Genomic DNA, 143019 nt, shown 5'->3' with positions numbered 1-143019 from the left:
TTTAAAATAAGTGTTATCATTATCTGGAGCTATTACCAGACCAGCTATGGCTGTAGCCTAGGTAGCCAATGCTATGGAAGAATGGACGAAGGCTCTGTAGGATAGCATGCCGAATGCTACCAGAGAACAGCTGTCTCCTCTCAGGCAGATGCAATAACCAGCTATGTATGTGAGGGAAGCGGTCACTGATGCAGGTATCTTGGCTTCTAGGGTATCTGCAACTTCAGTTGCAGCTCGAAGAACCCTTTGGCTAAAGACCTGGAAGGAAGATACAGGGTCCAATAAGGCCCTGGAGTCTTTGCCTTTTGTTGGGAAGCTACCGTTTGGACCGGAGCTGGATGACATACTGTCTTCTCTGGCGACATCTAAATCTGCGTGGTTGCCATCTATGACTACCCCTAAGTATAGGCAGCCGTCAGCTCTGTCCTTTCGCCCACAGGGTAGGGCAAAGGGACAGTCTTCCTCTAGATGGGATAATTCCCACAGGAAACCGCAGACCAGGAAATCCTGGTCAACCAGACTTCCTGCTTCCAAGCTGGACGATAAGCCTGATGGGTTTGGCCTCCCCCTGGAAGGTACCATTGTGGGAATCTGACTTCTACAGTTTTCTCATGCCTGGCATCAGACGACTACGGATGTCTGGGTTCGAGAGGTGGTCTCTCGTGGTTACGCCTTCACGTTCCTCAGGCATCCTCCTCAGAGGTTTGTTTGTACAACCCTTTTGGTAGACCCGGTCAGATCTTTGGCTTTCCAGGAGGCTATTGGGGCCCTCCTTAGGTCAGGAGTCATAATCCCCGTTCTTGTGACGCAACAAGGAAGGGGTTATCATTAAAATGTGTTTTTGATTCAGAAACCAAATGGGTCTTATCGCCCTTTCCTGAATCTGAAGTGTCTCAATAGATTCATCCATGTGCCCAAATTCCATATGGAAACCCTATGGTCAATTATGCTGGCAAAGGAGTCTGGAGATTTCATGGACTCCCTGGACATACAGGATGCTTATCTGCATGTTCCTATTGCATGATCTCACCAAGGATTTCTGAGAATGGTAGTAGATCAGCAACATTACCAATTTCAGGCTCTACCCTTCGGGCTGGCCAAAGCCCCTCGGGCATTTACCAAGATAATGGCAGTCATGACTGCTCATCTCAGACGACAAGGAGTCAGGATATTGCCATATTTGGACGACCTCCTGATATTGGCACAATCTCAGGAGATGTTACAATGTCATCTCCAGATGACCATTGTCTGCCTACAAGAGCATGGCTGGATAATAAATTGGAGAAAGTTTTCTCTTTCTTCAACTCAGCAAATGGTGCACTTTAGGGGTGTTGCTGGACTCTCTGGGACAGAGGATTCTTCTGCCAGAGGACAAGATTGCAGCACTTCAATCTTGTGTGCACACTCTACTTTGCAAGCAGGAAGTATTAGTTCACTTGGCAATGCAGGTGCTGGTCTCCATGGTGTCCACATTCGACATGGTGGCATATGCCCATTTTCACTTCAGGTCCCAGCCTGCAATGGATTCGGTCTCATTGGGATGGTCTGTATCATCAGATAAAGTTTCAGATGATCCGCATCTCGCCAGAGGTTCGCTCTCCCTCACTTGGTGGCTGCAGATGACTCATTTAGAAAAGAGTCACCCGTTATGGGTCCCAGGTTGGGAATATGGGGAGCGGTGTCAGGTCATCACACCTTTTCAGGGAAGGTGGGCGGATCAGGAAAGTCACCTACAGATATATGTTTTGGAGCTTCGTGCAGTGCACAGAGTGCTCTTTCTGTCACAGGACATACTTCAGGGCTGGCCTGTCCAGATTCAGTCCGACAACACGACTGTGGTGGCCTATATCAATCATCAAGGAGGCACACGAAGTCCGGCAGCCATGAGGGAAGTGGCAAACATTCTGCAGTGTGCAGAATGCCATCTTCCAGCAATCTCTGCAATATTCATCCCAACTGGGAAGCAGACTTCCTAAGTTGTCAGGACATACACGCTGGAGAATGAGCTCTTTATCCGGATGTCTTTCAACTCCTGGCAGACAGGTGGGGACTACCAGACGTAGACCTCATGGCGTCACGTCACAACCACAAGGTCCCCAGGTATGGGTCCAGAACAAGGGACACCCTCAGCCGCCTTTGTGGATGCTCTGGCCGTGAGATGGGACTTCAGGTTGGCATACCTGTTTCCTCCAATCTCCCTCCTGCCAAGGTTCGTCAGAAAGTTCAAGCAGGAGGGCGGCAGGATAATACTAATTGCTCCTGCCTGGCCCAGGAGACATTGGTTCACCGATCTGACATGTCAATCCATAGAGTCTACTTCTACTGCCTCTACAAACGGATTTACTAGTGCAGGGTCCCTGCTTATTAGGGCCGTAACTAGGGTGGTGCGACCTGTGCCATGGCACAAGGCATGGGTTGCTGTTTGGGGCTGTCAATTTTCCGGTTTACTATAATTCTCATTTGTAGCTTCCTCTTCTTTTATCCCCAGCATCTCCTGGCCTCCCCTTCTCTTCCTTGACCCTTCCGCATGAGGCCATGGCCCTTTTTCAGGTGCACTATCTTATGTCCTTATTTCAAAAATATGGGGGCGCCAATGCTCTCTCTGGCACAGGGCACCAAGAAGTGTAGCTACAGCTCTGCTGACTATATCCGGATTTATCTCGGCTGGCTTTGAGGGCATGGCTCTTGAGTCTTCCGTCTTAAAGGCCAAAAGTTTCTCTATTTCTGTGATCCAGACGATGCTGAGGGCAAGGAAGCCTGCTTCGGCCCGCATCTATCACAGGATTTGGCATTCATTTTTTCTTTGGTGTTCCCACAGAAAATATGACCCTAAAGTTCTCAGGGTCTCGCGAGTTCTTGCTTTTCTTCAGGCGGGATTAGACTTAGGTCTTCGCCTGGCTACCCTGAGAGTTCAGGTTTCTGCATTGCCAATATGGTTCCACTGCTGGATGTTGGAAAATCTTTGCAGGGGCTACTCCATCTGCAACCTCCATTTGTTCCACCGGGGGATTTATCTTTGGTTCTCAGGGCACTGCAAGCTTCTCCTTTTGAGCCCTTGAATAAGGTGGACCTTAGATGCTTGACAGCGAAGACACTTTTTTTTCCTCCTAGCTATTTCCTCAGCTTGCAGAGTTTCGGATTTGGCAGCACTGTCATGTCGCTCCCCATATTTGATTTTCATAAAAATAGGGCTGTTCTTCGTACTAGAGCGGGTTACCTTCCTAAGGTGATATCCTGTTTTCATATTAATGAAGAAATTATAGTCCCGGCCTTTCAGTCTTCAGAACATCTAAGGGTGAAGCTTCCCTGGATGTGGTTTGTGCCCTACGTATCTACGTGGATTGTACCAGCTCCATCAGGAAATCAGATGCGCTCTTTGTGTTATACAAACAAGGTTGGCCAGCTAAAAAACAGACTTTGGCTCGCTGGTTGCGTTTGACTATTTCTCAGGTCTATAAACAGACTGATCTCCCTGTCCCGAACAAGGTGACTGCACATTCTACTCTTTCTGTGGGACCATCGTGGGCGGTTAGACATGGCGCCTCGGCTGAACAGCTTTGCAAGGCAACCACTTGGTCTTCCGTCCATACCTTTATCAAATTTTATGCATTTGATACTTTTGCCTCCCAGGATTCTTCCTTTGAGTGGCAGATTCTCCTCTCTGCTCAGGAGCATCCCCATCCTTAAGGGAACTGCTTTAGGACGTCCCCAAGGTAGATCCTATGGCCCATGATGAAGAAAATTAGCGTTAAAACTCTTTTTCTTTGAGGTCCATAGGGTCCACAGGGCACCCACCCTGACGCACCTGGCCTCAGTATGGATCTGTTCTTTGCTTTTTTGTATCACTGATTCCCTCTTCGTATTTTGAGTGTTTCTTGGGTACATTGTACTTCCTTCCCCACTCTCCGTCTCTTGCCGTTAGGCTTGTTTACAAACGGAATGGCTGGGGGTGGGGTATATAGGGAGGAGGACCAGTGCATGCTGGGAGCTTCAAAGCTGTAAGCTGTTTGGTGCAATGGATCACTCCAACTACATACCCCAAGGTAGATCCTGTGGACCTCGAAGAAAGTGTTAACTGAGGTATGTTATAACATAAATCAATTTTTTTCTTACACTTCAACTGTTCAGTCTTGGTGAATCTTTTCCCACTGCAGCCTTTGGTTTCCGTTCTTAGCTGACAATAGTGGAATTCCTCTGCTGTACCTTTATTATTATTTATTACCAGTTATTAATATAGCGCGCACACATCCCGCAACACTTAACAGAGAGTATTTGGCCATTCATATCAGTCCCTGCCCCAGTGGAGCTTACATCCAATATTCCCTATCACATGTGCACACACATACACACTAGGGTGAATTTGTGTGGGGAGCCAATTAACCTACCAGTATATTTTTGGAGTGTGGGAGGAAACCCACGCAAGCACAGGGAGAATATACAAACTCCGCACAGGTAGGGACGTGGTGGGAATCGAACCCATGACCTCAGTGCTGTGAGGCAGTAATGCTAACCATTACACCGTCTGTGCTGCCCTACTACTGCTCTTCTTCTTCAAGGTTTGGTCTGCTGTACTTTCAGGTATACTATTCTGCAAACCATTGTTAAATGAGTTAGTCATCTTAATGTCAGCTTGAACTGATTTGGTCATTCCCCTGGCATCCATACTGGGGGGACACTGGCAGTTACGTTTGGTTAAGGGGCTGGCTGAGGAGTTCGGGCACTAAAAAGTGTTAGGCTCTGCTCCATTAATCCCTCCCATCTCCACTGAACCTCTGTTTTTTTTATTTTTAGTGCCTAGGAGTAGGACACGATTTTTTAGGTTTTCATTTGTTTGTCTGCACCTCAGACCCTGTTTACAAGGCTCAGTGCGCCCCCCAGAGGGGGACCGTTAGATAAGCGGAACTGCGCTCTTACCCCTCTGAGTGTCCGAAACTCTCCCTCTTCAGCAGCACACTGCAGGACCTGGGTCAGGTAAGCAGCCACAGCCTGCCTCTGCAACAGTGCTGGGCTGTGACCCCCAATAGTCGCATTCCTGGTACACAGCACCACTGAACGGTAATATTGTGACCAGGGGAGGGGAAGCTGGTGCCGCAGCTTGTTAGCGGGGCTCCTGGAGAGAGGCTTTTATATTTATTGCAGAGGGCAAGGCGTAGTAGTCTATGTGGAGATTAGGACCATATGTTTTAAGTTGTTAACCCTACTTTGAAAAATATATATACAGATATATGTAGCGTGTTCAATTGGCACTCTATTGCTGATAATACTGGGGATTAGGGGGATTAAAAACTGCACTATTGTTCCTTAACCCTCCTCCTACAACAGGGTTATCTAGCTCTGTTTAGTTACCAATTCTGTAAGTGCAGACACTTATTACTGATATTTTAGTTTTTTACTGACCAAGGCGACCATGACAAAGCAAACTTCCAGATGTGGGTCAAAATTTACAAAGGGTCACCCGAACCCAAGTCCCCTTTGTGCAGTCTGTGAGATGGAGGCTATGGACCGGTTGGTGGGATGTTAAATGGGTGAGTCTGTGATCCCGGAGTAGGGTAGGCCCATGGCGCAGTCCATCACATCTCTTTCAAGCCAAGTATATAATCTGAGTGATATATCTCTCCATTGTGCCCAGTCAAGCCCTCCGCTCCTCTCTGTACCTTCCGCTGAGCCGCCTTTGGCCTGTAACATTGAGAAATTTCTATCCAAAATGTTGGCATCTATGAATACGCTTTTAGAATCTTACAGCTCTTCAACTACTGGAAAGAGGACTTTGGCTGTTGTCCCTGGGGATTCAGATTCCGCAGGTTCCTCGCAATAAGAGGGTGAGCTTGCTGACTCAGAGTGGGAGGATGCACCTGCCAGTCCTGTAGGCCCAGGATTATTTAAGGCAGTTCGCCAGACCTTAAATATACAGGAGGCTGTTCTGCCTGACTCTAGTTATTCTGCTTCATTTAAACGCAAGAAGAAGCACCTTTCTGGCCTTTATCTAATTTTTCTGATATCCTGAAAGAGGCTTGGCTTAAGCCAGATGAGGTTTCAGGTACACAGACGGTTCAAGCAAATTTATCCCTTTGCGGACGAGGACACCAATGTTTGGGAAGTCCCTTCCAGGGTTGATACTGCCATAGCTCGATTGACCAAAGCTATGCTCATTCCTACGGTGCAGTCAGTTACATTGATCACTCAGACAGGAAAAGAGAGGCCCTGCTTGAATCTGTTTGCTTTCACAGGTGCTTCTCTTCATCCTGTTTTGGCTATTGCTTGGGTCAACAAGGCAATAGAATCCTGGTCAGAGCAATTGGTATCTGATTTACAGACGAAGAGTGAAGTTTCTGATCTCATTGCCTATGTTAATCAGATCCGGATGGCTCTCTATATTGGAGATGCTTCTCTAGACGTGGCTTCTAAGCAGGGGCGGATTGGCCATAATATTTAGCGGGAAGATTCCCGGTGGGCCGCCACCTGTGGGGCCACTAGGGCTGCTATAAGTCCTGGAAGTGGGGCTGACTGTGCGCAATTTGCTTGTACCGCGGTGTGGAGCGTGGCCGCTGCTGTCAGTGAAGTCGGAAGAACAAGCAGGATTACACTGACTCAGCAGGACTGGCTCTCTCCACTACAGGGTGAGGGGGGTCTTCTGTCCTGATATATCCGTCCTGCGGCCACTGTGTGCCTGGGTGTGAGGCTCTCCTGTCCTTTAGTGATCACTGGTACATCAGACAGACTGTTTCTGGCTGGAACACAGAGACAGAGCAGCCCACTGTGAAAATGCTCCACCCCTCATCCGGTTACTAATGGGTTAGGTCTAGACTGTACAGGGCTGATCGCCCTGTGACGTCACACCCACTTGACTCGGCCTGAAAGGGGGAGGGGCGGGGATGGTAACGGGGGACCAAAAGTGTCCCCTCGCGGGCTCGCTGCGCTCGCCACAAATATATATTCCCCCTCTAAGCCCGAGTGGATGGTAACGCAGGAGCGGTCCAGCCTCCTGCAGCGGTCACGTGGTGTCTACGTCACAGAGATCCTTTCTCCAACTTGGAAATAGCAGCAACCGTTACTAATGGTACAGCCCGGGGAGTCTACTGATTACTTTCAGTTTCACTTTCCAGTCTCCAACTTAACATGCACGTTGGCCGGGAGCAGGCAGACAGGGACAGAGCAAGCAGCAGCCCCAACATGTCATCCAGCACTGAGAGGTGTACACTGCCCAGGACCAGCACATGGTGGAGGAAGAGGAGGATTGCGTCTGAGCAGGATGAGAAGGTGAATGAGGTAAGCCATTGTTACATGTCTAACTTCTCTGTTGTGGAACTACAAGTCCCAGCACATTTTGAAAAGCTCCTTCCAGGGCATGGCTGGACTTGTAGTTCCATTGCAGGAGGCACACAGGCTGCCTAAGCTTAGTTTTCTAAATCAGGGGAAGGCAATGTGTGGGGGATGCGGCCAATATCCCGACAGGATGCTGGCACTTAGAAATCTGGTGCCGGAATCCTGACACCTGTCAGAATTCCGGTGGCAGCATCCCGCCTGCCAGCATCCTGACTGTATTTACTGGGGTTAATAGGCAAGTTAGGGTTAGGCACTAGGGGGAGTTTTGGTTTTGGGGTGTAGGAAGGGAGAGGTTAGGTATAGGCACTGGGGGGGGGAGGGTTATGGGGAGGGTTAGGATACTGACCAACAAGTGTCGGTATCCTAACTCTGTCGGGATGCGGGCAGTGGCATTCTGACCACCAGGATCCCATGCGCTGGCAATACCCAATCCATGTGTGGCACTCAGCTGCTGTGAAACTGCACGTCTCAGCATGACTTTCCATAGATTTAGGTTGTTCTAGTAGCAAAATGTTTTCATGGCATGCTGGGAAGTGTAGTACCACTGCAGTTGGTATGCCAAACATTGCCTCCACCTGTACTATATCATAAACCCCATGATTTATACCCTGCTGCAGTCTGTGTGGTCTGTTTTGGTTGGTGTAAATTAGGGATGATGTAAGTCCTGTAATAGTGTGGTGCAGGTTTACTGCATTGGTGGGATCCAAATATGTCCCAGATTTTATTTTTGAAATATAGCAAAAAAGGTAGCCTCCAAACGTACCATTTTGTCCGTACAGTACCGTCTCTTACCTGTCTGTACTGGCAAAATGAGCTGTAGCGACATGTACCAGAAATATCACCGCTCCCCCCCACCATACTCAGCTTCCAGTCCTCTAGCATCTTATGGTACACCTTTTTCCTTTAAACATTGACTTGATAGCCACTACATGTTGATGCCATTGTTCCTTTTTTGTTTGTTTCCCTACACAAACAGGCGGCTTCCAGGCAATGTGATCTCCTGCATGAATAGTGAAAACCAGCTCAAGACGCTGCTTGTCCAGGAAGGATCAATTTCTTCAGAGGTTCCTCGTTGCAGAGAAAACATATAGGTAAGGAAATAGTCATTCACATGCTCGCTTTGTTTATTCACTGCAGAGAGGTACTGGGGGCATGCCCATTTGCTCCCGGAGCGGTGGGCATTTCCCCAGCATGACGAAAACAAGGGGGAAAATGGCTCACAAGCATGGCATTTCATATAATGCCACGCCCCTTGACACAAGACCACACCCTGTTTTTTCGGCGCGCGCATATGGGGCCACTTTCAATTCCCAATTCGCCCCTGCTTCTAAGCAGTCAGGTGTAATCCGCCTTAGCTGTTGCTTCCAGACAATCTATTTGGCTTAGATCTTGGGACGCTGATTCTGAGTCAAAACTTTATGGAGGAGGTCCCCTTTTGAGGAAGAATTTCTTTTCAGTCCAGAGTGTAACAAAATTATCACTCGAAACAGGAGGAAAGGGTCTTTTTCTTCCGATCTCAACTCTCAAGGCTAAAACCTCAGGTTCGGTCCTTTTGGTGTTCTGGTAGTGGAAGATCTGTCTTTCAGAGGCATATCAGGTTTCTGCAGGGGTACCTTTCAGGGTCGTGGCTCCACAACTTCCCACCAGCCCGCAGACAAGCAGTTTGCATGACAGAGGGCCCTATTCAGCTTCCAGAGTCTTTTCAAAGGTCATGGCCCACTGTTTCCTTGTTGCGGTGCAAAAGAGTCACGATAATTCCTTATACAGATGACCTCCTTAAAGGCTCCTTCAGAGGGCGAGTTGCGTCAGCACCTACAGGTGGTGGTAGACACTCTGGAGTCTCACAGATGGATTTTAAATGACCCCAAATCAATCTAAATCCATCTCAGGGGATGCACTTCTTAGGACTCTTATTCAGTGTTACTCGGTCAGAAGGACTTTCTCACAGCACAGAAGATTCAGGATTTCTAGTCACTGGTGAGGTTGCTCCTACAGTTGCCTCTGGTTTCTGTGGTACAGTGCATGCAACTCTTGGGGAAGAAGGTGGCTTCCTTCATAGTGGTTTAATTTTCCAGGTTTCATGCCCTGGCCCTACAGTGGCCAATTTTATTCCGTTGGTCCAGGACCAGATCTCGTCTGGACAGACAGCTTTTCCAACTGTCTCTGCAGATGCGTCAGTTCCTTCTATGGTGGCTCCATACTCCAAATCTTTCCAAGGGCTCCCCGTTCTTGATTTTGGTCTGGGCATTGATTACAACGGATGCCAGTCTGACAGGTTGGGGAGCTGTCATTCTGGGCCTAAATCTGCAGGGTCTCTGATCCAAGGCTGAATCCACCCTATCTATCAACATCCTAGAGTTGAGGGTGGTTCAGAGCACCCTGCTCAAGGCTCAACAGAGTTACAAGGCAGACCAGTATAGATACCTCGGACATCGTCACTAATGGTTGCCTACATAAAAAACATGGTGGGACCCACAATCATCAGGCTCTGACTGAGGTGTCACACATTCTTCATTGGACAGAGCATTGGGTTCTTGCCATTTTGGGAATCTACATTCCAGGGGTGGACAATTGGGAAGTGGACTTCCTCAGTCGTCACACCGTACATTTTGAGGAATGGGAACAGAACCAGCAGGTGTTTCAGCTGATTGTGACACTGTGGGGAATGCCGCAGCTTGTTTGAGAGAGCCTCAAGTTTTTCGTGTGAATGCCATGACAGCGCCTTTGTTGGTTCGGTTTGGGTACATGTTTCCACTACTTTCCATGCTGGTCAAAGTGCTTTAGCATGTCCGATGGGAGGGCCTTCCGGTCATTATAAAAGCTCTAGACTGGTCTTGTTGAATGTCTCTACCCAATTTACTGCATCTGGCTTTGACAGCATGGTTTTTGAGTTCCATATCTTGAGGGCTTGTAGGTTTTCCAGGTTGGTTATCCAGATAATGAGCAGCGCTCATGAGCTGGTGACTTCCAGGACTTATCATCTTGTCTGGAAGCTTTAGATCTCCTGGTACAAGCATCACGGTCTCTCGGCAGCTACCTTTAAACTACAATATCTTTGGCCCTTCCTTCAGGAAGGTTTTTCTAAGGGGCTTCGCCTTTCTTACCTCAAGGGTCAGCTATCCGCCCTGTCACTTTTTCAGAGACGTGTATCTGTCATTCTGGAGCTCCAGACCTTCCTGCAGAGGGTCCTTCATATCCAGCCTTTGTACATACCTTTGGTTCCTCCATGGTTTATATTATATACTGTTATACCACGTTATGATAACATATACATTAATATATCTAAGTTGTAGAGCCAACTCACCTGGAGGTACCCCAGAATCTTCCAAATAGCTCTATAGGAACCAGTACACCCTCTTAATGCCCTAATGCTGGTCCCATCCATGCCTCTCCGAACATAACAATGGCATGACAGTATGCAAATGTATATATATTGTATAATTAGCCCTGCTACCATACCATTTGGACCACCTATCCCCCCCTCATTAAAAATGTTAGATTCTTGTTAAAATTATTGTAACTTATTTATTTTTATTATTTATTAACAGTTTCTTATATAGTGCAGCATATTCCGTTGCGCTTCACAATTGTAAACATTAATAGAACAAAACTGGGTAATAACAGACAGATATATAGGTAGGAAGGCCCTGCTCGCAAGCTTACAATCTATAGGGAAATAGACATTGATAAACAAGGATAGGTGCTATATATTGCATTTTGGTCCGGCCAGAATGCACAGTTTCTTGGTGCGCTGCATGATCCATTCACACTGGAATGTCGGCCAAATGTCATGATGATGTGAGAAAAAGTCTATGTGTGAGGTTGTGTGTGGACTGTGAAAGGGGATGTAATTAGATATGGAAGCTATGAAGGTTATGTGGGCAGTTCTGGGATCTGATAAGCTTGCCTGGAGAGGTGAGTTTTCAGGGATCGCTTGAAGGATTGGAGACTAGAGGAAAGTCGTATTGTGCGTGGTAAGGCATTCCCTAGAGTGGGTGCAGCCCGAAGAAAGTCATGTAACCGTGAGTGGGAGCAAGTAATGCATGGGGATGAGAGATGCAGATCTTGTGCTGAGCAGAGAGGTCGGGTAGGGAGATATTTTGAGATGAGTGAAGAGATGTATGTTGGTGTGGTTTGGTTAATAGCCTTATGTGTAAGTAAGAGTATTTTGTATTGAATACGGTAGAAAACCGGCAACCAAAGGAGGGACTGACAGAGCAGGGCAGCAGACGATGAACGTTTGGCAAGGAAGATAAGCCTCGCAGCTGCATTCATAATTGATTGTAATGGCAATAGTCTGTTTTTGGGAAAACCCGTAAGGAGGCTATTGCAATAGTCAATGCGGAAAATAATAAGTGTATGGATTAGAGTTTTTGCAGTGTCTTGTGTGAGATATGGTTGAATTTTGGATATGTTTTTTAGATGTATGTAACATGATTTTGAGACTGATTTAATGTGGGGAACAAAGGACAGTTCAGAGTCAAGGATTGCAGCGAGCTTGTGTGGCAGGGTGGATAGTGGAGTTGCCAACAGTGATAGAGAGATCAGGTTAGTAACTGTTATTGGCTGGCGGAAATATAATTAATTCTGTTTTAGAAATATTAAGTTTCAGGTGGCAAGATGAAATCCAAGATGAAATTGCAGAAAGACATTCAGTGACACAGACCAGTACAGATGGTGATAAATCTGGGGAGGATAGGTAGATTTGAGTATCATCCGCATACAGATGGTACTGAAATCCAAAAGAGCTGATTAGTTTGCCAAGAGAGGAGGTATAGATTGAGAATAACAGAGGACCTAAGACAGAGCCCTTCGGTACTCCAACTGGTAGAGGTAGCGAAGAGAAGGCAGAATCAGAAAAACGAACAGTAAAAATTGAAACCCAGATGAAGCTTATTGATCTTTATATAGATATTTTCTTGACTCTGATTATTTTATTTATATTTGTTAAATGTTGTAATTTAATAAAATATAACTTTAAATGTCACATTTGCAGTTGTGTGTTTTTCTCTAAACTGTTTTTTACCAGCTATTGGTGATTGTGTGCTTTTAATGTTATGGCTGAACGGTGTAAATGTCTAGTAACAACACTGCCTTGCTTCAAGTGAATATTTAAATACAAATGACTGTTTGTGCCTTTTTAAATACTGTTGTAATACTACTGCATGCTGAAATTATGGACCCATAATTGGGCTGAAATGTGCAGTAAATGTGGCCACCAAGCCTGCTTCCGCTCTCCCATTATGTTTTATTGGTTCGGGGAGTTGTTTTCTCTGTTGTCCTGCAGAACGGACCATCTAAATTCCGCTGAGTATGGGCACCTCTTGTGCTCCTAAATCCCTGTTCGTTCAGTTCAGTGCACTTTAGAAGAAAAAAAACGTGTCCTGATGCAGAGATTTGAGTAGGGAGCTGCTGAGACTGTGTGCTGTAAAAGCAGTGTTAAACGTGTAGGTGAGTTGTATATTTTACTTGTTGATGTTACTTTCTGAGACAGGGTCCCATAGAGCAAGACTCTCAGCACATTGCTCCCTTTTGCTGATAATTGTGCCTGACGATTGCCACAAACCAACGACCCAAAAATGAGTTGGGATTACTAACATGTTGGATTTTGCCGATCATCAAAGAACGGGAATCGGCCAATTGATGTATGAACCCCAGAGTACTAGGAAACTAGTTTTCTACCCCAGAAATTATCAATATTTTTGTTGTACATGTGTTTTTTTTCTATTGACTTTCACTATTAGATAAAATAGACTTTAGTGATTTATAATCACAGCTATAGAACATATTTAGTGATAAGAGAATTGGGGTGATGATCCTTTTCCTATAGTATGTTCTATAACTACTGCTATTCATATTAATAGGCAGACCTTGTGATCACTGCTTAGAATAACTTTAGTGCCTGCATGATGTTTATAGAAAATAAAACAATGCATAATATGTTTCCCTTCAGATGCATTGAAATTAATTATGCATTAAAATAATTATATTCAAAGTAGACCTGCTTCCAGACTGCAAAATGTTTATCAACTCCTAATCAGATTGAAGTACATAGAGAAGAATAATTGAGCTTAATGAAAACATCTGTGTGCAGTATACAGCGTAGATTGTCACTAGCGGCAGTTACAGGCACTTCTTTCACAGATCATTCTCACCAAGGTTGAAACGAAGTGGACTTCTCCCTTATTGCTGGTGTGGAGCACTGAATTCACTAGTAATTTACCTGCCAACTGCATACTTAAAAACTTTTGTTTGCTTCTTGGCTATCTAGAAGCAAGCACTGGGTTCAAACAGATAATGAATAATACTGGAGAAATGTCTAGCTGATCTTATGTGACAGATGGTCTATTGCTTTGTAGACACACACCCTGTCCATTCAAAACATAATTGAATATGAAATATGATGCTTCTGTGTAAATGCTGAATTTGCCCTTTTTATGTACATTGTATGTTACACCCAAAATGTTACTGAATTAGCATTTGTATGGGGTTCGATGAATACTGTTCTACTGATTTCCTAGTTTCTGAGCAAAAGATGGGAAGAACCGACCAGTTATAAACTATGCTCAAACTGTTCCATAAACCTTGCTATAATCTGTCTCAGGAGAAGGAAATATTCTGCAGAAAAGTATATCTGTGTTGTGTTGTGACTGGTGAGGTGATAGTCAATGGTTCCAGCACAATTGGTCTAGATTAATAACCTTTACTTCCTCACCTACAAAAAATTGACTGACGTGCTTCCTCCCAACAGACAGCCTGCCTCAGGTACACTCCTCCCCTCTCTCCACCTCCTCTAAGATGCTGGGTGGCCATCTTCAGCATTGCCTGCCTCAGCACAGCACCAGGAGAAAAGCTTGGGCTACGGTCTCCCTATATACCTCGCACCTAGCGGTCAGGTTATCCTTCCTGCTGCTAAGGCTGTATTGTTGAGCAGTATTTGCCCACCATTTCTGTGCATTGCTTGGTACTGTGTGCATGTGAGTGAATGTAGTACTTTCTTCTTGAGTGCCTGTATGTGCCCAGCTGTTTGTATGTTGGTTACTTTAGGAACACCTTAAATCAGTCAATGCTTATACTCTGCACACTGTGTATGTATATGTGCACGTGTATGCGTGTGTGTGTGTATGTATATATATATATATATATATATATAAGTAGCAATTGGACCGGCACTCCGTGTAGAAAGTACAGCAGCCGGGGTGCAAACTCACGCACTATCTTCTAGCGTTGTTGTGAAGTCCGTGGAGTGCTGCTTCTAATACTATTATATATATATATATATATATATATATATATACACACACGCATACCAGCGCATCCTCAGGTTTGCAGTGAAACACAATCACTTCCAGTTTCAGGCTTTGCCATTTAGACTGTCCACGGCTCCTCATGTGTTCGCGAAGGTCATGGCAGTGCACCTTCAACACAGGGGCATCTGCATCTTGTCCTATCTGGACAACCTCCTTCTCCTTGCCCAGTCTCCAGATGTAATGTGAGACCACATCCAACTGACGGTGGATCTTCTGCAGTCACAGGGGTGGATCATAATTGGTGGAAATCCACCTCGACACCTTGGCAGAAAATGCTACATTTAGGGGATCTACTGGATTCCAGGGCTTAGTGGGTCTTCCTTCCTGCAGTCCAAGAATCACATTCCTAAGCTACCGTCAGTTGTCAATCCAGTCCTGCATGCAGATCCTGAGTTCTTTGATCTCCACATTCGACATGATTGATTTCGTCCAGTTCCACTCCTGTCCTCTTCAGCTATTCATTCGAGCATGGATGGAACAAGTCTCATCTACACCTCAAGGTGCCGACGCTCATTCTCCCTCGGGATGTTTATCTCTCTCCCCTGTGGTGGCTCCATCGGTCTCACCTGGACACGGACCATCCGTTTTGGATTGAGGACTGGGCCCTACTCTCCACTGATGCAAGTCTTTGAGGGTTTCAGGGTCGATGGACTTCTCAGGAGAGTCGACTGTCCATCAACATCCTGGAGCTCCAAGTGGTGTACAGAGCACTTTGCTAGGCACAGTCTCTCCTCCAAGGTAGTCTGGTCAAGGTACAGTCGGACAACGCGACCGCCGCCTACGTAAACCACCATTTAGGCTCTCATAGTCGCAGCGCCATGAAGGAGGGTCAGCCACATTGTCCAATGGGCAGAGCGTCATTTTCCGTCCCTATCAGCAGTCTTCATCCCTGTAGGCCAGAATTGGGAAGCGGACTTCCTAAACCGCCAGGACATTCACCAAGGTGAGTGGGTTTAAAAAGATGTCTTCCAGCTCCTTGTTCCACTGTTGGGGCCTACCGGACATAGATATGATGGCATCTTGTCACAACCACCAGTTGCCAAGATACTGCTCCCACATCAGGGATCCTTACCCTCTCCTGGTAGATGCTCTGCTGGTTCCGTGGGTGTTTCTGCTCATGTATGTCTTTTCTACAGTCTTGATTATCTGTGGGTTCAAGCTAGAGGGAGCATGGTGATCCTCATGGTGTCAGATTAGCCATGGTTGGCATGGTACGCAGATCTTCTGGGCCTCTCCATTGACATCCCATTGCATCTTCCTCTGCAGCCGGATGTTCTGTCTCAGGGCCCGTGTTTCCATCTGGATTTGGCCCTCCTCACTTGACAGGGTGGCACTTGAGACATCCATCCTGAGAGCAAAGGGGTTTTCTGGAAGAAACATTGATATAATTTTTAATCCCCAGAAGGCCTTTCCGGTTATAATTTTTCACTGCCTTTGGCGGACATACTGTGGTGTTTGGCCAGAGGCAGATTGCACTCTTACCTCATGTTCGGATGTTTTTTCAGGGAGTTCTCCATGTCCAGCTGCCATTTGTTCCTCCGGTGGCTCCCTGGAACCTATATATAGTTCTCTGGGCTCACCAGACGGCTCCCTTTTGAAACCTTGGATACTGGGGACTTGCGTTGGCTTATGTGCTTGCCATTGCTTTTGCCCGGAGAGAGTCCGTCTTGAGCGCCTTATCATGTCACTCCTCATTTCTGGTTTTCCACTCGGATCGAGCTGTTCTGTGGACTCGCTTGGGTTACCTTCCCAAGGTGGTGTCTCATTTTCACATTAACCAGGAAATTGTGGACCCGTCATTCAGTGTTCCAGTTTCTTCGCCGGAAGAGGCCTCTTTGGATGTCGTGAGAGCTCTCTGGATTTATGTGGACAGGACCAGAGATTTTCACCGGATGGGTTCTCTGTTTATCCTGTGTGATTTTCACAAGCAGGGCTGGCTGGCTAGTAAGCAAACCTTGGCCAGGTGGCTTGGTTGAAATATCCGCCAGGCCTACTCTTGATCTTCCTGCCCCTGCTGTGGTGACTGCCCATTCCACCCAGTCAGGGCTTCTGTGGAATAGCTTTGTAAGGCTACGATTGGTTCTTCACCTACACTTTTATTCGCTTCTATGCATTTGGCACCTACGCATCTTCGGACGCAGCCTTCGGGTGAAGGGCTCTCAGTGCAGCCCAGGAGCGTTCCCTCCCATAGGGGAACAGCTTTGGGACGTCCAATATTCATCCTTTTCTTAGACCCCATAATGGGCACAGGGCACCCACCCTGATGGACCTGGGTGACGGGCTACCGGTTCTGATCACCTTCCCTATGTGTGTGATTCTGAGTGTCTGACGATCTTACTTCTCCTCACTCCTTGCAGTGGCTTGCTAACTTAACTGGCTGCGGGTTGGCGGGGGGGGGGGGGGGAGAATCTGTATGTAATGCCGGTGGCATCAAATACAGACAGCGGCAGCCCGGCGGGTCAAAATTCCTTTAAGTGAAGGTAAGTGCCCTAACCCTCCCCTCTTCCCCCCCAACCCTCCCTCAGGGGTGCCAAATCCTAACCCCCCCTCCCTGCACCCTAAACCTAACCCCCCCTCCCCGCACCCTAAGCCTAACCCTCCCTGGGTGTGCCTAAGCCTTAGCCCCCTACCCTAACCCTCCCAGGGGGGGTGCCTAGCCCTTGTCCCTAAACCTAAATTCCCCCCCCATGGCTAGACGCTAAGACACCCGGCATACCTTCGTGCGGTATGCCAGTGGTCGGGATTCCGTAGTGGGGCTAATGATAGGCGTCGGGATTTCGATGCCTATCTTTAGTCCCATGTCGAGATGTAAGTGTCAGGATACTGCCCTCCGGTATCCTGAGTGCATCCCGTGGGGGGGCAGAGTATAGAGGAGCCTTGCCTGCTGGGACATAAATTTGAACTGTTTGGTGCCCAGACTATACCTATTGTCATCCCTGTGCCCCTATGGAGTCGAAGAAAAGGATTTAACAGGTAAGAACATAAATCAAGTTTTATAAGGCGCCACAAAGTGTCCACAGTGCCATACAGGGAAAACAGATTATTTTCACAGTAAAATAGTATCAGAGCATAAGTACAAGTACAGTACATAGCAATAGTCCATAGCATAAGTAAAACATATTAAAATAACACCACAGACTCGGTAGGACAGAAAACAGGGGCAAGGGTAGGGCAACACATGCTAGCAGGACCATACAATGGTGAGTCATGGGTGGGAATCGATTCAGTACTCAGTGATCATCTACCCAACATATGGACAAGCAAACTGAGGTCCTGATTCAGCAAGGATCGCAATTCTGCTTATACGCACGCACCGCAGTTGCTAATATCAGCGGTGCCATTTAAATGTGTGCATTCACATTGCGCACGCAGCCTGACATAAGGACGCCCACTTCCCCTTACTCACATTTGTATACTAGGGCAACATAGCGAAACAATCGGTAACATCGGACCCAGACGCACAGTTAAGGCAGGTCAGACCTCACTCAGAAATTGCTTACTTTAGCGCACGCTATGAGACCTCAGATGGTGTCTGGTATTACAGTGGCTAATTTATGCACGCCCACGCAACGGCGCTAAAACACACTGGCACGCCTGCGTTGCCTGACCACCCCCCTCGTCACCACCCACATACGCCACTTCCTGTCAATCACTCTGCACTGTCTGCGTAGCCTCTGCAAATGCAGTTCCCATCGCAATTGCACACTGCATATGTATGCGCAATTCAAATTAATCGACTGATAGCGTGCGTATTAGCAACTGCGTTCCTTGCTGAATCAGGCCCTGACTCAGAGTTACTGAAAGGGAGAAGTCGTCAAGGGAACTGAGCACAGGTAACATGGAGTGGTAAATGGGAGGAGGGACTTGTTGTAAGAGCTTACATACTAAGGGGAAGGGATGAACTGGGAGGGTGTATGTCCTGTATAAAGAAGCTGTTTGCCTTGGTCTCACAGCATTGTTTTTATCATCATAAATCTCTGCTTCAGTAACTCCAGGTTTTGCAAAAAGAAATGTAGCTTGTTTTTAAATTGGTTGTAGTTTATGAAACAAATAGGCGTATGTGTAGGCTTTTACTAACATTGTCCAATTGCGCAAATCTTTATTAAAACTATTCCAATAGATTAGGGGTGAGCGGGTTCGGATTTCTGAAATCCGAACCCCCCCGAGCCCCCCCGATCCGAGTCCGATCCGAGTCAGGCTCGACTTTTCCCGCCTGACTCGGATCTGACATCGAGGCAAAACGTCATCATCCCGCCTTCCGAGTCTCGCGGGTTTTGGATCCTATATAAGGTACCCGCGTCGGCGCCATTTTCTCACTCGGCTGTGGACAGTGAAGAGGGAGGGTGGGAGTTAGTGCTGTGTAGTGTAGTGTAGTGTAGTGCTGCTGTTGTCCACTACTTCAAAGTCCATAGGGGCTGGCTGTGTTGTGCTGTGCTGCTGTTGTTAATAGGGGCTGTGTCCACTACTTCAAAGTCCATAGGGGCTGGCTGGACTGTGTTGTGCAGTCAGTTCTCCATAGGGGCTGTGTCCACTCCAAAGTCCTGTGCAGTGTCCCAGTCCTAAAGGGGTGCTGTAGTGTTGTCCAGGGGGTGCTCTGTCCATCAGGGGTGCTCCCCCCAAGTGCTAAAAAAATAATATATTTTCTGTGTTTGTGAATTGTGTGCGCAGTAGCCGCACGTGCATCAACAAAGTAGTGCCAAGCGTGCGCCTGTGTCATAAGTAAAGGGCCGGCTGGCTTGACCGTTAAAGGGTGCTGTAACCCCCGAAAGTACACTCCAGTCCAAACCAAAAAAAAATTATTTTCTGTGTTTGTGAATTGTGTGCGCAGTAGCCGCACGTGCATCAACAAAGTAGTGCCAAGCGTGCGCCTGTGTCATAAGTAAAGGGCCGGCTGGCTTGACCGTTAAGGGTGCTGTAACCCCCGAAAGTACACTCCAGTCCAAACCAAAAAAAAAATTATTTTCTGTGTTTGTGAATTGTGTGCGCAGTAGCCGCACGTGCATCAACAAAGTAGTGCCAAGCGTGCGCCTGTGTCATAAGTAAAGGGCCGGCTGGCTTGATCGTTAAGGGTGCTGTAACCCCCGAAAGTACACTCCAGTCCAAACCAAAAAAAAAATTATTTTCTGTGTTTGTGAATTGTGTGCGCAGTAGCCGCACGTGCATCAACAAAGTAGTGCCAAGCGTGCGCCTGTGTCATAAGTAAAGGGCCGGCTGGCTTGACCGTTAAGGGTGCTGTAACCCCCGAAAGTACACTCCAGTCCAAACCAAAAAAAAAATTATTTTCTGTGTTTGTGAATTGTGTGCGCAGTAGCCGCACGTGCATCAACAAAGTAGTGCCAAGCGTGCGCCTGTGTCATAAGTAAAGGGCCGGCTGGCTTGACCGTTAAGGGTGCTGTAACCCCCGAAAGTACACTCCAGTCCAAACCTAAAAAAAAATTATTTTCTGTGTTTGTGAATTGTGTGCGCAGTAGCCGCACGTGCATCAACAAAGTAGTGCCAAGCGTGCGCCTGTGTCATAAGTAAAGGGCCGGCTGGCTTGACCGTTAAGGGTGCTGTAACCCCTGAAAGTACACTCCAGTCCAAACCTAAAAAAAAATTATTTTCTGTGTTTGTGAATTGTGTGCGCAGTAGCCGCACGTGCATCAACAAAGTAGTGCCAAGCGTGCGCCTGTGTCATAAGTAAAGGGCCGGCTGGCTTGACCGTTAAGGGTGCTGTAACCCCCGAAAGTACACTCCAGTCCAAACCAAAAAAAAAATTATTTTCTGTGTTTGTGAATTGTGTGCGCAGTAGCCGCACGTGCATCAACAAAGTAGTGCCAAGCGTGCGCCTGTGTCATAAGTAAAGGGCCGGCTGGCTTGACCGTTAAGGGTGCTGTAACCCCCGAAAGTACACTCCAGTCCAAACCAAAAAAAAAATTATTTTCTGTGTTTGTGAATTGTGTGCGCAGTAGCCGCACGTGCATCAACAAAGTAGTGCCAAGCGTGCGCCTGTGTCATAAGTAAAGGGCCGGCTGGCTTGACCGTAAAGGGTGCTGTAACCCCTGAAAGTACACTCCAGTCCAAACCTAAAAAAAAATTATTTTCTGTGTTTGTGAATTGTGTGCGCAGTAGCCGCACGTGCATCAACAAAGTAGTGCCAAGCGTGCGCCTGTGTCATAAGTAAAGGGCCGGCTGGCTTGACCGTTAAGGGTGCTGTAACCCCCGAAAGTACACTCCAGTCCAAACCAAAAAAAAAATTATTTTCTGTGTTTGTGAATTGTGTGCGCAGTAGCCGCACGTGCATCAACAAAGTAGTGCCAAGCGTGCGCCTGTGTCATAAGTAAAGGGCCGGCTGGCTTGACCGTTAAGGGTGCTGTAACCCCCGAAAGTACACTCCAGTCCAAACCAAAAAAAAAATTATTTTCTGTGTTTGTGAATTGTGTGCGCAGTAGCCGCACGTGCATCAACAAAGTAGTGCCAAGCGTGCGCCTGTGTCATAAGTAAAGGGCCGGCTGGCTTGACCGTTAAAGGGTGCTGTAACCCCCGAAAGTACACTCCAGTCCAAACCAAAAAAAAAATATTTTCTGTGTTTGTGAATTGTGTGCGCAGTAGCCGCACGTGCATCAACAAAGTAGTGCCAAGAGTGCGCCTGTGTCATAAGTAAAGGGCCAGCTGGCTTGACCGTTAAAGGGTGCTGTAACCCACAAAGTACACTCCAGTCCAAACCAAAAAAAAAATTATTTTCTGTGTTTAGCCGCACGTATATATCAAATCGATATAACATAAATGGAGGACCAAACTTTCTCCGATAAAAATAAAATAGAGAAAGATCAAGAACCACTTCCTCCTAGTGCTGAAGCTGCTGCCACTAGTCATGACATAGACGATAACATGCCATCAACGTCGTCTGCCAAGGCCGATGCCCAATGTCATAGTAGAGGGCACATACAATCCCAAATGGCAAAGTTCAGGAAAATGACCTTGAAAAAGACATTTAAATCAGCTGAAGAGAAACGTAAACTTGCCAATATGCCATTTACGACACGGAGTGGCAAGGAACGGCTAAGGTCGATCCCTAGTATGTTCATGACTAGTGGTTCAGCTTCACATGACGATGGAAGCACTCCTCCCACTAAAAAAATCAAAAGAGTTAAGCTGGCAAAAGCACAGCGAAGAACTGTGCTTTCTAAGAAGATATCACAAATCCCCAAGGAGAGTCCAAGTGTGGTGGTGGTTGCGATGCCTGACCTTCCCAGCACTGGACGGGAAGAGGTGGCTCTTTCCACCATTTGCACGCCCCCTGCAAGTGCTGAAAGGAGCACCCACAGTCCACTTGCTGATATGCAAATTGAAGATGTCACTGTTGAAGTACAACAGGATGAGGATACTGGTGTAGCTGGCGCTGAGGAGGAAGTTGGCGAGGAGGATTCTGATGGTGATGTGGTTTGTTTAAATCAGGCTCCGGGGGAGACAGTTGTTGTCCGTGGGATGAAAAAGCCCATCACGGTCATGCCTGGGCAGAAGACCAAACATTCCACCTCTTTGGTCTGGCAATATTTCTATCCAAATCCGGACAACAACTGTCTTGCCATATGTACCATATGTAAAGGTGAAATAAGTAGGGGTAGGGACGTCAACCACCTAGGAACATCCTCCCTTATACGGCACCTGCAGCGCGTTCATAAAAAGTTACTGTCAAGTTCAGAAACTTTGGCTCAGACCGTAAGCAGTCCAGGGACACCTAAATCCCGTTGTCCTGTTGTATCCAAGCGCCTGCAAACCACACCGTCAACTCCCTCCTCGTCAATTTCCTCCTTAGTCAGGATCGGAAGTAGTCCTGCAGGCCATATCACTGGCATGACTGACTCTCCTATCCGGGATTCCTCCGGAGGATCCTGCATTGCTACGCCTACTGCTGCCGCTGCTGCTGTTGCTGCTGCTGCTGGGAGTCGTTCATCATCCCAGAGAGGAAGTAGGAACACCACTACTTTTACTAAACAATTGACCCACCAACAGTCCTTAGCGAGGAGGATGAAGTACGACAGCAGTCATCCTGAAGCAAAACGTATAACTGAGGCCTTGACTGCTATGTTGGTGTTAGACGTGCGTCCGGTATCCGCCATTAGTGCAGTGGGATTTAGACAATTGATGGAGGTAGTGTGTCCCCGGTTCCAAATCCCGTCTAGATTCCACTTCACTAGGCAGGCGATACCGAGACTGTACAGAAACGTCAGAAAAAGTGTCCTCAGTGTCCTGAAAAATGCCGTTGTACACAATGTCCACTTAACCACGGACATGTGGACAAGTGGAACAGGGCAGACTAAGGACTATATGACTGTGACAGCCCACTGGGTAGATGTATCACCTTACGCAGCAACAGCAGCAGCGTCACCAGTAGCAGCATCTCAGAAACGCCAGCTCGTTACAAGGCAGGCTACGCTGTGTATCACCGGTTTCAGTAAGAGGCACACCGCCGACAACCTCTTAGAGAAACTGAGGGAAATCATCGCCCAGTGGCTTACCCCACTTAGACTCTCCTGGGGATTTGTGATATCTGACAACGCCACCAATATTGTGCGGGCATTACATCTGGGCAAATTCCAGCACGTCCCATGTTTTGCTCACACAATAAACTTGGTGGTGCAGAATTTTCTGAAAAGCGACAGGGGCGTGCAGGAGACGCTTTGGGTGGCCCGAAAAATTTCTGGCCACTTTCGCCATTCAGCGACTGCGTGCCGAAGACTGGAGCGCCAGCAAACACTCTTGAACCTGCCCCGCCATCACCTGAAGCAAGAGGTTGTGACGCGGTGGAACTCAACCCTCTATATGCTTCAGAGGATGGAGGAGCAGCAAAAGGCCATACAAGCCTATACATCCACCTATGACATAGGCAAAGGAGGGGGTATGCACCTGACTCAAGCGCAGTGGAGAATGATTTCCGTGTTGTGCAAGGTTCTTCAGCCCTTCGAACTTGCCACACGTGAAGTCAGTTCAGACACTGCCAGCTTGAGTCAGGTCATTCCCCTCATCAGGCTTTTGCAGAAGCAGCTGGAGAAAGTGAAGGAGGAGCTAAGACGGAGCGATTCCGCTCGGCATGTGGGACTTGTGGATGAAGCCCTTCATTCGCTTTGCCAGGATTCCAGGGTGGTCAATCTGTTGAAATCAGACCACTACATTTTGGCCACCGTGCTCGATCCTAGGTTTAAAGCCTATGTGGTGTCTCTCTTTCCGGCCGACACAAGCCTGCAGAGGTGCAAAGACCTGCTGGTGAACACACTGTCAGCTGAAGCGGAACGTGACACGTCAACGGCTCCTTCTTCATTTTCTCCCGCAACTGGGGCTGCCAGGAAAAAACTTAGGTATCCTAAGCAACCCGCTGGCGGTGATGCAGGGCAGGCAGGACCAAGTTTGGACATCTGGTCCGGACTGAAGGACCTGGCAACAATTTCTGACATGTCTACTGTCACTGCATATGATACTGTCACCATTGACAGAATGGTGGAGGATTACATCGGTGACAGCATCCAAGTAGGCATGTCAGACAGTCCATACCTGTACTGGCAGGAAAAAGAGGCAATTTGGAGGCCCCTGTACAAACTGGCTCTATTTTACCTGAGTTGCCCCCCCTCCAGTGTGTACTCCGAAAGAGTGTTTAGTGCAGCCGGGAACCTTGTCAGCGAAAGGCGTAGGAGGTTGCTTCCACAGAATGTGGAGAAGATGATGTTCATCAAAATGAATTATCAGCTCTTCCAGGGAGACCAGCCTCCAGAACGTACAGAGGGACCTGTGGTGGTGGATTCAAGTGGGGACGAGTTAATACTTTGTGAGGATGAGGATGTACACACTGAAGAGGGTGAGGAATCGGTGGATGAGGAGGATGAGGATGACATCTTGCCTCCGTAGAGCCAGTTTGTGCAGGGACACATTAATTGCCAGCTTGTTTTGTGGGGGCCCAAAGGAACCAATCATTTCAGCCACAGTTGTGTGGCAGACCCTGGCGCTGAAATGATTGATTTGTTAAAGTGTGCATGTCCTGTTTATACAACATAAGGGTGGGTGGGAGGGCCCAAGGACAATTCCATCTTGCACCTCTTTTTTTCTTTGCATTATGTACAGTTTGGGGCCTAGTTTTTCTAACTGCCATCCTGTCTGCCACTGCAGTGTCACTCCTAGATGGGTCACGTGTTTGTGCCGCCCACTCGTGTCGCTTAGCATAGTCATCCAGCTACCTCGGTGCAACCTTTTGGACATAAAAACACTATTGTGAGGTGTTCAGAATAGACTGGAAATGAGTGGAAATTAAGGTTATTGAGGTTAATAATAGCATAGGAGCAGAAAAACCTACAAATTCTGTGATTTTAGCTGTTTTTATGCTTTTTTTCAAAAAAATACAGATCCAAAACACAAAACCCAGAACCCAAAACACGGAAGGGTGGTTTTGGCAAAACCAATCCAGATCCAAAACACGAAGAAAGATCCAGATCCAAAACCAAAACACAAAACACGAAAAGTGGCCGGTGCACACCCCTACAATAGATCCAATATCTGGTTGCTGTGGTTTCAGATTTGTAAATTTAAGTAATGTTGCTAAGTAAACTTCATTATGGCCAATCAATAAGATAAAACCCAGTACTTTACGTGGGTTGTTATGGGTCTCATAGGCAAACGCAGGGGGGTTTCCGACTGCCTGGAAACCCCACCCCCGAGCCCACACTGACCACAATAGAAATAGTAATATAATAGATTGTTACTAGTGCTGCATGTTCTTCTCAGTATCACAAATGAAATAATTAGCACCACCTGTGGATCTTTTAACATGTATCAGCCAGTAATAAATAACCTGTGCACCAAATAGAAGATCTGGAAAACATGCACTGTTAGAGATGCACTGCTATAGAGCCCAATATGTACATATACAGTATGTCCAGGGCAGTGCTAGGTTCTTCTGCTGCTCCTCCAGGCTCCCGGACTTGCTCTAATAGTCTGGAATGGTGCTCACTGCCCACATCTAAAATAAATACATTCAGCTCAGGCAGGATGGCCTACTGGTGCATCTAATGGCTTACTCTGATCACTGGTCCTGTATATGCTGGAATTAATACACACAATACACTATGTATGACGCTTATTAAAGCTGGTTAAGTACTAATTCTGCCCTCTTCATTGACAGGTCACACTCGCTCTATTTGGAAACCACCCTCTGGAAATCCTGCATTTGCCACTGGGTCTCTGAGCGTGTATGTGCCTAAACTCAAACAAAGTGTAAAAAGATTTATTTTACTTTTCTTTGAGGCACAGGCTAATAATTGTTCATACCATTACCATACATAATAATCCTGGGCAAATATACAGAAATAGTCTGACAGTGATTTCCTGTGTATCCTTACATGTCTAAGTGGGGTTGAATCTGCTATAGACACTGTCACACTGAGTAATGTTGGGTCTACTCTATACTGTATAAGTAATTATCTCCAGGGAAAATACTTGTCTGTCAATCTACATATTTGGGATTTAAATTATCTAGACCAGAGGTTCCCAAACTTTTTTGAATCACGGCGCCCTAGAGTATTAGCTTTATTTTCACGGCACCCCTTACCCAAACATTTGTTATTGAGAGATTCAGAAAAAAATTTAGAAAAGTGAAGTAAATTGTGCTTACCTGGCATACTTAGGCTCAGTTATGTGGAGCTTCTGTTTGTACACATATTTACATTACATTGACCATAAATAATTTGATTTGGTGCAGGACCACCAACCTGAGGCACCCTTGCTAGTGTCCTGAGGCACTCCAGGGTGCCATGTTGCACAGTTTGGGAACCACGGATCTAGACAAACATCAGCTGCTAAGAAAACACAGGGCCTGCTAGTGATTGCATGATATATATAATCACTAGCAGGCCCCGAAGGTGCTAAATCACCATCCATGTTGGAGTTGGATGCACTTATGCAAAGTATCATAGTCCTCTCTCTTGACTCTGATCCTTGCTGCCTTTTCTTGTTCTTACTGTGTATTAAACCTTGTAAAATATAGTATTTTTTGCCTTGGCTAAGAGTGGCCAATGGGCCTGATTCAGCAGAAGTTTTGGATATTCACGCAGATTCCTGGTTATTGGGAATATGTGCATGCGCAGGACCTGTTCTATCTGATTGACAGGCAGAGGTGTTTGCTGGGAGGTGTTAGGGTGGGGAGGGCCTGCGTTCCCGGAAAAGGGGAAGTGTCATCCCCGTTTTCTGCGTCCATGGACGGAAACTTCCTGGCCTTGTAAGCCGGCTGGGCTACATAAGCTGAGGCTTATTCAGCTGGCCGATGTCACACATCGCGACCGATAAAATAGCTTTTTTTCCGGAAATTGGTAGTGTCTCTGTACGCCATCCTGATCATCACGGGATGCAGTGTATTCAGATCCCTCCCTGCTGTGTTTGCATACATCCGGGAGCTGAGAACTCCAGCTACCTCCCTCCTAAACCTGCAGGACACCGCAGCCCATTGTCCCCAGTCTCCACACTGCCTCCGGCTCACCTATTGAAGTTCCTCCTTCCATCCAGGCTTCATCCAGACACCACGGCGCCGGTAAGGAATGAGACAGGTGAGGTGAGAGGATACGGGGGATGACACTGGCAGGGAGTGGGGGGCTCACAGTTGTGAATGGGGGACTGTGGTTACAGACAGTAGCAGAATCGGTTAGGAGGGGGGGTATAGATGCCGGCGGCAAAATGATAAGCCCTGTACACACTGGACGATATGTGTATGGCGGGGTTCTGGCATCGTTAAGTGCATCCACACTTGCCAATGCCGGCAACAACATTGCATTCGGCAGCATGGCATTGTTAACGATATCCCCAGATTGGACTGCATATACAGACGACTGGGTATATCAATTATTATTTTTTTATAAACTCTTTTTATTGAGCAAATCACATAAGAACAGTACATTCCAAAAAAACAAAAATAAAATACAGCACATAACATACTTTTATAATTGGAACTGTACTATTTCAGAACAATAATATAATATAATGGTAGATTTTCTCAGTATAATAAAAGAAAGAATATAGAAGCAAGAAAAGTATCTTGCTGCAACGGTGTGGCTATCCGTTTAAAAATAGAAGAGAAACAAAAAAGAATAAAGAGATAAAAGGAAAAGAAAAAACTATAAGAAAGACAAAGGAGAATAAGAAGAGAGAAGGATGGGTGGACTCTATATAGGATCACTCTCTTTTAGATATAGTAGAGACAAAAAACATAAAAGGAAAATTTAATTGTTGAATGGAGAGGAAATATTTTGGTATGTCAGCCAAGGGGACCATGTTTTATCAAAAGTTTTGGATGTATTACGTAATAAAGCGGTCATGTATTCCATCTTGTATATATACCAGAAACGTGATAATATTGCCTGCATTGGAGACTGGGTATATCATTAATGACCTGCGGGAGCATGCATCGTTCGTCGGTAAGTGCATACACACTGGACGATTTGAACGCTATATTGTTCAACGGTATCGTTATCGTTCATAAAAATCATCCAGTGTGTACAAGGCTTTAGACACATGCGCGGTTTGAGGAAGTCCTTATGGAAATCTAAGTTGCAGGGGAAAAGTATCACAATTCTGAAAAGACTCCACAAAAAGAGCAACTTTTCAGTAGTGATACTTTAGGCAATGAGGCATGATGAATGCCTCCGAAAGGTTGATTAAACTGGCAGCAAGTATAAAACCTAATTATCACTAGTGATAATTATGTACTGATGAATAGATTCATTAGAGGCATATGTATCAAAGCTTGGAGATAAAGTACCAACCAAACAGATCCTAACTGTCATTTTACAGACTGTGTTTGAAAAATTACAGTTCAAAGCTGATTGGTTGGTACTTCGGGCCTGATTCAGACCTGCTCGCAATCTGCATACGGACGCTGGATGCGTATCCAAATTTGTCAAAGTGACGCCACGGGAAGCGAACGCTCGCCAAGGCATAAGCATGCCCACCATGTCTTAGTAAGCAGCCACTTTGTGTACGCCCAATCGCACAGGCAGAGCCGCCCACCAGCACATGTCATCTCCAGGAAGTGTATTAAAACATTGGTACATTGAGCACCATTGCTTTACCCTACCGCAAGCATTGCGAGGAAATCAGTGTTATAAAAAAAAAAAAGGCAAGTGACGTGTACTATGACGCTGCCTGTTAAATATGCACGCCTCTAAAATGGCGTTGAAACACTCAGGCACGCCTGCGTTCGCATCTCCAACCCCCCGCTATTAGTGTCCTGCCCCTGTTACCACCCACAAACGGCCTCTCCTGTCACTAATTACCCTGGGCTGCCTTTGCTGGGCGAGTGAGAGGGTTGCAATCGCAGTGTGTAGTTCACGCACCCACAGAATGAAGCATGCGCGTACGCAGAACATCGGGCCGCTTGCGAACGCACAGCGAGAGCAAGCGGCTCTGAATCAGGCCCTTTGTCTCTCCACTTTATCTTTCTCCAAGGTTTGAAGCATCTCCCCCTATATCTGTAGGACTTTGTTAGTAGACAGAAGCTATTAGGCATTTTCTACGAATATAGTTTCTTGTTTTGCTTTCCATGTTTTTTTTTCTACAGGGCCTTTATTTAAAAAATGTTTACACTGACGTGCAGTAAAAATGTATATTTGCTTCATTATATTCTTGTTTAATCTATTATGTGATGCCTCCTCTTATTATTGTATGAGGAGGAGTTTTGCATTACTCTGACCTAGCTAATGAAGACCTCTGCGTTGTTTGCTTTCCAAATATTACTGGCAATAATTTGGATTCCTTAGCTTGGAGGAGGGTATAGCAATACCAATATAACCAGAGAGTGCAAGCACAGTGCAAGGCTATGCAGAACCTTGTTGTGGTTCCAGCAAAGTCTTCCTGGACTGAGGTGAGTGCTGAGTTGCTGCTGTGTGTGTCTATAGGTTATATATGTCCCTATTGAGTGGAATACATTCTTTGGGTGTAAATTGTTAATAAGCACACATGTTGTAGGTCCGTATCTGCAGATGAATGAAATGCTTAGTGGTAGTGGGTGTAGTACACTACATACATATGCTGTAAGTTTGTCTACTTTAAGGCTGTTTATTACTTGTCACTTGTAAACATAATGTAGACTTTATGCAAACAGACAACTTATTTCTTTATTAACATGTACTTCTATAACACCAACATTTTCCACTGCGCTTTACAATTGTGAACAAAAAAGAAATGAAATGAGACTGAGTAATAACACATACCTGCTGCAAGCTTACAATTTATTCCATGACTTTACAGTGCAACTACACCAATGAGTGTATCCAACATGGACAGGCATCCTATAACTTTATATATGTAATACATATTCATACTATGACAGGAAGTAGTAAATCTATGTACATTAAAATATGTACATAGTTGCCTGTAAACATTTTTCCTTTATTGATTAAGTTGTACCTGTATTGTGAGTGACTCATGGGAGAACATTGACACACAGTGTGGCATCTCTTTACCTTAAGACTCTACTGCTTATAGCCTGCATTGGGAGAGGGGGCAGTGGGGTGTGGTGTGGCAGTGTTCTGGCTTGAACGTGTCATCGTGGCCTCGCTCCCCACTATACAATTCTGAAATAGGCAGTGCCCCGGGATGTTGCAACATTTACCAGGGCCCAGGTACTGTGGTGTCCTGGCAAACTCCAGGAGCTGTCACCACGCCACCCTTTAAAGAAAAAAATATTTTGTAGCGCTGCAAAGGGACACATTTGTCCCCCTCACCAGCTGGACTTAGACCCTGCCTGGCCCCTTCAACACACCCAGGCTAATTAGTACCTGCTTCCCCAATCCTCACAGTGCCCTTGATGGGGCCACCATGACACAATTCATAGTAAAATGCGTCATCAAGCCAAGTGAAGTGGGCAGCTGCAGGAAGCAGCCGGGATTCTTGACTACTCTACCGGGTGTCGTGAAGATCCATCTGCATTTCAGGAGCCACCAAGACATTCCAGGAGAGTAGACAAGTAAGATTTTGGCCTCTTAAGTTTATCATGTATATAATCAGGGCTATTTTTCTGGAAAAATAGTGTCAGGAACTGTGGGTGAAGCTACTAGGGGTGGAGCTATAGAAAAAAAACAATTATTTATAGACATCATCTAAAATATATATACATACAGGGCTTAAAGTGGTCCTGGGTAGGTGGTGGAACTCATCTCCCCTGCCACCTACTACCCCCCACCCACACACACTAGGCAGTACTACTCTGAGACGCCAGAACAATGTGACTACTGTTCTTTACACACAGACAGACAAATACACACACAGACATTGTTGTATTTAGGAAACTTTACAGTGAATGGTCTGGGGGCCACCTAGGTACTCAGAAGCTTTGGGGGCTATGACAGTGTAAAATACTTTTTAGATGCTTTTTTAGCACTCCTTGCTCCTGTTCACGGCACGGAGGGGCAGGCCATGGGTGTAGGAGGAACATGGAGCCGGAAACTGAGGATGGGATGACGGCCGCCGCCAGACAGAGTGGCTGTCTGTAGGGCTTCTATGCAGGGACGTGGTGGAGGGGGAACTAGTTCTAGAGGTGACGGAACCCAGTTCCACCCCGTTCCTGCCCACTTTAACCCCTGCATATATATATCTATATATATATATATATCTATATATATATATATATATATATATATATATATATATATATATATATATATAGTATTTAGAAAAGAAGGCACTAAAAAGGGACTTTCAAATTAAACTTATCTAATAGAAAATACATTATAGGGCCAGGACATTATGTCATAGTTAATGAGAGGTTCAGGAACCAGCTTGTTCCTGCTGAAAAATAGCACTGTATATAATGTACTGTAAATTTCATAGAGTAAATATATTTTAATATTTAAAAAAAAAAAAGTTTTGTGAGAACATGAAAAAAACAATTTAATTGCTTTTGCAAAATGATAAATGCTATAAAAAATAAGGTTAAACAAGAATATTCCAAACTATAAGCAGTGTTTCTTACCTCTGTATTAAAGTGTAGCTTCATTATATGGATTGGTCTGTCAACATTTAGTGTAATGCGCATGAAGTTGTGTTAGGGTAGATACACAAGGTATTTTCCGCCTGTGGTACATTCTGATCAAGTTGCAGTGATCTCAGTTTAAACAGATGGTGAAATACAAATCAGTGTTCTTTATAGTTAAGAGAACTGTTGGTTAATTCATTAAATATTCCAAATGGAAGAATAAAGTACATAGTGGTGAGTAGTTACTGTACAATCAATGGAAAAAAATCCATGCAACCATAGCAGAGGTTATCGATGCAAAAGCTGAGTTCAGCTGGTTTTTAAGTGATTAAATGAGCTAATAAACACAGTAATTTTCTTCAATGGGAAATTGTATGGCCAGGATACACACTTATTGCAGTATTGCCAATACACAGTATCTCTGTTTTTGATATATTCTGAACTTGTTAGGGTTGGCCACCTACCATTAATAACCAACAACTATTTGCCTCCAATGGTCAATGGTTTTGATATCATTAGTGGAGATTAGATGGTTCACTGCATTGATGGCAGTTTCACCCCCAGTGCCAGGGCCATGATGTTTAGCTCTGCATTCTGTCCTAATCCATGAAGTCCCATCCCTGATTTGTTCGCCACCCGCTGAGTTTCATCTTTAGCAACTGCACTGATGACCATAAATGGTTTAAGCTAATGATGGTTTTCCGTCAATGATTTCCTGCCATCTATGTAAACCACTGATGACCTCGATGGTAGACCGTCGATGGCCATCCCTAGAACTTTTAAAACAAAATCAAAACACCCGTGTGCCATGTTTCCGAAAAAATCACGGCTAAAAACAACCATGTGCTAGTTCTACACAGTGCTGCCATATGGAATAAATGCTGAAAAATAGCACTGTATATAATGTACTGTAAATTTCATAGAGTAAATATATTTTAATATTTAAAAAAAAAAAAGTTTTGTGAGAACATGAAAAAAACAATTGAATTGCTTTTGCAAAATGATAAATGCTATAAAAAATAAGGTTAAACAAGAATATTCCAAACTATAAGCAGTGTTTCTTACCTCTGTATTAAAGTGTAGCTTCATTATATGGATTGGTCTGTCAACATTTAGTGTAATGCGCATGAAGTTGTGTTAGGGTAGATACACAAGGTATTTTCCGCCTGTGGTACATTCTGATCAAGTTGCAGTGATCTCAGTTTAAACAGATGGTGAAATACAAATCAGTGTTCTTTATAGTTAAGAGAACTGTTGGTTAATTCATTAAATATTCCAAATGGAAGAATAAAGTACATAGTGGTGAGTAGTTACTGTACAATCAATGGAAAAAAATCCATGCAACCATAGCAGAGGTTATCGATGCAAAAGCTGAGTTCAGCTGGTTTTTAAGTGATTAAATGAGCTAATAAACACAGTAATTTTCTTCAATGGGAAATTGTATGGCCAGGATACACACTTATTGCAGTATTGCCAATACACAGTATCTCTGTTTTTGATATATTCTGAACTTGTTAGGGTTGGCCACCTACCATTAATAACCAACAACTATTTGCCTCCAATGGTCAATGGTTTTGATATCATTAGTGGAGATTAGATGGTTCACTGCATTGATGGCAGTTTCACCCCCAGTGCCAGGGCCATGATGTTTAGCTCTGCATTCTGTCCTAATCCATGAAGTCCCATCCCTGATTTGTTCGCCACCCGCTGAGTTTCATCTTTAGCAACTGCACTGATGACCATAAATGGTTTAAGCTAATGATGGTTTTCCGTCAATGATTTCCTGCCATCTATGTAAACCACTGATGACCTCGATGGTAGACCGTCGATGGTCATCCCTAGAACTTTTAAAACAAAATCAAAACACCCGTGTGCCATGTTTCCGAAAAAATCACGGCTAAAAACAACCATGTGCTAGTTCTACACAGTGCTGCCATATGGAATAAATGTTGAATAATGCTGCAGTGCTTGCATAGCCCTAGGTACTGAACATTTTGCAGATGAGAGAATACAGATTGACATGCCCAGGAAATAGATCTCATAGACTTTATGGTATTTAGAATAACATTTTGTATACTTGTCACATAATAAATATTAGGACCAGAAATAGATTATATTTGATACACAAAAAAAATATATGTATTAAATATGATTCCTTTAGTGGAATATTTACCATCCTCAGCCAGATAGAGCATTACCATGTTTCCATCAACACAAAGTATTTGAGTATTATTTGGTGATCTAACTATTAAATTACATTGATTATGCATTCTGGTGGAGGAAGACTTGTCAAATGAATATCTGTATAGATGGAAGTACAGACATCCTACTAACTAAAGATGTGATACACTATAGGACAAAGTCTGCTTTTATAAAAGTTTTCTGAAACAAAAACTATTAGTATTTTACAGAATCTGAAACCTGGATTGGTTACATCACTGGACAGCGAACATCCTAAGAGCAAAACTTTCTGATGGCAAAGCAAAGGTAAGACAGTGTTTTCTCATAGGGCAAGAATACATATTAGTTTTGAGGTGACACTGTATGTAGGTCCTCAAACATATAGGTGTCAAAATCAAGCACTGGTGACGCTGGGACTCATTAAATACATAGTACACATTGTGGAAGAAGATTAGAGAACACATCTTGCTCTACTGCTGTTAAAAGTTAGGACAAAGTATTTGTCTTTCAAGTAGCATCGTTTTTAATGTCTGTGTGTACTAATACAGTAGCTGTAACTTTTGTTTTGGCAATGTGTTTCTCCTAGTTTGTGTCTTGTTTACACTGGTTAGGATCGACAGTCGAAGATGGATGGATTTGGATGGCTCATGGGTGTACAGCACAAATCCTGTCAGGAGGCAGCCAGACATACATCCTAAATACAGGACTTTACCTGGAGGAATCCTTGAAAGGCACAGAGCAGTTGCTGACGTATCCAGGAGACCAGCAGATGACAGAGGGAAATATGTCACAATCCCTGGCAGGTAAATCCTGACTTCTGATACAGATTATGGGTTATGGTAATTGTAATGAAATTATGTATATATGCTGTCACAGAATAAATATTAGGACCAGAAATGCCCAAATACAAAGAATACAATTTGAAAGTAATGTATAGAAAAGTGCATTATAATGGACTTACAGACAAGGGTAAATCATGACCTGAAATTTCTGTTCTCTCCTTTGTCTTCTAAACATCACCTGTGTTCTCTTGCTCTTGGGGCCCAATTTATCAATATTATTTTTACAAAAAAAATATGAAAAATTGTATTTTTTACTCAGTTTTTACATTATTTTCGTATCACATAAATGTATTTAAGGGCAATTGGAGTAGTTTTCCAATTGCATGCGCGCGGCATCCATCAGTTATTCAGTGCTGGGAGAGAGCTGGGGGCAGCCCAGCTACTGATGTAGTGCTGGGCTGCCCCCAGCCTGACGTTAAATGGAAGGCGTGTCGTACAAACACGCCCCCAATTAGCGTCATTTAGGGGGGGTGGTCTATGTTAAATAGGTCACGCACCCTTTTCGAAGCCGTGCGCGAGAGTAGGGCGTAGGGGTCCATCGCCGCACAGGGTGCGGCTAGGTCTGGAGCCGGCCCTGTACAGATGGGATTTTATCAGAGCTTTCCCCAGGTATCCCAATTTATACTCTGCTCTGACAGGCAGAGCAGAGCCGGGAACCGGCTCTGTGATCTGCTTTATGGTCTAAATATACCACAAGCTGATCATTTTTTTTTTTTTTTAAAAAGCGTACATACATTTATCTGCATCCTTGGACTGGTATTCGGTGCTCCGGTGAGGTCCTCTGGGGCTCCGGTCAACTGGTCTCCGGCCTCCTGCACTGTGACCACAGTCAGCTGCACTATACGGTTTGAAGCTCTATTTCAGTTTGAAGTATAGAGCAGCTGACCACGGTCACAGTGCAGGAGACCAGCTGACCGGAGCCCCAGAGGACTTCACTGGAGCACCGATCACTGGGCAGCAGGGCTGTAGCTAGGGTAGTGTGACCTGTGCCATACCACAGGGCAGGGAGCGCTGTTTGTGCCTGTCAATTTTCTGTTTATTATCATTCTCACTAGTAGCTTCCTCTTATTTTATCCCCAGCATCTCCTGGCCTCCTTCTCTTCCCTGGCCCTTCCCCCGGCCCTTACCCATGATGCCATGGCCCTTTTTCGGGTGCTTTATTTCCCTATTTTAAAAACACCAATGCTCTTTCTGGCATAGGACACCAAAAAGTCTAGTTACGCCTCTGCTGGGCAGGTAAGTGTAAGCTGCACAGGAGGGGGGAAAAGGGTGGTTGGTAAGCCGGTTGGGCATGCGCGGACATCTTCTCACTGTATTTTTTGAGAAAAATACAGTGAGAGGTGTGTGGAGGGAATGTGCGGGGAGAGAACTTTATTGCAAGCTCTGTCCCTGCAATGCACTACAATCGCATTTGGAATGCAGATTGTAGTAAATAGGGCCACAATGAGGAAATCAGTTCAGTAGCATGAGCAGCTAAATCAGAAGCAGAGGATAGAAGAAATAGATAGGAGAGGATAAAATGTTTGACATGGTACAGGCCAGATTCCAAACACAGTATAGATAAGTTAGGGGACTTGAATATTGTGTGGAAAGTAGAATAAATGGGTTTATTTAGTGTAAGACAGGATAGAAGTGGCATGGGGAAGATATTACACTACAGTGAGTTAGAAGAACACACTACTGATCTTAATTCATTAATACAACACACCATACTTCTCACATGAAACTCATTAGAACTTTGTATACTTTCTTGGATTACTCTACAGTTCCTTATGTGCTAAATTCTTCAAATTACAGAAAGCTGCACCCACAGAGCAATGTTTTTTATATGAGGTGGTTAGTTGGTCAGCAGATGCCATTAATGTAATTAAAGCATTATTTTCTGTACACGTTTGTTTACTGGTATTTATTTTCCTCCCAATAGCAAGCTCACAGGTTTCTTAAGATGTGCACGTTACATACCATTGTTCAGGTCTTTACCCAATTTGGACACACACATGCTGGGCCAATTGGGACAGATTCAGCTTTTCCCAGTGGTCTGGGTGACTAGGGTGGAGGGAGAGAGATCATACTCCTGCTGATCAGTGGTAGCAGCCTCCCTCAGTAGTGGTGCTGGGCTGTGGAGGTTCAGCGCCGCAGCGGTATTGCACAGACAAGTTCTGTTTATTGGGAGGGAGGCTGATCGCCCCCCTGCTGCCCTTCTCCTCCTCCCTACGTTGTACCCACACACACAGTCCCCGTTTTAGGGGTCTGCCTATTCGTTTGGGCTAATCTCTTGATGGATTTTGATGGGTTTTTCAATACTCTATATTGCATTGGTCGAGAGAAGCCTAGGTGTATGAACCATTCGTCTGTGATAAAAGGGAGCTGAGTAGTCACGATTTTAGTGAAAGTCACATAAAAAAAATGTTGCACCAAGGTGCTGAAGCAGCGAGACAGCATCTGAAACTAAGCTAATCAGAGATAGCAAAGTGTCCTGTTGCTTAGCAGCAGCCTAAAGAGGGGAGTGAGTCAGGGACTGAGCAGGGTCACATCTTAGGCAGACAGGGAGTGAGAGACTCCCTCCAACGAACCCATAATGATGCCCTGATGCAGACACAGAAGCCAATTCGATGGTGGCAAACAGCATACCGCAGCCATCAAATGGTAACCACACTACCATCAGAACAAAAAGATTGATGGTTAGTAACCATCAGATTCCGATGCACAGCCATACTCTGAACCTGCAGGCGGACTTCGGCCACAACTCCTCCACTGTAAAGTGGTCCCTTAGCAAAGTGCCCTATTGCTTAGCAGCAGCCTAGAGAGGGGAGGGAGTCATGGACTGAGCAGGGTCATGTCTGAGGCAGGCAGAGTGAGACAGCCTCGAACAAACCCTTGCAGATGCAGTAACTAGGAAGGAGTTTTATTAAATTCCTGATAGCTATGCATAGGGGGCATTTAATGTGAGTTGGCAGCGTGCATAGGGTGCCATTTAATGTGAGTTGGCAGTGTGCATAGGGTGGCATTTAATGTGAGTTGGCAGCGTGCATAGGGTGGCATTTAATGTGAGTTGGCAGCGTGCATAGGGTGACATTTAATGTGAGTTGACAGCGTGCATAGGGTGGCATTTAATGTGAGTTGGCAGCGTGCATAGGGTGGCATTTAATGTGAGTTGGCAGCATGCATAGGGTGGCATTTAATGTGAGTTGGCAATGTACATAGGGTAGCATCTAATGTGAGTTGGCAGTGTGCATAGGGTGGCATTTAATGTGAGTTGGCAGCGTGCATAGGGTGGCATTTAATGTGAGTTGGCAATATGCACAGGGTGGTATTTAATGTGAGTTGGCAGCCTGCATAGAGTGGCATTTAATGTGAGTTGGCAGGGTGCATAGGGTGGCATTTAATGTGAGTTGGCAGCATGCATAGTGTGGCATATAATGTGAGTTGGCAGCGTGCATAGGGCGGCATTTAATGTGAGGTTGCAACGTGCATAGGGCGGCATTTCATGTGAGTTGTCAGCGTACATAGGGCAGCATTTCATGTGAGTTGGCAACGTGCTTAGGGTGGCACACCTGGGTAGGAGTGTTAAAAAGAAAAAAAAAAGTTTCTAAAATGTATTTTACAATATCAAAGTCACTAAATCTTCTGTGAGCCTAGGAGACCTGCAGCCTCCCAGCCATTCCCTTCATATTTCCATCTCACTTTGACAATCACATTTGTGAGGCCAATTTAATTAGCTTAACAAAACAAAATAAGAAAACACGGTGGCATGGGGGCAAGACCATGACTTTTCCAGGGGCCCCCCAGACCTCTGGTTATGGCACTAATAGTTCCACATGTTGTTTGTCCTGGCCATGAAAGTCACAGGTATGGCAGTCATCTGGAGCACATCATGCTGGTGTAGTATTTACAGTGTCAGACTGTTGCATGAAGGGCCCCCTGGGGTAATGGAATGATAGGGGCCCATACTTAGGAGTGTGGCCAGTCTCCAGAGGGGGTGAGCCAGCCTCCACAAAAGCTTAGCTAACCATTAGAGAGTGCATGGGTCTGGGTCCCTATAAAAAAATAAATATATATATATATATATATATATATATATATAGTAAATACTACTACTGCCCAGATTAATAACAGCAATGCATTGTAGAAAATACATTATACTGCACAGGACTATAGTGTAACATATGTATAATGTATAATTCAAGTGCACAGTCTGAATCCTGATCCCTAGAGGAGGGGGTGGGCCCACTGGGGTTCCCCCGTGTACCCATGTGGGCCAGTCCGACCCCGAGTATATAAGGAAAGCAATCAGTGTATTGCAGTTAGAAGTACTTGTTACAACAACATAATCACAAAGTCCACATGCTGCAAAGTGTGTGAGGGGCGATTGCAATAGCAGTAATGATACTACACAAGTTTATGCAATAAAGGGTATAATAATTACCAGGTGACGTTGCAAGACAGTGAAGTAGTAACATGCATAAAGTACAGTGCTTGAGAACATTTTACATTTAGGTTAGAGAGTATTTCAGTCCAGTCCAAATTAGGGGTGTGCACCGGCCACTTTTCGTGTTTTGTGTTTTGGTTTTGAATCTGGATCTTTCTTCGTGTTTTGGATCTGGATTGGTTTTACCAAAACCACCCTTCCGTGTTTTGGGTTCTGGGTTTTGTGTTTTGGATCTGTATTTTTTTGAAAAAAAGCATAAAAACAGCTAAAATCACAGAATTTGTAGGTTTTTCTGCTCCTATGCTATTATTAACCTCAATAACCTTAATTTCCACTCATTTCCAGTCTATTCTGAACACCTCACACCTCACAATAGTGTTTTTATGTCCAAAAGGTTGCACCGAGGTAGCTGGATGACTATGCTAAGCGACACGAGTGGGTGGCACAAACACGTGACCCATCTAGGCGTGAAACTGCAGTGGCAGACAGGATGGCAGTTTGAAAAACTAGGCCCCAAACTGTACATAATGCAAAGAAAAAAAAGAGGTGCAAGATGGAATTGTCCTTGGGCCCTCCCACCCACCCTTATGTTGTATAAACAGGACATGCACACTTTAACAAACCAATCATTTCAGCGCCAGGGTCTGCCACACAACTGTGGCTGAAATGATTGGTTCGTTTGGGCCCCCACAAAACAAGCTGGCAATTAATCTGTCCCTGCACAAACTGGCTCTACGGAGGCAAGATGTCATCCTCATCCTCCTCATCCACCGATTCCTCACCCTCTTCAGTGTGTACATCCTCATCCTCACAGAGTATTAATTCGTCCCTGCTGGAACCACAGGTCCCTCTGTATGTTCAGGAGGCTGGTCTCCCTGGAAGAGTTGATAATTCATTTTATGAACATCATCTTCTCCACATTTTGTGGAAGCAACCTCCTACGCCTTTCGCTGACAAGGTTCCCGGCTGCACTAAACACTCTTTCGGAGTACACACTGGAGGGGGGGCAACTCAGGTAAAATAGAGCCAGTTTGTACAGGGACCTCCAAATTGCTTCTTTTTCCTGCCAGTACAGGTACGGACTGTCTGACATGCCTACTTGGATGCTGTCACCGATGTAATCCTTTAACAGACAGACGCACGCTTGTCGCTGCTGCTTTAGGATGCAAGTGCGGCTACAGCCCACACAATTCACAAAGACAGAAAAAAGAAGAAGAATATTTTTATTGTTTGTGTAGCACACTTTGAGGGTGTCACCACCCTTTAACAGACAGACGCACGCTTGTCGCTGCTGCTTTAAGGATGCAGGTGCGGCTACAGCCCACACAATTCACAAAGACAGAAAAAAGAAGAATATTTTTATTGTTTGTGTAGCACACTTTGAGGGTGTCACCACCCTTTAACAGACAGACGCACGCTTGTCGCTGCTGCTTTGAGGATGCAAGTGCGGCTACATCGCACACAAGTCACAAACACATTAAAAAAATAGTTTTTTATTTTTTGGAGCACTTTGAGAGTTACACCACCCTTTAACAGACAGACGCACGCTTGTCGCTGCTGCTTTAAGGATGCAGGTGCGGCTACAGCCCACACATTTCACAAAGACCGAAAAAAAAGAACAATATTTTAATTGTTTGTGTAGCACACTTTGAGGGTGTCACCACCCTTTAACAGACAGATGCACGCTTGTCGCTGCTGCTTTAAGGATGCAGGTGCGGCTACAGCCCACACAATTCACAAAGACAGAAAAAAGAAGAAGAATATTTTTATTGTTTGTGTAGCACACTTTGAGGGTGTCACCACCCTTTAACAGTCAGACGCACGCTTGTCGCTGCTGCTTTGAGGATGCAAGTGCGGCTACATCGCACACAAGTCACAAACACCTTAAAAAAAATGTTTTCTTTTTTGGAGCACTTTGAGGGTTACACCACCCTTTAACAGACAGACGCACGCTTGTCGCTGCTGCTTTGAGGATGCAAGTGCGGCTACAGCCCACACAATTCACAAAGACAGAAAAAAAAAGAACAATATTTTAATTGTTTGTGTAGCACACTTTGAGGGTGTCACCACCCTTTAACAGACAGACGCACGCTTGTCGCTGCTGCTTTAAGGATGCAGGTGCGGCTACAGCCCACACATTTCACAAAGACAGAAAAAAAAAAGAACAATATTTTAATTGTTTGTGTAGCACACTTTGAGGGTGTCACCACCCTTTAACAGACAGATGCACGCTTGTCGCTGCTGCTTTGAGGATGCAAGTGCGGCTACATCGCACACAAGTCACAAACACATTAAAAAAAATTTTTTTTTTTTTGGAGCACTTTGAGAGTTACAACACCCTTTAACAGACAGACGCACGCTTGTCGCTGCTGCTTTGAGGATGCAAGTGCGGCTACAGCCCACACAATTCACAAAGACAGAAAAAAAAAGAACAATATTTTAATTGTTTGTGTAGCACACTTTGAGGGTGTCACCACCCTTTAACAGACAGATGCACGCTTGTCGCTGCTGCTTTAAGGATGCAGGTGCGGCTACAGCCCACACATTTCACAAAGACAGAAAAAAAAGAACAATATTTTAATTGTTTGTGTAGCACACTTTGAGGGTGTCACCACCCTTTAACAGACAGACGCACGCTTGTCGCTGCTGCTTTGAGGATGCAGGTGGAATCTAGACGGGATTTGGAACCGAGGACACACTACCTCCATCAATTGTCTAAATCCCACTGCACTAATGGCGGATACCGGACGCACGTCTAACACCAACATAGCAGTCAAGGCCTCAGTTATACGTTTTGCTTCAGGATGACTGCTGTCGTACTTCATCCTCATCACTAGGGACTGTTGGAGGGTCAATTGTTTAGTAAAAGTAGTGATGTTCCTACTTCCTCTCTGGGATGATGAACAACTCCCAGCAGCAGCAACAGCACTAGGAGGAAGTGGTTCTTGATCTTTCCCTATTTTATTTTTATCGGAGAAAGTTTGGTCCTCCATTTATGTTATATTGATATATACGTGCGGCTAAAGCGCACACAAACACAGAAAATATTTTTTTATTTTTGCTGGAGAGTAGTGCACTTTGTGGGTTACACCACCCTTTAAGAAATGAGCCAGCCGTCTCTTTACTTATGGGACACAGGCGCACGCTTGGCGCTGCTCCTTTGTTGGTGCACGTGCAGCCACAGTGCACACAAGTCACAAACACAGAAAATATATATTTTTTTGTTTTGGAGTGTACTTTGGGGGTTACAGAACCCTTTAACGGTCAAGCCAGCCGGCCCTTTACTTATGACACAGGCGCACGCTTGGCACTACTTTGTTGATGCACATGCGGCTACTGCGCACACAATTCACAAACACAGAAAATAATTTTTTTTTTGGTTTGGACTGGAGTGTATTTTCGGGGGTTACAGCACCCTTTAACGGTCAAGCCAGCCGGCCCTTTACTTATGACACAGGCGCACGCTTGGCACTACTTTGTTGATGCACGTGCGGCTACTGCGCACACAATTCACAAACACAGAAAATAATTTTTTTTCGGTTTGGACTGGAGTGTACTTTCGGGGGTTACAGCACCCTTAACGGTCAAGCCAGCCGGCCCTTTACTTATGATACAGGCGCACGCTTGGCACTACTTTGTTGATGCACGTGCGGCTACTGCGCACACAATTCACAAACACAGAAAATAATTTTTTTTTTGGTTTGGACTGGAGTGTACTTTCGGGGGTTACAGCACCCTTAACGGTCAAGCCAGCCGGCCCTTTACTTATGACACAGGCGCACGCTTGGCACTACTTTGTTGATGCACGTGCGGCTACTGCGCACACAATTCACAAACACAGAAAATAATTTTTTTTTTGGTTTGGACTGGAGTGTACTTTCGGGGGTTACAGCACCCTTAACGGTCAAGCCAGCCGGCCCTTTACTTATGACACAGGCGCACGCTTGGCACTACTTTGTTGATGCACGTGCGGCTACTGCGCACACAATTCACAAACACAGAAAATAATTTTTTTTTTGGTTTGGACTGGAGTGTACTTTCGGGGGTTACAGCACCCTTAACAGTCAAGCCAGCCGGCCCTTTACTTATGACACAGGCGCACGCTTGGCACTACTTTGTTGATGCACGTGCGGCTACTGCGCACACAATTCACAAACACAGAAAATAATTTTTTTTTGGTTTGGACTGGAGTGTACTTTCGGGGGTTACAGCACCCTTTAACGGTCAAGCCAGCTGGCCCTTTACTTATGACACAGGCGCACGCTTGGCACTACTTTGTTGATGCACGTGCGGCTACTGCGCACACAATTCACAAACACAGAAAATATATTATTTTTTTAGCACTTGGGGGGAGCGCCCCTGATGGACAGAGCACCCCCTGGACAACACTACAGCTCTCCTTTAGGACTGGGACACTGCACAGGACTTTGGAGTGGACACAGCCCCTATGGAGAACTGACTGCACAACACAGTCCAGCCAGCCCCTATGGACTTTGAAGTAGTGGACACAGCCCCTATTAACAACAGCAGCACAGCACAACACAGCCAGCCCCTATGGACTTTGAAGTAGTGGACAACAGCAGCACTACACTACACTACACTACACAGCCCTAACTCCCACCCTCCCTCTTCACTGTCCACAGCCGAGTGAGAAAATGGCGCCGACGCGGGTACCTTATATAGGATCCAAAACCCGCGAGACTCGGAAGGCGGGATGATGACGTTTTGCCTCGATTTCAGATCCGAGTCAGGCGGGAAAAGTCGAGCCTGACTCGGATCGGACTCGGATCGGGGGGGCTCGGGGGGGTTCGGATTTTAGAAATCCGAACCCGCTCACCCCTAGTCCAAATCCAGTTCAAACTCCAGTTACAGCTCATCATCATTTAGATGTCATGCTTAAGGTGCAGGCTTGAAGATTATAGAGAAATATTCATCCTGCTTTTTAGTAAGTAACCCTTCAGTTGTTATATGGAGTCACAAAATAAGATGTCTGGAGCCCACCCGTGTACAATTAATGTGTTACAATTTATTTTAAAATAATTATGCCTGCATGTTAGAATTCCCACAGTTACAGTAGTTCACGCAGTTTACATATACATTGCGTAACAAGCGCCTATATCTGTAGCCAGAGATGGTCAATGGAGAGAATGTGAATAAATGAAACATGCAGCGTCCAATAGACACTACCATATAGTGATCCTGACCATTATAGGGTCATGTGAACCAACACGCTCCATCCCCATGTCTGTTTTTGCTGCTATGTTAGCAAAAAACATGTTTCATAATGCCCGTGGGTAATGGCATGTTGTGATGTATTTTCTGTGCTGTACATGTCATTGCTTTAGGTGTGGTAAGTATATGCTATATGACACATGAATCAATAGGTTTCTTGGCAACCGCCTGTACCCAGCAGTATACACACTTCACTTTCATTTGGACTGTAATCCTGTTTCAATGTATAGCAGATTCAAATGTATACGGAGGTCACCAAGATGTTGTCCATTAACAAAAATAAGAAAAGAAAAAAACAATTGGGTATTATATTGGCACTCTGGGGTATAATATCTTAAACATTGCTGCACTTTATATTATACAAGCTGCTCGTTGGATGAGAAATAATATCTTGGTTATTTATTTCAATAGCAATAAAATGCTGGTCATTGTTATGTTAATATGCCTATGGTTACTGGATATAATACCGGCATTGTATGTCTGTTATATAAAGTATATATATATATATATATATATATATATATATATATATATATATATATAAAGTATACATTAAGCTTCCCTGATCATAGCTTTCACTTACTGTATTATACTCATGGACAGGAGTGCGGCATTGTGTTATTATAAACACTTGGATGAATCGTGTTGTTTTATTGCTTCTTCACTGTATCATATTAATTTGAATTTTGCACGGTTTAATTTGTTTGTACCCTTTGAAGTGAAGATTAAAACTATACGTATTACCTCCTGGGTGGGTCAGAGATATGCCAGTAAGTCTGAATGTGCTGCAGGTGTACCACTATCCCTCAGGGTGAAAGACGAGCGGACCTACTGACCAGGTGAGATTTAAAGAATGGTTGTAACACTGCGCTTCAGAAACCCACACAGTGATTCCATTAGAACCTGTGGCTTTATTCCCTAAAACTCCAGAGCAATTGATGCAGCATCTTATTTTGTTTTACAATGTAGGCAAGTGAAGCATCTACAAGCTCATTTAATGTGCATGTCCATTGTCCTATACTCAGCCTAATACTTCTCAGCCAGATTTTGCTGTCTGTTCTCCTGTTCACCACGTACATTTCTGTTCACATAAATTAGCAATTTACATCCCACAACAGTGCAGCATTTACATTATAACTTAATCGCCTTAAAATTCAGACAGCTTTGTGAATGCTGAGTGGGAGGTATATACTGAGGCAACAGGCTTTGTAGGGATTTAATTTCACCATATATCATTTTCTTGCTGCAAATGTCTAAATTTGTGGTTCATTCTTTGTTGGTAAATTTATTTATGAAGAAAGTATTTGTCTTATACAGTGTGCACTTCACTATGACAACATCCATGTACTACAGATGTGTCCATATTTACTTAGCGTTATTGCCCCATATGGCGTGAGATGTTGGGGTGACTTAGACGCGTCACCACGGATATCCAATTTCACATTTTTCCACTGAGGTTTTTTTTAGCAACACACAGCGTCTTTTTCACACTGCAGCTACATAACAAAAGACTTGTAGTGTCCCGGTGGACTTAGAATTGTCGTTTTCTCGCAATGGTGGCAGTGTAAAGTCACATGATGTATGGTGCATCATAACGGACTATGGTCCCATGCTTTTTTTTTTTTTCAGATTAGCATCTATTTCGCAATGCTATAGCATGTAAATCCACTAGTGGTGTACAGGGAAAGTGTACCTAGTGCTTTTAGCGTATGCAAAAAAGACATAAATGATTGAGCTATAACGACACATGGCGTGGCTTAGTCACATTGCTGCACTAACCTGGGCTGTTCCTCACGCTTTGAAAACACGCAGATTTCTCTTCAGTTCTCTCAATATTTAATTGCGCAGGTCACAGACTCTTTATACGAGTATGAATGGTATCATGCGTACAGTAAGCCACTAGATACAGCACAGTTCCCAAATGATTCCAGGAGATAAAATCATTAATGCTATGGACAATATTATTGCTGCTTACCCACATTTGGAAATAATTTCATCTTTAAAACCTTTTAACATTTAAAACATACATGATACAGACATAACTGCATAAAAGCATGTGAGAGAAAACAACCAAGTGACAAATCTTTACATGCTGGCAGCAATCCTGAAATCATTGGACAATTAGCTACCAAGCGTTATCTTTTATCACCTTTCTATGTCTTTTCATTACAACCTGTTACGGTACATATATATGGGGTGCTGCACGTGTACTATACCCCATCCCTCCCCTGGCAGTGTATGACCCCCCGGTAATACTGTACCTACCCTAACACTCCTGTACAACTACGCACCTAGATAAGGGCTTGGTCAGTGATTGTTCCAAATTAATTGGTGAAAAAAAACCATTGGCATGCCATGTATAGCAACACTGATCATCATGCTATATTCCACGTTTTCAGTTCATTTTCATTAAATGTATGTATCCTTTTTTTTTTAATTATTATTAATTTTATGATAACTTATTGTAGCACCCCTCCCTATCCACATGGTCTATATCTAAATGCAGCTGCTGCTTGGGTTGTACAGTACTTGCATTTAAAAGCTGTATGTGGGTAAGGCTCAGTTTAAAAACAGCAATGGTGGAATTCATATAAATCAATATTTAGTGTTGGACTGACCAGAAGTTGGAGACTAAAGGCACACATCCACTTAAAGACATAAAAACGTCTGCACGATTACGACATTGTAATTGCGCAGTCGTTTGTCAGTCACTGATGTGCCTACACTGATGAGCAGTCGTTCTGTGTAGGCACATCAATCATCTGCTAACATGCTCAACCTGACGTTATCGTCAGGTTGTACAACATATTTACCCAATGATGTCTAAATGACCAGCGGCAGCGCGCATCACTGGTCATTTAAGACATTTTTCTTAACGATTTTCAAACGATTTGCGAACGTTTATTGAACAATAACGATATCGTTAGCATTCATTGGCTAAATTTAATCTTCTAGTGGATGCGTGCCTTAAGCCATGAGTTAATCAGCTTATCATAAATTAATAGATAGCCTGTGGTGCTTGGAAGGACTAGAATTCACACTGTCTGTTTAGAATTAACTTTTAAATATCTAGAAAAATAAATAAAGTAGAAATATATATGTGTATCTCTATGCACCCAATCTTCTACTGCCATTGAAAAAAATGGTAGTAAGCCAAAGAAGAAAAAACTAATAATATATGTAACAACAGTGCAATAAGAGTATTAGGATGTCAATTCATATGCAAATATGCCAATATAAATATTAAAAAGGTTTAATTGATTGCAATAATAATATAAAACATATACAATGTCTACAATTAAGGGCCGTATTCAATTAGCGGCGAAAAGTCGGAATCCGCAAAAAAGTTTTGCCGATTGTGACTTTTCCGCTGTCGGAAAAGTATTGCCGCATTCAATTGCATCCGCTTTTCGCATACGTGAAAACGCAAAGCAATGTAATAGGCGAAAAAGATTTGATTATGAATAGGTGTGGAAAAATAGTGCAAAATTGGTATTTAGGGGTGCAAATGTTGAAAAACCACTCTGCACCCTTGGGACTGCCCCCCAAAGGATAACTGCGTAAAGAAAAACTTGGAACACCCTAAAAAAATACTAAGAAAAAGGGGGCAAAAAAGTGCAAAGTGGGGGTACAAATTTACAAACTAGCAAAATAGCCTAGTCTGCAAGTATGGGTGAGGTGTTTTTTGGATTGCAGGTGTATGCTGAAGGTGCGTTTTTTAATACTTTAATTTAGCGACTTTAAACCAAGTTTGCACCCATTTTCAAGTACCCCAAATTTGACAAGACTACTTATTTTAAAAAAAAACCACTAGTGCAAAGACGCCAATTAGGGGAAATTGACACACCTTAAGTACCCCAAATAGCTTTATTAGGGCTATTTGGGAGCATGTACATTGATCCCCAATGTTAGTGCATCTTTTAGGGGGTGTCAGACTAATTTCCCCAAATCTGACAGTATTTTACGCCTGGTTTGCATTCGCTGAGTTGCGTTTTCACGTGTTTTGGAATTGAATAGTGCGAATAGCGGGGGCGTGCACAATAAGTTTCCGCGGCGAAAATACGCATTGTAGGCAAAGTCCGGCGTGCGAAAAAGTATGGCATGTGCGAAACTAATTGAACACATCCCTAATTTGTAATAACCACAAATATTGAATTAAACATATCTAAAAATAAATAATATACCAGCAGAAAGAATAAAATATAAAATGGAAAATAATTAATGTGAACATATGTTGCTGAATCTATTTATACTACAAATTCCTTGAAGGTAGTCTGTATCGATGAACGTTCAGTTTTACTGAAAATAGCTGCTTTGATTAGATGTGTGCCTTTAGTTTGTCTTCCAGTGTGCTCACTTCAAAAAATCCTTTCTTACAACTCAGATTGTCTTGTGGCATACAGTATATGTATAACCTTTATGCACACATTCTATTTGTATGTACCATTAAAAGAAAAAAGGTTAGGCACAATGCCGGCTTTGGATATTAAGATGGTATACAATACCCGTGACAGCTCCCGGGATCACTGTACTTCATCAAGAGTAAACAAACCCGAACCCTGCATGTTTGGAATGTCCGCTTGGAGCTCTGGGCATGATTCAGAGTTGCATGCTAATGCCGCAGGATCTGTCTGTAGGCACTGCCCACATTGCCGATCTAAGGGCTGCATCCGAAGATGTTTTCTGAAATTGATAACATCCCCGCTCTCAAAAGGCCACAGCTTGTCAATCAGGTTGTGGCTTCCCCAACACCGCAACTGGAGCTGCATCACAGCACTTGTGTACTACGGATCTGGTGCATGCGCAGACCATCCACCATCTGAGTTGTACGTAAACCATCGGGTTTGAATCAGCTCCTCTATTTGCCAGAAGGAAGCTCCAAGTGAATGTAACTCTCTGAGAAATCAGTGCTATTAAAGGTGTAGCTCAATGGTTCCCAAACTGAGTGCCGCGGCTCCTTGGGGTGCCGCGGTGCTCTCACCGGGGTGCCGTGGTGGCCAGTGGTTTAACAAGGCCTTGAAAGAATTATGGAGACTCTAAGGGTGCCTCGAACTTAGAAAGTTGAGCAACCATGGTGTAGCTTTAATAACACATGACTACTCTGGGGCCAGGCAGCTTAGTTGGCCCATGATATAGAGGAAAATGCTATACTAATAAACCTGTAAGAGCTTTTTTTTTTTTTTTTAATTTTGGAAATCATTGACCTATACCTATAAACGAAAAATGATGCCCATGGGACAGGTGGCGTGCATCTTCTGTAGGTGTGCATTATTCACTTCCACTACTCAATGGAACTGCGACCAAAAAGTCAGGATACACATTGATAAGTATACTGTATGATTGACTCTGTCATCACTTAGGTTAATCTTGTAAGTACTCCTTGAGAAGCCCTAGTTAATGTAAAATCTCTCCTGTCTCTTGTCTTATTATAGCCATAAATTAATTAATCATATTGCAGTGTGCAATAACCTGGTATTCAAAATATGTCACTTTTTACATTCTGTTAGTCAAAATCAAACTAAACTGAATGATGAATAATGAATCTATAAACACCATAAACTATAGTGAACTGAATATTAAGGGCTAGGAGTAAGTCCAGCTAAAGCGGCATAGTTGCATACAATCTCTGAATGTCCGGGAGACTCCAGCATTATTGGGAGACCTACATGACTCCCGTTTGAGCAGGCAAAGCTCCTGCATTCTGTGTACCCTCCGAAAAATGATGGTTGCACATGGACGTTTGCAATGACACACTGGCATAAGACATTGCTGGGCAGTGCCATGTACTCATTACTAAGGAGACACTGCCACACGACTTGTGACTGCTTCTCTGCTTCCTGGGACAGTGGCCAGTCTCTGTAACTACAGGATATAAGTAAAATTATACTTACCCTGAATTTTTTATTGACTACTTGTTTAATATACTTTAACTTGTATTTAGATTAGAATAGCTCAATGTGTGCTGTGGAGTTGACCGAATGCTGAGAGAATGTGGGTGGCGATTGAATCTGCTGCACTGAAATTGCATTCTATTTCCTCCTTGTTATGGCTCCCTAGATTAGCCCGTCCCAAAGTAGCCTGGCATCATCCTGTTATCTCCCTTACCTTGGCTATCTGGGATTTTGCTAATTGCCGACATAATATTGCTCCACATCCTAGCCCCCTGATCCCAATGTTCGACAATCCAGATTTCCAATCAGGCTGTAATCCACTTGCATTTAAATGCTGGCATAATTGCGGAATTGAATTGTTGAACGATATTACTCAAACTTCATCCTTCCCTTCGTTCTCTGATATTTGTACTGAAATTTCTATACCTTACAAATTCTTTTACCAATATTTGCAAATCCGACACTTTCATTCCACAATGACTCAACTCATTAGAAGACTCCTCACTACAGTTGAGTCCTTAGCTTCTAGGGGGGCCAGCACTAAAGGGCTTATCTCCGCACTGTACTCGGAACTCACATCTTCGTGCCCTGGGGAGAGAGTTTCTCATGAGAGGGCTTGAGAAGCTGACTTAGGGGAAACATTAGATAGTGACGACTGGGGGAGGACATATATTCCAATGTGGCCCCTAGTTCTATATGTGTACGCATAAAAGAGAATGCCTATAAATTGCTTTACAGGTGGTATTATGTCCCCAATAGATTAAACAAAATGTACCCCGAGATCTCTAGTCTGTGCTGGCATTGCAGACTGGACACGAGGACATTTATACACATATGGTGGAGTTGCTTGAAGCTGGTTCCCTTTTGGAAAGAAATTTGTCCCCTTGCTAGCTCCATACTAGGCATCTCTGTCCCTTTTACTCCCAAATATTTTCTTTTGCCAGTATGTGTCCCTGAGGCAACTCATCATCAATATAACTTGTTTAGTCACATGGTGTTGGCAGCCAGATGTCTTAACGCCTCAGCATGAAAAAAAACAGAACATTTGGCACATTCACTCTATGGAACAAATGACAAGTATTCTGCGGGGTTCCTCTAAGAGTTTCACTAAACTATGGAAGCCCTGGACCTCCCACTTTCAGGTCTCCCCTGCGTTTAATTTATTTTTTTCCCCCTTAAAATTAAACCAGGACCTCTGTGATTCATACCCTTTACCATTCATATGCAGGTGATCCATGAGTCTGCCCCTCTATTCCTCCTTCCCTCTCCCTCTTTTTTTTTAATCTTCTCTTTCAGCGCTTTATGTTCTCTTTTTGGTTGCTATGTTTTTGTTTTTTCTCTAAAATTGGATGAAACGGCAGAATTATAGACACACCATTGTTGGTTTGTTAGTGCACATATTGCACCTGGCATAAATGGATTTTTATAATGATTAAAAATAAAAATAAAACAAATACTCTGACTAAAGGTTTCACTTGATGGTGCTAGATATGCCTCATGGGTAGAGCTAGACACGTCCCTTTGGCAGAGCAGGACATGCTTCTCGCGATGCTCCATGATAAACGTGACGCATACATTTTACTACAGTAATCTCTTTGAAATTATTTATTGAAGTTGACAAATACGTAGACGGGGCAATTTTGCACCTTGACCAAAATAATGTTATGTTGCAGTGAGAGGAAATGCTTCTTGTTTTTGCATGCAGGGCAGATATTGGCTGCTTTTGTATGTACTATACAAATTCTGCTTTATTTTTACACCGCACATGTTTTTTGCCAAGCTGGAAAATTGCACCTCATAACTGTGATTACTTCAACTTATTAATGAGAAGACATCCTTTCCAATGAATATATAAATGAATGGTGATTTTATTTAAAAATGCTACCAAAATCCATATCTGTCACAAACACATGTGTATGACATTATCTTGGACACCATAACAAATAACAAAAAAAATAATTCTATTGACTAATGCATCAACTGTGATACTGAAGGATATATATATATATATGTATAATTTCCCCCATATAAAGATAATTCACATAACCGTGATCAGGGGCGTTTCTAGAGAGGAGGGGGCCCGTGTGCAGTCTCCAACACGGGCCCCCTCCTCTCCGCCCGGCGGCCGGCAGCGCACTGAGCTGTGCACGGCCAGCGCCGGAGTTATAGACTCTGGGCACTAGAGTGTGCCCAGAGTCTATAATGTATGCACAGGTCACCGGGAAAATGGCTGCCGCGGGCATTTTCCAGTCGTTTTACAGCACCGGACCCCCACGCCGAAGTGGGACTCCGGAGAGGTAAGTAATATTATGGGTGTGCGGTGCGGGGCCCCCCTGGACCCAGGGGCCCGTGTTCCCCGCACACCCTGCACCCATTACAGATACGCCCCTGACCGTGATGAAAATCCTTTCCATATCATTGTGTGTGTCACGTTGCTTATACTCTACTTCAGTATGGATTGTATTATTGTCTCCCATTGTTCTTTACAATATAAGTATATCGCTGATCCTATATTGCTCCTGTAAGGTCTTACTTAAGGCTCACTGAAGTTAATCTGTATGCTATGTACACCCTTCTGTAACTGCTGTTAAAAAGCTTCAGTATAAAATAAAATAAAAACTGGGCTGGTCACAAAATTATAATGTTCAGCAACTAGATAGCAGGAATGCCCTTCCTAGCTTTGTTTTGACTTATCTGCCCCATTCATTGTGGTTTTTAGGACCCTAGTGTGTCCTTGGAATGTTGTATATTGGTGACCATAGCTTATAATAGGAGAAGGGGCCTACTGACCACATGGGGATACAAAGTTAGATTTCAGTGGGAAAATGGCTGGCTACTTAGATTATATATACTGCTTTCCTTTAATACAGCATCACAAAAAAAAGAAATCCTGTTTATGTGAATTCTAGAGAAGTGAAAGATTATAAGGGCTTTATTCATCTAGAAAATGAAGTGGCTACCGGTAATTACCATGCTCTAGCGCATCATATCTATGTATTATATAGTGGTGCTATGTAGCCATTTAGTAATACTTACCTGTCCGGTCACATCCTTCGATAAGTGGCCCCTCCGCAATCCCTGCAAGCAGTGCAAAGACTGAAATATCGGGAGTCCAATAAGTTGTCTTCACACTGCATATGCAAAGGCAGGACTTTGCGATCCAGTATCTGCTCATGTCACAGGGCGGATCCTGGACACGAAATACGCTTCTTCTCCAGATGACGAAATTAAACTGAGAAGCGAAACAGAAACAAGAATTTTCCTTTCTATTCTGAATCGCTCTCCCCATACTATTGTGTAGGGGAAGTGATTCTGTGTAGGGGAAGTGATTCTGTGTAGGGGCAGTGATTCTAATACTAATCAGGGGCACTGGTGGAGAAATGTTACATTTTTCCAAGTAAACCCCTTCCCTGAATACGACAAAGAAGTGAAAAGCCCTGTTATTAGTAATGAAAAAATGGTGTGGTGAATGGATAAGAACGCAGAGCACAGGTATTGCTACTGAAGGTTTTACTGTAAAATACATGTGTGTGTGGGAGGTGAGTGTTTCTTGTTCTGATATCACATTTGTAAAATATAATCTACTTATTATTTTATGTCACAGGTTTGTTAACAGAGAACCAGTGAGGGATCAGTCTCCATACAGACTATGGACTACCTCCAGACTGCCACAGAATGTGGTTCTGCAAGATTCTACCAACTGGGATCCCATCGTCCCTCCGCAAACTAGAAGCATGACAAAGGGGAGAATGAAGCAGAATGTGGATGCAAGAGTAAGAGACCAATTCCATTATGACTGGGACAACGATATATCCAGGAAAAATACTTTAGATCATGAAAGAAAAAGACAAAAGTTGCCCAGAGAGGCCCATGCAGAAATGGTGACCTCTTCTCCATCTACTAAACGCAGACATAAAGGGAAGCTGACACAAATAGATTCCTTCTACGGAGGATGGGAGCCTCAGCATACATTGGACAATAAAGTGAATGTAATAAAGCATGAGGAGTGGGAACCTTTAGCCCACCCACCTAAGGCTTTGCAGAAATCATCAGAACCAATGAAGGTGGAGCTGCCTCAGTCAGAAAAAATAAAATCGCCTATGGCAAACGCTGAAGACAAAACTCAGGAAAAGAAAAGGTGGTGGTCTAAGCTTATGAAACAATCTAAATCAGGATTGACCACTGCAGTCAACGCAGAGGTTCTACAAGACAAAACAAGTAAGACCTACATGGCACTTGGCTCATTAATGAGTCATGGTGTTTACAAGCAAGAAGATTTAAAGGAAAACTGTCCCCAAATAAGAAAAAGAAAAGGACCCCCACCTTATGTTCCACCACCTTCTTATGATTACCCACATCGTACCTTCCCTATTAATAATGAAAAACTTGGTCATACTAGAGAATCTAATCAAAGTGGAGTTAATCAATCTATACTGTTGAAAGACAGTGAGAACTTTCAAGAAAGGAGAGAAAAAATGGCAAGGTATAGTGTGAAGCGCCCTAAAGCATCCAAGGTAAACTTACTGTCTGTCCCAAATGTGGGAGAGGACAGAGTAGAGGAGAGTCAAAAATTTGATGCAACATATCAGAACATAATTCAGGGCAGAAAGCTTCCTCAAACCTATAGCACATGGACAGGATCTAAAGCTGATGACCTTCTTGATCACATTTATGAAATTGTGGAAGGTGGAGGTATTCCATTCACTACAAGTGTACCTGCTTTCCACAAAAATAAATCTGATTTGGGTTTACAGACTGGTGAAATGATCTATGAAACAGTTTCCATACCTTCACAGGGACAGCCATTAATGCCGTACACATTGCCAAGGATAAGTAGCAAAGGAATACATAATGGAAATGAGACAACCAGAAGAAAAAATCGTAGCCAGCGACCAAAGCCACCCTTTGATGCTCGCCCACCAATTCCCCTGCATGGAGTAAAACTGCCAAGAGAATTGGGTTTCAGCTATACAAGTGGGAAATTAAAAAGTATGGATAATAGGATTGGGGAAGATTACAAAAAGATTAAGGAATCAGACCATCATGAACCAGGACATGAGTGGAGAAGACCATTGAGAGTTATGTCAAGTAAAGAATCAAAAGCAAGTGGCCCATCAAATTCCTCCTCAAATAGAGGTGAGTACAGTTGGCATAGTCATACTCTTCCCTTGAAAAAAGACTTTATGAAAACATATAAACAGGAAGAAATATCTCGTATTGACTCTCAAAACCAAATAATATCTAGCCCGGATACAGAATTTTCTAGGTGGAGAGAACCTGAAATCTGCACTTTTCCGGGCAGGGGCCGTAATCAAAACCAGTGGAGGCATGAAGATGACCTAAGACCAGTCATAAAATCTGATCCTTCTAGAGCACGGAGATCTGAGCCTTCTAATACACATAACCATGAGGGCGGGCAAAGAAATCAACCAAAAGAAGCTGTTTCAGAGAAAACTTTGCTTCCATCAACCAAAGAAAGTGATGGGTTGTTTGTCATAGATGCAACTTGTGTTGTTGTAAGAGCAGAGTATATTTTCCCACCAATTATGGAGCAGGTTGCGTTCTTACATAATGGAGCTTCAAAAGAATATAGCCTCTTCAGCAACGTTAACACTACAGGTTTTGATAGGAATGAGAGAATACCTCACTTGTCTTCTCATTCAAAGCCTTTTTTAAATTTAACACACACAACCTCTTTGCAGAAGACTCATTCCAAAGCTCAACATTGTACCAAGCTCACCAAAGAGAAAGTAGCTCCAAACCTTAAGGAAAGAGCAATTCGTATTCTGGGGCTTTCTATGGGGGAATTGGAGTCCCTTAATGAAGCAGTAGATCGTCATAAAATAAATTGCTCTAGGACAGAAGCTGTTAATGCGGATCAAGAGCCCGGAGCCCATGAGCAAGAATGTGAAGTATTGAATGAGAAACCTAATATAAATAATAACCGAAAAGAATCTAAGATCAGGAGTTATAAAGAGATGCCTTGTATTTTAGAGGTAGCTGATGTGCCTGAAGTTTCTCCAGAGGCAGAAGATCATAGTGTACAAATGAACATCCAAGGATCACTGTACAATGAGGCCACCATACACATTGATGAATTTAAATCTGAACAAAATATATTAATTTCTGACATACAAAATGCAAACATTGCTGAACCACCTAATATCAAGATACAAAATGTAAAAAATCCAGCAACAGTAGCATCTGATGTAGAACCACTTCCAAATCATCGGAGCTTATCTCTGATAGAAGTAGACTCATGTTTGCCGGAGGAGAACAGCAATGATATAACTAAATCCCCAAGTGGAGTTTCTGATTATATGAAATCTGAAATGTCCATGAATGAGCAGCTACTGGAGGATGTGGGGTATAATCCCGATGAACAAACCTGTAGTTCACCATCCAGAACTCTAGCGTTTCATGTCCCTGAAAAGCAAGAACAAGTTGAGTGTATGTTAGTAGACGCTAGGGAGGAACAAGGTCATATTAAGGGGAATGACACAGAAGAAAGACTTTTATTACCCATGAGTACAAACGAACAACACCCCTCTACAATTGGAGGGCAAGTAAAAAGCACCAAATATGCGAAAGTTGCTCTCGGTCCTGCAGATCCTACTGAAAGCAATGAACCAGATCCTCCATGCCAGGCACTAAGTAAGCTAATAGGTACTGGTTATTGCTTAAATCGTCAAACAGATCAAACATCCCCCCGGCCCATGGTAAGAACATTTACTAGAAGGCTTAATTACTTTGCCAAAGATCTAAGGGAAGCTGTTTCCCGTATCAGACGTCACACTGCCCCAGATTCTGACACGGATGAGGAACTGGAGAAGCCTGTTTGTGACTCGGTTATCTCAAAACAACAGGCACCAGGTGACTGTGCCACCTCATGCAGCTCAGACACCTCAGACTCTGATGTCACAGTAATATTGTGTGCAGCTGAAAAGGAAGAAGAAACAATATCCATGTCTGATGTAAGTGAAGGTACAAATGGGCAAAGTAGAGAAGAAGGGGTTGCATCAGACTTTATGGCAGCAGAATCTCCACTAGTAACATTGAAAGATGATGTGATAGGAGAACAGTCTAACATTCTCCAGACACCTGAAAAAGAACCAGTGTTTGATCTAAACAGCTGCATTGATGAGATACTCCAGGATCTGAGTAAAACCGAACAAGAATTCTTTCCAAACGAAGATAATTAAATGGCCTTAGCATAAACCAGCCCGCCAACAACAGGTAATAGGAAACTCCTCCTTTGTTTCATATTTAAAATAAAATCTACACAAACTAAATTGATGTCAAGAGAACTAATCTCTAACAATTTAAATGTACATCCTCTTCACAAATCAAGCATGTATTATCTTATCTGTAGGACTTGATTAAATAGTCTTTGTACTCAGGGCCACCGAGAGGGGGGGAATGGCTACTAATTACCCAGGTCCAGGCTTTTTCAGGGAGCCCGGGTCCGACCCCCCCTTTTACCTGTCAGCAGCCCAGCACACATGCTGTTGTGTGCTGGGCTGCAGTGGGAGACCAGGGAGACTGCTGCATGTGGGGGGGGGAGCAATCACACTGCCAATAGTTAAAAAAAAAGGATTTCTAAGGGGTGTGGCCTCACCTCCTGTGATTAGGCCACGCCCCTCGATAGTAATGAAGCCGGCTTTTTACAGCCCTGTTTGTACTAACTAGAGCTGTAGTTGAAGGTTTTAGCAACCTGGACGATGGCATCGGTTGCAGTTCTGTGTAATTTGTCTTTTTTTATTTTTAATGACTGAAATGTTCTGCATTGCTTTTTTTTTTAATTAACATCTGTTTATGTAGCACCAGCATATTACATTGCACGTTTAATGGAGTTTTACGAATGTAGCCATATCTCATTGTTTCCTCTTATTCTTTAGTCCCTGAATGTGCTGTGTCAGGCAGAACACAATAATAGTAGGGAACTGTAAGCATCTCTTTGCACTTAAAATATATAAAATATAAAACATGTTATGAAACCAAATTGTAATTAACATTATTATTATTATTATTATTATTATTATTATTATTATAATTATTATAATATCATGATGTTTTTCCACTTGTATTTTAGGAAAAGATAAGATAAATGGGTTTTGATATGGAGTCGTCGCTGTCAGAATGAGCGGGTCTGGAGAGCTAGCTTCTGGATTGTGTTGGAATCTTCCCCGCCAGCCTTGGAGCCTGCTGGTCTTTTTAAAAAACTTTAATGTAATCAGCAAATTTATAGACAAATACACAGAAAACAGGTTTCTCTGATTAGACATAATTTAAACCTGCCATTCACACCTTGTCACTAACATAGCCAAATAAGCACTATAACATTATCTATGTACTTTATTATTATTATTATTTTATTATTGAAAAGGAAACTCTTTTTACTGATTGTCATATAACTGGCTTGATGTTTAAACTATATTAAATTATTTATTTGCAGTGATATTCATGACAGCTGCCTTGATGATTACCAGTAATATACAGGAATAACAGTTACTGTGGGAGTTAACAAACACACGTTTAACACATATACAAAATAGAAGGGGGATATACAGTAATATATATATATATATATATATATATATATATATATAAAATACCTGAGTAAAGTTTAATAAAATTTAAATGTTGGATGTAACTGTGTGTATGCTTCAAGTGCTGTAAGATATACAGTTCTATCCATCTCCAACCCGTCTTTTTATTTCCTTTTCTATCAGTTGAAGCGGAGGTCTTACCATCATTGATGAAAGGAAATGAAACCTACCTTAACCCTAGGGTAGAATGTATCAGGTATGGCATTTGAATGCAATACATTCCGCCACTTACCGCATGCTTACCGGCGCTAATAATGCTAGTATGTATGTACAATTGAGATTAAAATCGCAAAGAACAGCTCTCCTGAAAAGAGCTGTCCTTGCAAAGAAAGGACTCCTGGGTTTCTGACCCGGGAGTCCTCCTGTGCAGCGCGGGAGTCTGTGGTGAGAAGCCCATAGGCTTCTATTAGGCAGTGCCATCTAAAGATGGCATTGCCTATTACGTACAAGCAGGGGTGACGAGAGCTGGAGCGGGTACTAATTGCCCCTCCTCCCGCTTACCTGTCAGCAGCCCAGCACATGCTGCTATGTGCTGGGCTGCAGTGGGAGACTGCTTGCAGCAGTCTTCTCTCCTCTACCTGTGAGGGGGGGGAGGGGGCGATCTCACGGGCTCAGAGCACCCCCCCCCACCAATAGGGGTTTTCTTTTTTTCGAAAGGGTCGTGGCCGTGTCTCCCACAATTAAGCCACATCCCTTTCCCCGGATTCGGCCTGGCTCTCTACGGCCTGGGTACAAGCTCCACAAAGTTTTGCTTTCCGGAGCTTTGTACATATGGGCAATACGATAAAACCTCCAAAAATAGCAGTTTTCTGAGTTTTGCCCACATTTTAGTGTTAGAACATTTTGTCCCCCAATGAGCTCCTTTATACATAATAGTTTACTAACTCCTTTTTAAAGAAAAATATGTGATTTTCATTTAAAAAGCCAATGCTATGTTACATGATATATCTGTGAACAGTTGAATATTTCTTCTCTCCAAGGTGCGGGATCTTTGGCCACTTATTTGAGTGACAAAACAGGATGGATACATTGACCACTGTGAGCTCAGGGCCTGATTCAGACCCGCTCGCGAGCGCTGAGCGCTCGCAAGCGGGTCGATGTTGCCCAAGTGCGCATGCGCGAGTCCCGAATAACGGCCAAGCCGTCATTATGGGTCTCGCACCAAAGGGGGCGTGCTGTCGATGGTGAGTGACAGCACGCCCCCTTTGGTGGGCGTGCCGGGGGCGTCGCTGCCAGACGGAGGCGTTCCCATGGGATGTCAGTGGGAGTGCTTTTGGCTCTGATAGAGCCAAAAGCACTCCAGGGCTTGCGGCAGACGAGACCATACCACAAGGGTCTCGTCACAAGCCTGATGGTCGCGATGGTCTTGACCATCGCGACCATCATTTTGGCCGCTCGCTATAGCTGTGGGTGGTAACCCACAGCTATGCGAGCGGCCAGGAGGCCGCTCCAAAAAGTAAGAGGGACGGCCCTGATTCAGAGCGAGCGCTCTGTCAGAGCGTCCGGCTCTGAATCAGGGCCTCAGACTGATAACTGTCTCACATTAGAACAAATTATTGCAGTTTACTATTGAACATACAAATCATTACGCTTACAGGATTTTCCACCAATGCTGATTGACAACTGATCATGATTGTTAAATATAAATACCAGACAGCATGAGATTGGCAAGTTCGTGCTATAAAACGTTACATTTAATAAAATAGCTTTAAAGCCCTACAGAATAGATACAGCCTCCTCATGACACTATCAGGCAGTGTGATGCACACTCATCATGTCACATCAGGCAGATCTTGAATGGAAAAATAACAACTTTGTTGAAATCCAGCTTTGGGGTATAATGTTTCAATCAAGGTGTTTCACTCGCTATTGGCCCCAAAGTTTTCCTTACAACTTTTAAAGTAATTGATGTAATTTAGTGAAATGTAACACAGACATACCTTGGTATATGAGAAACACGAGGAAGTCATAGCAAGTGTTGAAAGAGTTTGCTATTAGCACCCAGACCAGCTGTTCACCTCCCTAGTCAGCAGCGCAGTGCAAATTCAAATAGGGGAGTCAGTGAGGATGGCAGTTGTTGTGGTTCCCTTATTTGAACTGCAGACCCTCCTCTGTAGCCACCACTGCTAGTCAGTAGGTATTCCTGCTTCTGCCAATGGTGTTGTGTACTGAGGCATCCACATTCATCATGTCTGTGTGTTACATGCCAATATGAACCAGTACACAACTGAACAACGTGTATTTATTGTCCAGACGTCTTGGAAAACTGAGAGGATAAAGACACGCCAAAGATAATTTATTGAGCAGTTTGGAGGTCAGAAACCACAGGCAAAATTCACCATTCAGTATCTGGTGAAAGAACTGGAAACCACGGGAACATTATTGGATGTTGATGGAGGAGGCTGTTCGAAAATGCCAGAAGCAACGGTGCTGGAAGTGACAGACTGTTGGCCTCTCAGCATGACCTCATTTTTCTCATAGACCACTATGGGCACTAAAAATTACTCTTCAGGGCAATTTATCAAAAACCTTTTGCCAGGACAGTTGTTCTCATAAAATCCTGTCCAGGAGAAGAGCAATAGTACAGTGAAAGCTTACAGTATAACTTTGCTGCTAGGTGCACAATTGGCATACCTATTGTGTATAGACACCCATCCGGCGACACAAGTAAGTGTAGGCTGCCAGGGAGGAATTTAAAGAGTCTTCTCCTAAACTTTTAAAAATTAGCCTATATGCTGAAATGGCTAATACCATCTAAAGATTACATTAGCTATCAAATCAGGGTTCAAAGAGAGAAGAGACAGCTCCCATTGAAAAAAAAATGGGGACTGTGAATCTACATTACTTAAATGAACAAAGAATAGACCTCTGATATTTCCTGCTTTCAGCTTTTGGCAAATACCAGGCATACTAAGTCAGACACAAACTTCTGTTTCCACAGGATTTTCGAGGGTGAAAAGTATAGTAAATAGGCCCCTACATATCTCCAGAGCTTTGATATGTTTATAAGGTGTTTCACTCACTATTGGCCCCAAAGTTTTCCTTATAACTTTTAAATTAATTGAGGTAATTTAGTGACGTGACGCCCTGGAAGACCTGCCATCTCGGCCAGGGGTTCTCTGTGTGAACTTATCAGAGCCGCAACTAGACTTTTTGGTGCCCAGTGCCAGAGAGAGCATTGGCACCTTCCCCCACCATTTTTAAATAGAGACATAAGAGAGTGCACCTGAAAAAGGCCCATGGCCTCATAGGGAAGGGCCAGGGAAGAGATAGATAGGGGAGGCCAGGAGATGCTGGGGATAAAGAAGAGGAAGCTACAAGTGAGAATGATAATAAACCAGAATATGGACAGGCCCAAACAGCACAGGTCGCACCACCCTAGTTACGACCCTGGAACTTATTGCCCATTATTTGGTTGCTTTTTTACAGCCTTGTATACAAAATACCTTCACACACCTTAAAGATTCTAACATGCTTCTAAGGAAAGCGAGGTGGCGTGTGTAGCACATAACAACTGGTTGGCAACCTGCATGTGACCAGCCTATACACGTGTATCCCCCATGCAGCGAATCTTAGAGACATTTGATTACCAACAACCCGGCATATGAAGGTCCTAATGTAGATTTTTATATTGAGTTGTTGGAGTTTACATTTACTCACAACTTCTGTTTGATGAAAAATCATATCGCCAAAAAACGGACTGCGCAATGGGCTCAACAGTAGCTCCATCTTTTGCTAATGCATATAGTTTTCAGCTAAACAGGACACTTTACTGCTTCATGAACAGATTCCTGTAAAACTCCCCTCACTACACTAAGCTTCAGTGTCCATTGATTCTCCTACCTGCATCACTGTGTCTTCTCTTGCTCCAATCTCTAAACATTGCAGTGCACTTCCTGGTCACATGACACATCTAAGGTGTCCATCAGTGCTCAAGACCTGCCCCCTATACTCAGAATGCCTCTTTTACAGCGGTTTTCAACTGGTTGTATAGTGTGCCACAACGCAAGAGCCGCCAGTCACATTATAGAACGGACTGGGCAGCGCTGCTGCTGAGCTCCTTTGGGAGGATCAAGCATGCCCGGGCCATAACTAGATGTGGCGGCGTGACATAACAGGTCACACACGCCTTGTTGTCTGTCTGCCCAGCCGCCCCGCCAGTCACCCAGCCCTTCGAAGACCTGCGGAGAGTGCTGTGACAGTGTAGGAGGAGCCAAGAAGACTGGAACATGTGAAGAGATAAGAAGCTGGTAAGTGAAGGGTGGGGGGTGACACACAATAACGGACACCGATGGGTACGAGGGGGGGAGAGAACACAAGGGGGGGAGCAGAATAATGGACACTGATGGGGAGGAGGGGGGAGAGAACAGAACAGACACTGATGGGGAGGGAGCACAAGAACACTGATGGGGTGAAGGGGGTGTGCACAATAACAAATGGAAAGAAGGGGGACACAATAATACAGATGAGGGGGCAGCACAATCACACAGATGGGGAGGAGGGGGAGCAGAATAACACAGACAGGGAAGTGAACCAGAGCAGGGACTGTACGGCTGCACCCAGTAACCCCTCCCCCTTCAGAGAATGTCATTCTGAAAATATAGGAGGGGGGGACACCCCAGTCCCTTACTTTGCCAGAGTCGCTCAGACCCCTAGATACACCCCTGGGGCCAATGGATGTGCGTTTTATTCCTGTGGAGGCCAATGTAGGTGTTTTTTATTCCTGTGGAGGCCAATGTATGTGTGTTTATTAATGTGGAGACCAATGTATGTGTGTTTATTCCTGTGGAGGCCAATGTAGGGTGTTTTATTCCTGTGGAGGCCAATGGGTGTGTTTTTAATGTGGTAGCCAATAAGTATGTTTTTTCATAGGCCGCGCATGCCGTATTGCTGGTTGGTGTGCCTTGGCAATTTTAAAATCTTACTTAGTGTGCCTTGAGTTGAAAAAGGTTGAAAATCACTGCTCTATTAGCTCTCTTTATGTGCTGTGGCCCTGCCCCCAGCTCTGCAAGCAGTGTCTGACTATAAAAAAGTGATGCTGAGCTGTTGCAGCCTCATCTCGTATAACTGCAGTCCCAGGGAGCTCCACAAAACTGGTGAGTGTTAACTATAAAAAAAGATTACAGTAAACAAAGTAGATGTTTATAATGTTTATAAGTTATAAATATCATCTTTGCATTATTCTAATAATTTTTATATTAAATCTTAGGAGTATGACAGGGGAGGCTCTGTCTCCCCCCGTCTACTCTGACTGAATGCAGGCGCGCCGATAGCCGCACCAGGCCCAGGTAAAGGGGTGTGGCCTAATCACGGGAGGTGTGGCCATGCCTCCTTAGGAGAAAACATGCTGTGTGCTGGGAAGGGGAGTGCTGTGAGACCCTCATCCTGGCCCAGCTTTATTGCGCCCCCCACAGGCAAAGGAGACAGCTGTGGCTGATGCTTAGCCTCTGCGAGCAGTCTCCCAGTGCAGCCCAGCACACAGCAGCATGTGCTGGGCTGCTGTGATGTAAAGGGGGGCGGCACCGGGCCCGGTAACTCCAGTAAGTGCGAGGTGGGTAATTAGTACCCGCACCCCTGACAACACGTCCTGCTGGATGCGCACAATGAGCATTAGTTATCCCAAAATTGTGAAGTGTATCTTCAGCCATATTGATCTAAAACCTACGAGTAATAATTAGAAAATTGTTGCCCAGATACCTTGGTAGGATAACCTGGGAAACTCAGTATGGGATAACTGTTGATCAATCTGTATGTGTTTGGCTTGTTTTATGATTAGACAAAATAATATTCAATAAAACTTTCATCATAAAGTTAGTTATATTCCTTATATTTATATTCCTTTGTTTTTGTTTTTATACTAAATTGCTAAGAAAATCTGTGGTTGCCGTTTGTAATGTAACCGCTGTGTTTGTGGTATTTAGAATGATGATAGTAAATATGTGGTGATAAGGGTCAGTGGATGTCATGTCAGTGACTTCAATGCATCCTAGAAAAAATGCTGCTGTATTGTCTCCTCTCTCAACTGCAAGTGTAAGTCGGTCTGGGAGTCTCATACCCATTTACATGCTTTTACTAGTGTTAAAATAACTAGTAGAGATGAGCAATTCGGTTTTACTGAAAACCCAATTGTCCGGAATCATTTTTGGGTTCATAAATTCATCAAATTGAGTTTTGTTTGGATTGTCTGGCAAGTTTGGATCTCTGATCTCGAAACCGGATCTCACATGTTTTGGAGTCCCACAGTCATGATTTCAGGTGCCATTTCACATAAGAGAGTGTATGGAAAGGGTGTGGGCACTAGTTCATGCTGCAATACTACATAATAGCCATTAGACTGAATTGGAGTGGGTAGGTAGCCTGTAAAAGACTGCAGGCGTCCTTGTCACTGTGTATGTTTGTTTGTCAGACACTAGCTAGCACCTGCAATCTTGTGCAAACCGATGTTTGTAAGAAGTGAACTTGATTGAGCTAAACTTAGAATTACTTTTCATAGATGTGCTATATTCTTTTAAACTGCCATGTGTTTGTACCACTGCTCTGTCACTTTTAGTTTAGTCAACCAACACGCTCAGCCTTTGGCCAATATTGGTGTTAAGTTTAAAATAAAATACTGCTGTATTGCGTTTAAAATAATTATGAAGTTAAGTGAATTTATGTGAATGCATTAAACTGTCATCAGCTGATTATTGCAGTGACCAGAAAAGCTTTGGAATGGTTTAACCAAATACTAATAAGTGATTTCATTCCTATATTGGACTATGAGTTATAAGGACACGTTGGAATTATGAGAAATGGAGATGATAATAGAAACTTATCCTGAAACTTTATTGATTATGGAACGCTGATGAAAAGGACTAAATGATCATGGCACCCAGAATCAAGATGGACAATGGACCTGTTGATTAGAGACTGTGATGAACTATAATGAACCACTTTATACCCCTTAAAGTGAAGACTCTGCATTTAATAGTCACGTATCCCAGTAATTTTCCCCTGGACTCGCTTTAGTTGCCCACTCCCCTGAACGCCCCTCATTATGGGAAACTTAAGTAAGGAAAAAGAGCCAGAATCTTTTTCCTATGCGTACTATGATCATTCCTGGTAGACCAGCTGTTGCAAATGCCCAGGGACAGCAAATATCACCAGCAACTCCCCCTACAGAGCTTGAGGTTTATCACCCTTTCACTAAGACAGATCTGAAGGAAATTGCTGCTGCATTTCCAGATCCTAGGAAAGACGTCACTTTAACTTGTGATTTTATCTCTAGAGAACATAGAATCCATCAGTTTACAGCTAAAGATTTAATCCAAGTAATAAATGTTTGCTTTGCAGAGAATGATGCAAATAAAATACTAGCAGATATAGCATTTGGAGATGGCCCGGTAGAGAAAGAACAGGTTAATCTGGCTGTAGCCAAATTTATACAACATCTTAGACTTAAGTACCCCCCCATGCCACAGTGGGACAAGCTTTTCTCAGTCTCTCAGAAGACAAATGAAACTGTCTCAGAATATTTTGACCGTTTAAAAATAGAAGTTCCTCGTTGCACAGTTGGTGCAATCAAGGCAGATGATGCAGCAGAAAACCGCGCATTGTTGGTTTCCTGTTTCATGATGAGACTCAACCCGAAACTTAAACAATTAGTGTCTAGTACCAAATTAGGATGGAGGGATGCAGCGCTGCAGGATGTGGTGGGTGAAGCCCAGGGACATGAGCGGAATTTAGTTAAGTCCGCTAGTGTACTCGTAGTTGAGCCCATAACCCAAACCCAGTTTAAACCAAACCAGTTTAAGTCTTCACAAAATCTTCAAAAAAGGACTCAAAGGGGGCCCAATTTCCCAGCTCAGCAGAAGTCAGCTGAGAGGTGGGCAAATCCCACTCGTCAGGGAGACAGGTCGCAACAAATAATCTGTTTTACTTGTGGCGTGCCTGGTCATATCTCCAGAAACTGTCCACAATCATATAAAAACAATAGAGATAATGCTCCCCGTGCCTTTTAACCACCCAGAACCCAAGACAGAGCCCAAGTGAGTAGTCTAAACCTGTCTGGCCCAAATCAAATTAACCAAAGTTCCCCACTGAGTGCCAATAGCCGCTCTTGGGCCACGGATGGAGGAAGACGGTGGGACCACCAATACTGATGGTCTGGCAATCCTGTGTCCGCCGTTTGCAGTGTAGTGCCTGTGAACATGAATGAACCTACAGTGACTCTAAAAGTAAATGCTGTCCCTGTGGAATTCTTGGTGGACTCAGGAGCCTCTCAGTCAGTCATGCGCACGGCACTACCTACCCAATCACTAACTGGACACAGTGTTGCAGCAGTGGGGGTATCTGGCCAAGTCCAGCAATTCCCGGTTCTATCACAAAGTCGGGTGCAGATAGGACCTCTGCAAGATACACATGCTTTCCTACTAGCATCAAATGCCCCCCAAAATTTACTAGGTAGGGATCTACTATGTGAAATGAATGGCATAATATACTGTACGCAGGATGGTGTGTTTCTAGATGTACCTGGTTCACATGCATCTGTTGTTCAGGCATCTCTGGATGTACCTGTACCTCTCCTTACATTTCAGTCAGTACCAAATGCTCAGCGTGACTTGTCCCCTGAGCATGAGGGCAGTATTACAATGTGTGCCCCCTGTCCTATGGGCAATTCACAAGGATGAAGTAGGTTTATTACAGGATGTTACCCCTGTTGTGGTAACACTACTTCCGGGAAGAAAAGCCCCGCGCATTGTCCAATATCCACTAAAACCTGAGGTTGAGGAAGGAGTGTTTCCCACCATCTCCTCTCTCCTCCAGCAGGGGGTCCTGGTTCGTTGTTCTTGCCCCGCCAATACCCCGATTTTCCCGGTAAGGAAAGCAGGACCCTCTAAATCTTATCGTATTGTACAGGACGTCCGGGCACTAAATGCAGTAGTACAAACATGCCACCCTGTTGTACCCAACCCTGCTACCATACTGAGCCAAATACCAAGTGCTGCCATGTACTTCACGGTAATAGACTTTTGCTCAGCTTTTTTCTCTATACCCCTACATCCAGATTGTCAATACCTTTTTGCTTTCACATACTGAGGGCTGCAATATACCTGGACCAGACTGAGTCAAGGATATGTTGATTCCCCTAGTCATTTCAGTCAAGCGCTACATGATAAGTTGCAACATTGGATGTCAACATATGATTCTGTGCTGATTCAGTATGTTGATGATTTACTGCTTTGTTCCCCATCGCTGCACACCTCACTACAGGATTCATTGTCTCTCCTCACATTCCTAGCCAGCATAGGACTTAAAGCTAGTAAAACTAAGCTACAACTCTCGCAGGAACGGGTGCAATACCTGGGTCACTGCTTGTCACAAGGATTCAGGCATCTGTTACCTACGCGCACAGCAGCTATAACGGCAATGACTATTCCCCGGACACAAAAGCAGGTCCGGACATTTCTAGGAATGACCACTTTTTGCCGTCAATTCATACCTGGATATGCTGCCATATCCCTGCCATTACAGGAACTGGTTTCCATCACAAAGCCAGACCCGGTCATACATAATGATAAAACAGAACAAGCTTTTGATTTACTCAAGGCAGCCCTGGTAACCGCTCCAGCTTTAGGGCTGCCCTGTTACACTAAACCATTTTTTCTTTTTTGCACCGAATTATCAGGATGTGCAGCCGGAGTTTTAACACAAAAACATGGCGATTGTCATCGGCCTTTAGGTTATTATAGCGCACAGCTTGATACAGTTGCTAGAGGCCTACCACAATGTTTGCGTGCAGCTCTGCTGGTAGAAAAAACGGCTGATATAGTTCTGGGACATCGCTTGTATCTAAATGTCCCACATGCAGTTGCAGCATTATTGAATGGGTCAGCTACCAAGCACATCACAGCGTCCAGGCTGACCAAATGGGAATTGGCCTTACTCATGCCTCCCAACCTTATTTTGCAGCGATGTACTACACTTAACCCTGCTACATTTCTCCCAGGTGTGACTGAAGAGTCACAAGGGGTGGAGGGTAAGGGAAATGTCCAAAATGTTGATGATCATGACTGTGAAACACTAACACAATATCTTTGTACCCCAAGGCCTGACATCAGAGACACAGCCATAGAAAATGCTGAACTAACCTTTTATGTTGATGGTAGTTGCCACAGGCAGAATGAGAAAGGGATACTTACTTCAGGATATGCCATCATGAGTGATACTGATACAATTGAGGCGCATGCTCTCCCTCCACCACATTCAGCACAAAAGGCAGAACTTATTGCGCTAGGCAGAGCATGCCAATTGGCAAAGGATAAAACTGTAAATATTTATACAGGCTCACAATACGCCTATGGTGTAGTACAAGATTACGGGGCCATTTGGAAACTAAGGAACTTTTTGACTTCTAATGGGACTCCTATATCTCATGCGAACATTGTCAAATATTTAATGGAGGTAGTATTACTTCCAAAGGAGGTGGCCGTGATAAAATGTCAGGCACACAGTCACCAAGACTCAGGGGGTCATTCAGACCTGCTCGCGAGCGCAGGACACTCGCAAGCGGGTCGATGGTGCCCTACTGCGCATGCGCACGACGGAGGGAGCTCCGTCGTGCGCATGCGCGAGACCCGGCTAGCGACGGGATAGCTGTCGCTCCAGGTCTCGCACCAAAGCGGGCATGCTGTCGATGTTGATTGACAGCACGCCCCCTTTGGTGGGCGTGCCAGGGGCGTGGCTGCCAGACGGAGGCGTTCCCATGGGAATGCCTACCGTCTGAAGCCGGCCCCACTGACATCAGTAGTGATGTCAGTGGGAGTGATTTTGGCTCTGATAGAGCCAAAATCACTCCAGGGCTTGCGGCAGCGAGACCCTACTGCAGGGTCTCCATCGCAAGCCCGATGGTCTTGATGGTCTTGACCATCGTGACCATCATCATGTACGCTTGCTATAGCTGTGGGTGGTCACCCACAGCTATGCGAGCGTCCAAGAGGCCGCTCCATTTTCATGTAGGAGGGCCCTGATTCAGAGCAAGCGCTCTGGTCAGAGCGTCCGGCTCTGAATCAGGCCCCCAGTCTCTTTGGGGAATGCAAGGGCAGATGCCGCTGCAAAGAAAGCGGCTATGGAAGCAGCTCATATTGCCCTTGATCAAATACATGTGGTCCCACAGTTAGAACCAATTGTGTCATTGCATATGTTCCAACCTGTCATGTATGAGCAATTAACATGCCTATATGAGTCTTGTTCACAGAAGGAAATTTCCTCGTGGAAGGCCAAGGGATGTGAAACAGATGACCTGGGAGTTTGGAGAGACAAATTGGGAAGACCAGTTGCACCTAAATCACTATTGCCTGGCTTGGCTGAGGTAGCCCATGGGCTTATGCATGTTGGAAAGGAGGGCATGGTGAGGACGGTCAAATTATACTGGTGTGCTCCAGGGTTCTCCTTATATGCAAGTAAGAGAGTACAGTCGTGCCTTATCTGTTTGTGAAAAAACCCAGGCAAAACGGTCCCAACCCCAGTGATGCATATTCCGCCTACACGAGGACCTTTCCAAGCAATACAGATTGATTTCATACAACTTCCACCCTGCAGGAACTTTAAGTATGTTTTGGTAACCTGTGATATCTTCTCTGGGTGGGTTGAAGTTTTTCCAGCTGTAGCATGCACAGCTAGTTTCACAGCAAAGAAAATAGTACAAGAATTTGTATCCAGATATGGTATGCCACATATTATCGAATCCGATCAGGGCACACACTTCACAGAACAGGTGTTTCAGGAGATGTGTCGACTTATGGGAATAGAGTCGAAATTACACTGTCCCTATCGACCTCAATCTTCTGGAAAAGTTGAACGAGCTAACTTTACTATAAAGAGTAAGTTATCAAAGGTCACCACAGAGACAGGGATGGTTTGGGTGGAGCCACTGCCCAAAGTCTTCCACAGCATAAGGGTAACTCCTAAACCTCCTCTAAATCTCTCTCCTTATGAGATCTTGTTTGGCCGGTGCCCAAACTTAATGCTAGGCCCAGAAGAGAGTCATGCCACTCTACATGACTTAACCACCAAGTATGTTCTTACCATGCAGAAGCAGTTCAGATTAATACACAAGGGTGTGATAGCTAGCCAGCCCTCCAATAATACTGAATTGAATTGTCACACTGTCAAACCTGTAGAATTTGTAATGGTGTGCAATTTTTTACATTCAGGTTCCCTTGTAGACCGCTGGGAAGGACCCTACCAGGTGTTGCTGACTACTTCAACTGCTGTCACGGTCGCAGAAAAGCCTACCTGGATTCATGCTTCACATTGCAAGAGGGTAACTGGATCCATACCCGTCAGCTCTCTGGCAGACGAAGCTAACGAGGAGACTGACCTGACCCCAGCTCTGGAAGGGCTGTTCCAAGGAAAGTAAGCCTGGTCATGACTAGGGTAGAAAGGATGGAGAATGAGAGGCCTGGCATACAGGTTTTGTCCGTCCCAAGAGTAAGAAAGGGAAATGTGATTGGCGCTTTACAGAATTGGTGGTACTTGCTGCTTGTTTGGTTATAGCCATGTGGATGGCCGGAATCCTTATGCATTACATCCTTATTAGGATGATGGGAATTAGGGGAGTGCAGGAGACCCCTAGTGTGGTGGTAAGCAGGGTGGTGCAGCATCCGAGAAAGTAACCCGAGTCTCCAGTGACCTTTGGCCCTTATCTACTCACCAAAATATCAGGGGAAGTAAGGAGGAAGAGAGAGGTCAGAGAGCATGGCCCTCAGGAAAGATGCCAAGGGTTGCCTAAAATTCCCTACTGTATATGTAAATATTGTGGTCCAAATCCAGAGTTGCGATGTATAAGGTGGTGTAGGGAAGAGACACCTGTATGGGGAAGGATGACACGAGAAGCCTCCCCCATGGAGTAAAGATTGTTACAAAATGGCAAATGTATTCAGGTGTATATGTAGAAATTGTGGTAGAATTCCTGCAAATGAATGTATTATATGGTGTTATGAAATGGATGGAGAAGGAGTACTTGATACCAGACCGAAAGTCGGGTAAAACGGTTGGCCACCCATAATGATGCTGATTTAGAATATCCAGTCGAAAGTTATAATCCAATTGCTAGGGCCAGTGCATATGGGAAAAATACATTTGTTGAATTAGCCACAACGGCTGCTGACAGTGATTGCTTTTGTGTAGCCCCTCCTATGCATGTCGGAGCAGCTTATAAAACTTGCTTCATCTGCATCCCCATATCAGTGAAAGAATTAACTGACATAAGCCTATTGGATAATAAGAATCTTACGTTTAAAGCTATAACCTTTAATTTGATAGGAACAACTCAGCCCCAAGAAAATGCACGAAGGTTCCATCTTACAAAATACAAAATTGAGTTACAGCCCAGTATATTTGAAAAACACTGTTGGAATATTACGGGTAAAACTAGAATACCACTAGCTCTAGGGAATACAGAAAATTACATACTGATTGTTGAGGCCAACTACATATCTTCAGACCTGTATATGCCAAAAGGCATATTCTTTGTATGTGGTAATATAGCATACTCTTACTTTCCTGCAAATGCTACTGGTGTATGTTATTTGGGAAGGATGACTTTTGTAGCTGCTCACTCTAATATTACAAAGTCTGACATTTTTTTCAGGGACAAGAGATCTCTGTCCCCTAGCTGCAGATCCGATTTAGCTTTATTGTCACCATCTCAATATATAGCTCTAGCCGCCTCTCTGGTAGGAGTCCCAGGCCTCAGCCTGTACAATACCAGAGTAATCTACAGTATTGCCTGTGGGCTAGCCAAAACCATAAACGCCACTAGTACTGCTATAGCCTATATAAATGAAGAACTAAGGGAAGTTAGAGAAGGAGTGCTACAAAATAGAGTGGCTATTGATTACTTATTATTGAAGGCTGGGAGTGGCTGTGAGCAATTTAAAGGAATGTGCTGTTTTAATATCTGATAATTACAACCCAATAGAGAAGAAAATTCAGGATCTACAGAGTATACAAAAACATTTAAATCAAGGAAATGAGTGGGACCCTTTTGGATGGTTAGAACAAGGTGGCTTACCCGTATCCTTTACTATATAGGTTATTTTCTTGCAATTGCCTTCTTCATCTATCTGGGAGTCAGGTGTGTGCCAGTGATTCTACGCCGCTGTTCCAAAATAGGAAGGCCCAACAGAAAGAAAGTAGTCCAGGTGATGGCAATGAAACCAGTGACTACAGATTCTCCAGTAACCACTTAAATACAAATATTAAGATTGAGGCACATTTTTACTTTTACCCTCTTTCCTGCTTATTTCTTAAACGCACACATACCAGGTAATTTGTCTAAATGTAGTACCTCCTCTGGGAACCATGAGGATGAATGAAGAAATATCACATCCACTGTCGCTTCTATTCTTTTACTATATCCTGAGGGAGATGGTGTGCCCCTCACCATCTCAATGACTCGGGAGTGAATCAGGCGTAGGCACTCGGGTATAGTACTATCTCCTATAATACTCTAATTTCCTTTTTCTATCTCACAAATAAGAAGTATTTTAATTTGATAATTATGGTGTTAAGATATTAAACAACAGGGTGGACTGTTAAGTTTAAAATAAAATACTTCTGTATTGCGTTTAAAATAATTATGAAGTTAAGTGAATTTATGTGAATGCATTAAACTGTCATCAGCTGATTATTGCAGTGACCACAAAAGCTTTGGCATGGTTTAACCAAATAATAAGAAGTGATTTCATTCCTATATTGGACTATGAGTTATAAGGACACGTTGGAATTATGAGAAATGGAGATGATAATAGAAACTTATCCTGAAACTTTATTGATTATGGAACGCTGATGAAAAGGACTAAATGATCATGGCACCTGGAAATCAAGATGGACAATGGACCTGTTGATTAGAGACTGTGATGAACTATAATGAACTACTTTATACCCCTTAAAGTGAAGACTCTGCATTTAATAGTCACGTATCCCAGTAATTTTCCCCTGGACTTGCTTTAGTTGCCCACTCCCCTGAACACCCCTCATTATCCTATCACCTCCTTGTCACTCCCACCCGATAATGCAGTCACCAATCATGTTTCTGTTATAAGATATTGCAATGTAATTATGTACACCCTTTTCATTAATTATTGTTATTGGAGAGCATAAAATGTATTGTACCCTATTGAAATATAGGATATCTTACTGATAACTCAATGTGCATGGTCCACGTCTGTGCGCACAATCTTGTGACTGGTCCATCTGAATAAATCTACCTTTGTTTCACTACAAGCTGTCTTGATGAAGATTTGATTTTGTCATTGGTGAAAACAATATTGTGAGCTGTAAGGTGGCCAAAATTGACTGGAGATAAATGTTATTAATGGTAATACTATAGGAACACAAACAGGTCCAAATGATACAATTTTACCCATTTTTGTAAATGTTTAAAGAAATCAAGATCCAAAAGCAAAACACTTGGGTGGTTTTCCCAAAACCAAATCGTGACAATGATTTAGAAACAAAACCAAAACACGAGGGTCTGCCCACATCTCTAGTAATAGTGTGTTTTCTTTTACGTTAGGAAAGGGCCTTAACTTGATAAAACACACAAAAATGAATTAGAAACATTGCTGATTGAGATACAGAGTATGTCTAAGCACAGTGCTTTTATTTATGATGCTACTCGGCGGTATGCGGTACCTGCACCTTTTTTGGGTATGAATTTTAATTCTTATTAATATTTCCAGAAAGAAAGAAATCTGTGAAATAATAAATTTTAGATTTTTCTGAGTACTGATATATATATATATATATATATATATTTTTTTTTTTAATAGAAAAAATTGCACTGTACATAAATATTCAACAAATACAGTACTACATACAGTCTAACCAATATTTGTCATGCATCTCTAGCAGGAACTGGGAAATTTTAGTCCCCTGTACTTGAAACAAAATGCAGTTCTAAAAGTTTACCACAAGATGGCACTCTATGATAATGAAAAACTTAAACCTGCATTTGTAACTTGCAGCTTAAATCACCCTCCAAATGATATAGATAAGTAGATATAGACAGTGCTTTGTGGTGGTACGCAATACCAACATCTGTTTTTGGTCTGATTTTTTATTTATTTTTTACTAATTCCACAAACAGTAAGTAATCGGTGAAATCATTGCAGAGATGAAAAAAAAAAAAAAAAAGAATCTGTTCACTTATGGACAGGGGCAAGCTAGGCTGGGGGGCCGGTACAATGTTGCCACTTGTGGGCCACAGGTGCAGTGACTGCTTCCGGGAAAAATGTATAGTATATCCCTCTTTCTGCTCCGAGTGTGTGGCCATAGATTCAGCGTTTTGGGGGCGGAGCTGTATCCCTGCCTAATCTAGACTAATGCAAAGCTGCTGCTCTCCCCTTTTACCTTGTATTATGCTTTACAGTGGCTGGCCCCTCCCCTGGAAACAGCCACCAATGAGCTCAGCTATTTTACAGGCTGGCCCCCTCCTCTTTCTGTACTCATTCATGGCTGCCTACATTGGCATCAGATACCAGGTAATACCGCTTTTACATCAAAGTCCTGGGTCTGACCTGGGATTTGTAACATGTTTCCAACCCGGATCAGACCCGGGACAGCCCCCCTTTTACACCGCAGCGCAGACCTGGGCATACCGTTCACACCGGACCCGGGTCAGCACTGACCCGGCACTCCAGTGCAAGTGAGCAATGCTTCTTCCCCTCCCTCCCCCTCCGCGACCTCTTTGTCTTACTCCGCAGCGGTCTGGAGACAGGAAGGGTGGGTGGGGTGTGCTGCTCCGCTCTGGGCGGCCCGGCAGTGGACACTTGGAGATGATGTCATCTCCAAGCACCACTGAAGCCGGCCAATCAGGTGTTGCGACCCGGGTCATCGTGACCTGGGCAGCGCCATTTACATTGCAGGGTGACACGGGAACGACCTGTGCTCAACCCTGCAAGCTAGTCGGTTCATATGCCCGGGTCACTGGACCCGGGTTGATCTGTTTACACCGACTAAAATTCCAGGTTGATGCGCATTCACATGCATCAACCCGGGATTATTCAGTCGGTGTAAAAGGGGTATTAGTGGCTTGAGGGAAGTGGGAGTGCTTGCTTATGTGTGTATAATATACGTACTGTATATATGTGTGTATGACATATAAAATCTTGTTTACTCTGCAGGCATACACACCTTGATAAAGACCATATGCTGGTTGAAACGCGTTGGTGCTGAATCTAGAGGTCCTGCCATCCAGACTGATCTTGTGAAGGTACTGCTTAATAGAGGAAGCATAAGACCCCTATATGCTTGAAATTGTGCATTTCAAGAAAGGTTATTGATGGTACGGGACCATTTTTTTACTGATTGTAATTCATTCAATAAATGTTATGGTTTTACACTATATGTGCTTTCCCCTGCTTTGTTTTTATATAACACAACCGTGAGTACATCGATGCAGAGGGGTAAAAGTGTGAACCTACAACCCTATACCATCGGATAGACCAAGCTATTAAAGATTCCCACGGAGATTCTCAAACAGGATGTGCTGATGTACCTAATAAGGAACATTTGATCTATAGAAGAGTGACTATATGACTTTTTAATCTTTTTATTGCAACTAATCTTTTTATTGCAACTTATTTTGTTTACTATCGATTACATTCATTCTTTTGGATTGTCTTAAATAACATCAAACCTGTTCCTAAAAAAGAGCGCTTGAAACCATTTAATATTGCATTTGTATGACATACTTGCCTATTTTTGAAAAAGCATTTCATGGAGATTGTGGTAGCAGCACCTATGAGCGTGACAGTAAAGTATAGATGTGCGCTGACCCCCATGTTCTGGATCTGGATCTACCCTGGTTTTGGATCTGGATTGATTTTGCCAAAACCTCACCTCCGTGTTTAGTTTTTCGGTTTTGGATCTGTTTTTTCTTAAACAAATCATAAAAAGAGCTAAAATCACATAAAATGGGCCTGTTTTTGTTCCTACAGTATTATTAACCTCAATAACATTTATTTCCTCTCGTTTCCAGTCAATTTTGACTACCTCACAGCTCACTATATTGTTTTCATCCAGTTTAGACCCGAAATTCGCCCCAAGCTAGCTGGCTAACTAAGCTAAGCAGCAGCAGTGGGTGGCACAAACACCTGGCAGTTCAACTTCCAACCTGGCACATCAGGAAACTAATGTTTTTATTATTCAAGAGAGGCCTGAGGGAGTTGGAGTATGTATGTAGTTGAAGGCAGGGCAGGGACAGGAAGGTTTGATTGGTAGTAAATTTAATTTAATTTTTTGATTCCGAAGAAAATTTATGAGGGAGAAGGGGAGGGGAGGAGGCATTCACATCAGTCCTTGCCCCAGAAGAATCCTTTAGGGCCATGCCTGCTGCTGCTGTTGGGAGTGGATTTTCTCATCCCAGAAGGGGACCAGGAAGACTTCTAGTAGTGCTTTCCACATGAAAAAGCATTTCCCAACCTGTACAGGGACATTAAAAATAACGTAGTTAGTGGCCTCCAAACTGCCACTTAACCAGCACAAAGATATTAAGGGGTATATTTAATTTATTAAAGTGAGAGTTTTTAGAAGTGCATTTTAGAAGTGATGTTGCCTATAGCAACCAATCAGATTCTACTTAACTAGTCTCTTTCTAGAAGATAATAGCTAGAATCTGATTATTTTCTATGGGCAAGCAACATCACTTCTAAAACCTCTCACTTTAGTAAATGAAATTTACCCCTTAAGGTCTTATGTTGTGTTTTTCTTGAGAATCCTGCACCAACTTTTGCTGCCAGGAGTAGATTTTCATCTGAGAAGGGGACCAAGAAGACTGCTTTCCAAAACAATTGACTGTAAAATAATCCTTTGCAAACCTTCCGAAAAAGCATTTCCCAACCTGTACAGGGACATTAAAAAAAACATAGGGCAGGGAGTATTTATTTTAATTTTTTTCCTGTCCACTTGCTAAGCTGTGGGTGCCCACCCACAGCTAGTGCGAGCGGGCAGGAGATGGTCACGATTATCGCAACCATCAGCATTGCGAGGAAACCCTAAGGTAGGGTCTCAGCACTCGCAATGCCAAGTGGACCTCCAGCTCTAATAGAGCCGGAAGTCCACTACTGCTGTGAGCTCCAGAGTGAGTGAAGGTCTCACTCGCTATGGGGCTCGCGCACGCCACGAGTGCGCACAGGGCCACCATCGACCCACTTGCGAGCGGGTCTGAATCAGGCCCATAGTTAGTTAGTGGCCTTCAGTTCAACTGCCATTGTACTCACTGTCCACTTAACCGGAGCAGATATTGTGGACAAGCGGAACAGTAGCAAATGCAACATTTAAGGTTTAAGTCTTACATTGTGTCTTAAGTGCTATGCCTGCTGCTGGGAGTGGATTTTCATCCCAGAAGGATGAAACCATTGTTTTTTCTTCCCAACGGACACAGATCTGAAGAGATGTAAATAACTACTGACAGGAAAAAGAGGCAATTTGGAGGCCCTTACTTAGGGCCTTTGCTTTACTTGAGGTAGAGGGACCATGAGTAGGGACTGGGAGTAGGGACACTATAATCAGAGAATGCAGTTTTAGCTGCTTTATTCCATTTTTTAAACCATATCCTCTAATTTCACCTTTGAAAGTGTTTATGCAAATCTCAGCAGAGGCGTTTTGTGATGCCATGGCTAACACATAGACACACACACACACAACAGATTGATTGAATACATTTTTTGGGGGCACTTTGGAGGGAGAGCACCCAAACGAGGCAGCAGCCTCTTGATAAAAACGACACAGGCAGCACCCCTGACACAAACACAAAAAAAAGATTGATTGATTTAATTTTTTGGGGGCACTTGGAAGGGAGAGCACCCGAATGAGGCAGCAGCCTCTTGATAAATGACACATACAGCACAGCACCCCTGTGCACCTATGTTGCTGATAAATGTGGCTAACGCGCACACACGACATTTTTTTTTTCACACTGGGGGTGGGTGAAGAGCACCCCTGAAAGAGGCAGCAGCCCCTTGACAGACAACAGCACAGCACCCCTGCGCACCTACGTTGCTGACAAGTGTGGCTAACACGCACAGAATTTTTTTATTTTTTCACACTGGCGGTGAAGAGCACCCCTTGGACAACACAGCAGAACAGCCAGCCCCTATGGACTACAGCCAGCCAGCCCCTATATATGGACAACAGCCAGTCCCTATGGATGGACAGGACAACCTCAGTCACAACAACAGCCGGCCTGTATATGGACAACAGCCAGCCCCTATGGACATTAAGCAACACAACTATAGCCAGCCCTATGCACAGCAGCACAGCACAGCTCCCAGCTTCCTCCCTCTTCACTCTCCACAGCCGAAATGAAAATGGCGGCGATCGCGGGACCTTTATAGAAACCAAAACCTGCGAGAATCCGACAGCGGGATGATGATGTTTTGCCTCATTTTCAGATCTGAGTCAGACGGGAAACCCTGAGTCGACTCGGATCCCCTAAGTTTGGGTGGGTTCGGTTCTTAGGGAACCCACATTAGATGAATAATTTGCTTTATCCATTGTTTCTAAATGAAAACTGCAGATAAAATGGAGGGAAGTGTCTGAAAAGATAAGGATGGCAGGCCAAAAGCTGGTATTTTCAAGTCTATGTAGTATTAGAACACATACAGCAGTGTTACAGCTGCTCCTGCTTCGCCTGTTAGCGGTGCAAAGCAGGAGGCAGCTACCGCAATGTATACAAGAAATTTGCAGCCAAAGAGTGTGACCGAAAAGTCGCCCCTTCGCATACTTGCCTACCTTTTTATTTCCTCCCCGGGAGAAGCCCGGGTGGTGATGGGGACATGGCCTGACGATTTTATTATAAAAACATATATTTCGATTCATAAAAAAATCAACATTCAGTTGACAGATACACTGTCTCTTAAATTACAACAATAAAACTGTCAATAGCCTGTTTGGGCTGTGCAACGCTGCGGTGTTTGGAGGAGGATGGGTGCCAGGAGAGGGTTGACGTTGCCTCAGCAATTGCTACTGTATCCCTTGGCGGCTGTGCAGCCCGCTGGACTTGCTGGGTTTGAGCCAATTTAATGTCACCTCCTTGTATTGCCTAGAATACCACTTAGCAGAACAGGAAATGGCTGTTGAAGTACGAAGATGGTACATCCAATGGGGGGCATCCGTATGCAAATGACACCTTAAAAAGGGGGAAGTCCCTGACGCGTTTCACCACTTGCAACGGGGTCTTTTTCAGAGAGTGACTGTCAGCTATTTCAGATGGGTTTATAAAGCACAAGAAAACCTTCCATTGGATCATGACTCAAATTGCTCATTGCTCTCAGGTGTATCGCACCTGGAATCCTAAGAGGCAGTAATTTTGTTCTCCAATGTGAAAATCCTTGCACTAATATATGTTTCTCTCAATGGTTTAACAAAATCATTACATATATATCAAAATATAAAACATCAAACATTGTCTTAATATCCATATTGAAAATATATATCTTTGTTCTATATGCATGGAGCTCATGACAGTATTAATCTGTAACAAACAATACATATTAAAAAAAATAAATGAATAAGATATATATATATATATATATATATATATATATTATAATTAATTATTATTCATTTTATCCCTATCTGGGAATTGAACATGGGACTCTTCTGACATTGATTACTAGACGTTACCTCTACACCACAGAGGCAATTCGCTTGGTACAAAATATTTTTCCTCATACATTGTTGCCCTTTCAGAGCCCATATCATTCTTGAAAGTTTTTTGTTTCATATTTAAACTGAATTTCTTAATATAGATATAAATCATTGTTATTATTGATATGCCCTTATATATTCTAATGGTTAGATATAACCAAATAGCTCTATATGGTAATGTTATGGCAACAAATATACCGATATAGATTAACCTTATTGCTATTATAAGAATACATGTCCGAAAAATGGACATACAGTTGTCTAACTGAGTATCACTATTAACCAATCACATTGATCCCAATTACTAAAAATTGATTGGAAATAGTTGCAATAATAATTCCAGATCTATAATACCCCTGTCCCAGGAACTCTTATATGTAAAGGCAAAAAGTAATCCGTTAATTATTAGCTCTATCCCCACAGAGGCAATACCTTTACGTATACAGTTACATTGGAGCTTATCTCCTTCCTTGCTTAAACTCTTGAAAATTACTATAAATACATATGATGATTTAAATTTTTCATTTTATACCCGATTACTGAATCTGTCTAACAATATGATTATATTAACTGTGTTTTAAATTCACCTTTATAGTAAGATGCCAAACTGCATGTCTCTAATAAAACTTTTCTAACAATGATAGATTTGTTATAAAAACAAAACAAAAAAAACAGCACAACCGGGCGCTCAGAGTGAAAAAACAAGTAAGAACAATAGTTGTATGATATATATCTCACAGCTGCTACCCAATATTAGCCTCTAATTAAGTCAATAAGTTATATAGAAATGGATAAGGTGAATCAACATATGGTTCACCTATAGGGAGCGCTTAAATGTGGATTACGAAATCAGGTATATTCAATATCACAATTTATTAAGATCAATTAAGATACATATAAAAGCAATTATGAGGCTAAATAAATTGTCTCACACAATACATTACATTTGTGACATGTAATAAACATAGTAGTAAATCACTTAATTTGAATGTCAGCTCAGAGTCATATTGTATCCAGAAAAGGGGTTTAGAAACCTCAGAATCAGTATACCATTGCTGGCATAAATGAAGTCATAATAGCTCCTCCTGAGAATGAAGATAATAAATAAATGTTCCACTCCAGTGGTAGTAATTAGTACGAGCCACAGTCTATGCTGATGCAGCAATTAGTAGCAGCAAATAGAAAAGATGGTATTTATGTAGACAATAAATCCCGGTATAATTACCCAGCTCACTCTTGATTTGAAAGATGTTTAGGAGAGAAGTGCCGGTCAGGAAATAGCGTGGATCCCGCTCGTGGGATGTTACCTTATGAGCGTGTGTCATTCAGTGCAGTCTCACTGCGCTGAAGAAAGCTCTTGGTTAAAAGCTGGAAAGGTCTCACTGTCTGCTGCAGTGGCTCAACTTCAAAGCAGGAGGTGTAGCAATCAATAAGATAGTTGTGTAGACTGGATTCAAAGTATCAGTATCCCCTTGACGCGTTTCTCTGTCATGTGACAGTTTCCTCAAAAGGGCAGTATAACAGAGTCTCCGTTGTGGTGCCTTATATACCACTCCTTTCTGTTTAAGCCAATAATATTGCTAATCATTTAAATTAGAGCAGATGTGTCTTAAAGCCATATTTACCACATTTGTTTAACCAATTCAATCACATTTCATACATTTGTTAAAAGCAAAAAGTTTTCAATTAATGAAAAATAATTCAAGTCCATCATCCTTGCCATAACTCATATAATGCATATCAAAGATGGGCATGGAAGTTCCACACAGACAGATAACTGACACATAAGTGGATCTCCCGCATGAGTTCACCCTTAATTAATGACCTATGACATCCTCACTTGGACATAACAGCCCTCTTAAACCTAAAACAAAAGATTGCCCGTTATTAAAATAGATTGAATATACAATTCTCTATTGAGCAAAGGACTCAAAATCGATAGTCTCATTGAGGCCATCTGGATATAAGGTGCGAAGCCTAATTATCCAGAAAGCCGCCTGGGAGCAAAGCTGTCTATAGCGATTGCCTCCTCTATTGCTCTTCGCAATTGTTCTAACACCAGTGACAGATAGTCCTTGAGGGTTCCCATTATGTACATCACTGAAATGGCGGGAGACACTATGAAATTGGAACCTTTTAAGAATGTTGAGCCTATGCTCCCTGAATCTAGTCTTAAGTGTACGAATGGTTCTCCCCACGTACTGCAGGCCACAAGGGCACTGCAGTACGTAGATGCAATAGCTAGAATTGCAGTTAATAAAGTCCAAAATAGGAAAACTCTTCTTATTGAAATGTGATATTATTGTTCCCATACGATTGGATATGAAATCATAGGTCAAACATCTATTTTTACCACATCTAAAACATCCCTTCAACCTCGACAACCAAGACTGATTATTCTTTAAACCAACTTTAGTGTCCTTCCTCAGACCACTTGGGACCAAGTGTGTTCTGAGGTTGTTATTCCTCCTGAACACAATACGTGGTTTCTCTTTTAAGATATTATTTAATAAGTTGTCTTGTTTCAAGATATTGGAATTGGAACTCAAGATGTTCCTAATCTAGGAGGATTTATTGTTGTATTTAGATACAAAACACAGATTAGAAGTTAAAGTTTGCACATTATTCTTTTTATTATGAGGTACCAATAATTCTGATCTGTCTTGATTGTAACTACTTATATATGCCTTATCTAAGATTTCAGAAGGATAACTTCTAGTTGCAAAATCATTATACATGCTTTTAGCTTTGTCCTCAAAACTATTGATGGAAGAACAATTGCGCCTAATCCGGTTAAATTGATTTAGGGGAATGTTTTGTAACCATGGTCTGTGATGTCCACTAGAGAAATGTAGAAAATTATTAGTATCCACTGCTTTTTTATAATTTTTTTGTGGATATAGTGGAGCCCTCCGAGAAGTCAGTAATGTCCAAAAAATCCACCGAATTGTGATTCAAATTGTGTGAAAACTTCAAATTCCAATCATTCAAATTCAGAAAAGAAATGAAATCCAGTGCTAAGTGTTCACCCCCATCCCAAATAATAAATAGTAAATAATAAATAGATTATGAAACACCGCAGCGTTGCACAGCTCAAACAGGCTATGGACAGGTATCATTGACTTACAGCGTCAGATTCATCTGATCAGACCAAATGCACTTGACACATTATTTCTATATATTTTTTCTTCTCTTTTTTTCTGGACATTAATTGAATAATTCAACTGGACCTTTTTTTGCATTATTAGGTGCCTATCAATTATTCCAATTCAGATTGCTCATGATACTCATATGCACTATTTATTTAAGTGGTGTTTCTCATTTAGTTTTTTATGCTCATTAGAGTTTTGTTGTTGTAATTTAAGAGACAGTGTATCTGTCAATTGAATGTTGATTTTTTATGAATTGAAATATATGTTTTTATAATAAAAGTGTGCATATTTAATTATATGTTTGGAGCCATGACTGTTTTTTGATGCATGTGGAGCCTGCGATCTAAACACTAATAAGGCGTATTAGCACAGTCTGTGATCAATTCAGGTAAATAACTTATGTGGTATTACATGTCACTGTGGATCTTAATATATATTTTTTACCATTCTCCAAAGGGAATGAAAAAGGATGTTTGTCCATATGTTTGCATACCATGCAATTTTCATACATGGAAAACAACCACTTTTTTTAAGGGTTAACCAATTAGCTTTTTTATCGATGCATGATTTTTTATATTACTCGGGGCAAGCATAGTTTTTAGTGGGCATGCCTTCTTGTACACTATTATGGGTTTTGGAGGTAAATGGGTACCCAGAATGGGATCTTTTAATAGCATTTTCCAATGATAATTCAGAATTTTCTCTATTTTTCTATTCTCTACGTTGAACTGTGTCACAAAAGGTCTTGTGTTGGGTCCCGATTTTATATCTGATGGAGTAATAAGCATGATCTATCTTTATACCTTGCTTTGGTTCTTGCTACTTCCAGTTAAGAACAGTCGTCTTTTATTAAGGGACGTTTTTTGGAGAGAGATTATAATGACACTAAACCGAAAGTAGCAAGAAGCAAAGATCATAGATCATGCTTTCTGAAAAACAGAGATATTACTCCATCAACAAACATCCTTTTTCATTGCCTTTGGATAATGGTAAAGAATATACATTAAGATCCTCAGTGACATGTAATACCACATACATTATTTACAGCATTGAACGCGGTTGTGGTTTATAATATGTGGGTAAGACCAAAAGACCTATTAAGATTAGGATTCAGGAACACCTGTGAAATATATGTAATAATGTATTTAATCACAGTCTACCAAGACATTTCTCTCGTGTCCATGGTTCGAATCCCCAATCATTAAAACGTACTATATTAGAATATATTCCATCTCACCATTACAATAAGGATTTAGGGCCTGATTCAGAGGCACACGCTATTTGCATGTGCTCGCTCTGAATCAGGGCGTTCCTATTTTTTTTAATTCCGGCCTCCAGGCCGCTCGCACAGCTGTGGGTGACCACCCACAGCTTGTGCGAGCGGCCTGGCGATGGTCATGATTTTCGCAACCATCGGCATTGTGAGGAGACCCTTGTGGTAGGGTCTCACTACTCGCAATGCCAAGTGGACTTCCAGCTCTAATAGAGCTGGAAGTCCACTACTGACATCACGAGTGATGTCAGTAGGGCCGCCCACAAACGGCAGGCGTTCCTTCGAGAACGCCTCCATTTGTTCAGCCATCCCCCCCTACCCGCCTACAAAATGGGGCAAGCTGTCGATCAACTTCGATAGCCGCCCCGTTTTGCTGCAAACTCCGGAGCGAGTGAAGGTCTCACTTGCTCCGGGGTTCGCGCACGCCGTGCGTGTGCACTGGGCCACCATCAACCCGCTTGCGAGCGCTATGCGCTCGCAAGCGGGTCTGAATCAGGCCCTTAGTTTTATCCAGGAAAGAATCATATTGGATATATATGTGCAAAATGTTAGTACCAGCAGGACTAAATGAGAGCATTGATATTGTATCTTTTTTTGCAGACAGAGCGAGTAAACCAAGAATTAGAGAAGTTTATTCGAATGTATGTTTCTGCCAGTCAAGATGACTGGGTTTCTCTGTTGCCTTGGGCCGCGTTTGCCCACAATAATCTGTACCATGAAGCATCGGGACATTCTCCATTTTTTACTCACTACGGTTTGCATCCACTGTTTCCTGAGTTACCAGGTCTTCAGGCAGTATCACTCTCAGCTGTGCGTGGTACAGTGAGTAATTTTTTTAATATCTGGAAGGAGGTAAAGAGGAATTTGTGCAAAGCCTCTTCAAGGTATAAACTGTTTGCAGACAGAAAGAGGTGGAAGGGTCCGGTGTTAAGTCCTGGTGATAAAGTCTGGCTGTCAACCAAGCATTTGAGATTTAGGCCCGTATTCATTTTGAGGCAAAAAGTCCAGACTTTTCGCCTGCTGGACTTTTCGCCTCCTTAGCCTGATTTCCAGGAGGAAAAGTATCGCGCGCATGCCCGATATTCCCCGTATTCAAATTCAAAGGACGCGACAACAGGACCCGGTGAAACTTGGAACGGCGAAAACAAAGGGAATTTTTGGGAAATCATCCTTGGACCCCCTTAAAGATGTCCAGACATGGGGGATCACTATAGGTACCCCCATTTTTGCCTGCTGAAGGGAAGTCGGGGTTTTAAATAGCCGCGGCAGGTGCATAAATGCGGCTTTGAAGAAGGTGATGCAGAAGAGCGTTTTTTTTGGGGAAAAATAACCATGCCCATCAAATTTGGGGTACATGAAAATGGGTGCAAGCATATTTTTAAGTCCCTAAAATGATTTTTAAAAATTCTTCAAAAATGCACCTGCTGCTACTACCCGCAATGAAGAAAACACCTGCTGCATACTTGGGAACCCCTCTGGAATCTATTTAGCTACTTTAGGATTTGGTTCCCCAATTTTTTTTTTTTAACCCCAAAATTCTAATTAATTTTTTTTTTAACTTTTTTTTGACACACATTGTTTTTAGGGGGCATTCCCAGGGGTGCAGGCTATTTTATTTAAGCCTGTACCCCTAAACCCCAATTCTGCACTATTTTTAGCCAGCTAAACACTGGCGAAAAATTATCCCTGTTTTTTACATTGACTTTTCGCACCGGGGATAATGACAATAGGCGAAAACGTCATCGGTGATAAATTATCGCCGATAATGGGTTTTCGCCTCAAATTCAATATGGCCCTAAGAGTTCCAACCATGAACTTTGCTCCCAGATATATCAGTCCTTTCCAGAATCTCCCGGTGATCAATCCAGTGGTGTTCCGTTTGAAATTACCTGGTACACTTAGGATACCCAATGTGTTTCATGTGTCCAGGATTCCTAGGGGATCTGTTCAGTTCCTGATAAATTCGAAGGGGTATAGCCCTGAGGAATGTTGTTGGGTCAAGGCCTCAGACATTCATGCACCTCAACTACTTCGGAAATTTCATCAGAAGATTCCTAGCAAACCATTTATGGGGTGTTCGGTGCCCACCCCTAGAGGAGGGGTAATGTCACAGTGCGCCGGACACCGGGTGGCACTTATCGGTTCCAGCGGCACTGTACTGTCAGGCAGTGGGTGGGGAGACCCTGGCACCCACTGCTGATGCACCCGGCTCCATCCGCCGGCTGTGGCTCTCCTAGGAGCTCACGCGCCAACCTGTAAAGAATTTAAAGAGGCAGGCGTGCCAAACGTGAAGTTGCGTTTGGCGCGGGATTTTATCTCCTCTCTATAAGAGGGAGTCTCTGGCAGCACACAGGTGCCAGAGTGTAGGCTCCATTACCTTACTCCAGCATTCCTGTGCATATCCTATCTGTTCCTGACCTTGGCTTTGTTCGTGACTCTGATTTCATCTGACCCCTGATACTGCGTTTGATATCTGGTTCTGACCTCGGCTTTCATCTGTGACCCTTGTATACGTCTGCTCCCTTGTACCATCTTGTCCGTTTGGTTCTGACCCGGCCTGTCGACTACGTTGAAAGTCTTCTCCACTCTATCCAGAGTTTGCCAGCACCTGTATAGGGAAACCTACACTGAGGGCAGCGACCTGTGTCGGACGCAGCTAAGTCCATACCTTCTTGAGAAGGATCCCTGGTGAATACCGCCGGCACATTAGACTCCGCGCCTCAGGAATAGGTCACACCAATTCCCCAAATACGGGTTGCATCCACTATTCTACCCGAGAGTTGTGACGCGGAAGAAGAAAGTTCAACAATTTAAATTGCACCTTAGCGCTCAGCAATCAATTTTTACAAAGCCCAATGCTAAATCAAAGGCAGCTACTATTGCATCATTCCAAGTTAGCCACATACTGACTAAACTCCAAAAAGTTTTCAAGATTGGGAAGTGGTCAAAGAGGCTTTCTTGGAGGCAGCAGATGTCTTATTTCAAGATTTTAAAAACAAATCTGATATTATATCTTCTGTTAAGGATATTCAACTATCCACGAACTCTGTGATGTGATGCTCTGAAGCCACAATTTGTTGGAGCAGTTACACAGAGACCAAAGAGAGTGCGTATTCTTTTCTCTGCAATTTGATGAGTCAACAGACCTGACGAAAACATCACAACTTTGTATCTTCTCTAGAATGGTATCTAAAGATATGTCAGCTAAAGAGGAGATGCTCAAAATCCTTCCACTAAAGGGGAAACTAGAAGGGAAGACATTTTCCAGGCAATCAAGAATTATATAAATGACACATAGCTACCAATTTACACACTTGTTTCCATAACCACTGATGGAGCACCTACTATGACCGGCCGGACCAATGGGTTCACTGCCCTGTGCAAACGTGATGATACATTTCCTGACTTTCTGAATTATCACTGCATAATTCATCAACAGGCTTTGTGTGGTAAAATGCTAAATATGATAGATGTCATAGATATTGCATTTACAATCGTCAATTCAATTTGTGCAAAAAGTCTCCAGAGGCGTCTCTTCCAATAACAGCTAGAAGAACATGAAGCGGAACGCAATGACCTTTTACTGCACACTGATGTCCGATGGCTAAGTAGAGGTGAATTTCTGCAAAGATTTAGGGATCTAGTGCCTGAAGTTAAGGAGTTTCTAGTGTCCAGAGATGTGGAATACAAGCAATTGGAAGATGAACAGTGGCTGCTAGATTTTGCTTTTTAACTGACATTACAGCCCTGTTGAATGAACTGAATGTACAGTTACAAGAAATAGAAAAAAATTTTGTTGAAATTATTGGGTCTGCTGAATATTTTAAACAGAAATTGAGAGCGCTGTGTGTGCGTCTCCAGCAGTGACTTCAAAAATCTAATGGCTGAGTTGGATAATAAAAAAAACAATATTGACGACTTTGCATTTTCAGATATATGGAACAGATACAAAACATCCATTCAGACTTCAACAGACGTTTCCAGAACTTATCATTTCTTGAACCTGTTGCAACATTGTTGTCATTTCCCTTTGGTGCAGACACTGATATTGATAATATTGCATCACAAATGGCATCTCTTTTTTACATGGACACCTCTTCAGTTGCAGATGAGCTATAGACTTTGCAAAATGATATCTTCATTAAAGCCAGGTCTTCTGTAGGAAACTTTTGGAACCTTCTGGCTGAGTGGAAATTTGCAAACATAAGGAAAGCTGCCACGTACTTATCAGCACTTTTTGATTTCACATATCTTTGTGAGTCTGCATTCTCGCACATGAAAATCAGTGCATCAAAACACTGTTCATCTCTAACCGATGACCACCTTGATGCCTGCTTTTGATTAGGAATGAGTCCCTACTGCTCTGAGTATTCAAAGCTTGCTGATGCCATGCAGTGCACGTCATCACATACAGAAATTTGGCATGAAGTATCAACACCTTGACGCTGGTAGATCAATGGTAAGTAAGTGAACAAAAAGTAGATCTCAGGGCACAAAAGTCTGGCCACCCCTGCATTAGATGAATAATTTGCTTTATCCACTATTTTTTAATTCAAAACTGCAGATAAAATGGAGGGAGATGTCTGAAAAGGTAAGGATGACAGGCCAAAAGTTGTTATATAGTCCTAACCTTAAGATGTTATTCAGATTTGATTAATGAAGATGATGATGATGTTGTTTAGGATCTTATTGGAAGATGTAATTCAAAGTTATTTCTGGTAGTTGTTATCCAAAGTCGCATAAAATAAGCAGGAACTACTCAGAGTATATGTAGGATAAAATGTCACCACAAAATGGCTTCCAGTATCTGGGCATCCTTTACATAGGGCTGTGACCTGCATTGTGACATCACAATGCATGCAGACAGCAGCTGGAGATGGCTGTAGCTTAGATCAGCTCTGGGCCCTACTTGTCACATTTATAAAACTCATTTGTAAGCGGTCTTTTTCCTTTCAGTTTGCACTTATTTGTAGGTATTACTCAGTCCCTGTAATATTTTTATATTTAGTTATTTTTTTATAGCATAATATATATTTATATAATGTAAATAACCCCCCTACTTTCTAACCTTCTAACCCTAGCTCATCTAAATACATAACATTGTCTATGGGGGAGGATTTTTTTTTCTTATGGGGGAGATATTTGTATTTCTATGTTTGTATCTTTTATATTTGCCTTTTAAACTAATTATAAAATTGTGAAAATTTGCAGTTTCTTAAGAAATAGTAATCAAATCCATATATTCTACTGCAGGTTAAAAAATGTTCAATTAAGGTGCTTTTTATTTATTGGTTTTAATCTTGTTCTTTTTCCTTTAAACTTGCACTTATTTGTAGATATTACTCTTTTGCTGTAATATTATTATATTTTTTTATTATTTATAGCATAATATATATTTATATACTGTTTAACCCCCCATTTCTTATTTCTGACCTCTTTACCCCATCTCATCTAAATGTATAACATTGTGTTGGGGGGAGGTATTTATGTTTCTTATGGGAAGATATTTGTGTTTCTATATTTGTATCTTTTATATTTGCTTTTTAAAATAGTTATAAGATTGTGAAAAATATTCAGCAGTTTATTAAGAACTACTCTTCTAATCCATCTATTGTACTGAAGGATGCAAATGTGCAATTGAGGTGCTTTTGCTCTTTAATAATCCTCTACATGTTATCAGTTATATATATATATATATATATATATATATATACTTATTTAATTTGCCACCTTGGACTTTCTGTCATCCCCTTACTCCATTATGCTTTATATTTTTATTATATTTTGGCTTGGTCCTTTCTACCTACCATCCATATATCATTATTTTGTTTTTTGGCTGGTACTCTCCCTATCTTTCTCATTTCACTAACACTAATACTATTTTTTTTACCCTACCTTTTATATATATTTTCATTATCTTGATTCAATGTTATCAACAGAGAGCAAGGAAGTTCAATTTCATGGAAAAGTAACGGTGTTAGGTTATCAATTTTTTCAATATCAATCCTGTTTTATCAGGTTTTCTGCCAATTCATTCCTTCAATTCATCCCTGTGAGTGGCAACTGGTCTGCCTAAGATTGGACGAGTGTGAGGGCGTGGCCTGGAGTAGCTAGGAGAAGGGCACGTTCAGTCGGCTCTCCTGCTAATATCCTTTTAAATATCCTGTTATTGATGATTCTCTTATCCCCAAGTTACTAATTACTTTGGGGTATCTTCCCCTGAACATCGGGGTCTCTGAGGAGTAATCCAGTTTGGTGTTGATTGTGATTAATCCCCGCGTCAGTATCCTCTGCATGAGGTGAGAAGTGACCCTGTCTCTGGCTCCTGGGGATATGTAGTGAGCTGCACTTACCTGAAGCTTTTACCAGGTATCCTGAGCTTCTGAGTCCTGTCGCCTGCATTCTATTTGGATCCTGTCTGTTTGCTCCAACAATTGGGGAGTGTCCAGCGTGGACCGCTGCCATCATGTCCGGGTGGTTCTCCTTGGCTGCTGCACGGGCTGTCCTGCTGATATAATGCTCCTGGTTTGGTGAAGTGGAGTGTTTTTACTGCATGGGCTGAGCTGCTCCATCGTCTCCTGTTCCAGCAGGCATCTTGCTGTCTCCTTGGGGGCCTCTCCTGTCCATCTTGCTACCTTGTGCCTGATGGTCTCTGGTGGCTGTGTGCTGGTGACCTCTGCTGGTGTGCTAGCCGCCACCATTTTTGTCTCTGATCTCCCTGGTGTTCATTATTTCGCTTCTCTGATCTACTGGAACTTTTTTTTACTGCTGAATACCTCAGTGATGGCTGGATCTCTGCAGCATATTATTCAAGCTATTTATGCCTCTGCTTCAAGGCTGCTTGTAAAGCTTGAAGATATGATGACGACTACATCTCTGAGTTCTGTAGCTGATGCCCGTATCTCTTCTATAGCAGAACAATCTCTGGACTTATCCTGTCAAAAGTCTGTATTTACTCTTGAAACTGCTGCCCTCTCAGATGTTGGATATCTTGATCCTTTTTCGATTCCTTTGAAGACCTGTTCTTCACTTTAGCCAGATGGGTCGAAGGCTCGGGATTTGTCCCTGCAGTATGCCAAATTTCTTTTTGTTTATCCTCAGATGGCGGGGAACTTGTAAAATATACTGTCTTTATATTTTATGTTGTGTCCTTTGGGGAACGGAGATGGGACTATTTGTATGATCTCGCAGGATGCCGAGGAATGGCCAGGCTAAGATTTGTTTGTTTTTTCAAACTCAATATTTAGCCTATAGTTCGTAAAATCGAACTATTTTGTCTATTCTGGTTTATTTATATATTAGTATACTGTTAAATATTGTATATGGATGTCACACCATTTCTTTTTATTGTGGGAGGGCTGGGCTGATTCTAGCTTAAAGTCATTAGTCTTTTGCCCTCATTAGTTACATGGGAATTTTCTATTATCCTATAGTTATATGGTTGTTAAGATTTTTTTTCTAGGTAGTTAGTACCTAGAATAGGGAGGGGGGGGGTTAGGGATCCAGGTATGCCTAGGTTGGGGTTAGGTTGTACAGGGTGGGGGGTTATAGGGAGGTTTATTTTACGGGTTTCTTTTTGTTTCTTTTTATGTGGTTGTGATATTTGGGCTGATGTGGTATTTCGACAATTGTGTAGATATGCAATTGCTATATGCAGAAGCAGCGGGGTAGAGTGTACTTATATCCGGTTATGTGGGCCCGAATGGCGCCTTCGGGCTCCTATTCACTTTTAATATATATTATGTAGACTATACTCTCTATCCTGCCTGTTTTTTTTTTCTTCTCTGTATATCATCAGTATTTTATGTACAATAGGCTATGTCTTTATACATTGACCGCCATATATGTTTTCTCATGTCTGCCACATAATATTTGATATATTGTTTTCTTAGTGTATTGTATGTTATTTTAAAATCAGTAAAAAATACTGAATTTAAAAAAATATTGGACGAGTATGTATGGTGACAAAATCCTTTTAGCAGATAATTTTAGTAAACGTATATCAGAGATCTGTTGCTAGATTAAACAGGAGTGTAGGCATATTTTGAGTGTTGAATCTGTGACCAGTTCTCCAGTAGAATTGTGTCAACAGTCGTTGTATCCCCAGAGGATTGGACAAGTGTGTATCCATCTTAGTTGTGAAGCGTCACATTAGATGAATAATTTGCTTTATCCATTGTTTTTTTAAATTGAAAATATAGTCCTTACCTTAAGCTGTTATTCAGATTTGATTAATTAAGATGATATTGTTGTTTAGAACCTTATTGGAAGATGTAATCCAAAATTCTTTCTGGTATTTGTAATCCAAAATCACATAAAAAAGTAGGAACTACTCAGAGAGTTTCAATCTAGCAGTGACGTGTAATGAGGTCAGTGGTCTCTTGTCTCTTCCTGCAATTCTAGGGAGCTCCGCAGATTTGGCAGTTTGAACTAAAAAATCATTACAATAAACAATGAAGATGTTTATAAGTAGTAACTATCTACTTTGTATTATTTTAATTGTTTTTATATTAAAATTCTGGAGCATGAAAGGGAGTATGATAGGGGAAGTAGTGTCGAAGCTGGATTATTGGCTGAGACAAGATCAGTTTAAAATTGAATCGCATCGACACCATCTTACGACTGGCCGCAAGACGCCATCTTGGAAATGAGATCGCAAGACGCCATTTTGCGAATGGCCGCCTAAGCGCCATTTTAGATAAACTCACACTTTAGTACATGTGGCGATATTACTATTATGGCGATGGTCATGTGATTGCATCTGTGACCATCGCCATAAGTTACGGTGATTCACCAAAAGCCCATTTCATGACTTTACGTAGTTTGGGTTCTCTGGATAAAGTGTATATTATTATAATTCCCCTAAAGGATATATTTCAGAAATGGCTGTACAGTATGTCAAAATTGGATTGCATTAGCTAAACAGAGCAAATGGCCACGTGACAACTAGCCTGTGTAAACAAGCTTCATGGACATAACGTCTGCTCTCACTCCAGGTGGCCCTGCTCGAATACAGCAAGAGGGTCGTTTGTAGCACCTTACATTAGCAGGCTTCCTACAATAAAATACCTTCAAAGCCAAGAGTGTTATCTGAGGTTTGTAGCTGTGCTAATTTGCATCCACACAGGCCCTGGGAGAACAAAGACCAGTATTTTGGAGCCTGAAAAGGGTGGGGACTGCTGGGGCATGAGCAAGTCATGGAACAATAAGGCTCAGCATTCCACACTGCTAGGTGTTCACTTAGTTTAATTGAGATTTAAGTGCACCATTTCTCATACACACATTAATACACACAATTGTGCTGTTAACTAATCGCATATTAGCGAAAGCATAAGATCCTGTATGAAAACGCTGTTTATTAGCTTCATGCGCACGCATCTGCCCCAAGTTAACTAGCGTCTTTACATCACATCCCGCATACTTTAAAGTAAAAAATTTAAGTTTGTTCATTTAGCATAAATGCTGTGAAATAAAGATTATTTGGTAACTAAGGTTTTATACGTGATAAGTAAGCTGTGATTGGTATTGTACTGATGTGTACTCTTTCAACAGTATTCCGGTACCATCGGTGTGCATCATGCATTCTCAACTTATGGACCGCAGAGACTTCAAGCAACAAAATGTACATTATATGAACAACTGTTAGGATGTTGCATGAGGCAGGAAACCAGAGACCCCCAGTTGTTAGAGGCTGGGTTGTGTCTATTTGAATCAACCTATTAAATGCCTTGTATCATATGCTCTCTCCTTTAGGACCAATGGTATTAGCAACAAACTTCTCTATTGTGTTGTTTATTTCTGGGGGGTATAAATATGTGTGCTCTGACCCTGGGTTCCTAGTCTTTGTGCTGAATGCTGATTGACGAGGGGTTTCTTGCTGATGCCTAACATCTGGACCAGAGAGCGCTGCGTATGTATAATTGTACTTGGGTCTGTATAATCTCTTTGTGCTAAGATTATATGAGGATCATAGCGTGTAACTGCTGTACTTTTACTTGAATAATACTTTGTGCTTTGGAACCACATGTTCTAGATCTGGAGTCTTTATTTACTGGATGACTGCGTATGCAAATTAGCGTCATCCTTAGCGGTTTATAGGAAGGATATTAGAAGATATAGGCAGGGGTATATAGAGGTTCAAAGGCAATATCCTTAGTAGTATGACAGGGGAGGCTCTGCCTACCCTGACTGCACGTCCCTGTAATGTCAGTAGCTGGGCATCCTTTACATAGGGCTGTGACCTGCATTGTGACATCACAGTGCAAGATGGAGATGGACCTGACACATTTATATAACATGATTAGAATTGAGAAATTATTGGTTTTAATCTCTTTCTTCTTCTTTTGAAGGTGCACTTATTTGTAGGTATTTCTCATTCACAGTAATATTTTTAGATGATTTTTTTATAGCATAATATATATTTATATACTGTAACCCCCTCTTTCTTTCTAACCTTCTAACCCTAATTCATATAAATACATAACATTGTGTATGGGGGAGATATTTGTGATTCTTATAGAGGAGGTATTTGTGTTTCTATGTTTGTATCTTTTATATTTGCTTTTTAAAGTAATTATAAAATTTAGAAAGTACTTTGCAGTTTCTTAAGAACTAGTCATCAAATTTGTCTATTGTACTGTAGGTTACAAATGTGCAATTGAGGTGATTTTGCTCTGTACTAAATAATAATCCTCTACATGTTATCAGTTACCTCTACAGAACCCCCTCCTCCCACGGTTTTCTACAAATTGCTATTATATATGTGTGTATATATATATATATATATATATATATATATAATTTACCACCTTCCCCTTTTTGTCATCCCTTTACTCCATTATGCCTTAGTTTTTTGTTTTATTTTGGCTTGGTCTTGTCTGCCTATCATCCCTATATAGTTATTTCACTTGGGCCAGGTACTCGGGTCTAGTTTTCTTAAAAAAATATATATAGAAAAGCTGGCGGGTGGGGCCCCCTGCCACGTTTTATATATACATATTTTTTACTTCGATTTAATGTTATTGACAGAGTGAAGCAGTTCACTTTCATGGAGGATTAACTTGTTTTTATATATTTTTTTTCTTCCAGTTCATCCGTTTCATCAAGTTTTCTCCAAATTCATCACTGTGAGTGGCAGGTGCATAGCCAAAATTTTGTGGTCCCCATAGCAACATTTGTAAGGGGCCCCTCCCCAATGCTTCTAGAGAGACCCCTCTCTTGAAGCGGGTTTGTTCATTTTATGACCCGTAATATTACCTTAGTTAATTTCATGCACCATACAGTAATAATGCCCTGGTTCATTTTATGCCACATCAAAGTGCCCTGGTTCACTTTATACTTTGTTATGCAACATTGTATTATGCTCAGTTCACAATATGCCACATTGTAGTGCTGCCAGTACACATTATGCCACACACTGCCTCCAGTTCACATTATGCCACACAGGGGGCAGAGACCAGCCAACTGTTACTTGAGGGGAATACTTCCTAATGCTGGACATTCCATTTTGTGTGGAGAGCTTCTTAATGTATTACTTATTAGCTCATCTATGTCTGAGACAGGAGCGTGGGAGATGGATTATATCAGTGTGGAGCTTTACTGAGAGGGAGAGATAGAGATTGCCACTGACGAGTCCCCCTTTTCAGGCACGGACAATGGGCCAGACTCAATTACTTAGCAGACCATTTTAGGAACTTGGTAGACAACTATTTGAGCTGATTCTGGGGCCCTTAAAGCCTATGTGCTCCATAGCAATGGCACTATAGCTACGCCCGTGTGTTGAGTTTTTTGGTATTCACATTCTGGAATTGTCCCAGTGTCTTCTTTAGGACCAGTATATCAGAACTGAAGAATACACAATGTTGAGCACAAGCAACACTCTTATGGCTGTGACTGGTAATGTCTGTCTGATTATTGAGGACCATAATTAAATTGGTTCTCAATATGACTTTTATTTACTATCTTGTAAGACCCTCATGAAGTCATGTATATCGCACCAGTGAAAAGAAGCAAAATGTATACTGTTCCTTCCATTAACAACAATATTATGTAACTATAAAGACTCCCAAAAATAATATATGACTAATTTACCAACTACAGAATACAGCTATTATTGTTTCATAGAAACCACACCCACTTAAAACAATGTATCATTGCAAATATTTCCTAATGTAAATACCTTTAACATAAATCACACCCAGGAAATAATGTTAGTAATATATATCTTTTATGAGAACAAATAGAAAGTAGTTTCACATTAGATTATTATTGTTAGGATTACCCATTTCAGAAAGTAAACAATACAATATAAAGAAATAATTTCCCATTATAATCCCATTTAATGAGTTTATTCTCATTATTGAAGCATACACTAATGTGTCTGTTTTAATTCTGGAGATTATTTAGAAGGTTTCAGTGAAAATGTTTCATCCATGATTCATACTTTCATAGAAATTGACCATGTAAAATATGATATGCCTGAATCATCACATTTCCATGAATTTGTTTGGTAACTTATTGTCTTCCTATAAGTGATGCATCAGTATTTATGTGCAGTCTTGAGATCGCACTCCAAGTATATTTCATGCACAAAAGTAATTTAAAATGTTTAATGTAATTACTTGCCACCCTCTTTATTACAGCAGCTAAATGGTTTGGGATGCATTGTTTGATCCAAACAGCATTTCTAAATGTTCAAAATGTCCGTAAATAATATATTGGGTGAAGTGTTGTTTTCCAGTGATCTGTAAAACTGCAGAGGCAGAATTTGTAAATACAAACAATACTGATTTAATCTTGATCTCCCTAGTCACTACTGGATCTGCATGACCAAACTGTGGGCCTAATTCAGACACGCTCGCGAGCGCTGAGCGCTCGCAAGCGGGTCGATGTTGCCCAAGTGCGCATGCACATGATGGAGGCGGCTCCGTCGTGCGCATGCACGAGACCCGAATAACGACGGCCAAGCCGTCATTATGGGTCTCGCACCAAAGGGGGCTTGCTGTCGATAGTGATTGACAGCACGCCCCCTTTGGTGGGCGTGCCGGGGGCGTGGCTGCCCAGACGGAGGCCTTCTCATGGGAACGCCTACCGTCTGGGGCCGGCCCCACTGACATCACTAGTGTCAGTGGGAGTGCTTTTGGCTCTGATAGAGCCAAAAGCACTCCAGGGCTTGCGGCAGCGAGCCCTACCGCAAGGGTCTCGTCGCAAGCCCGATGGTCGCGATGGTCTTGACCAACGCGACCATCATTTTGGCCGCTCGCTATAGCGGTGGGTGGTCACCCACAGCTATGCGAGCGGCCGGGAGGCCGCTCCAAAAAGGAGCAGGGACGGCCCTGATTCAGAGCGAGCGTTCTGTCAGAGTGTCCGGCTCTGAATCAGGGCCTGTGTCTTGCAGTCCAGTAGTCTGGTTTCATTGGTTAATGGCCTAATTCTGCATTTCAGTTTTCTCAGGTTGAAGGATTTGTGTCTGAAGAAGATGTACTGTACCTGGGAAAGCTTTGTGAGTGAAAAGATTTATCACAACAACCTTCTGGTCTGTATAAAAATGGCACCTCATTTTTTTTTATTTACTTACTGTAGAGATTATAGACATTGTTGAGAGGTCAATATTTTGCATTCATAATGATGAAACTATTTCTCAAAGGATACATTTATATAGGAACTTTTTCTTGTAAATGTAAGGCTTTGTTAGCCTGTGGCATTGATCACCCACACAGATGGAGCTGCTTTCGTTTGCCCTCACTTTGAGAACCAAATTTGCTGGGAGGAACTGAAAAAATGGCCTGTACCCTAAAAACAGGCAAATTCATATTGGAAAACATTTTTAGATATCTTTTACTGTCCAAAAGAAAAATATTTGGTGCTTCTGAATGGCTGATGTTTTTCATTTAACAGTTAATAATGATATAAATATTTTTTAAAGCAAATAAATACTTTAGATTCTTGAGGAGTACATACAAATGCATGTAAGTTGATTTTGTTGTAATTTTTAGCCACTTTAAAAAAATTGACAAAAAAACACCTGTAACTCCGGCCTGCAATGTTAAAATCACTTGTCCCATCCATTCAGCATCTCTATCCCTGTCCCTCAATTTCACATGCCACAGAAAACAAAAAATGAAAGCGGCCAATTGAATATGCCCTATGGTCAGTGCTATTTTTCTAGAAAAATAGGTTCAGGAGGCCTGGTTTGGGGGGACAGAAAGGGGCAAAGATGTGGGTGATACGGGTGGAGCTACAGTGTGGGTGGGACATCAATTGGTGCGCAAACCCCCCCAAAAAAATCAATTGTCAAAGTTTGGGCTGTGGGGGTGGTTGTTATTATAAGATGTCAACCTATCATATAACATATAAAACTATACAAATATACAGAAATATAGGAGAAAAAAACTACTGACAATTCACACCCACAGAAAACCAGAATACATGCAAAATATATAAAGAAAGCCACATCAGTTCTACATTTATATAAAAAAAGCAGGATCCATACTAATATTTAAAAACCCAGAAACACATAAAGAAACACTGAAAAAGCCAGATCCACATAAAATACATTGAAAAAGCCAGATCCATATAAAATACATTAAAAAAGCCAGATCCACATAAAATACATTTTGAAGGGGCCCCCAATGCTTTTAGAAAGAAGAAAAATTGTACTTACCTGCCATCTTTATGTTCAGTTATGCTGTGTCGAACATAGTCTCTTGTCGTCAGCCACCAGTTTTGGGTAGGAGGCAAAGGCACAGTTGGGAATGGCGGTCGGGCCACAGTATGAGATGGGCAGGGGGTCAGAGGCACACTTAGTGAGTATGGTTCAGACACACATGGATAGGTGGGGGTCAGAGGCATACATGGATAGGTGGGGGTCAGAGGCACATTAGGGGATGGATAAATGCAGATGCACACATGGGAATGTTCTGTGTGCCTCTATTACTGTGTAAGCAGACAGAGGAGGAAAATAAGGAGAAGAGTCAGGGATCTGTAGTGTTGATGGTCCCTGCTGCAAATTGCTACTTAGGGGTAGATGTACTAAGCCTTGGAGAGAGATGAAGTGGAGAGAGATAAAGTACCAACCAATCAGCTTCAAACTGTCATTTTTCAAACACAGCCTGTAAAATGACAGTTAGGAGCTGATTAGTTGGTACTTTATCTCTCTCCACTTTCTCTCTCACCAAGGCTTAGTACATCTCCCCCTTATGACTCATACACACTAGACGATGTGCTGAGCGATATTGGTGAAAGATATTGGGTGTACACACTGAACGATATCGTTCAGTGACATCATCCTGCCACATCCCTGAACAGGCACTTTCTGACGATATCGTCAGATTGGCCGCCAAACATTGTTAACGACCCGTGGGAGCGCGCATCGTTGGTCATTTGGTGCATACACACTGGACGATATGAACGATATATAATTGAACGATGTGTATGCCCCATTAGTCACAGGCAGACATCTGCCTTTGACTAAGAAGCAGTTTGCTGCCAGAACCATAAGTGACACAGTGATCCTTACCCCACACACATTCAAAGCAGGCCTAGATACAGCATCTAGTGGCCAGCACCTTGTGTAGATCTGTCTCAGGGCTGAGTCTGTGATTGCGGCAGCACTATGTGCTGAGTGGGCGAGCATGTATGTGGTCCATGCCCCACAGTAACTACCCTGCATGCAGCTGACAGGCGGTCCTGATGACATAATTTTTCACAACACCTTCAGGAATGGCGTTCTATTGTGTTCCGCCTGAAAAATAGCCCTGCCCATAGTGTTTTACTGCACAGAAGAAAGCAGTTTATTAACATAGAAAAATACTACTTGCTAGTGTTTTTTTTTTTAAAACTGCCTAATCATATACAACAAGAGGCAATTTCAGCTTTACTCCAACAACAGTTCCAGAACCAGTGACAGACACCATTTGATTAGATTAAAAGATCATAAAGGATCATAAATATGATTGCATCTTAGGGTGGAATGGAATTAGTTTGGCGCCTGCGATAAAGTTTCGCCTGCCGGACTTTCCACCTACATTGCGTGTTTTGGAAGCAGAAAGTTTTCGTGCCCGCCCCCGCTATTTGCCCTATTCAATTCCAAACCACGCGAAAACAGCAAAACGCGAAGTCGGAACAGGCGGAAAGTGCTGTCAGAAATGGAAAAATCAGCCTGAACCCCCCAAAAAGATGCAGTAACACTGGGAATCAATGTACAGTCAGGTCCATAAATATTGGGACATTGACAGAATTTTCAGATTTTGGCCTCTATTCACCACCACAATGGTTTTGAAATGAAACAAACAAGATGTGCTTTAACTGCAGACTTTCAGATTTAATTTGAGGGTAATTACATCCAAATCGGGTGAACAGTGTAGGAATTACAACAGTTTCAATATGTGCCTCCCACTTTTTAAGGGGCCAAAAGTAATGGGACTATCAACTCAAAAACGATTTCATGGACAGGTGTGGGCTATTCCCTCGTTATTTCATTATCAATTAAGCAGGTAAAAGGTCTGGAGTTGATTCTAGGTGTGACATTTGCATTTGGAATCAGTTGCCGTCAACTCTCAATATGAGATCCAAAGAGCTGTCACTATCAGTGAAGCAAGCCATCATTAGGCTGAAAAATCAAAACAAACCCATCAGAGAGATCGCAAAAACATTAGGTGTGGCCAAATCAACTGTTTGGAACATTTTTAAAAAGAAAGAACGCACCTGAGAGCTCAGCAATACCAAAAGACCCGGAAGACCACGGAAAACAACTGTGGTGGATGACAAAAGAATTATTTCCCTGGTGAAGAAAAACCCCTTCACAACAGTTGGCCAAATCAAGAACACTCTCCAGGAGGTAGACGTATATGTGTCAAAGTCAACAATCAAGAGAAGACTTCACAAGAGTGAATATAGAGGGTTCACCACAAGATGCAAACCTTTGTTGAGCCACAAAAACAGGAAGACCAGATTAGAGTTTGCCAAACAACATCTAAAAAAGCCATTACAGTTCTGGAACAACATCCTATGGACAGATGAGACAAAGATCAACTTGTACCAGAGTGATGGGAAGAGAAGAGAAGGAAAGGAACTGCTCATGATCCAAAACATACCACCTCATCAGTGAAGCATGGTGGTGGTAGTGTCATGTATCGCTGCCAATGGAACTGGTTCCCTTATATTTATTGATGATGTGACTGCTGACAAAAGCAGCAGAATGAATTCTGAAGTGTTTCGGGCAATATTATATGCTCATATTCAGTCAAATGCTTCAGAACTCATTGGACGGCGCTTCACAGTGCAGATGGACAATGACCCGAAGCAAACTGCAAAAGCAACCAAAGAGTTTTTTAAGGCTAAAAAGTGGAATGTTATGCAACGTCCAAGTCAATCCCCTGACCTGAATCCGATTGAGCATGCATTTCACTTGATGAAGACAAAACTGTAAGGAAAATGCCCTAAGAACAAGCAGGAACTGAAGACATTTGCAGTAGAGGCCTGGAAGAGCATCACCAAGGATGAAACCCAGCGTCTGGTGATGTCTATGCGTTCCAGATTTCAGGCTGTAATTGCCTGCAAAGGATTTGCAGCAAAGTATTAAAAAGTGAAAGTTAGATTTAGGATTGTTTAGTTTGTCCCATTGCTTTTGGCCCCTTAAAAAGTGGGAGGCACATATAGAAACCGTTGTAATTCCTACACCATTCACCTGATTTGGATGTAATTACCCTCAAATTAAATCTGAAAGTCTGCAGTTAAATCACATCTTGTTTGTTTCATTTCAAAGCCATTGTGGTGGTGAACAGAGGCCAAAATATGAAAATTCTGTAAATGTCCCAATATTTATGGACCTGACTGTAGATGTGTCCGAATAGCCCTAATAAAGATATTTGGGATACTTAAGTTGTTTCAATAGCTTCTTATTAGCGTTTTTGCACAAGTGGTGAAGAATGGCATTAAGCAGTATTTTTTGGAGAAAATAAGTAGTTCTGGAAAATTTGGGGTACTTGAAAATGGGTGCTAGTATATTTTATGTTTCTAAAGTGAAGTTAAAAAAATCATGAAAAACTCAGCTGTTACATGCACTAATAAAAAAAAAAAAACCCTGACCCATCCTTGCAGACCCTCAAAAAGTCTATTTCGCTAGTTTTTATGCTTGTCCCCCACTTTTTACTTTCGCGCCCCCCAAAATGAAAGTACTTTTTTGGGCTGTCCCAAAGGTTCTGAGTGGTATCCCCACCTTTGCACCCCAAACGAACAAATTTGCACTTCTTTTCTCCTGCTATTCAGAGGCGAATCTTTTTCGCCTATTACATTGCATTGACTTTCCGTGTATGCGAAAAGCATCTGGAATTGAATACGGAGATAAGTTTCCGCCACGCGAAAAGCTGAGATCGGCGATATTTTTCTGCGAATCTCGGCTTTTCGCATCTAATTGAAAACGGGCCTTAGTTGTGAAACCTAGACTAATGCTGGGCATACATTATAAAATTGTACTGTGTATGTGCCAAAAAATGTTGTTTGGTCGTGCATGCCAGATCGTCCAGAATGTCCCTCCAATGCGATATTTTCTAAGTTAAAAGTCTGCCAAATCGGGCAGCGTATGTGCTCCTACGACCAACCGTCAGACATTTCCTCTGTTCCATTACAGGAAAGGAATGCGAAAATGTCTCCTCCCCAGTGAAGAAGTGCAGATATTGTGTGGCCACATATACTGTGAAATATCACAGTGTATGCCCATGATATTTGCTGGCTACCAGATAAAATGACTGTTAGTCTGACAGTCATATTATCTGCCAGTGTATGCCCAGCATAAGTGAAATATACAGTACTGTAAATCAGTGTACAACATGGAAGGTGAGACACACAGCCAGGGCCATCGAGAGCGGCCCCGGGTACAGGGTGGATGTGACCATCCTCCCTATAAAAAAAATAAATATACATATATACCATTTCCTGGTTCCCTTGTAGTGGTAAGTGAAAGGATGAGTGGGAGATAATCACAAGGAATAGGAGCCAGTGAACTTGTTACAGAGGGATAGATGTAGGCCCGGCGTCAGGAGGGGGGCTAGGGCACAACTGTACCAGGCCCCAAGGTCCTAGGGGCCCCCCGTAGTTTAACAGCTGCCTGTGCTACTGCTGCTGTGATCAGCAGGCTGCAGGCATCTACAGGGCCCCAAAGAAACATTTATGTACACGAATAAAAGGGGCGCTTACAACGTATAGCATAGACGCATTTATAAAACAATTTATTACATAAAAAGTCCTAAAACTAGGTCTAAAAAAAACCCAGTGTAAATTTATAGAAAGACCACCAACTCCTCCACATACATATAGCCTTAGTCTAATAAATTACTCATTTGGTTGAGAGTAGTCGCCGGATTGTCTCCAATTGCATACACAATAAATTTAATCCACTCATATGTATAGCAATTCTCCAGATGAAGCAACAAGCTTATATTTGCAAAGTCTATTTTGTTTGTGCTGAGAGCATAGATACCCCCTTCTAGACAAAAGGTTTAGAAATGTGTTGGTGTAGCCAAGTTCCAAACCAAATGTGGCAGACTAGCCGACAGCATAATTATGAGTCACTTATGTCCCGGTATAGTTACCCAGCCGACTTCCGACAGGTGTTCCTTTGGGGTATTCGCTGGTCCAGTCCTTCTGTGTTATCTAGCTGCGACTTGCAAATCCACAAGCAGCGTCGGTATCCAATGCGCTGTTATAGTAGGCAAATTCCCACCGCACACAAACTTTATTGTTGGAGTAATCAACCACCATGTAACTATTATAGAGAAATCTATTGCACTGGAACTATAATTATTTATGTGATATCGTTATTACGACCTTCTATATAACCTTTAAGACAATCCTGCCTAAAACCTCTAAACCACTAGGTGGCGCTAATTAGCGCTGTGATCAATCGCACACCATAATAAATGCTCTCAGGCTTAGGAACTGTGGTCCAAAACACAAAAGTTATTATTCAAGGTAAAAGTACAGATAGTCACACGCTATGATCTAATATAATAAGCGCAAATAAATCATACAGTCACAAGGTACAGTTGATATTAGGGGTGTGCACCGGCCACTTTTCGTGTTTTGGATCTGGATCTTTCTTCGTGTTTTGGATCTGGATTGGTTTTGCCAAAACCACCCTTCCGTGTTTTGGGTTCTGGGTTTTGTGTTTTGGATCTGTATTTTTTTGAAAAAAAGCTTAAAAACAGCTAAAATCACAGAATTTGTGGGTTTTTCTGCTCCTATGCTATTATTAACCTCAATAACCTTCATTTCCACTCATTTCCAGTCTATTCTGAACACCTCTCACCTCACAATATTGTTTTTATGGCCAAAAGGTTGCACCAAGGTAGCTGGATGACTATGCTAAGCGACACGAGTGGGCGGCACAAACACGTGGCCTATCTAGGAGTGACGCTGCAGTGGCAGACAGGATGGCAGTTTGAAAAACTAGGCCCCAAACAGTACATAATGCAAAGAAAAAAAAGAGGTGCAAGATGGAATTGTCCTTGGGCCCTCCCACCCAGCCTTATGTTGTATAAATAGGACATGCACACTTAACAAACCAATCATTTCAGCGCCAGGGTCTGCCACATGACTGTGGCTGAAATGATTGGTTCGTTTGGGCCCCCACAAAACAAGCTGGCAATTAATGTGTCCCTGCACAAGCTGGTTCTACGGAGGCAAGATGTCGTCCTCATCCTCCTCATCCACCGATTCCTTGGATAAAACAGGAAAAAGGGATTTAGGTGTCCCTGGACTGTTTACGGTCTTAGCCAAAGTTTCTGAACTTGACAGTAACTTTTTATGAATGCGCTGCAGGTGCCGTATAAGGGAGGATGTTCCTAGGTGGTTAACGTCCCTACCCCTACTTATTTCACATTTACATATGGTACATATGGCAAGACAGTTGTTGTCCGGATTTGGATAGAAATATTGCCAGACCAAAGAGGTGGAATGTTTGGTCTTCTGCCCAGGGATGACCGTGATGGGCTTTTTCATCCCACGGACAACAACTGTCTCCCCCAGAGCCTGATTTAAACAAACCACATCACCATCAGAATCCTCCTCGCCAACTTCCTCCTCAGCGCCAGCTACACCAGTATCCTCATCCTGTTGTACTTCAACAGTGACATCTTCAATTTGCATATCAGCAAGTGGACTGTGGGTGCTCCTTTCAGCACTTGCAGGGGGCGTGCAAATGGTGGAAAGAGCCACCTCTTCCCGTCCAGTGCTGGGAAGGTCAGGCATCGCACCCGCCACCACACTTGGACTCTCCTTGGGGATTTGTGATATCTTCTTAGAAAGCACAGTTCTTCGCTGTGCTTTTGCCAGCTTAACTCGTTTGATTTTTTTAGAGGGAGGAGGGCTTCCATCGTCATTTGAAGCTGAACCACTAGTCATGAACATAGGGAAAGACCTTAGACGTTCCTTGCCACTCTGTGTCGTAAATGGCATATTGGCAAGTTTACGTTTCTCTTCAGATGATTTAAATGTTTTTTTCAAGGTCATTTTCCTGAACTTTGTCATTTGGGATTGTATGTGCCCTCTACTATGACATTGGGCATCGGCCTTGGCAGACGACGTCGATGGCATGTTATTGTCTATGTCATGACTAGTGGCAGCAGCTTCAGCACTAGGAGGAAGTGGTTCTTGATCTTTCCCTATTTTATTTTTATCGGAGAAAGTTTGGTGCTCCATTTATGTTATATTGATATATACGTGCGGCTAAGGCGCACACAAACACAGAAAATACATTTTTATTTTTGTTGGAGACTAGTGCACTTTGTGGGTTACACCACCCTTTAAGAAATGAGTCAGCCGGCCCTTTACTTGTGGGACACAGGCACACGCTTGGCGCTGCTCCTTTGTTGATGCACGTGCAGCTACAGCCCACACAATTCACAAACACAGAAAATATTTTTTTATTTTGTTTGGAGTGCCCTTTGGGGGTAACAGCACCCTTTAGCGGACAAGCCAGCCGGCCTTTTACTTATGGGACACAGGCGCACGCTTGGCGCTGCTCCTTTGTTGATGCACGTGCAGCCACAGTGCACACAATTCACAAACACAGAAAAAAAAAAATTATTTTGTTTGGAGTGCCCTTTGGGGGTTACAGAACCCTTTAGTGGTCAATCCAGCCGACCCTTTATTTATGGGACACAGGCGCACGCTTGGCACTACTTTGTTGATGCACGTGCGGCTACTGCGCACACAATTCACAAACACAAAAAAATATATTTTTTTATTTTGTTTGGAGTGCCCTTTGGGGGTTACAGCACCCTTTAGTGGTCAATCCAGCCGGCCCTTTATTTATGGGACACAGGCGCACGGTTGGCACTACTTTGTTGATGCACGTGCAGCTACTGCGCACACAATTCACAAACACAAAAAAATATATTTTTTTATTTTGTTTGGAGTGCCCTTTGGGAGTTACAGCACCCTTTAACGGACAAGCCAGCCGGCCTTTTACTTATGGGACACAGGCGCATGCTTGGCGCTGCTCCTTCGTTGATGCACGTGCAGCCACAGTGCACACAATTCACAAACACAGAAAAATATATTTTTTATTTTGTTTGGAGTGCCCTTTGGGGGTTACAGCAGCCTTTAACGGACAAGCCAGCTGAACCTTTTACTTATGGGACACAGGCGCACGCTTGGCGCTGCTCCTTCGTTGATGCACGTGCAGCCACAGTGCACACAATTCACAAACACAGAAAAATATATTTTTTTATTTTGTTTGGAGTGCCCTTTGGGGGTTACAGCACCCTTTAATGGACAAGCCAGCCGGCCTTTTACTTATGGGACACAGGCGCACGCTTGGCACTACTTTGTTGATGCACGTGCGGCTACTGCGCACACAATTCACAAACACAGAAAAAATATATATTTTTTTAGCACTTGGGGGGAGCACCCCTGACAGACAGAGCACCCCCTGGACAACACTACAGCACCCCTTTAGGACTGGGACACTGCACAGGACTTTGGAGTGGACACAGCCCCTATGGACAACTGACTGCACAACACAGTCCAGCCAGCCCCTATGGACTTTGAAGTAGTGGACACAGCCCCTATGGACAACAGCAGCACAGCACAGCACAACACTGCACTTAACTACACTACACTTCACTACAACACTACACTACACTACACAGCCCAGCCAGCCCTAACTCCCACCCTCCCTCTTCCCTGTCCACAGCCGAGTGAGAAAATGGTGCCGACGCGGGTACCTTATATAGGATCCAAAACCCGCGAGACCCGGAAGGCGGGATGATGACGTTTTGCCTCGAATTCAGATCCGAGTCAGGCAGGAAAAGTCGAGCCTGACTCGGATCGGCCTCGGATCGGGGGGGTTCGGATTTCAGAAATCCGAACCAGCTCACCCCTAGTTGATATACATATGCATGATTAAACTTCAAAATACAATGAGAGACACAGAGAAAGAGAGAGACACAGAGAGAGAGACACAGACAGAGAGAGAGAGACACAGAGACACACAGAGAGAGAGACACACACACAGAGAGACACAGACAGAGAGAGAGACACAGACAGAGAGAGAGACACAGACAGAGAGAGAGACACAGAGAGAGAGAGACACAGAGAGAGAGAGAGAGGCACACAGAGAGAGAGAGAGACACAGAGAGACAGACAGATCAAAATACAATGAGGGAGATAGCAATGTCTGCTGAGAGCACATGTCCAAGATGGCTGGTGATGGTGTGTGTGTGTGGGGGTTTGGGAATGATACATGCCCTATTGTCCAAACCGCACGGTCTCTAGACAAACTCCATTTTGAAAGTAAGAAAACCCACATTAAGTTGTAACTCTGTAAATCATATATCCATTAATGATCACAATTATAATAATTACAATATACCTATCTGACCTATACAACACCAAAACTGGGTAGAATTATAACTATAACCACAAGACTGGCAATTCACAACTTCCATTGAATCAAACACATGGTTCAATGGGGAAACGTGGAGCACATGGAATTTCCTTTGTTCACGCCACATGGAGGTAGCCATCTTTAACATTCTGCAGATTAATCTTCCACACGGTAATTACTTGTACCATTCAAAGCTGTTATAAATTAAACTTCCATAATATAACACTGATACCAGCCTATGATTACATTCATGAGTATACAACACATACAAACCTATCTCTCCCAAGCAGTGCTATTGTTCAAGCACATGGGAAGGCCCTAACACAGCTCACCAGAGGATCTCAAACAATTATATCAACCAGCATCAATCATTACAAATATTACAATAACTTCATAATCAATCCCTTTCCTGCATGCTGCTAAAACAACCAGTATGAACAGACTATTGTACACTACAGTGTAGATGATAACATAGACAGACTAGATCACATTATATCATCCACTGTATGCTAACACAGACTTATGAATTCCATTACCAAAGTACAAACTTATTACATACAATCTAGATAAGCTAATAACAGGTTAACACAAAACTCTCTTCAGATATCCAAATAGACTAACTACTGTACAGTTTAACAACGATATACTTAGCCATGTTCCCGGGGTGCAGAGTCCCATTCTTTTGGTTGTCTTGTGAGAGAGAGAACCTCTCTCCTCCAATTCCCTGCTCCAAGTGTGTCTGCTGGCCTGTGTGTTCTCAGAATGCCATACTCCTCCCCTCACCTGTGAAAAGGGCCTCCCAAACCCCCACCTTGAAACTCCTATCCCAACAGTGTGATACAAATGCTAAACAGGTCACTTCAAATGGACACAGATCAGCCTCCAAAAGCTTGTTGTCTCCTTATTCCCCCCTGCATGCATAACTAACCTGCTACCATTTTACAAGGTACATTTTGGTGTTTTAACTCTCTACGGTCCATAAGTTGAGAATGCGTGTTGCGATCTTCACCCCGATGATACCGGAAAGCTGTTGAGAAAGGGTAGATCAGTACAATACCAAACACTATTTACTTATCATGTATTACACCTTAGATACTAAATAGTCTCTATTTCACAGCAATAGTAATAAATTAGTAAACTTTGAATATTGCACTTTGGAGCTATGGAACCTTTTATGTAAGTGTGCACGTTGTGTTTTGTGTACTATGTGGTTTTGACAAAATGGAGCTGTGTGCACTATTTCTAAGATGGAGTCTTGTCGCCATTCGCAAGGTGGCATCGCGCAAATCCTGTCTGCCAATCATCCGGCTTCGACAGAAATGGAGCCCCTATTTATTAATTTGAATCTTTGTAGATTTGTATATGTATCAGGGGATGCTACCACAGATAATTTGATGCAAGTAGGAACAAGAGAGAAAGGATCTGTACATGGTGCATGACAGTATTTTAAAATTTTGCTTTTATTAGTTTATAATTTAAAATGTTTTCAACGACTCGTATCTAGAGTAAGTTAATATTAAAATAGCTAAATATATGTGACATATTAAGTGAAATTGTGTAAATGAGTGTGAATATATATATTAAAATACACTGTGTGCCTGTATTCGGTCTCCTTATTTTAAGTATCAATTTATGTCCTTAATCTTAGTTTGTATGAGAAAAAAGTCATATAATATTTGTGCAGTATGCACGGCTTGACAGTAGTTAGATTGATTTAAATAAACTTATTCCTTTATTTTCTATGTCTGTAGAGACTTGTGTTCCAGGACTAGAAACAATGTTATATTGTGCAAGGTGTTTGGCAACAAATGTAACTACCCATCTATCTTTACTAATGTAGATACAGCTCGCTGTCTATAACATGAGAGCTTAACTTTCTAACAGTCTAATGATGTTAGAGTGTAAATGTATGATGAATACTACATACATGTCCTACTACATTAATACCTAATATTGACTTCAATTATTTAGGATGCAATATGTTAGCTGGTTAATTTACTCAATTCTCAATATTTATACAATTCTGATACTGCTTTTAACACTGACATTTCAATTCTTACAGATACTGCTGCATTTCTGACACAAGTTGTAAAACCAGCTTTGGGAGATAAGGACTTATCTTCCCTTTGCATAAGTGATAAACGGCATTAACCACTTAGTGTGATGGTTAAAGGTGTCAGAAGCTACATGCTATATTGTTCAGTTTAGAGGCATAGATTGCCTAGTGTGCAGTGAAAATGCACACAAGGTGTCAGAAGCTACACACTATATTGTTCCGTTGAGAGGCATAGATTGCCTAGGCCCAATATAAAGATTAGCAAAACTCGGGGCGAACTTGATGCCCATGGCAGTTCCATGCAGCTGTAAATAAAACTGTGAATCAAACAAAAAATAATTGTGAGTCAGTATAAACATGATAGGATCCAAAATAAACTTACATTCCTATCTTTGAGCTACATAGTGTGCCCTGCCATGTGGTTTCTAAACATGGAGGAGATGTAAAAGTGTTGTCAATACAAGGTATTGAGAGAATATTACTGACATCAAGAGGTGGAGACAGGTTTAATAGGTTGTGTAATAGAGAGGCCTATTGGATCTTCACCTTAGGGACTCTAACCCCAAAGGGCCTAAATGAAAATATAGATATGAATAATTTGAATTAGATATTATTGATAATATAAAAAGGAGGGGGTTAAATGTAAATATTTTGCTATTAGTTGTTATTATGCGCTCTGTCACTTTAGATTTGGATAATAAGATTTAAGGCTAGATACAGTGATGATCAAATCTTATGCAATAATGCCCATCTATTATTGGGAATTTTTATTAATTTTTGGGTGGGTCTCTACTATGAATTTGATATTGGAATTGTCAGAATATATAGTGCTGATTTAAATACATAGCTTGGATTTGAACCAGCAACCTTTTGGTGAATGGACCTGTGTCTCTGCTGACTGAGCCACAGAGTTTAGGCTTATAGGCCTTGTCATTTAAGGTACATTTAAAGTTTTGATAAAGGATTAAGTGTATATGTACAGGGCCCCTGCTGATCACTGCAGTAGCAACACAGGCAGCAGTTTGAGGTCCGTCCAGTGGGGAGCCGCTGAGCACCACTCAGCACCAACAGTGGGTAGTGCAATAAGTTTTCTGTGTGTTTCGGCACAGCACACGTGATGTCATGAGTCACGCGTCGCAGCACTAAAAGACTGAGCATAGGAACCGTGGCAGGGGCCACCTGAATGGGATGTATTTCCCAGACATCGGGATGCCAGCACTTAAAATACCTCTGCAGGAATCCCGACAGCAGTCGGAATGCCGGTGCCAGTATCCCAACAGCTGGCATTCCGAAGGTAAGTATTAGGTTTAGGGAGAGGGTTAGGTTTAGGGTTAGGGGTTAGGCACTATGGGAAGGGTTAGGGTTAGGCTGCGGGAGGGAAGGGTTAGGGTTAGGTTGCGGTGGGGGAGGAGGGTTAGGCTGCAAGAAAGGAGGGTTTGGGGCAGGGTTAGGGTTTTAGGGTAAGGGGACTTACCTTTGGGCATTGGGATTCTGACTGTCGGGATGCTGCTGTCGGTATTCTGACTGCTGGCATCCCCTAGCCAACCCAGCTAGAAGACATACAATAAGGTAAGTGTGTGGGCTTGAGGGACAGGAGGGGTCTCGGGATTGAGACAGAAGTGGGGCTAGGACTAGAGAGACACAAGGGGATGAGGCTTGGGGACCTGTACCTGCCAGGGAACTGGGGGTGAGCAGTCCCTAAACAAATGGGTGTACAGGTCCACATGATTTCTGTTGCCGGCCCTGGATTGATGGATGTATGGGGATGGGGAGGAATGTCCCACACTGATTAATTGGTTGATCCAGAGATAAAATGTTCTGATTTTCCTATCTCCTCCCAGCTGAACCCATCAGTGCAGCAGGGACTGTCGCTTTCCTCACTGGATACAGGAGTCGTGTTTATAAGTCTGCATTCTGCTAGACCCACTCTCTTCTGCACCCAGGCTGCAGGTGATTGTTCAGCCAGCATCTGAGGCTGGCTGCAGTCGGCTCATAAATAGTGATGTGGCTGCCGCTGGCCACAATTCGGCGGTGCAGAAAGATGGTTGGTGAGTGTTATCCCGCTTTGCCCTTAATAGCGTGAATGCTGCCGCCTGCTACTACAGAGGGCAAGTGGCTGCACGCTGCAATAGAGGTACATTTCCAAAAGCCCAGGCCTTGGTGATTAATTAAATCCTTGAATTCCTAGGTACATTAGTGTGATTGATGTGCCTTGTGTTTTATATTCCAACTTTTTATATACAGTAACATAGATCATAAATGTGTTCTAATAGGATGTACAGCTTAGTAAAAAGAAATTTGCTGTATTTTCGGGAGCTAAGAAATTATAATTATCCGGACCAATTGTCTGTCTATTATGATGGCTTGGGGTAATTAGCTCGGTAGATGGGTGTCAGTGGTGTAGTGATTAGGTGCAGAATTAGAGACCACACATGCCATTCCAGTAAATAATAAAAATGGAAATGGTGCTGAACTTCCAGCATGGAAATCAGAAAACAAAATTAACAAAAAATAATAAACAAACCTAGCCCTCACTCAGGGCACTAGCTCACTTCTTGAGCCCTCTCTACAAAAGCAGCTAATCTGCATGAAAGTCTCTCTCAGTCTTGGAGATTGGTGGTCCTTCCTGCCATATGCAGGGGTGGACACTGGCCTTCGGGCCTAGTATTGCTTTCACAGCTTGTTGGCTGCCACCTCTCACAAGGACAGTGTCAGAGGTATAGGGATCTCCCTGCCTCCTTGCAGGTATGAATGCTGACCACCTGGCCTGATTCACTCTGACTGCAGCCCCATCTGGACTGTCTGACTGTGTCCACCAGCAGCCTCACCTGGGCTCTGGTCATATGGCAGCAATTAGGCATCTTCCCACAATCCTTTTCTTCCCGTGTAATAGTGCCCCCAATGGTAGTGCTCCTTATGCAGTGTCCTCAGCAGTGGTGCCCCTTATGCAGTGCCCCCAGTAGTAGTAGTGCCCCTGCAGTGCCCACCGAGATAGTGCCTCTTATGCATTGCCCCCAGTAGTGGTAGTGCCCCTGCAGTGCCCCTTATTCAGAGCCCACAGTAGTAGTTGTGCCCCTTATGCAGTGCCCCCAGTAGTGGTAGTGGCCCTGCAGTGCCCATTGTGGCAGTGCCCCTTATGCAGAGCCCACAGTAGTGGTTGTGCCCCTTATGCAGTGCCCACAGTGGTAGTGCTCCTTATGCAGAGCCCACAGTAGTAGTAGTGCCCCTGATACAATGCCCCATTAGTAAACCCCCTGTAATAGTGCCCCCAATAGTAGTGCCCCTTATGCAGTGCCCTCAGCAGTGGCGCCCCTTATGCAGAGCCCCCCTAATGCAGTGTCCCCTATGCAATGCCCCCATTAGTAATCCTCCTGAAATAGTGCCCTTAGTGGTAGTGCCCCTTGAGTAATGCCCCCAGTAGTAAAGCCCCCTGAATAATGCCCCATGTAATAGTGCCCCCTGAGTAATTCCCTCAGTGGTAGTTCCCCCTGAGTAATGCCCCCAGTAGTAAAGCCCCCTGAATGACCCCGATAGTAATGCCCCAAGTAATAGTGCCCCCTGAGTAATGCCCTCAGTGGTAGTGCCCCCTGAATAATGCCCCCAGTAGTAAAGCCCCCTGAATAATGACCCCAATAGTAATGCCCCAAGTAATAGTGCCCCCTGAGTAATGCCCTCAGTGGTAGTGCCCCCTGAGTAATGCCCCCAGTAGTAGTACCCCATGAGTAAAGCCCCAATAGTAAAGTCCCCTGAGTAATGCCCCCAATAGTAGTGCCCCCTGAGTAATGCCCCCAGTAGTAATGCCCCCTATGGTGAAGCCACTTAATAAAACCCCCCAAAAAACTAATACCTTAAGTCCCGCTCCCACGTACACTGTTGTCTGGTCCATGTGGCTGCTCCTCTAACTATGGGAGAGACGTCATGATGTCTCTCCCATAGTGCACTGCGGGAGCCGACGTCTCTCCCATCGCTCGCATTAGGCCTTTCCTCTCCCAGAATGCTATCAAACTGATTATTCATTCACTAATCATTTCTCAGCTTGACTACTGCAACCTTCTCCTCTCATGGCATCTCACATTGCCATCTTGCTCCCCTCCAATCTGTTCTCAATGCTGCTGCTAGACTTATCTTCCTCTCCCGCCGTTCCACTTCCGCCTCTCCCCTCTGCCAAAACCTGCACTGGCTCCCATTCCACTATAGAATCCTCTTCAAACTCCTCAGCTTCACATACAAGGCCCTTTATAACCCCACTGCTCCCTACATCTCCAACCTCATCTCCTTACATACTCCCTCACGCCCACTCCGGTCTGCCAATGACTGTTACCTCTCCTCCACCCTGGTTGCTTCATCTCATGCTCGTGTCCAAGATTTTGCCTGTGCAGCCCACCTCCACTGGAATGAGCTCCCTTGCTCGATCAGTCTTCTCCCGACCTTGCAGAGCTTCTAACGTGCACTGAAAACCCACCTGTTCATCAAAGCATACCCTTCCACCACATAACCACATCACCAGGTCTCTGTCCCTCCTCAGCCATCTCTACCTTGCTTACTTCCTGCACTCAGGTCCCCCTCTACACACTCATGCCTCATGTCATCTGTCTGTCTCCCCTCTCCCCTAGATTGTAAGCTCATAGGAGCAGGGTCCTCTACCTCACTGTCTCGCTGCCTTCTTCTCTAGGACTTCTATGACAGCCTTTATCTTCCCAGCTGTATTGTGTATGGAGAATTGTGTTGCTAATTGTTACTTGTGTTCTGGTCATATTTTGGATACTGTATTGTAAAGTAAGTTTCTGTGTACCCTTTACTGTATGTATGGTGCTGCAGACCACTTGTGGTGCCCTATAAATAAAATGTAATAATAATAATAGTGCACTGCGGGAGCCGACGTCTCTCCCATAGTGCACTGCGGGAGCCGGAAGCCGGAGCACAGGGAATGAGCTCCAGCCTCCAGTTGACGCTGGCACGGCAGGGAGGGAGCCAGGCGCCCACTGGTAATAAACTCTCAGAGCGCGCCTGGCAAAATGGTGCCGGGCTAAGGTGGGTCGGAGGAGGCGGAACTGGTTCCATCTCCAAATAGAAGTGATGGAACACAGTTCCGCCCCATTCCAGACCACTTTAACCCCTCTATCTATCTATCTATCTATCTATCTATCTATCTATCTATCTATCTATCTATCTATCTATCTATCTATCTATCTCATCATAGTTTAAATTGTTAACCTACTTTTTTTTAAAATACAAGTGTTATATTTATCTGAGCCCCTGTCCTGAATAAGTAGGAGCAATAGAACTGAACTTGTTACATGTCTTGTGACACAGAAACATAATTCTGTCTTGTCTCATTTCTTCTTTGTCTGCCACTTTCTAAGTCACTGGGCACTAGACAGTTCTGGGTGCGTGGTAGAGTGAACTATCCGCTTCATGTTCACTGATTCTCTGAGTAGACATGTCAACAATCCATTACTGTACAGTGCATTGTATTTGCATTTCCCTAAAATACTCCCATTTACTTATCATAACAAGTGAGAGTGTGATGATATCATTGGCTTTTGTATTTCTGCATCCCCCTTTTTTTTAAAGAACAGTACAGCTAATATGAATAGTTATATAATTGCATTTTTATTGATTTAAGGGATTTAAAAGTAATGTGCAGTGCTTTTAAAGGGGGAGTGGCCTTGTGCGGCCTTGCAGGAAGGGGAGTGGCCTCTATTCACCTACTGCTCTGTAGAGCAGCGCTGTGAGAGTGCTTCCCCTAACTCCCCACCGCGGGACACTGCGGAAACAGAGGGGTTGGCGAGACAGTTCCTGAAAGCAGCGTGTGCTGATTTTCTCCCCTGTATTTAAAACATACAACACACTATTTACATACAATTTTTAGCTTCCAAACAATCAGGGCCGGCCCTAACCCAAATTTTTTGGTAAGCGAGTATATTTTTTGGCGCCCCCAGGCATATTGTACCGTGTGCCCAAACAAATTAAGGGGGGGTGGTCTCATGGAAAAAGCCATAACCATGACACACACCCCTTTCGCGTCACTCTGGGAACAGTGCTTTCCATTCCATATACACCTTAATGCAGGCCCCAAGTAGTGCCCCTTATACATTGCCCCCAGTAGTGGTCGCCCTTCTGCAGGCCCCCAGTAGTGATCCTCCCTATACAGTGCCCCCAGTAGTTGTTCCCCCTGTGCAGTACCCCTTGTGCCCCAGGAGTGGTCCCCCTTATGCAGTCTCCCAGTAGTGCCCCTTATATAGTGCCCACAGAAGTAGTCCTCCCTATGCAGTGTCCCCTGTAGTGGCCCTCCCTATGCAGTGCCCCTTGTGCCCCAGGAGAGGTCCCCCTTATGCAGGACTCCAGTACTGCCCCAGCAGTGATTCCCCCCTATGCAGTGCCCCAATAGTGGTACCCCTTATGCAGTGTCCTTTAAATAGTGGCCCAAGTTGTAGTTCCCCCCCTATGCAGTACCCCCAGTACTGCCCTTTATATAGTGCCCCCAATAGTGGTCCCCTATAAGTGTGCCCCCAGTAGTAATGCCCCTGTCAGTGTGCCCCCAGTAGTAATGCCCTTGTTAGTGTGCCCCCAGTAGTAATGCCCCCTGTTAGTGTGCCCCCAGTAGTAATGCCCCTGTTAGTGTGCCCCCAGTAGTAATGCCCCCGTTAGTGTGCCCCCAGTAGTAATGCCCCATTAGTGTGCCACGCCCACACACAAAAAAACCCCCATATTACTTACCATTAGCCCCAATCCTACGTCCGCTGCCATCTGCCGCTCCTCGGAACTATGGGAGAGACGTCATGACGTATCTCCCATAGTGCCCGTGGGGGGAGCCGGACGCCGGAGGTCAGATGTGAGCTCCGGCGTCTGCCGCTCATCGGAACTATGGGAGAGATGTCATAACGTCCCATAGTGCCCGTGGGGGGGGGAGCTGGAGCTCAGGTTGAGCTCTGGCTGTCGCGGTCAGGGGGGTGGGGGGAGTGTAGCGGCGGTGAAGGGGGGGTGGGGAGAGGAGGAGAAGTGCAGCGGCGCTAGGGTGCGGAAAGGACTCTGGCACTGGGGACTGCCGCCCACAGCGCCCTCTGCTGGCTGGCGCTCTATGCAGCTGCGTAGTTCACATAATGGGCGGGCCAGTCCTGCAAACAACGTACAGTATATGGTTGCATCACTTTTCTAGAACTCCCCAATAATGGAACAAGGGCAACTTGAGGTCACATGGGTAAAACATTATCTGCAATTTGATGCTTGAAATGAGATTCCTCTTAGCAGGAGAGAGCAGTGTTAATGAGTTTAAGTGGGCTGTGCAAAATAGATCACTGACACAAGGGAGATTAATAGTCATTGCTGGTTTATAGCAGAGCAGGGTGAATGTTCTGTGAGAACAAGGTAGATACATGTTACAAAATAGAGTTAAATAGGACTTTTTACAGATAGAGAGATGTATGTCCTTTACTTACATTTCTACCATGATCTGTGTTTATCTTTATGCAATTTATGTCAATCAATTAAGGCGTCCATAAATTTATTGCAATTAAAAACAATATAACAACTTACAACTAACTTATACTACTTATACTTATATACTTATACTGCTTTGGTTAAATGGTCATAACTTGCTTTTGTTGAAGGTATGACCCTGAACTTTTAATTTACTTTTGGGAGGCAAAGAAGGATGCTACAAACTCAGCTCCAGCCATATTACATAACCATTATTAGGGAGCGACTGAAACGTCCCCCTGTGGTCATTGTAAGCTGAGAGTTATTCAACCAATATTAGGGAGCAACTGAAATGCCCCCCTGTGGTCATTGTAAGCTGAGCTGTGAAGACTCACAACCCCTATAATAGTGCACAGTATGAGTGTGTCCGCAGAGACGAACACCCAAAGGCCTCCCGCAGAGGTAGGCCATACTATGACCCTTCAAAGGAAATGTGCTCCACAGCTTTTTCTTACACCTTACGTGGCCGCTGGTTTGTAGCACCTTCCCGCCCAACATTATAATATAACATAGTGTTAGCAAGAACACAACATATAAAGAGCAGAAGAAATAGATAGGGGAGAGAGGGAGGGAAAAACACCGTCCAGAAAGGAAGTTGCTGGGCGTACACCAGCCTTATAATGCCCACATATAGCCACTCCCAATATATCACACATGGTCAGAACCAACCAAATAAAACCCCCCAAACTACTCTACCTAGCAACAGTTGACCAAAATTCTACACAATTACAAAAAACTAAGGACTCTTATATAGTCTTAATTCTAGTCAGATTGCGTCATCTAAGGCATCCATAAATTTATTGCAATTAAAAACAATATAACAACTAATTTATACTAAAATAAAGACACGGACACAGACTGCTTTGGCAAAATGGTCATAACTTGCTTTTATTGAAGGTATGACCCTGAGCTTTTAATTTACTTTTGGGAGGCAAAGAAGGATGCTACAAACACTCAGCTCCAGCCATATGTTACATAACCAATATTAGGGAACGACTGAACCCCCCCCTGTGGTCATTGTAAGCCAAGCGTTACTTAACCAATATTAGGGAGCAACTGAAATGCCCCCCCCCGTGATCATTGTAAGCTGAGCGTTATTCAACCAATATTAGGGAGCGACTGAAACGCCCCCCCCTGTGGTCATTGTAAGCTGAGCTGTGAATACTCACAACCCCTATAATAATGCACAGTATGAGCGTGTCCGCAGAGACGAACACCCAAAGTCCTCCCGCAGAGGTAGGCCATACTATGACCCTTCAAATGAAATGTGTTCCACAGCTTTTTCTTACACCTTACGTGGCCGCTGGTTTGTAGCACCTTCCCGCCAACGCCAGGTTCAAAGAACTGCAGCCTACCACCAAAACCAAAACACTAGCCCGCATCCAAAAGAAAAAACAGCACCCAAAAACGCACCTACCATAACTCTGACAAATGCACCCCATCAGAGCGGAAAACTTGAGCTTGTTCCAGCCGCAAACTTGGGTGCCACATAAACAAACCACCAGACCCGGAGGCAAAACGAGAAACAGTCCTATGAAACTTTCGGAGAACTGTATCCAAGGCCAAAAGGTCTCTAGAAAACCGATCATACATGGTGAGGGACAATATCCGACCACACCAAGCAAACCTCAGGCCACCATGACCATAGGGTGGCCAAGTCAGCCTTCATCCACAAGTACTGCTCCGACTGTCCAATAACATTGCCTCCAAGGTGAATCGCTAACTATGACGGGCGCCCAAAGCACTCCCACGATAAACAGAAGGTACAAAAGAGCTAACCAATGCATAACTTGGACCCCAAAACCATTGAACCTGATGGCCGCCTGAGAGGGCCGTCCTTGCCATCCCATGCTCCTCAGCCCAATAAATAAATGAATGGCCCACAAGCCACACTTGCTCAGAAGACCCGGGCAATGCTGTAAAAGAACAAACAGAACTAAAACGCTGCAGTAATAGAACATATATAAGAAAAGGATAGAGTGGTAATATAGATGGAGAATGTTAGTAGCAATACCCAAGTGAAGGAGAAAATCTAAAAAACCTCCTGGGGGCCGTGAATAATTAGCCAATTGAATTGCGGCCCTTGTTGGAGGAAAAATTAAAAAATCCCTTCACACCCCCAATTTTTGAATGCTAGCCATTCAAAAACTGGCGGGTAAACAACGTTTCTGGGTGGAAAAACACAACTTAAAGCTTATCACATCTAACATATGACTGAAAGACGGATGACCTCCATCTACCAATAGCTTGAATGGCATATGGAGGTAACCCGCTACCTGCTGCACAAGCAGCTGCGCCAATAGGGAAAGAGCGAGTACCATACTGTGCAACATCGAAACCCAACTGTCCTAAACAGCGCTTACACATAGCAACAAACTGGAACTAAACTCAGGAGGAGGAGTCCGCATGCAATAACCATTACGGGCCGACTGATGGGCGCAGACCCTCATAACCAGCCAAGCACAAAGGGCAAAACTCAATAATAGGATAAGGCTCTATGGTAACCCAACGCCCGTGCCCTAACTAATCAGTATTAGAATGTGGTATTTTGCACACGAAAGCCCTGGCCCAAAGTACCACATGCTTAAGTAATAGATCGAAATGCGCTAAAGTATGCCCGCGCAAATGCAAATTGGAACAAAACAAATTCAAAGTCAGAAAAAGAAATTAATGAAATCACCCCTACCAGACGTAGCAGCAGTGCCACATCAATGGGGCGGCAAGAATCACCCACCCGTGGGTTTTCTTTAACCCAACCCTTAAGGGGCTTAGACAGCACAAATGACTGTGGGGTTGTGAAAGCCATGGCTGGCTCAGATCGGCCCCTCTAATAATGACCCCACACAAACCCAACCAAGTGCTGATCTAAAGACTTACCAGCAGAAGGATACCTACCAGATAAGTATCCCATTCGCGCCATGCTGCCTTGCAAAGCAGATGGAACCAGGGACCTCCGAGTCAGGCCGACTAACCCGATTAGACAATCCGCCATACAGAAGACATACAAGTCTGCCCAATCGAATTAGCCTCAGGGGCCAACATCCAAAACCAATCAAAGTGAAAATGGGGCAGGGAATCCCTATCCCACTTTTAATGACCGGCACATGTTGTGCCCTAAAAACAATAATCGCATGCAAACACTTCAAACCAAGAACCTCAACAGATGCAGCGCCATAGGAGAAGAAAAATGCAGATTATTAACAGCGTGCACCACTCTCATCTTGCCACACCAAAAATTATATTCCATTTAGACAATTTATCATCCCCCAAATCCACAGCCACTATAACTGGAAAAATTCCACTAACAGCAGGTTGGACCGAAACCACGCGATATCCATGACACAGGCCATTGAGCAGCGCACTAGTACCCTCAAAAGAGTGCTCCGAAGTCAGTTGAACCAGCAGCTTCGGTGAACAAATGTAACTCAGCATTGTCAACCGGCTGCTAGGGCCAAATCAACGCCAATATTGAAATCCCCCAAAATGAAGCCAACACCCTGAGGTCATTCAGGATTTCCCTGTACAGTCAGACACAGAAATGCGGGTTGGAGACCCCCCGCAATAGCACGCTTTATCCTACTGCAAACACCTGCCCCATCGGTATAAGCCGGCAAGCAAAATAAATTAACAGAGAACCGCCTGCACCTGACGCAACCAAACCTGCCGAGAAGTCAAACAACACTGAATCTGCACTAGCAACCGCTGCACCTTATCAGCCGGAAACTGGCAGCACCAGCAAATGTATCCACTCTAATTTCAAGGTATGACAAGCAGGAAATCGGGCCTTCCACCTAGTCCAAGGCAACTGCAACACCAGGCACCCAAAAAAGAGGGAGGGGGGGCGCCTGCACAGAAAGCAAAACTCACCACAAATGATGATGAGCCGGCGAACAAAATCGTCCAAATAATGCACTATTCCTGCATGGCCCGTACTAACCTTTTCAAATATATGCACACGAGGTAGCGCAGCCCATGGAAAGCACCTGTCAACAAAAATCGACCGTCCAGTTCAAAACTCATAAAACATAGGGACTGAGGGCCCTATATCAGTAGCTCTCAAACTCAGCCCCCAGGACCCCCATACAGGTCACGCCCCCCAGGTCATCATACAGGTGTATATATCCCTCACTGGCAAAAAGGTTCCACAGGTGGAGCTAATTATTTCAATTGCAATACTGTGAGGAGACCTGGAAAACATGCACTGCCCGGGATCCCGAGGACCGAGCCCGATAACGTGAGCCCTATATCAATGCGAGCGCCACATCAAACAACTGGTAGTGAAACTGGCAAAGCAAGTGAAGGATTGCATCGTTCACAGAGCCCCCATGAGGACACAACAAATGCTGAATCAAACGATATTTACTCCATACCTGCTTCAGCATGACACCGAGATGTGAAATGTACATGTCCGGCAAAGGGGGAACGGTAAAAGGCCCGGACATACAGCCCAAAGCCACTTCAGCGAAACACTCTCTGTCGTGCCACATGGGGAAGCTCTCTGGCCGAACACATATTCAGGAGGAGGGGCAACCACATGCAATGCGCTAGCTACCGGTAACGCGCACTAAATACCCTCCAGCAAACTTGGGGGATCGTCCTGCAAAGGATAACAGCCCAACCACTTAGACACCTCATCTAATACCACAAGGAAAATAAATCTTATTAGTCAAATCTGCCCTTACCCACATGGGTCACTGCTAACCCACCTCAACAGCTCTACAGCCCAGTGGCATAACTAGCCGACCGTCCCGCTACCAACAAAACTGTTTGTCATGATCACTGCAAACAAAGCCCATGAATCGCCTGAACATATAATGCACCAAATAAATATATCTAATAACATTACTGCGTTCCAAAGGCTGGTGTTGAGGTAGCAAGCCAAAAAACTAAGCCAATGGTGTTAACTGCTGCAAGAATCCTCACCTGCCCCCCAGGTTTCTTGACCCCTTCTAAGGCTATCCACATTTCATCCGTAAGGAACAAAACATGCACCAACGTACCCTTACAAAACCGGTCCTTAACTCGCTTACGCCAAACCCCTGTCCAATGTCGTAATAGCACGGTGCACCATACAAGAAACCTCAACTGATGCCACAATGGCAAAGGGACGCGCAACCATGTTCAACAACTTACGCGGGCTTGGCGGCGACCCTGACGAAGAGCTACTATCGCTACACACAGAAGAACCGGTATAAACAGCAAAGGAGGGACAGCAGACTCACCACCAGCCGCCCCCAGCATTCCATCACCACCAGACGCAGGCACCGCAACATCAGGGGCAAATGATCATCTGTAGCAATACCTGAAACCGCCCTTCCGTTCGAGATCCCATCACCAGCAGAATTCATCGTGGGAACACTAGGCGAAACACTGCGGCGAGAAACAGAAAGTGTTACATCACTGGACACCACATCGGGGGTACCTGGAACTTCTGCCGGGGGAGGAGGAGAAGGTGCAGTGGGAGAAGAAGGTACAGGGGAAGGGGCAGCACAAACCACATTGGGAGGGGTAGACACTGGTGGGTGCGGGGCTGGACCCTGTGGAGGAGCAAAGTGCTATGAACATGATTGGTCAGGAGGCAAAAACCTGAAAAAGCGGTTGCAGGGTAATAAGGGAAAGGGTAAGGCTGAGCGAAAGAGGGGAGCCAGTAAGGAAAAAGGGGGTGGGGGGTGGAAGGCCCAGCAGAAGAATAGTGGAGAAGGGGAAGCTGACCAGAAAAGGTGGAAAAACAGATGGTGAGAAACAGTAGGAAAATTGAGGAGGAACAGGCAGGGAGAGAAGGAGCAGAGAAACCAGCAGGGAAAACTGGATGGACTGATGGCAGGGAAAAAGGGGGGAGGTGCATGGAGGAAATGGAGAGGGGTGAAAATAGGTGAGAGCTGCCCACCCTAAGCAAAATTGCCCCCAGAGACCAACAAAGGCTGAACCCTGGTGTAAAGGGGTGGGGCCGTGAGGCAAGATGGCGGCCACAACGCCCCGCAGGGGGGGCAGATGCATGGCTGGGAACCGGAAACCCCGCGGCTTGATACAGCTCTGTGGGAGGGGGCACCCGGCGGAGGGGGACGCCATGAGACCGCATGTAGCCCGATCGCTGAAGGTGGAGGTCTGCGTGAGCAGATGGGGACTGCTCAGGCAGGTAAGCAGGGGACATGGGAAGAGGCTGCAGTGTGCTAGCACCGGGGGGCGTGGCCGGACCCCGGCCGAAGGTGTGGGTCCGGGGGGGGGGGGGTGGGTGAAAAAGCGGTAGGATGAGGTGTCGCCAGGCAGGGGCAGAAGGGGAACAGGATGGTTACATGAAACGGTGGGGAGGGGGAAAGGAGCGCTTAGGGTTGGGGAATGATAGGGGAAGAAGTGAAATTAAAAGGGGGAGAGAAGTAATGAAAAATAGTGGGATGGACTAAGGAAAGAGTGGGAGAATTAGAGAAAAGAGAAGCAAAAGGGGTAATAGAAGACAGAGAAACACACAGACAGGGAGAATGCATAGTAGTAAATGTATCCAAACACTGGCCCTGATTCAGACCCACTCGTGAGCGGCTGTCCGCTTGCAAGTGGGTCGATGTTCTGCACTGAGCATGCGCACGATGGAGGGAGCTCCGTCGTGCGCATGCGCCAGACGCGACGAGCGAAGGAAAGTCCTTCGCTCGTTGTGTCTGATCAAAGGGGGCGTGCTGTTGATGTTGATTGACAGCACGCCCCCTTTGGTGGGCGTGCCGGGGGCATGCCTCCCTGACGGGGGCGTTCCCACGGGAACGCCTCCCGTCAGAAGCCGGCCCACTGACATCACTAGTGATGTCATGGGGAGTGATTTTGGCTCTGATAGAGCCAAAATCACTCCGGGTCTTGCGGTTGAAAACCTCAACCGCAGGCTCCGGCTCGCAGTTTCGATGGTCGCGATGGTCACGACCATCGCGGCCATCAAACTGCACGCTCGTATAGGCTGTGGGTGGTGACCCACAGCTATACGAGCGTCCAGGAGGACGCTCCATTTTTATGGAGGACGGCCCTCATTCAGAGCGTGCGCTCTGCTCAGAGCGTACGGCTCTGAATGAGGGCCACTGTCCGGAGGATGGCACCAAGGGACAAACACCGTCCAGAAAGGAAGTTGCTGGGCGTACACCAGCCTTATAAAGCCCACATATAGCCACTCCCAATATATCACACATGGTCAGAACCAACCAACCAACCAAATAAAACCCCCCAAACTACTCTACCTAGCAACAGTTGACCAAAATTCTACACAATTACAAAAAACTAAGGACTCTTATATAGTCTTAATCCTATTCAGATTGTGTCTCATCATCTCCTCTGTTGAACATATTGCTTTAAGAAGTATGTTAGGCCAAATATACATGTCATGATTATGGCTTGATCAAGAGTGAAACATATAAATGATTATTCCCAATGATTTTATTCTGAAAAGTCATTGAGTGTATGCAGAGTGAATTGTGTGTAAAATCTGAACATGCTGACAATCTGCCATAACTATTGCTCTCTACTAGCACTCTGCTAGTAATTGCCTTCTCCTACATCAAATGGGGTGTCCTATTTAGGAAACTTGATATCTCCATCCACAGTCACTAGCTCTCCGGATACGGCTTTATTGCACAGTAAATGTTGTGTATCATAATATGGCCACATTCCGCTCTCATGTTTCATATATGAAATGTATAGCAAATAAATATTGCTGTACTTTGGGCCTGATTCAGAGCCGTTCGCTATTTGCAGTCGTTCGTTCAAAAACAAGGGGTGGCTATTCAAATGATCCGTTCGCAAATTGCAGTCTGTTCACACCTCTAAGTCTGAACGAGCGAGCAAAACATACGCTCGTTTATTTGATAAAAACGCCCCCTGGCCGCACGCACCATACGTCATGTCCGCTATTAGATTAATCGAGTACATCGTACAGCGTATGAACTGCTCGCTATTCTTGTGGTTGGTGTTTTCAACCGCTATTTTGCGAGCAGTTCTGAGTTAAAAAAAACCAAGTGACGTGGTCAATGACGCTGCTGTATTAATTATGCACTCCCTTAAAATGCCCGTTTTGACCTTTAAGCACGCCTGCGAACGGATCTCCACTCCCCGTTTTCAAGCACCTTCCCCTGTTACCACCCACATACGCCTCATTCTGTCACTCAAAATAGCAGGCACTCGCTATATTGCGTACAAATGATTTTCGGCCGCACTGACTGGTTCGCGCATGCGTACTAAAAACCGTACGCATGCGCAGATGTGCGAACATCGCTCGGAACGAGCGTACTGCCGCTAGCGAGTGGCTCTGAATGAGGGCCTTTGTTAGGAGTGCAGACCTCGGGCCTGATTCAGCAATGATTGCAGAAGCAAAGACGCACGCAATCGGTCGATTAATTCGCACTGCGTATGCTTCGCAGTGCGCGAACTAGCAATTGCGATGGGAAATGCGTTTGCAGAGGCTACGCAGACCCAGAGCACATTGATTGACAGGAAGAGCCGTTTGTGGGTGGTGACGGGGGGTGGTCGGGTGAACACAGGCGTGCCAGTGCGTTGAAACGCCGTTGCATGGGCGTGCATCAATTATCCACTGCAATACCATACGCAGCATGAGGGCTCATAGCATGCGCTGAAGTTAGCAATTCCTGAGTGAGGTCTGACCTGCCTTAACTGCGTATGGGTCCGATGTTATCGATTATTTTGCTATGTTGCGCAGTATACGGATGTGTGTAAGGGGAAGTGGGATTCCTTATGGTAAGATGTGATCGCAATGCGATTGCAAACATTTGCATTTCACCGCTAATATTAGCAACTGCGGTGCGTGCGTTCTAGCAGAATAGCGATCCTTGCTGAATCAGGCCCCCCTTGTGGTGTCATATAAATAAATAATAATAATAGTTTATATTCAAGATGTCCACTGTATATATTCATAATCTAGGAGATGAGGTACATCAAATACTGTATGTCAAACACAAATGCCAACCTCCTCGAAAAGTGATAGAAATGAAGTAATGAAGCTGACATAAATTCCAATAAGTATAGACACATACTTCTACAATGTCCTCACATTGAAGGGCATTGGGTTGAAGAAACATGTTTAAAAAATCCCTGCATGTGATTAAAAATGGTTAATTTCCTGGGAATCAAGCTTACTATTGAGGATCTGTTCCATATTTAAACTTACACCAGCAAAAGGTATAATAAATTATGGGCGTTTTTCTGTTTCTGTGGTTTTTATTCTACAACTTATTACAACTAGAGATGAGCAGGTTCGGATCTCAGAGATCCGAACTTAGCGATCCGAACCGAGATCCAAGTCGGCTCGGGTTTTTCAGCCTGACACGGCAAAACGTCATCATCATCACGCTCTCGGATTGTCGCGGGTTTTGGATTGGATAAAAGGTCTCGCTATCGGCACCATTTTCATTCTGGCTTTGGAGTGTGAAGAGGAAGGAGGGGGCTGTACTGTGCTGTTGCTGTGTGTTTAAGGGGCTGGCTACTGTTTTCACTTGTCAGGGGCTGACTGCTTAATGTCCATACTACATAGGGGCTGGCTGTTGTCACTTGTCATAGGGGCTGGCTGACTGTTGTCCACTCCATCCATACTAGGGCTGGCTGCTGTGCTAGGCTGTGCTCTGCTTGTTGTACATAAGGGCTGTGTTACTCTATATACTAGGAGCTGTACTGTAGACAGAATATAGGGGCTTCAGTGGCTCCTGTGTCACTTCAGTCCATAAGGGGTGTTGCTGTGTTGTCCAGGGGGTGCTCTCCCCATCAGGGTGCTCTTCACCCCCAGTGTGTGTGTGCGCATTACCAACACTCAGTGGCGTAACTAAAGGGGGTCGAGCAGGGCGTGGGCCCTGGGCTCCGTATGACCGGCGGTGCAGGGGGGCGCCGCCGGTCACGGTACTGACCCGCCTTAGTTAGACAGTGTAACGCCGACTGCTGTGTGTGCGGTCAGTGCTACACATTTACACAGGACCGGCACTAGTCTTCCCTGCACCCAGCGCCGGTGCTGTGCTGCACAGCCGAGCCCCTTCCCTCCCCCTGAGCGCTTACCCAATAGCGCCAGGAGGAGGGTGGGAGGTGGGCTCAGGCTGTGAAGTTTAACACACACGTCGCCGCCAGTGCGGCAGCGATGTGTGTGTTAACCAGCATCCAATGAGAGTCAGACAGACTCTCATTGGCTGCTGCTGCACACATATCACCGCCCCGCGGCGGCGATGCGTGTGTTAACCAGCAGCCAATCAGACAGACTCTCATTGACTGCTGTAGCGCCCACTCATGAGCTCCACCTTCCGGCTCTTGCAGTGGGTAATGGGAGAGACGTCATTACATCTCTCCCATAATGCAGAGCGCGCCAGCCTGGGAGGACTAACATGCGGCGGCGGGAGCAGTAGCCGAAGCCGGAGGGTGGATTAAGGTAAGTGTATTTTTTTGGTATTTTATTTTTACTTGTGTGTCTGCACAACAAGGGGGGGGCTACTACTGGAGGCACCATTACTGGGGGGGAACCTCTATTAGGGGTGGGGCACTACTGGGTACTACAACTGGGGGGGCTACTCCTGGGGGCACTGCAGCGGGAGGGGGAAACTGTACTGGGGACTACTACTAGGGGCACTATATAAGATGCTTACTACTACGTAACAAGGGAAACTACTACTGGGGACACTATATAAGGAGGTTACTACTAGGGGACCACTACTGTGGGCACTAAATAGGCAGGACCACTACAGAGGGCACTGTATAAGGACACTGGATAGGCGGGATCACTACTGAGGGCCTGCATAAGGGGGACCTCTACTGGGGGCACTGCATGGAGGGGACTACTGCTGGGGGCACTATATGAGGGGCTTACTACTAGGGGCACAAGGGGCACTGCACTGTGGGTACCACTATTGGGGGCACTAAATAGAGAGGACCACTACAGGGGGCACTGGATAGGGGGGGATCACTGCTGGGGGCCTGCATAAGGGGGACCACTACTGGGGGGAACTACTGTTGGGGGCACTATATAAAGGGCACTGCATAGGGGGGACTACTACTGGGGGCAAATATAAAGGGCACTGCATAAGGGGGTACCACTACTAGGGGGACTGCTACTGGGGGCACTATATAAGAGCGATCACTACTGGGGGCACTTCATAGGGGGGGACCACTACATGGGGCACTGAATAAGGGAGACCACTACTGGGGGCACTGAATAAGGTGAACTAATGAGGAGCTGCATAAGGGGGACCACTACTGGGGGTACTGTATAAGGGAAACTAATGAGGGACTGCATAAGGTGGACCACTACTGGGGGTACTGTATAAGGGGAACTACTATGGGCCTGCATAAGAGGGACCACAACTGAGAAAATTGCATACTGGGGGTACTGTATAAGGGGTACTACTGGGGTTAAGGTGCATATGGAAAGGAATGTTTACAGTGATGATAAAGGGGTGTGTCATGTTGACACGCCCCATTTTTAAGTGACCACTCCCATTTTTTTTGCTGCAAGTAGGGTGAGGGGCTCCATTTTTACATTTACCCTGGGCTCCAAATACCCTAGTTATGCCACTGCCCACACTTATCAGCAACCTAGCTGCGCAGGGGTGCTGTCTGTGTTGTTTATCAAGGGTGTCTGTGTTGTTTATCAAGGGGTTGCAGCCTCATTCAGGGGTGCTCTCCCCCCCCCCGCAGTGTAAAAAAAAAATTCTGTGTGCATGCATGTTAGCCACACTTATCAGCAACGTAGCTGTGCAGGGGTGCTGTCTGTGTTGTTTATCAAGGGGCTGCAGCCTCGTTCAGGGGTGCTCTCCCCCCCAAGTGCCCCCCCCAAATTAATCAATCAATCAATGTTTTTTTTCTGTGTGCGTATGCGCATTAGCCCCACTTGTCACCAGCAACGTAGCTGGGCAGGGGTGCTGCCTGTGTCATTTAACACGGGGCTGCTGCCTCGTTGAGGGGTGCTCTCCCCCCAAGTGCCAAAATGTTTTTTTAATCCAATCAATCAATCAATCTATGTGTTTTTTATGTGTGTGTGTGTGCGTGCATTAGCTCCACTTATCACCAGCAACATAGCTGCACAGGGGTGCTGCCTGTGTTGTTTATCAAGGGGCTGCTGCCTTGGTGAGGGGTGCTCTCCCCCCAACTGCCAAGTATCACCAGTAATGTAGCTGTGCAGGGGTTCTGCCAGTGTCATTTATCAAGGGGCTGCTGCCTCGTTGAGGGGTGCTCTCCCCCACAAGTGCCAAAAAAAAATGAATTCAATCAAAGTTTTTTTGTCTGTGTGTGTGTGCGCATTAGCCATGACATCACAAACGCCTCAGCTGAGATTTGCATAAATATTTTCTAAAGGTGAAAATAGAGGATATGGTTTAAAAAAATGGAATAAAGCAGCTAATCAATCAATCAATCAATCAATCAATCTTCTGTGTGTGTGCGCATTAGCCCCACTTATCACCAGCAACATAGCTGCGCAGGGGTGCTGCCTGTGTTGTTTATCAAGGGGCTGCTGCTTCATTGAGGGGTGTCAAAATTTACTGGAAATGACTGGAAATAAATGTTATTGAGGTTAATAATACAGTAGGAACAAAAACAGGCACATTTTATGTGATTTTAGCTGTTTTTATGATTTTTTAAGAAAAAATCCAGATCCAAAACCAAAAAACAAAACACGGGAGGTTTTGGCAAAACCAATACAGATCCAAAACCAGGGGAGATACAGATCCAAAACAAAACTAAAACCAAAACACGGGGGTCGGCGCACATCTCTAATTACAACCATTATTTTATATTACTTTGTGTCATTTCATTTATTTAATTTTCTTTTTCAGGGTCCATAGGATCCACAGGGATACCATAGGGAAATGTGGTTGGAGTGATCCAGGCACCAAACAGTTAAGCTTTCAGCTCCCAGGATGCCTTAGGTCCTCCTCCACATATACCCCACCCCCGGCCACAGGCACTCAGTTTTTGAGTTTAGTGCAGCAGGATTCATATGCACCTTTTATAACAGGGGCACTGTTCAGGCAGTCCCAAGTTTTTTATTTTATGACTTATTTTATTAATTTTTTTACTATTAGAGCAAGCAGCCCTAGGCATCCTAAAGGACGCCTGTGCTGCTGTTCCATCTAACCCTGCCGGCACCGCAACACCAGTAACTGGACTGGAGATTTTGGTGGGCACCAGCGGAGCTTGGCTAGCAGCGATGCTGGGGCCCGTGACTGCAGCCGGAAGCTGGGGACGCAGTGAAGGTAGTTCCACACTCGCGGGGAACCACGTGGCAGTCCATACCTCCGGCAGTTGGAGACCTGCCGGAGGCCGCTGTAGTGGGGTGACCACAGCATCGGCTCCCCCTCTAGACCACTGGTGCAAGTCAGTCTGGTGTCGGGGACAGTGGCGGTGGCCATGTATAAGGCCAGTGCACCCAGGGGTTTTGTTACAGCATAGGGGAGGTAGGCTCTTCCCGGCAGCCCCTCCCCCAGCCCAGACGCTGATCCAGCTGAAGTTTTCCCACGTCTGGGTTGCTCCTCCTGCCCTTCTCTGTTATGAGACGCACAGCGACCACATCATTGTTGTGCTGAAGCTGCTGGTCTCAGGAGGTTTGGATCTGGTCTCCCTGTATACCTCTCCCCAGAGGCCAGGTTATACAGTGCTCAAAATCCTACCAAGCCTTGTCCTTTGAATAGTTGATTCAGTGCCCATTGCAAGTATATGATATATGCATTGTATGTGACTTTTGCTAGATCTGCTGTGTTGTTACTGCCTTTATTTTTCTGTACTGTCGGGTATAACTATCATTACTATTTCACCTCAACCCTTTGCTACAGGGTTGTGGGGAATATTGTTTTTTTTTTTTTTCAATTGTATTTCACATTTATTTTGTTATTTGTGAAGGAAGTCACATTTGCACTTATGTTCAAGAATAAGAGTAAACAGGAAACTGATGCCCCGGTGCTGGTTTCATGTAAAAGCTGTTTGGTGTGCTTGTCCCCTTAGGACTTTATACAGGATGGTTTGTTTGCTGTTTGTTATAAAGAACCACTTCACCAGTCCAGTTTACCAGTCCCTGTACAGGAGCCATATTGGGTGTCCTCCTTGTCTCAGGTTATGATGCAGCTAGTGGACTGTTTGGCTACTCCCATGCTGCCTCCCTTAATGGGGATACCCACAGCAGTTCCAGCATGCTATGTTTTTTTTCCCTGTACATCCTTCCTGGATGGATGTTTATACCCACTCAAATCAGAGTATGGCTCAGTCAGCTGCTGCATTTCAACAAATGTTGCAGGCGATCAGACCAGTAGTCACTAAAGTGCCTAAGCAGTCAACATCATTTTATCAGTTGGCTCAGAATGTAGATTCAGATGCATCATCGTAGGAATCAGATGGTGCACCAGGTTCTTCTCCAGGGTCTATCTCAGGAGAGGAGGACCATCCTTCTACAGTGGATGTCCCTTCTTTGGTGAGGGCTGTCAAATCAATCCTAAATATACAGGATGATGAGCCAGCCCCTAGACCTAAGGCTCCAGTGTTTAAACACCAGAAGGTGGTAAAAGCTGAGTTTCCTAAGTCAGAGCAGCTCACTGAACTTATGGAAGAAGCATGGAGTAACTTTGATAAATGTTTCCATATTCCAAAAAGATTAGCATCTTCGAATCCTTTCCCACCTACTGAATGTCCTCTGTGGGAAGTCCCTCCTACTGTGGATGCTCATGTGACAAATTTAGTCAGGAGTGCTACGTTACCTATACCTTCAGTATCTTCCCTTATAGATTATACATATAGAAAACTTGAAACTGTTACAAGTCGCGGTCACGACTTGTCTCTTTCAAGTAATGTACCTCCTTCTGGCAGTATGGTTCCAGTTCCGTCGGTTGCTAGGCGATCTGGATGTCGCAGGATGTCACGTGTTGTCTGTCACAACCAGAGGTTCCCGGCATGCCAGCCAGCAGGTATTACCTGTGAGGACGCTATGGCAAGGGGCGTCTGGCAAGGTGCATTGGCTGCGCGTAGTCCTGTGCGGGCATACTGTCACTCTGGTCTGGTTAGGCCTGGTGGTGCTTCCATTCCACTCTGGCATGAGCGCCGCCATCTTGCCTCTGGTCATGTGACCTAGTCGCCCTATCCTGGTGTGTCACATGCTCTCTCTGGCCAGTCACAGTCCGGCACTGGGTATTTAAGGGAGTGCAGAGCTTCCTTTCATTGCCAGTGCAACATGTTTCTCAGCGATAGCTGAGAGAGAGACTTGCTGTGCTTTCATCTGTCTGTTGGGATCATTGCCTAGCCTGCTTCATCCTGCCTGTTCCAGCCCCGCTGGATTCTCCTGCCTCCTCTATTGGCTCTCCCTTGCCTGGGTACCTGTGTCAGCTGTTACCCTGCACCCTGCCTCCACTTGCCTCTTCCCTGCAAATTCACTTCAGCCTGCAAATCATTTCTGCCTCACAAAACCTGGATTACTGGACTACTTTCTGTTATCACTACCTGGACTTTTTCCCATTGCTTCACTACAGTTCCCCAAGTGCACTTTAGTGCTATACCCGGACATTTTGTTTTGCCACATTCATGTCTGTTAAGCCACTCATTAAAAACTCCACGTTTATTTTTAAATCTGCTTCAGTGTCTGCTCCTTTTACCACCCCGGGCCCACAACAAAACCAGAACCTCACATTGTCCACAACACTGCATGATTGATTCCTTCCCCTATTTCTGCACGCTATTTCTTGCCACCTCATCGACTACTGTATAGCGTTACTTGTAGATTTCTCGGCTCTGCTGCATGGTCAGCGTTTTCATCTCTCCTGATTGTAGTTTATGTTCTCATCTCTCCCGGTTGTAGTTTATGCTGTTTCCCCGGCTTTCAGCCGCTCCATCAACCTCCAAGCTGCTTCCGGCTTCCAAGCCGCTGCACCATCTCTCCAGCCGCTCCATCAGCCTCCAAGCTGCTTCCGGCTTCCAAGCCACTTCATAATTTCTTCAAACTGTACTACCGTCTTTAGCTGCACCATCAGCGGACAAAGTTGCAGCATCGACTCTCAAAGCCGCATCACTGGCTTCCAAGCCACTTCATCAATTCTTCAAACTGTACTACCGGCTTTATCTGCACCATCAGCATACAAAGCCGCATCACTGGCTTCCAATCCACTGCACCAACTCTTCAAATTGTACTACCAGCTTTAGCCACACCATAGGCTCTCAAGGCTGCATCACTGGCTTCCGAGCCACTTCATCAACTCTTCACTGTATTACCGGATTTAGATGCACTAATCAGCATACAAAGCTGCACCATCAGCTCTCAAAGCCACATCACTGGCCTCCAAGCCACTGCATCAACTCTTCTAACATTGGCATACAAAGAGGCACCATCGGCTTCTTTGTCGTACTACTGACTTTCTTCCTAGTTTCCAGTATCTCCCACTATTGTCTGGTTTCCGAAGTTAATCAGTGTAAACCTCTACTACTTCGAGTATTAAGTCCAGGCGGCCACTTAAGTACCAGTGAACATCTTCTAGTTCTAAGGGAACAGCTGGTGGCTGTTAGTGGTGGAAAACCTCGCTAGCCTGGTTCTAGGGGTTTACATGGAACAGCCTTGGAATCCATAACAGAAACATGTCTTAAATTAGTGTTTCCATTGTCTGGAGCTGTTACTCGACCAGCTATGGCTGTGGCTTGGGTGTCCAAGACTGTTGAAGGGGCCTCTTATTTGGGAGAAGCTGCAATGGATGCTGGACATCTAGCTTCTAAAGCATCGGCAGCTTTGGTTGTTGTTCGTAGAGCCCTTTGGTTAAGGTCCTGGAAAGCAGATACTGGATCCAAGGAGGCTCTGGAATCCTTAACTTTTTATGGAAACATACATTTTGGAGCAAAATTGGATAAGATAGTGGCTACTCTGGCAGCCTCAAAATTTGCAGGTCTGCCATTAACAGCTACATCAAAGTCTAGGTAATCTTCTTTTCAGTCCTTTTGCCCTCAGGAAAAAGAAAAAGGACAGTCTTCCTCCAGGCCGTCTAGTTCTCGCAGGACCACTAAGCAGCCAACTAACAGGTCCTGGCTGGTGAGACATCCAGTTTCTAAGCCGGACGACAAACCCTCTGCCTAATGGGGCGGGCCTCCTCCTGGGGGATCCCAGGGTGGGAAGCCAACTTCTTCAATTGCGGATTACTGGCCTCAAACAACAACAGACGCCTGGGTCCAAGAAGTGGTCTCTCTGGGGTATGCTCTCACTTTACGGAGGCATCCTCCCCAGAAGTTTTTTTGTACAACTCCCCCATCAGATTCTATAAAGGTGTTGGCCCTCCAGGAGGCCATTTACTCCCTGCTGTGAACAGGGGTGATAATCCCAGTTCCTGTGGTTCAACAAGGAAGGGATTATTACTCCAATCTATTTTTGGTTCAGAAACCAAAAGGGTCTCATCACCCTATTCTAAATCTGAAAACCCTCAACAAGTTTATCCGTGTACCCAAGTTCCGTATGGAGTCTCTTTGGTCAATTATATTGGTAATGGAACCTGGGGATTTTATGGCTTCCCTGGACATTCAGGATGTGTATCTGCATGTGCCTATTACGCCATCCCACCAACAATTTCTACGGTTTGCTGTCCTACAACAACATTACCAATTTCAGGCACTGCCCTTTGGACTATCAACAGCACCTTGGGTCTTTACCAAAATTATGGCGGTTATGACGGCCTACCTCAGGCATCAGGGAATCAAAATACTCCCATACGTGAACGACCTTCTGATATTGGCACAGTCTCCAGCTGTTCTACAACATCTCCAACTGACCATTGCCTGCCTACAGACACATAGCTGGATGATCAATTTAAAGAAATCTTCTCTTTCTCCAATACAGTGGCTGGAACATCTGGGGGCATTTCTGGATTCTCAGGCACAAAGGGTATTTCTGTAAGAGGACAAGATTTTGGCCCTAATATTGCGAGTATGCAAATTGCTATGTAAGCGAAGGGTATCATTCTATCAGCAATGCAGGTCCTGGGGTCAATGTTGTCCACCTTCAACATGGTGGAATATGCTCAGTTCCATTTTAAGCCTCTGCAACAATTGATTCTATCCTGGTGGAATGGGCAGTATAATTTAATATGGTTCCAAAGGATCCTTCTTACTCCAGAGGTTCGTCTCTCTCTCTTGTGGTGGCTACAAAAGGTTCATCTGGACAAGGGTCGCCCATTTTGAATTCCAAATTGGGTGCTTCTCACCACGGACGCTAGTCTTTGCGGATGGGGGACGGTGACAGGTCATCATACCATTCAAGGAAGATGGACAAATCAGGAAAGTCACCTGCCCATAAACATCCTGGAGTACAATGCGCTCATCCTGGCACAGGACCTAGTCCAAGTCAGGCCGGTCCAGATCCAGTCCGACAATGCGACCACAGTAGCCTATCTCAATCATGGGGGGGGAACGCGAAGTCATTCAGCCAGCCTCAGGAAATTCAAGCAGGAAGGTGGCACAGTAATACTGGTAGCTCCTGCTTGGCCCAGGCACCATTGTTTCACCGACATATGGAATCTATCCATAGACACTCCATTTCCTCTTTCTCTATTGCCGGATCTGTTAGCGCAGGGTTCCTGCCTGCATCTGGACCTACCTCATCTGTCTTTGACGGCGTGGCTCTTGAGTCTTTCATCTTAAGAGCCAAAGATTTCTCCAACTCTGTGATTCAAACGATGCTTAGGACACGGAAGCCTTCCTCTGCCGGCATCTATTATAGAGTTTGGCATTCTTTTGGTCAATGGTGTTCCCTCAGAAAGTATGACCCTTAGGTTTTTAGGTTTTCCCGGGTACTTTTCAAGGTGTTCTCCGAGCAGAGCCACCCTTTGCCCCACCGGTGGCACTGTGGGATTTGTCTTTAGTTCTCAAGGGGTTACAAGCTTCCCCATTTGGACTCAGTGAATTTGAAGTGGTTGACAGCGAAGACACTTTTTCTCCTCACTATTTCTTCTGCATGCAGAGTCTCTGATTTGGCAGCGCTCTTGTCGCGCCCCCTTTTTGATTTTTCACCATACACGGACGGGTTACCTTCCAAAGGTAGTGTCCCATTTTCATATCAATGAAGAGATTGTGGTTCCAGCTTTTTAGTCTTCAGACCTTTCTGTAGGTGAAGCCTCCCTGGATGTGGTTCGTGCTCTCCATATCCATGTGGATCGTACAAACTATTTTAGAAAATCAGGCGCTCTTTTTGTGTTATGTGGTTTTTCATAAGCAAGATTGGCCAGCTAATAAACAAACTCTGGCTTGATGCTTGCATATGACTATCTCTCAGCTTTACATGCAGTCTGATCTCTCTGTTCCAAACACGGCGACAGCACATTCTACCCGGTCTGTGGGACCGTTGTGTGCATTTCATCATGGTGCCTTTGCTGAACAATTGTGCAAGGCAGCCACATGGTCTTCTGTCCTCACTTTTCTTTGACACTTTTGCCTCTCAGGATGCTTCCTTTGGGTAGCGGGTTCTCCTTTCTGCTCAGGTGTCCCCACCCTTAGGGGAACTGCTGTAGGACATCCCCATGGTATCCCTGTTGATCCCTATGGATCCTGAAGAAGAAAATAAGAGATATGGTAACCTTACCTTTGTTAACTCTTTTCTTTGAAGTCCATAGGGTCCACAGGGCACCCACCCTGACGCACCTGACTGCATTGGGTAAATTTTCTTTTGGTCACGGATTCCCTCATCTTCTGTGAGAGCGTTTCCAGTGTACATTGTTCTTCCTTCTCCTCTTTCCTTCTCCTGCCTTGGGCTTGTTTGCAAAACTGAGTGCCTGTGGCCGGGGGCGGGGTATATGTAGAGGAGGACCTGAGGCATCCTGGGAGCTGAAAGCTTAACTGTTTGGTGCCTGGATCACTCCAACCACATTTCCCCATGGTATCCCTGTGGACCCTATGGACTTCGAAGAAAAAGAGTTAACAAAGGTAAGTCTACCATAACTCTTATTTTTTATCTATGCCATAAGCATTGAAACATTTGTAATCATATTACACGTAATGTTATAATATCATATACAGTATGTGTTCTTAGAGGATTCATATGTTATATAGTTTGGTTATTATAAATGCTACATGTTCACCAAGAATGCAATTAAATAATCAAAATTGGTTCATTTCAATTATTTATTCATTTTAAAATACATATAAAACTAGAACTGCAGTTCCTAGTAATTATGAATATACAATCAGCATATTACACCAGTGCACTAATAAAAAATGATCCCAACAGAAAAGATTTATAAAAATAATAAATACATGAATGATATGTTTCTTCCTAATGAAAATAAATGTCTGTGAAAACTCCTGTTTAGAGAATGTCACAATTGATAAATACGTGCTTTGCTTCCCAATTCCCAGAAGGGGAAAGCCAGCAGAGAATGTCTTACAGGTACAAAGCACTCACTGCTCCCCCATTTATCAAATATTGATGTCCCAAAAGAGTCCCAAAGTGCTCCTATAATATATAGGTAATGCTGTAAGTACAGTGAGCGTCTTGTATTAACCAGGGGAACGTGACACAGCGTTGGGTAGAATGCCTGTGCTGACTGAAACAATTTGAGCACAACGTAATTTCACTCCAGTTTATTAGCATAGCATAGAGTGGATATATAGGGCCTGATTCAGACCCGCTTGCACGCGGGTCGATGGTGGGGCATTGCACACGTGCAATGCGTGTGCGCAAGCCCCGAAGCGAGAGAGAAATTCTCTCACTCCGGGGCTCGCTACAAACAGGGCGGCTGTCGATGTTGATTGACAGCTCATCCCGTTTTGTAGGCAGCGTGGGGGGGTGGCTTGACAAACTGAGGCGTTCCTGAAGGAATGCCTGCCGTTTGTGGGCAGCCCTACTGACATCACGAGTGATGTCATTAGTGAGCTTCCGGCTCTATTAAAGCCGGAAGCTCACTGGGGCTTGCGGCAGACGAGACCCTACCACAAGGGTCTCGTCGCAAGCCCGATGGTCGCGACCATCACCTGGCCACTCGCTAAAGCTGTGGCTGGTCACCCACAGCTTAGTGAGCGGCCAGGAGGCCGGGTTTTTTAAAACAAAGCAGCCGCCCTGATTCAGTGTGAGCGAGCGCTTTTTGCGAGCGGCTCTGAATCAGGCCCTTAGTGTGATACCTGTGCTGCCTGTAGTGATGGACACACAGCGTGATTTACTCCGGCAATAGTACATGCAGTGTGGCCGCTCACCGTCAGTATATTCCCCAAGAAGTTGTATAATTATGATTACACTAATCAACAAGGTTTCAGTAACATGGATGAAAACTGTCATTTTCTGTAAAATTTTGTCTGCTGATTCAGAATATGGGCGGGATGTACTAAGCACCTCCATAGGCAAACACAGGGGGGGTTCCGGCTGCCTGGAAAACCCCCCTCCCCACCCCACACCATGACCACAATAGAAATAGTAATATAATAGAATGTTACTAGTGCTGCATTTTCTTCTGTTTCACAAATTAAATGATTAGCACCATCTGTGGATCTTTTAACATGTGTCAGCCGGCAATAACTACACCTGTGAACAGCATTCGGTATGATTCGGCGGTTCAAATCCGGCAGCGGCAGCCCAACAGAGGAGGAAATCCTGATCGTCCTAAAGGGAAGTATCAACTAACCTAATTTTACCTCTTAACCCTAACCTCCCACCCCTGTGCCTAACCCTAACCCCCCCTTCCCCTAGCCTGAGAGCCTAACCTCCCAGGAGGGGGGTGCCTAACCCTAAGTCCTCCCCGGGAGCCCTAAACCTAACCCTTCGATCGGGGTGCCGGGTGCCGGTCTCCCAGCGTTGGTAAAGTGACAGGCGTCTAGATTTAGACGCCTGTCATTTAACCCTCACTGGGATTAAGTAATCTGGAAGCCGACGGTTGGTATTGCGTCCGCCGGGTTCCTGAACGTATACAATGTGAACCAACTAGGAGATGTGGAAAACATGCACTGTTAGGGGTGCACTGCTATAGACCAATAATAGGGTGTCAAAGCTGGATAATTGGCTGAGACAAGATCAGTTTAAAATTGAAGCGTGCGCGACGCCATCTTGCGAATGGCAGCTAGACTCCATTTTAGAAACAACAATCTGCAAGATGCCATTTTGTGACCAGCGTCACTTTAAGTTACAACCACGAGCTAAGAACAGATGGCAATATTTTTGATAATCTAAATAGAATAGACAATGCACCAGAAACTGTGAGTGTTTCACATACAAATTGGGAATCCCTGTTGGCAATTGTAATATAATCCAGGCGTTGATCTACACAACTGGATTTGTCTGAATCCAAACAGGTTTTAGTTTCATACCCAGACAGGATGGTTTAGTTTAACAGCTGGAGGTCACATTTGCATTGCAGTCTGAAACTGTGAGTGAGGAATGATATGTGTGTGTATGTATATATATATATATATATGTTAAGTCCATCATAGATGGAATCTCATGCATAAACACCGCACATTACACACAACTGAGTTGCTAACATGGCGCCCAGTAGCGAATGCACAATTATTAGCATCATGCGATTGCATCTTTCACCATTTCACATGCACACATTATGCTTAAGACCCCGAATGAAAATACCGTTTAGTAGCTAAATGCGCACGCATCTGTCCCCAGTTAACTAGTGTCTTCATATCAAACCCCGAATACTCACACATTACATATTCACACATAAGGTTTAATAAGCTTTAAAGTATATGATTTAAGTTGGTTCAGTTAGTTTAAATGCTGAGAAATAAAGATATTTGATAACTAAAGTTTTATACATGCTAAACAAGTTGTGTTTGGTTTTGTACTAATGCTTACTCTTTTTACAGTATTCCGGTGTTATCGGTGGGGAGGTCGCATCATGCATTCTCGAGTTATGGATCGCAGAGGCTACAAGCAACAATATGTATATTTCTTGAACAACTGTTAGGATGTTACAGAGGGCGGGAAGGGAAAGACATCCAGCTGTTAGAGGCAGGGAGAGTCTATTTGAACCAGCCTGTTAAATGCTTTGTAACAGATGCTTCTCCCCTGGGAACCAATGACATCAGCAGCAAACTTCTCTATTGTCCTGTCTATTCTGGGGGGGGGTATAAATATGTGTGCTCAAACACTGGGTCTTTAGTCTTCATGCTGAATGCTGACTGAGGGGTTTCTTGCTGATGCCTAACATCTGGTACCAGAAGCGCTGCGTATGTATACTGTACTTGGGTCTGTATAATTCCTTTTGTGCCTAAATTGTATCTGGATCAATTGCGTGTAACTGTCTGAACTTTTACTTGAATAACACTTGTGCTTTGGAACCACAGATTCCAGGTCTAAGTCTTTATTTACTGTATGACTGCGTACGCAAATTAGCGTCATCCTTAGAAGGTATAGGCAGGATATTAGAAGGTATAGGAAGGTGTGTATAGAGGTTCAATTTTAATATCATCAAGGGTTAATTATTAATATTGTATAATAATACACTATCCAGTACATACGGGGACAGATACTGTATGTACATACAGTCAGGTGCATAAATATTGGGACATTGATAGACTTTTCATTTTTTGGCCTCTATTTACCACCACAATGGCTTTGAAATGCAACAAACAAGATGTGCTTTAACTGCAGACTTTCAGATTTAATTTGAGGGTAATTACATCCAAATCAGGTGAACGGTGTAGGAATTACAACGGTTTCTATATATGCCTCCCATTTGTTAAGGGGCCCAAAGTAATGGGACAAACTACACAATTCTAAATCAAACTTTCACTTTTTAATACTTTGTTGCAAATCCTTTGCAGGCAATTACAGCCTGAAGTCTGGAACGCATAGACATCACCAGACGCTGGGTTTCATCCCTGGTGATGCTCTGCCAGGCCTCTACTGCAAATGTCTTCAGTTCCTGCTTGTTCTTGGGGCATTTTCCCTTCAGTTTTGTCTTCATCAAGTGAAATGCATGCTCAATCGGATTCAGGTCAGGGGATTGACTTGGCCATTGCATAACATTCCACTTTTTAGCCTTAAAAAACTCTTTGGCTGCTTTTGCAGTATGCTTCGGGTCATTGTCCATCTGCACTGTGAAACGCCGTCCAATGAGTTCTGAAGCATTTGACTGAATATGAGCATATAATATTGCCTGAAATACTTCAAAATTAATTCTGCTGCTTTTGTCAGCAGTCACATCATCAATAAATACAAGGGAATCAGTTCCATTGGCAGCCATACATGCCCACGCCATGACACTACCACCACCATGCTTCACTGATGAGGTGGTATGTTTTGGATCATGAGCAGTTCTTTTCCTTCTCCATACTCTTCTCTTCCCATCACTCTGGTACAAGTTGATCTTTGTCTCATCTGTCCATAGGATGCTGTTCCAGAACTGTAATGGCTTTTTTAGATGTTGTTTGGCAAACTCTAATCTGGTCTTCCTGTGTTTGAGGCTTACCAATGGTTTACATCTTGTGGTGAACCCTCTATATTCACTCTTGTGAAGTCTTCTCTTGATTGTTGACTTTGACACATATCCACCTACCTCCTGTAGAGTGTTCTTGATTTGGCCAACTGTTGTGAAGGGGTTTTTCTTCACCAGGGAAATAATTCTTCTGTCATCCACCACAGTTGTTTTCCATGGTCTTCCGGGTCTTTTGGTGTTGCTGAGCTCTCCTGTGCGTTCTTTCTTTTTAAGAATGTTCCAAACAGTTGATTTGGCCACACCTAATGTTTTTGCTATCTCTCTGATGGGTTTG

The 143019-nt window shown here is 43.9% G+C and overlaps 1 protein-coding gene across 2 annotated transcripts; it reads left to right on the top strand.

Moving 5' to 3' along the window:
- The first annotated feature begins 29465 nt into the window (after nucleotides 1–29465).
- On the top strand, nucleotides 29466–71080 carry DDN (dendrin). 2 transcript variants are annotated; one of them, XR_015879407.1, is made up of 7 exons: nucleotides 29466–29508; nucleotides 34022–34107; nucleotides 34413–34604; nucleotides 53800–57431; nucleotides 58288–58424; nucleotides 58928–59000; nucleotides 70999–71080. XR_015879407.1 is itself a non-coding variant. In XM_088479817.1 (5 exons), exons 2-4 carry the CDS (start codon nucleotides 34094–34096, stop codon nucleotides 57395–57397), a joined length of 3804 nt encoding a protein of 1267 aa, XP_088335943.1. In that variant the 5' UTR covers nucleotides 29466–29508; nucleotides 34022–34093; the 3' UTR covers nucleotides 57398–57431; nucleotides 58288–58718. The 2 variants fall into 2 exon arrangements, 1 of the variants encoding a protein (XP_088335943.1); XM_088479817.1 differs by lacking the exons at nucleotides 58928–59000; nucleotides 70999–71080 and having other exon boundaries at nucleotides 58288–58718.
- The last annotated feature ends 71939 nt before the right edge of the window (nucleotides 71081–143019 follow it).

The sequence above is a fragment of the Taudactylus pleione genome, unplaced genomic scaffold, assembly GCF_031769625.1.
Source record: "Taudactylus pleione unplaced genomic scaffold, aTauple2 ptg000005l, whole genome shotgun sequence".
NCBI classification, from domain to species: Eukaryota; Metazoa; Chordata; class Amphibia; order Anura; family Myobatrachidae; genus Taudactylus; species Taudactylus pleione.
The sequence above is the reverse complement of the archived record's forward strand: the minus strand, read 5'-3'. Positions and strand labels throughout refer to the sequence as shown.

Bases quoted from the DNA above. Each gene is read 5' to 3' on its own strand.
- DDN (XM_088479817.1), top strand. The intron at 34,605-53,799 runs GTAAATCCTGAC...TTTATGTCACAG, and splicing joins TATGTCACAATCCCTGGCAG to GTTTGTTAACAGAGAACCAG.